Consider the following 144,179-nt stretch of genomic DNA (forward strand, 5'->3'; position numbering starts at 1 on the left):
AGTAGAAAATAAATAAATAAATATATATACATATACATATATATATATATATATATATATATATATATATATATATATATATATATATATATATATACCTAATAATAAAAAAATATATATAAAATATTGTCTATCTGTGTTGGCCCTGCAATGAGGTGGCGACAGATAAACAGACTATATATATATATATATATATATATATATATATATATATATATGTATATATATATATATATATATATTATATATACACATATGTATATATATATGCATATATAAATATGTATACATACACACACATATATATATATATATATACATATGATGAACAACGCAAATGAAAATGCAGAATTAATAAACCAATTTACGCCATGCACGCATGACTTCCATCAATGTATTTAGTTGGCTTTGTTACAGTGACATGTCTGTGGCCCCCGCTGGGCCACGGCGCCAGAGAGCCGTCCGTCATTTTCCAACGTCGCAGATGAAAGGTTTTACAGTAGTGCCACGATTACAGTCCATTGTGCGAGCATTCTGATGCAAACACGCTGCAAGGACACAACGCAGGGAATACACCAGAAGCCATTTAGGTCAATTTGGGCGTATTTAATGCATATGTCCGAATCGTGACGTCACTTTCCCCGTGTGATTGTGAATTATTATCAGCTGACATTATCACGTGTGTGACGTCTCAGTGATCGTTTAGTTTTATGACACAGCAGATAAGAGGCTTGCCTCTCTTCTCCTTTATCGAACATCTTGTCTGGGAGCAGCCGAAAGTCCCTCTGGCGGGTTTAGTCTGTTTATCACCGCGGCTTTGAAGATCCTCATTGATTCTGTTTGATAAGAAGAAGAAAAGCGCGCCCCCATCCTCGCCTCCCCGCTGCGACTATTTCCTCATTGCTGACTGACAGGCTTCAGTGGGAAAGTCACCTGATTGTATTCTAATGCAGTGTTTTCCAACTACTGTGTCGCGGCACACTAGTTTCTTTTGTGCCGTGGGAAAATATGTAATAACGCCTATTTGGTTTAAAAATAATTTTTTTGCAAACTAGTTATTATAAACTGCAAATGAGCCGTTGTTGAGTATGTCCGGAACATGGTTTATTGCAGGGGTGATGACTGCATCTGGCTCTCAGATAAACCTTATAGCTGACATTGCTTAACACGATAAGTAATGAATAATTCCGCTGGTAATCACAGTTTTGATTGTTTGAAACTTTTATTAGTAGATTGCACAGTACAGTACATATTCCGTAAAATTGACCACTAAATGGTAACACCCGAATAAGTTTTTCAACTCTAAGTCGGGGTCCACGTAAATCAATTCATTGTACGTGTTAAAAACAACATTGAAAATATAAGACATTCTCTTGCATTTTAATCCGTCCATCCGTTTTCTACCCCACCACTTCCAGAAGTTGCATTAAGAAGTATTTTATTTATTATTGGTTATCTTTAGAATAATAATGTTCTTAAAAAGAATAAGAGAGTTATTATACTCTTAAAATGTTGGTCTTACTTAAAAATGCCCGCATTCAGTGTTAGAAAATATTATATGGCGCTCACAGAAATACATTTTAAAATATTTGGCTTTCATGGCTCTCAGCCAAAAGGTTCCCGACCCCTGGTTTATTTTTATCACAATATGCAGACAACAGCGTGCAGGTAAAAAGGTATCTAATGCTTAAACCAAAGGCAAACAAAAGGCAAGTGCGGCTAAGAAAAGGCTTTGAAGCTTAGGGAAGGCTATGCAAAACGAAATTAAAACTGAACTGGTTGCAAAGTAAACAAAAAACAGAATGCTGGACGACAGCAAAGACTTACAGCGTGTGGAGCAGACGGCGTCCACAAATTACATCCGAACATGACATGACACTCAACAATGTACAGAAGACGTGAAACTTCTACAGGAAAATACCAACAAAACAGGAAAAGCCACCAAAATAAGAGCACAAGACAAGAACTAAAACACTACACACAGGAAGACACCAAAACCCCCTAAAATAAGTCTCAGCGTGATGTGACAGTTCTTTGAGACAAGAGCTGTAATCGTGCTTGGTTAGTTATGGTTTGAATTCTTATCCAAAACTTGCGAGAACAACTTTTTATTGTCAATATCAGCTACTGAGTTTATGTTTTTATGTTTTCTGCTGGTGGTGTGTCCCCACATTTTTTCAATGACAAAAATGTGCTTTGGCTCAAAAAAGGTTGAAAAACATTGTTTTAATATACGTTTTCACTCATATGAAAATAACATTTTACATTCACCACACTCGCATTATTTATGCAACATTTGAATTTACAGCATAATTATGTCGAATATTTGTATCCATCATATGCTGCATGTTTGACAAAATCTCAATCCATACTCATTCCAGGTGATCACAACAACTGCATTAGTTCACCGAAACTAAATGTAACGCAAAAAGCTGGTTTCTTACCGAACAAACTACTGATATAATTAAAAATAATAATGTTGCTCTTTTTCAAAGCAGCAAATATGAAGCATTACTCGGTAACTTATAAACACACATCATACATCCCTGGCAGTGACAATCCACTGGACATAAACATTTAAATGCAACTATTGGCTCGGATCTCCTTAGAATACAATACACTAATATCCCCCAGTGTCCTCTGCAGTGGACATTTGGTTTTGATCTATTTGTGAAATGTCCACTACAGAGGACGCTGGTTCTAAGGTTATACAGTGGTACCTTAGATTTTATACACCTCACTTTTTGTACATGTTTTTTTGCCAACAGTTTACTACATTACACCTCACAAACTAGTCTGTTTGCCCGTGTATCCATGCATGCATTTTCTATCGCTTGTTGGCCCTTCAGGGGTCGCAGGGGTTGCTGGAGCCTATCTCAGCTGCATTCGGGCGGAAGGCAGGGTACACCCTGGACAAGTCGCCAACTCGTCGCAGGGCCAACACAGATAGACAACATTCACACTCACATTCACATACGAGGGCCAATTTAGTGTTGCCAATCAACCTATCCCCAGGTGCATGTCTTTGGAGGTGGGAGGAAACCAGAGTACCCGGAGGGAACCCACGCAGTCACGGGAGAACATGCAAACTCCACACAGAAAGATCCCGAGTTCAGGATTGAACTCAGGACCTATGTACTATGAGGCACATGCACTAACCCATGTACCACCCTGCCATCGAAGGTGAGCCACGTAAATAAAACCGCCCACAAAACGGCGCATCCTGAACCGACTGTCAGAAAGCGACTTGAAGATCTGTAAAACGTAATCTATGCAACATTTTGACCAAAGAACCACCATTACATGTTATGTAGACCACAAGAAAGTGTTTTAAATTTAGAAAAACAAATCATAATATGACCTCTGTAATGCGCCTTTTGTGTGAAAAAAGACCTGAATAGACCCGCTCATCGGCAGTGCGCCTCATAATCCTGCGGTCCAGAAAATATTGTAAGTCATTTCTGTTGTGAATTACACAAATACATTTGCAGGTAGCTTAAAAAAAATGTTGGAAAAGTAAATTGCTTTTAAACACAATACAGTAGTTATTTATATCTTTAGCAGACATTAAAAGGTACAATCAAAAGCAGAATGTTTTTAAAAAATTAACAAATTAAATGTCTCCATACAATCATTTCATGTTCATTCATAGAACATCGCACATCCCAGAATATTTTCCACCATATGGAACATACTAATGCCAATCCTGTTGTCCTGTTGGCTGTGGATTGAAGGCTCATAAATGTCATCTAGTGACTTGATGAAATGCTCATCGTGTCACGGACAATCTACCATGAATTGATTAACGTGGACCACGACTTAAACAATTTGAAAAACCATTTAGCGGTCAATTGTACGAAATATGTACAAACCCCGTTTCCATATGAGTTGGGAAATTGTGTTAGATGTAAATATAAACGGAATACAATGATTTGAAAATCCTTTTCAACACATATTCAGTTGAATATGCTACAAAGACAACATAGTTGATGTTCAAACTGAGAAAACATTTTTTTTTTGCAAATAATCATTAACTTTAGAATTTGATGACAGCAACACATGACAAAGAAGTTGGGAAAGGTGGCAATAAATACTGATAAAGTTGAGGAATGTTCATCAAACACTTGTTGTTGACAAACCCCAAGATGCAGAGGAGGGAGGCATTTTGCAGGAAAACATGATTTAATTAAAAACACTAAGACAAAAACAAAGAAAGGGTACAAACAAAAAGCGCGCACGTGGGCGCATAATAAACAAAAAATAGCTAGCATGGGAACTAGAAAATAAACAGAGCTTAGCATGGAAGCTAGCAAAAACAAAAAGACGTAGCATGGAAGCTAGCAGGTCTCGAGCAGGAAACAGAAGTCGTACATCCATCCATCCATCCATTTTCTACCAATTATTCCCTTTCGGGGTCGCGGGGGGCGCTGGCGCCTCGTACATGAAATATGAAAACAAACTTGGAAGCAGGGAACAAAAGGCAGTAAGCTAAAAACCGCAAGTAATTAAAGCACTGCAACGCTGCATTGACAAAACACGACACGACAAGTAGCAACGACAAGAGCGACATCGACATGACAGTAATCCAGCACTCTACTGGAGGACAAAATCGGTTCAAATAGGATCGGGCTGATTGACGCCAGGTGTGGCCAGTTGCCAATCGGCCGCAGCTGAAGGAAAACAGCACAGGGAACAAAAAAAACAGGAAACAGACAACGTAAGAGCGCTGACAGGAACTAAACAGGAAATACTAAACACACACAGAGGAAAAACTAAAACACAAATAAACTGTCAGTGGCAAGCCTGAATATTTGGAACATCCGACAGGTGTGCAGGCTAATTGGGAACAGGTGGGTGCCATGATTGGGTATAAAAACAGCTTCCCAAAAAATGCTCAGTCTTTCACAAGAAAGTATGGGGCGAAATACACCCCTTGGTCCACAACTGCGTGAGCAAATAGTCAAACAGTTTAAGAACAATGTTTCTCATGTTTCTCAAAGTGCAATTGCAAGAAATTTAGGGATTTCAACATCTACGGTCCGTAATATCATCAAAAGGTTCAAAGAATCTGGAGAAATCACTCCACGTAAGCGGCATGACGGAAACCAACATTGAATGACCGTGACCTTCGATCCCTCAAGACGGCACTGTATCAAAAACCGACATCAATCTCTAAAGGATATCACCACATGGGCTCAGGAACACTTCAGAAAACCACTGTCACTAAATACAGTTCGCTGCTATATCTGTAAGTGTAAGTTAAAGCTCTACTATGCAAAGCGAAAGCCATTTATCAACAACATCCAGAAACGCCGCCGGCTTTTCTGGGCCCGAGATCATTTAAGATGCACTATGCAAAGTGGAAAAGTGTTCTGTGGTCTGACGTGTCCACATTTCAAATTGTTTTTGGAAATATTCGACGTCGTGTCATCTGGACCAAAGGGGAAGCGAACCATCCAGACTGTTATCGACGCAAAGTGTAAAAGCCAGCATCTGTGATGGAATGGGGGTGGATTAGTGCTCAAGGCATGGGTAACTTACACATTTGTGAAGGCACTATTAATGCTGAAAGGTACAAACAGGTTTTAAACTTATGCTGCCATCTAAGCGCCGTCTTTTTCATGGACACCCCTGCTTATTTCAGATAGACAATGCCAAGCCACATTCAGCACATGTTACAACAGCGTGGCTTCGTAAAAAAAGAGTGCGAGTACTTTCCTGGCCCGCCTGCAGTACAGACCTGTCTCCCATGGAAAATGTGTGGCGCATTATGAAGCGTAAAATACGACAGCGGACTGTTGAAGGACTGAAGCTCTACATAAAACAAGAATGGGAAAAAATTCCACTTTCAGAGCTTCAACAATTAGTTTCCTAGTGTTGTTAAAAGAAAAGGTGATATAACACAGTGGTGAACATGCACTTTCCCAACTACTTTGGCACGTGTTGCAGCCATTAAATTCTAAGTTAATTATTATTGGCAAAAAAAAAAAAAAGTTTATGAGTTTGAACACCAAATATATTGTCTCTGTAGTGCATTCAATTGAATATGGGTTGAAAAGGATTTGCAAATCATTGTATTCTGTTTATTTTTACATCTAACACAATTTCCCAACTCATATGGAAACAGGGTTTGTACTCTACTTTGCAAACTACTAATAAAAGTTTCAATCAATCAATAGAAAATCTGTGTTGTACCACAGAGGCTTTCAGTGGACAAAGCGGACATGAAAAGTTCACAGACACATTATTCCTCAAACTGACTGTCTGTTTACATCTAGCTCTGCAATAGCAACAAAACTATTGGTTTGTGTTTATATATATATATATATATAATATATATATATATATACATATATATACTATCACCTGAAAATGACCAACCGAGTAATGAACATGTGGGTTGTCACACTACCCAGAGAGAGAAACAAATAAATAAATAATGCACCCATTGTTTATGAAGTTGTTTCTCAAACAGCAGGCAAAGAAAACTAATCCATCCATCCATCCATTTTCTACTGCTTATTTTGGGGTCGCGGGGGGCGCTGGCGCCGATCTCAGCTACAATCGGGCGGAAGGCGGGGTACACCCCGGACAATTGGCCACCTCATCGCAGGGCCAACACAGATAGACAGACAACATTCACACTCACATTCACACACTAGGGCCAATTTAGTGTTGCCAATCAACCTATCCCCAGGTGCATGTCTTTGGAGGTGGGAGGAAGCCGGAGTACCCGGAGGGAACCCACGCATTCACGGGGAGAACATGCAAACTCCACACAGAAATATCCCAAGCCTGGATTTGAACCCAGGATTGCAGGACCTTCATATTTGTGAGGTAGACACACTAAGCCCTCTGCCACCGTGAAGCCCAAGAAAACTAATGTGTCCCTAAAATTATTGCACCTAGTTCAGGTGAATCTTCCAAAGCACAGAAATAAAATGTTTTCTAAAAATAATGTTGAAAATTTAACTTCTTGAAAATTTGCATTTTTGTGTAAAAAATTTATTTTTGATTAATTTCTTGTGTTACACAATTCTGGGGAGAGAAAAATACCTTGATATGCAAAACACAAGTGTCCAGTGTTGTTCTTGTGTCCATACTTTAGGGACATCCCGGATTTACAGTGCATCCGGAAAGTATTCTTAGCGCTTCATTTCCCTACCTTTTGTTATCTTACAGCGTTATTGAAAAAATTATGTTTTCAAAATTCTGCAGACAATACCCCATAATGACAATGTGAATTATTTTTTATTTTATTTTGCATATTTATTAATCCCCACAACCCCAAAAGGGACACGTGGTAGAAATGGATGGATGGACATTTATTAATAATTAAAAACAAAAACAAAAATCACATCAACATAAGTGTTCACAGCCTTTGCTCAATTTTTTATTGATGCACCTTTGGTAGCAATTACAGCCTCAAGTCTTTTTGAATAAGAGGCCACAAGTTTGACACACTTATTTTTGGGCAGTTTTGCCCATTCCTCTATGTAGCACCTCTCAAAGTCCATCAGGTTCGATGAAAGGTGTCGGTTTCCATCCAGGATGTCTCTGTACATATTCATCTTAGTCTAGTCATGGATGTGACCAAGAACCAGATGGTCACACTATCAGAGCTACAAAATTCATCTGTGGAGAGATGATAACCTTCCAGAAGGACATGCATCTCTGCAGCAATTCACCAATCAGGCCTGTATGGAATAGTGGCCAGACGGAAACCATTCCATGGTAAAAGTTTGCCAAAATGCACCTAAAAAGACTCAGACTACGAGAAACAACATTTTCTGGTCTGATGAGACAAAATTTGAACTCTCTGGCATGAATGCCAAGTGTCATATTTGGAGAAGACCTGGCACCGCTCAATCACCAGGCCAATAACATCCCAAAAGTGGATTATGGTCGTGACAGCATCAAGCTGTGGGAATGTTTTTCAGCGGCAGGAACTGGGAGACAAGTCAGGATAGAGGGAAAGATGAATGCAGCAAATGTACAGAGACATCTCGGATACAAACCAGCGCTTCTCATCCAACCTGATGGGGTTTGAGTGGTGTTGCAAAGAGAAATGGGCGGAACTGCCCAAAGATAGGTGTGCCAAGCTTGTGGCATCGTATTCAAAAATACTTGAGGCTCCAATTTCTGTTAAAGGTGTATCAACAAAGTATTGAGCAAAGGCTGTGAATGCTTATGTACATGTGATTTCTTAGTTTTTGTTTTTAATAAATTCGCAAAAAACCCCCCCCAAAAATTACATTGTCATTTTGTGTGTTGAAATTTGAGCACAAAAATTAATTTACTTCATTTGGAAATAAGACTGTAACATAACAACATGTAGAAAAAGTGGAGCGCTGTGAATACTTTCTGGATGAACTGTATATACACATCAAATTGAAATAACCTTCTGCCGTATTAGAATGCATGCAGTAACATGATATAATGTATCATAGCAAATATTCAAAATAACGTTTTGAGGCAATACACAACTTGTTTTACTCACAAGTAAAAAAAAAATGTCCTTGCGTGATTAAAGGTTTAATTTTAAGGTTATATTCAAACTATATTTAAAGTTAAAGTGCCAATGATTGTCACAGTACTTGTACCACGTGGGCGCCATCTAGTGGTACATCAAAGAATGACTGGATTAAGGACAGTGTTTGATTTTCCTATATTCAAACACAGTGTTACTGTTCAAACTGTGTGTGAAATATTAAATGTACTTCCATCCATCCATTGTTAAATAAAACCTTTGCCTTGTTTTTAATTAATACTTGGGCCTACAACACTACTGTAACTTAATGTTAGTTATTATGGTGGTACTTAATGGCCAAGTTTTTTCCGAGGTGGTAGTTGATGAAATAAAGGATGGGAAGCACTGCGTTAATCGCCCCAAAAAATTGTATGAATCATGTATAAGCGGTGGAAAATAATTGGATGGATGGATGTATAAACACTAGGAATGTCTTCAAAGAATCGAAGCTTTGATAATTCTATTCAGAGGTGTTTGATTTGACTATCAACCTCACAGTCGAATCGTCTGATGTTATTATTATTCCGTCCCACCTCCTTTGGAGGGAGAGGACGGGGAGTTAAGTGCTTGCTGATACAGCAGGTGTGTTGGGACGATGGATCATTTGCATTCATCATTAGTAAAAGAGTCTCGTGTGCAGACAATTAGTTTTTAAAGCATAAGAAATCATTCTTAAAATTGATGGATGTATATACCTGCGATGAGGTGGCGACTTGTCTAGGGTGTACCCCGCCTACCGCCCGAATGTAGCTGAGATATCAGCTCCAGCAACCCCCCACGACCCCAAAGGGACACGCGGTAAACAATAGATGGATGGATATATATACAGTGGGGCAAAAAAGTATTTAGTCATCCACCGATTGTGCAAGTTCTCCCACTTAAAATGATGACAGAGGTCTGTAATTTTCATCATAGGTACACTTCAACTGTGAGAGACAGAATGTGAAAAAAAAATCCAGGAATTCACATTGTAGGAATTGTAAAGAATTTATGTGTAAATTATGGTGTAAAATAAGTATTTGGTCAACCATTCAAAGCTCTCACTGATGGAAGGAGGTTTTGGCTCAAAATCTCACGATACACGGCCCCATTCATTCTTTCCTTAACACGAATCAATCGTCCTGTCCCCTTAGCAGAAAAACAGCCCCAAAGCATGATGTTTCCACCCCCATGCTTCATAGTAGGTTTGGTGTTCTTGGGATGCAACTCGGTATTCTTGTTCCTCCAAACACAACGAGTTGAGTTTATACCAAAATGGATACATGGATGACACAGCAGAGGATTGGGATAATGTCATGTGGTCAGATGAAACCAAAATCTAACTTTTTGGTATAAACTCAACTCGTCGTGTTTGGAGGAAGAACAATACTGAGTTGCATCCCAAGAACACAATAACTACTGTGAAGCATGGGGGTGGAAACATCATGCTTTAGGGCTGTTTTTCTGCTAAAGGCGACAGGACGTTTGATCCGTGTTAAGGAAAGAATGAATGGGGCCATGTATTGTGAGATTTTGAGCCAAAACCTCCTCCCATCAGTGAGAGCTTTGAATGGTTGACCAAATACTTATTTTCCACCATAATTTACAAATAAATTCTTTAAAATTCCTACAATGTGAATTCCTGGATTTGTTTTTCACATTCTGGCTCCCACAGTTGAAGTGTACCTATGATGAAAATTACAGAAGTCTGTCATCATTTTAAGTGAGAGAACTTGCACAATCGGTGGCTGACTAAATACTTTTTTGCCCCACTGTATATATATATATATATATATATATATATATATATATATATATATATATATGTATATATATATATATATATACATACATACATATATATACATATATATATATGTTAAAGGACCGGAAATGTGGCGTATTTGCTTTCATGTTACACACATTGCGTAAGTTGTTTACGTAAGTGAGTTTCACGCTGATGTCAGTGTATCATTTATTTAACAGCCATATAATATATTACACTATATATATCCATTCATACATTTTATTACTTTATTATATTTTCATGTAAAAAAAATCCCAAATTTTTAAGGTGTGACTACTTTTACTTCACAAAGTAGTAATGGTAGTAGTAGTAGCAACTTGTTCATTTACAGAATCTGGTCAAATTTCTCACTTCATTGAATTGCGCATGCAAGTGATGTCGAGGCCACATTGGGGCCACATCAGGGACTGTGCGGGTTTATACTGGAGTCTGATAAATAGCATTTTAGTTCATGTGCAGTCAGCTGGGAAAAAATCCGATTTGGTTCACTGTGGCCTGCAGTGTAAACATAGTCACCGAGGCATGGTCAAGGCAAGACTCACTGGAGGGAGGCCTTAACTCTTCTCAGAGCGTTCTGAACCTTCTTTGTTTGACACTCAGTGGACTGCTCCAAGTTAGCATCATTGGCGCAGGCCAAGAGGTGTACGTCAGAGGTGCCGAGCCGAATGATGCGGCAGCAAAGGTAAGCCTGCAGGTCCTGATCTGGGTTGTAGGTGTATAGGACCTCCTGGAAGGCGTGGATCTGACTCACCACCTTTGCAATGCTCCTTTTTGACAGAAATATGAAACCAAGATACAATTAAAAAGTGTCTGAAAACAGTTTGTTGCATATAATTTTCTAATCCTTTGTGACCTAATTTGAAGACAATATGAAGGACTGGGTTCATACCAACCAGCTGTAACGCTGCTTGTCTCTGCTCGTTCTCTTGACCCTAGCATCTGGCTATACTCTGCGGCTTCACAGCATCTGGGCAGCAACTTTTTTTTTAGCAATCAAACCCCTTCCACATGCACCATCTGCTATATCACTGGCACCCCAAAATTCAACAGCTGCGTCATTCCTATCCAACTGCCCCTTGCTGTGACCGAGCATCTGGCCAGTCCAATTGGATTTCAGGTGGGGACAGAGACAAGCAAGTAGATCGACATCGCCATCCATGGAAACTTGCTGTTACGTCTCGTTTCGATTACTGTAACGTATTATTTTCGGGTCTTCCCATGTCTAGCATTAAACGATTACAGTTGGTACAAAATGCGGCTGCTAGACTTTTGACAAGAACAAGAAAGTTTGATCACATTACGCCTATACTGGCTTAAGATGTGACTTTAAGGTTTTACTACTTACGTATAAAATACTACACGGTCTAGCTCCATCCTATCTTGCTGATTGTATTGTACCATATGTCCCGGCAAGAAATCTGCGTTCAAAGGACTCCGGCTTATTAGTGATTCCTAAAGCCCAAAAAAAGTCTGCGGGCTATAGGGCGTTTTCATTTCGGGCTCTAGTACTCTGGAATGCCCTCCCGGTAACAGTTTGAGATGCCACCTCAGTAGAAGCATTTAAGTCTCATCTTAAAACTAATTTGTATACTCTAGCCTTTAAATAGACTCCCTTTTTAGACCAGTTGATCTGCTGTTTCTTTTCTTTTCTTTTTCTCCTATGTCCCACTCTCCCTTGTGGAGGGGGTCCGGTCCGATCCGGTGGCCATGTACTGCTTGCCTGTGTATCGGCTGGGGACATCTCTGCGCTGCTGATCCGCCTCCGCTTGGGATGGTTTCCTGCTGGCTCCGCTATGAACGGGACTCTCGCTGCTGTGTTGGATCCGCTTTGGACTGGACTCTCGCGGCTGTGTTGGATCCATTATGGATTGAACTTTCACATTATCATTTTAGACCCGTTCGACATCCATTGCTTTCGTCCTCTCCAAAGTTCTCATAGACATCATTGTCACCGACGTCCCACTGGGTCATCATTGTCACCGACGTCCCACTGGGTCATCACTGTCACCGACGTCCCACTGGGTGTGAGTTTTCCTTGCCCTTATATGGGCCTACCGAGGATGTCGTAGTGGTTTGTGTTGTGGTTTGTGCAGCCCTTTGAGACACTAGTGATTTAGGGCTATATAAGTAAACATTGATTGATGATTGATTCTATTGTGCATTTGTGGACCTCTTTACTTTACCAAAGCGACAATACAAAAGGACTTCACAAAAAAGGACTGCAATTCCATCTCACCTAAGCTTGGTCCACTTGAAAGCTCCATTCGTGAGCGTGAAGCCTCCGATTTCCAGTTGTTGGACATGCATGGCCAGGATGTGTGCTGAAGGCAGGGTGGGTCGTCTCCTCGTGTGTTCTTCCCCCATCAGACACACGTCGTCACTCTTCAAAAACACCTGAGAGAATTTTCTGCATATACATCCGGTCTTACAGGACAATAGAACTGACAGCTAAGCTGCTGGATGCAGAAATAAACAAAACACATAACATCATTGACTACTTGTCACATCTAGTGAGGTATAATACAATATTCCTAGCAAAGTTGTGGCTTTTATAAACTTTTACTACAAGGTTATCTACAGTATGGACCTAGACTTTAGCCTGCCTTATGCTTCTCCTGAATGAACCACACCTAATTTGACAGTGAACTAAATGATCTGGATGGGGATTTGAAATCACCTAAAAGTAGTTATACTGGGCTCTATATTACAACAGTAGAACGTTTTGCAGAGTGACACCAGCGTCTCTATGGAAAATTATTTATATATTGTATTGGGGAGACGGCATGGCGAAGTTGGGTGAGTGGCCTTCCCAGCAATCTGAGGGTAACTGGTTCAATCCCCACCTTCTACCATCCTAGTCATGTCCGTTGTGTCCTTGAGCAAGACACTTCACCCTTGCTCCTGATGGGTCTTGGTTATCGCCTTGCTTGGCAGCTCCCGCCATCAGTGTGAGAATGGGTGAATGTGGTAATAGTGTCAAAGCGCTTTGAGTTAAAAAGGTAGAAAAACGCTATACAAGTACAACCCATTTACCAATATGTCGATACATTATTGGTTTTAAAAAGATAAAGTTACGACCGCTGTGGCATCATTTTCCTTGCTATTTCACATTTAACAAAAAATACAAGTGGTTTTAACTACCGTTCTTCAGTTGTTGGTCTAGGTGGCCTCTTTGTTGTGAATCCCATAGTCTGAGATATTTTGTTACCACTGGAATGGGGGAAGTGTATTTAAAAAAAAAAGTTGTATAATTTTCAGCAGTATGTGAGACTTTGGTTTTTGAGCTGACATTAAATACATCTAAAAAAAGATACATTTCAGAAAAACAATGTGATTAGTTCTGCATTGACAGAATAATTTGCCTGTAGCCTTGCAAATGATATGAACTTTCAATAAAGTATTTGCTGTGATATGTTTTGTGGCTCCAGACTATTTTTCCTTAGTAGAAGACGGGTCAAAAGGGATCTTTTGATGGTTAAGTTTGCCGACCCCTTCCTAGTCCACACATGAAGAATACCCCTAAATTAAAATTGACTATGCTATCTATGCTTCAAAATTTGTGGCAACAATGTGAATATGTGCTCAATTTCCTCTTCACCCCATCTATGTAGGAGTTTACCCGACAACAAACTGATGTATTTTATTAATACAGTGCCAGCTGTAAGCGCTCATTGCAGATGAGCAAACCTGCTTGAAGGTGTTTTCCTATTGATTTGTTTGCCGTGCAGCCGTTTCACAATATGCGACCTAAAAAGCCTGCAACTCTTAACAAAATGCGTGTGCTGCTGCAAACACACATACTCAGGTCTGCACACGCACACACACACACCTGCACGGCTTGTAGCTCCTCAAAGATCTCAAACATCTTGGATGGCAGATATTTCCAAGCCTGTGATGGAAAAAAATAGACAAGTAACTTTTACTTTAACCAGTGAGTGTGTAGGCAACATACACCTTATTTATGTTTTTCTCCCATTTTCTCAACACTATTATTGTTACATTATGACTTTAGTAACTTCTCCCATTTATGGGACACATTATGCACACACTATGTGCTCAACTAAATCTATCCAACCATTTTCTACACAGCGTGTTTTCATTAGGAGGGGTGGGTGAGCTGGTGCTTATTCCGGCTGACTTTAGGTAAGAGGCGGAGTACTAATTGGTCATAAGTGAGTCATTTACAAGGCACAGATATACGTACATGTACACTCACATCCACATCTAAGGACAATTTAGTTTCCAAATAACCCGGTTAGTCTCAAATAACAGAAGAAGAAAATGCTTCATTAGAATCATGCAGTATTATTTTTTTAAACCCGCTTCAAAAAGTTGTGCACTAAAAATGTGCTCATTGCAGCAATTAATCCTCAATTCTTCATTTTGATTTGAAAACAATCAACAATTTTTTTTTATGTTAAAATGGTTTTATATATTGTGTTATCGAGGTAATGTTGCTGATCAATTTGAAATTATTATAATTTATTTGTCACACCGCGGTGAGGGAAGTCCTGTTTTGGGCTTGTAAATGAATGAATGAATGAATGAATGAATGGACTTTATTGTCATTATATTTGCATATAACGAGATTAAAGACTCCAATTTAAGGTGCTGTAGTGGGAACAAATATGGGGTGAAATAAATAACACAAGGGTAGTATTGCACAGTAGGGTATTAGGGCATGCTATTGTATAGTGTTGAATTATTATTATTATAAGTTAGAGTTCAACATGGTGACAGCTTTGGGAAAGAAGCTGTCTCTGAGCCTGTCTGTTCTGGCTCTGATGCACCTGTAGCGCCTGCCTGATGGTAGCAAGTCGAACAGGTGGAAGCCAGGGTGTGTGCTGTCCTTGGTAATGTTTTTTGTTCTGTTGAGGCAACGGGAGTTGTGTAAATCCTTCAGGGAGGGCAGGGGACAGCCGATGATTTTTTGTGTAGACTTTATGACCCTCTGAATCGCCTGTTTGTCTGCTTCAGTGCAGCTGGCGTACCACACTGTTATGCAGTCTGGCAAACTTCCTGTTTTATGTTGAAAATGTACTTCTCCTCTAGTTTCAGGCCACTTGCTCTTCCTACTTTGTCACTGGTCAGATGTCTCTCCTGATTGCCTGATTGTGCCCCGCTGTGTCAACCTCCCTCATGTGTATATAGTCCTGTCTTCCCCTGTCTTGTTGCCAGAGTATATTGTCTGCTCGTGTACCGCCAGCTGTCTTTCAAGGTCTTGTCCAAGTCGCTAAGGATTGCCTTGCTTTATTCGTTGATTTCTTTGTATCCTCTGAAGAAGAGTGATTTTGATTTGCTAAAGTTTTTTGATCAGTTTTGAGCTAGTTTCATAGTGCTCTGCCTTCTTTTTTCCCTCCCCTTGGAGCACTTTAATTGGTAGATTTCCTAGCCCTTTATAGTGTACTTTCTGTTTATAGATTTTTGTCTCATCTTCGTGAGAGATTTTCTTTTGGTGTAGTTAATTGAACGATGTTTTTTTATTATTAGATCCATGTAGATTTTGCAATTTGCTATTTTCCCTCCCTCGGGAGTGTTTTTCCTTTTGTTTTTCGCCCCGTGCTACATTTTCTTTTTACTCTAGTGTGTCTACTCTAGAGTTTAAAGGCCTACTGAAACCCACTACTACCGACCACACAGTCTGATAGTTTATATATCAATGATGAAATATTGACATTGCAACACATGCCAATACGGCCTTTTTAGTTTACTAAATTGCAATTTTAAATTTCCCGAGAGTTATTTCTTGAAAACGTCGCGTAATGATGACGTGTACGCATGACGTCACGGGCTGTTTGGAAATATGAGCATTGCACACACACACAGCTAAAAGTCGTCTGCTTTAACGGCATAATTACACAGTATTTTGGAGATCTGTGTTGCTGAATCTTTTGCAATTTGTTCAATTAATATTGGAGAAGTCAAAGTAGAAAAAAGTAGGGATGGCGTGGCGCACTGGCAGAGTGGCCGTGCGCAACCCGAGTGTCCCTGGTTCAAATCCCACCTAGTACCAACCTCGTCACGTCCGTTGTGTCCTGAGCAAGACACTTCACCCTTGCTCCTGATGGGTGCTGGTTGGCGCCTTGCATGGCAGCTCCCTCCATCAGTGTGTGAATGTGTGTGTGAATGGGTAACATGTGGAAGTAGTGTCAAGGCGCTTTGAGTACCTTGAAGGTAGAAAAGCGCTATACAAGTACAACCCATTTATTTATTTAGAAAGATGGAGTTGGGAAGCTTTAGCCTTTAGCCACATAAACACACGGTGATTCCTTGTTCCGGAGGCGAAACTTTACTATGGATCACAGCGAACATGGATCCCGACCGAATGTCAACCAGCAGGTTTCGGTGAGAAAATTGTGGTAAAAAGTCACTTCTTACTGGATCCAGATCAGCTGAGCTTGTGCCGCACATAAAGCTGACGTCGACTTCCCTGAGACACTGGGCGTCAAGACACCCGTGGACACACACCTCCGACTATCAGGTACTATTAAACTCACTAAAACACTAGCAACACAATAGAAAGATAAGGGATTTCCCAGAATTATCCTAGTAAATGTGTCTAAAAACATCTGAATCCTTCCCAATGCAATCGCGTTTTTTTTTTTTTTTTTTTTTTCTAGTCCGTCACTATCAATATCCTCAAACACAAATCTTTCATCCTTGCTCAAATTAATGGGGGAAAGTGTCGTTTTCTCGGTCCGAATAGCTCTTTATGTTGGATGCTCCCATTAAAAACAATGTGAGGATGTGAGGAGCCATCAACATGTGACGTCATCGTCTGCGACTTCCGGTAAACGCTGGGCTTTTCTGTTTGCACCAAAAGTTGCGAACTTTATCGTGGATGTTCTCTACTAAATCCTTTCAGCAAAAATATGGCATTATCGCAAAATGATCAAGTATGACACATAGAATGGACCTGCTATCCACGTTTAAATAAGAAAATTTAATTTCAGTAGGCCTTTAATAGCCATTTGTTTATTCACTGTATCTGAAGAGAGTTCTCAGAAACTGTTGAATAAAATCCTGCGTCAATCGTTTCCTGTCTGCAACGGAGTCCTCATTCTTGCCAAGACACAACAGAAATTATTAAGTTTATTTCATTCACTTGCAGTCTATGACAGGTGTTGCTGCGCAGTCAATTTAAGGCCAGTCAAGGGGGTGCAGCTCCAGTGAAGCTAAAAGGGGTCTGGGCGAATGTATCAAGATGTCCATCAGTATTTAACATCCAGTGTTTCAAGGTGTCAGTGAAGCGGGAGAACATCCACCGCTTGCTCACTTCGTTGTGGGGGGTTGAGCAAATTTGTGTGAGCTGCAGTCGATGCAGTCAGTGTGTTAATGACAACACCATGTAAGTTGTATTACAGTATCTGCAAAAAGTTGAAATGGTGGCGGTGTAAAATGCCTAAATGAACTTCCCTGGTGGCAGCAACTTGGCAACTGTACACTTAGTTCAAAATGAAACGGGTGGATGGCAATGAGACTAAAACAACTAGCCAAGGACAGTGCAAGCTGTCATGTTCTGTGGTCTGGATTATGTTTTGTTATTTTTCTAGTTTTGTACTCCATTAGTTCCTGTTTTTGTGCACCCTTGTTGGTTTTATTTTCCATGACGACTCCATTAGTTCCTGTTTTTGCACTCCCTTGTTTGGTCACCATGGCAACCCAGTTTCACCTGCCTCATTTGTTTGGACTCACACCTGTTTTAATCAGGAGAGAATATTTAAGCCTGTCATGTTCAGTTAGTCTGCCTGGCGACATTGATGTTCATGGTTCATGCTGCTTTGCTCATGTCACAGTAATTGTTGTTTCTTTTATGTTCATATTTTATATTAAAGTTTTAGTTTTATTCCCTGCGTTAAGTTTTGAGCCTCCATTGTGAGCGCCTTTTGTTTGTAGCTTTTTAGATAAAATTAAAATCATGTTTTTACCTTCAAGCTATGTCTGTTCTAGTCCGTTTGCATCAGGGAAGAACAAATCTTGCAGCAAGCTGCGACCCCCCCGTCTTGACACAAGCAAACCCAAATATTTTTGAAGGTATACTATTGCATATTTTTGTAATGTGGGGCACTAGTAACATGACTTCCTCCACTCATCACTTAATCGGTTTTATGCATTCAAATAAAATCAAATACAAATGGCTATAGCAATATTTGGCAGAAAAAATTGCGGTTAGTTTTTTTCTCACAATCGTGTAGCCCAACCTTGGAAACACACTGTCACTCTTAGCACACGCCACGACAAAACACGAACCACAGAGAGCATTACATACAATACATTTCAAGTTTTACTAAATGTTTTTAGATACAGTACATCAGTAGTATATAAAAAAAATGCATCTTTGCACTTTGAGTGTTCTAAATATTTGTGTATACTGTGTGACGGTTTGCTGGCATCGTGGTGCGGGTTCGTTCTTTCAGGGATGCAGTTGGATTTGGACCCAGCGTGAAGGTAGGAAATGATGATTTATTTACACTAACAAAACAGACTAAGAACAGAAACACTTGCACAAGGCACTAAAGGCAAAATGAACAGATCTAGCATGGGAGCTAGAAGAACTAAAAGCGCTAGCATGTGAGCAAGGGAACAAACAAAAGAAGCATAGCGCTGAAGCTAGCAAGTACAAGAAATAGTTTTTTGCCACAATTGGGAAACAGCGTTGTCAACTGTTGCACGGAACAGAAACTAGGATGTGAGGATGAGTAAGGGAAAAGGCAGGCTTAAATAAGGGGAGTAAGAGGCAGGTGACACTAATACGTAACTATGACAACAGAACAAAACAGGAAGTGCCACCAGGAACTAAGGACGTCAAATACTAACAAGATGAGATACAAAACAAAACCAAAAACCCGAATATGACATGATCCAAGCAGTGGATCATGACATACTGTAGTATATTGCAAACATAATTAATCAGGAATGCAGCCATTATTTTCTCTGTGCCTTTACATAAGCACTTTAGGATCTTACAAAAATATGTTTAATGTAAACAGAAGAATGCAGGATCTAAGAATTTTTGGAGGCATAATGAAAATCAGGGTCTCAGCACTTTGTCACATTTTTTTCTCAGCTTTATGCATTTGTTTGTGTTAACCATAGCAATGAGTGACATTTTCCTGATACTAATCTGAAACACAAAATAATGTAATAAATTCATGTTCCTAAGTATCAGCTGATATAATATCAAACTGTACGTTTTGTTTTGCTGTAAAATTATCGTACAATTGTTAAATGCTGCATGTTTGGCTGCACACTTGAACCAGTCTCGGAATGAGACTCTACAATTTACCACATGGTCCTATTTCTATCAGAGACCAAAGCTATTGGTCTTCCTCTCCTTAATTGTCTCGCTCTCCTGGCCACTCTTCTCTATCGACTAACCAATACCGGTGCTCATCGATCCATATTTCCAAAGGAAAATCAGAAGTCACTCCTTTTATTATGTTTCTAATGAGGTGAAACACAGATCACATTTATCAGTTTTCAGCTGACAAGTACACTTAGCTGTTTTTGGAGTTACACAATATTTGTATTTATCTTTAATGTCAATGTTTTGTTGTGATTTTCTGTAGATTTTAATGTGGTTGAGGCAAACATTCCCAAATCTGTCCTAATCATCCTGTTTTGACTGTGTTTTAAAATGTTTTGAACAAAGTGTGTTAGCATTTGAAAAATGTGTTGTAAAACGTAAACAAGTAACTGAAAAAATACTTTAATTCAAGTCACTGAATGCATTTTGTTTTAAGGCAATAAAAAGGGCCACAGTTTAGTCCACATGGACGTCTGTTTTGAAGACTGTGTTGAGTTTTGAACACATTGAACAGTTTCCATCAATGCTTGTTAGATATCGAATAAACTGTACTGAGCATTTAAGAAACAAATTAAATGTAATCTAAGACCCATCACAGTTACAAAAAGAGACATATTCATCTTAAGTGTCAGAGTTAGTTTGTGACGAACCCCAAGATGCAGAGAAAGAGGCAGGCATGGAGTGAGAAAAAATGATTTAATTTAAAACACTAAGACAAAAAACAAACAAAGGGTACAAACAAAAAGCGTGCACGTGGGCGGATAACAAACAAAAAGGCCTAGCGTGGAAGTTAGCAGGTATCGAGCAAGAAACAGAAGTCGTACTTATAATATGAAAACAAACTTGGAAGCAGGGAATAAAAGACAATAAGCTACAAACTACTATCAAATAAAGCTTACCGCAACGCTGCATTGACACGATATGATACGACACGACAGGCAGCAACGACAAGAGCGACATCGACATGACAATAATCCAGCACTGACTGGAGGAATAAAGCAGGTAAAATAGGAGCGAGCTGTTTGACACCAGGTGTGGCCAGGTGCCAATCAGCTGCAGCTGAGGGGAAAACAGCACACAGGGGAAAAAACAGGAAACAGACAAAATAAGAGCACTGACAGGAACTAAAAAAAGGAAATACTAAACACACACAGAGGAAAAACTAAAACCCAAACAAACTGTCAGTGGCAAGCCTGACGTTAAGGGCAGTTTTGTTACACAGGTTAGAATTAATATCAATTGTGGTGGCGCAGACTTACTGGTAATTGTCTGACAGTCATGTTCTCCAGACCTCCAAGGACCTGCATGGCTGTGGCAAAATTCTTGGATTCGTAGCAATGTTTCCCAATCAACAGATACTTTATAAGCAATTCATCTTGTGCCTGGATGAGGGGAGAGAACGTGATAATGAAAACCTGAGGGAAACATATGACTTAAGTTGAACAACATGCAAATATCTACTTTAGGGGTACAGAAACACAATCCAACATATACTGTATAATGCAATGATGAAAAAATATCAGTGGAGGAGATGTTCCCTTCTGTATCTAAGTTGATCTTTCTCATTTATTCAACTTTCACAAAAGTGACTGTTTGCACAATAGAACAGCCCAATACAAAGACAATAATGCTTGGAGAACTGCACTGCATTTGAGAGGTGATTCATACATGTTTTCCTCTTTTCTCTAAATTATTTTCCAGGACATTTTCAGCGGCTACAGAAACAAGTTATTACGTCAGACACTAATAAAGTTCTCCTTTAACTTGCATTTGTCCAGGTTGTTTCTATGTTTATAACTCTATTCATGATCAGTCTTTAGGAATAATTTAATGGAAACATACTCAGACATAGCAGACAGCATAGCATTTCATTAGCATGATGAATTTAGAGTTGGGCGATATATCAATATACTCGATATATCGCGGGTTTGTCTCTGTTCGATATAGAAAATGACTATATCATGATATTCAAGTATACGTTCTCACACAGTTGCTTTTAGCTGCTGGCATCACACTACAGGCTCTTCCCACTCCTTGTTGTCTCTCCTTCTCAGGGCATGAAATTGGCAACCGCCCACACGCCAAATGCGGGTAACTTTTGTGATTGGCGGATGAAACTGTCAATCTACCTGCCACATTGGCGGGTAGCCAATAGGACAACTGAGCAAGTGCTGTGTGTTGTTGACCAATCAGGTAGCCTATGTGTGTTGTGTGTTCTTAGCAAGCCCCCGCGCCATTTTCTTGGATTTTGAAACCAAAATGTGGCGGCATAACGCTGGCGTGAAGAGGCCGGCGCCGGCTTTAACAGGCCAACAAAAGGAGGACGAGGTGGACGATTTAAAAAACAAAACGTTTTAATACGAAGTGGAAAGTAAGCGGGGATGGCAAGGTTCGCGACTGGCTGGTCTACGACGTCACAACAGAAGAGATTTATTGTCAGGATTGCCGTATGTATGGCTCGGAGAAAGCGAAACCAAACCCATTTGTAATCGGGACAAAAAACTTAAAGTTAGAGGCAATTAAGGACCAGGAGTCCTCAAAAAGCCACTTGCAAACGATAAACTGTAAAGTGGGGAAGACGGCTCCCCCAGAGCTGACAGCTGCGGTCAAGGCACTGACCTCAATGAAAACAGCGCAGTTGGAGAGGATGAAGCTCCTGTTTCGGAACGTACACGCAATTGGAAAGAAGATGAGACCCTTCTCTGACTACGTGTGGATGTGCGAGTAAGTACCATTTAGGTCTAGTCATTAATGAGATTAAGTTGGTTAATAACTCGACAGCACTTTGATGTGTATTCTGTACAAGTTCAAGAACCATTCTGATACATTTTTTGAGTCGTTCACCTTTATTTTAGGCACAGAAAATTTTGGCTGGTAAAAAAACACTGTGGCAGGTGGATTTCAAAATCCACCTTCCACAGTGGCTGGTGGCCAAAAAAGTTAACTTCAGGCCCCGCTCCTTCTCACAGAGAGCAAGCGCACCTTCTTACACACGTCACCTGCTGTCACGTCATACGTCACATACGTATACGCCCTGGAGGAGCAGAGAGGTGGCAGCATGGGTAACGTTAGCTGTGGTGCGAGTGGTAATACGAGTGAAAGAAGGTGCGAATCTGGTAACAAATGAAGGAAGAATTAATTCCCAAGAAAAACAGCAGGGGGTCCATCGTCTGGCGGTGGTGTGGCTTCAAGTAGGAATATGTCGAACAGACAACCGCAATTTGTCAAGTGTGGTGCTAAAGCATTGCTACAAAAAGTAGCATTACTGCTAATATGTAGGATCATTTGAAAAGTCACATGCTACAGAATGAAGAGTGTTTACTCCGCACATAAAAATCTCCATTCGGTGCAACACACCCACACCATCATGCACAAAAGTGCACTTTATTTGTTTAAAACTAATGTAGTGGCATTCTGCACAAAAAGTGCAATTTAATTTTGTGTTGTTTTGATATGTAATCTTAGTGACATAATGCATAAAAGCGCACTAATAGCTTGTTTTAAAATGTCTCAGACAATCTTGCACTTTTTGTTTTGGAAATGACAAGAATGTGTGTGCCACTGTTTAATAACTGTTCAATAAACACAGTTTTGGTCAATTGACTTACCGTATTTTTTGGATTATAAATTGCTCCGGAGTATACGTTGCACCGACAGAAAATGCATAATAAAGAAGGAAAAAAACATATATACGTCGCACTGGAGTATAAGTCTCATTTTTGGGGGAAATTTATTTGATAAAATCCAACACCAAGAATAGACATTTGAAAGGCAATTTAAAATAAATAAAGAATAGTGAACAACAGGCTGAATAAGTTTACATTATATGACGCATAAATAACCAACGGAGAACGTGCCTGGTAAGAATCATTCAAATAACTATAACATCTAGAACATGCTATACGTTTACCAAACAATCTGTCACTCCTAATTGATAAATCCCATGAAATCTTCTTCCTCGATGTCGCTTCTAAACAACTCTGCCAACTCCAAAGGTATGCGCCGCTTCCTCTTGTCGTTTTCTGCTGCATATTTCACTACGTCCAGCTTGCGCAGTACATGACTTCCTTTTCGGTGACATTTTTGTTCAGCCATTCTCAGTTTTTATAAGTTACCGCCAATGTTGAAACGATACATTTTAATAGCAACGGCAGTAGCATAAAGCATATAGCAGTTAGCATCCCATGACCCACAATGCACTTCTGCCATGAACCCCCCCGGCCGAATTCTTATTGGTTGACGTGTATGTGACGATTGCTGACATTTTCTTGGTCTCTTCCGCGAATGGGATAAATAATATTATTTGTTATTGTGTAATCTGCAGTACATGATTTCCTTTTCGGTGCCATTTTTGTTCAGCCCTTCTCAGTTTTTATAAGTTACCGCCAACGATGAAATTATCCATTTTAATAGCTACGGAAGTAGCATATAGCAGTTAGCATTCCATGACCCACAATGCACTTCTGCCATGACCCACCCCCGCCGAATTCTTATTGGTTGACTTGTATGTGACGATTGCTGACGTGTGTGTGACGATTACTGACATTTTCTTCGTCTCTTCCGCGAATGAGATAAAAAATATTATTTGATATTTTGCGGTAATGTATTAATAATTTCACACATAAGTTGCTCCAGAGCATATGTCGCACCCCCGGCCAAACTATGAAAAAAACTGCGACTTATAGTCCGAAAAATACGGTTGTTGTGATTTCCTTCTCTGCATGAAAGTTTAAAATGAGCATATATTAATGCAGTATGAAGAAGAATGTTTTAATGTAGACACATAGAATCATCATACTGCTGTGATTATATGTATCACATGTTAATTCAAGGCTAAGGCAAAATATCGAGATATACATCGTGTATCGCAATATGGCCTAAAAATATCGAGATATTAAAAAAAGGCCATATCGCCCAGCCCAAAACACATCAGAACCCTATGATATGTTTTTTGTTTCATAAAATAAATACACTGTTCCCTTGCCACTTAGGGGTTCACTTACTGCTTTCTCAGCAGTGCCGTCGCAAAGGAGGGGTAAGGGGATGACAACGCTAAAGGCTGGAATATACTCTCATATCACGAAGCTTGCGTCCTCTCCGACGGCATCTTGTTTGATTTATAGTTCTTCCGTGGAGGCATGGCCGTAACTACCATTGAGGACATTGAGATCATTTCCTCGGAATCGTTTTTTTAAAGACAAAAAGAAGATGATATGACTGACTGCAAATATACTTTGTGTAGGAAATTCTGTGCGCTGTACATCACCATGTGGTAGATCATCTTCTCACAATATATGATTTTTAGTTCTGCACCGCTGGCAACAACCACAGACAATGAAGTACATCATCCGATTCAAAATGTGCTGTCAACATAACGTTAACATTCAATTATACTGACGTGACTAATGTTGATTTCACCTGAATTAATTTGATGTGAAACTCTTGTCAGTACAATACCATTGTCATGTCGGTCGAGTTCTATACACAGGGCTCAGGCCCACACCCACTCTAAACGCAGAACATGCAGACCTGGGGTGACCCGTTTTGCGTGAAGAAGCACATGTCAAATGTAAATTATTGAATGTCAAGGCTCTTCGTATAAAATTTTACTCCAAACGCATTCCTGGCCGTGTCAAGCAAGACCTGTCAACGATAAAATTATGGGGACATAATTTACCCCTTGCCTACCTATGGCTCTCGTGGCGCGTGTCAAATGGACTTGTGTTTAAAAACACAAAGTATTGGGTTCAAATCCCTATTGAAATTGTGGTAATATTTTTAAATGTAAGTTTTAATGATTCTAAAATTGTTTAATATGCTAAACCGCAGCATGTTTATGGATATTCCAATTCATCAGGATATTCAATCGATCGCAACTGGACTGTTTGGTTAGTCTTTGAGGACACTTCGCCTCTCATCCAAGTAGGCTTCATGATGATTAAACCAGACATGTAATTCTCCTCCAAAACAGTAACCGCAGCTGATGTTGACTTGATTTTTACCTTCTTGTAAAGAAGTGAAGTGAATTATATTTATATAGCGCTTTTCTCTAGTGACTCAAAGCGCTTTACATAGTGAAACCCAATATCTAAGTTACATTTAAACCACTGTGGGTGGCACTGGGAGCAGGTGGGTAAAGTGTCTTGCCCAAGGACACAACGGCAGTGACTAGGATGGCGAAAGTGGGAATCGAACCTGCAACCCTCAAGTTGCTGGCACGGCCACTCTACCAAACGAGCTATGCCGCCCCAGAGTGATGACAACTAATGCAGCGATATCTTTGTCTACACTGAAACTAATAAGTCAGAACAATCAGTTTACTTTTAATGGACATTTTACTTATTAAACCAGAGGAAAATACCTAAGTGAAGACGGACTGTGCAACTTCTGAATGAGTTGCAGCAGGGGACGCTACTATTATTTGCAACACTATTTGGCTGTTCGGGACATGGGACAAAGGAGAGCTATGGAATTGAAAATAAACACAACTTTTAAAAAACTACTATAAAGACATGCTGGCGTTAATGTTTATGGTCAGTCATATGTTATTTATCTTTGGTAATATCTTACTTTGTATCATACTTTGTGACTTCTTCTGGACACAACACAAACAAAATAAGCTTAAAAACGACGCATACAGTGATTATTTTGAATGATTTAAGTTTCACATATCAAGTTTCAAAATGTTTGGAGGGCTTAAACCAGGGGTGTCAAACTTAAATACAGAGTGGGCCAAAATTTAAAACTGAACAAAGCCGCGGGCCGAGGTTGAAAATGTGAACCTTTTAATAGGGACCCAAAGAAGTTTTGCATTGACTATTGAACAAGCAAGGCTTATATAATTTTATAGTGACATGCAAAATCCAGTTACAAATAATAAAAAATATCAATGGCATATCAAATAAAATTTAAATAAAAATAGAATGCCTCTATTCTATTTGCAGCCTTCTGAGGTAAATATCAAAACAAACTTTTTCCGCAGGCTAATAATGAATTTGTTAATGAATGAATCAAACATTCAAGCCTTTAAGTAGCAAGAGAAAGTGCATGAAAAAAACTTTAATTATTGCTCAGTTTGCTACACTGATTTGCTTTAACAATGAATATGGAAAAAGCAACGCTCATATAACTTAATAGTGCAAAATCAACTTTAAAAAAACAAACGACAAAACATCAATGGTATATAAAAAAATTTAAATGAAAAATTGAATGCCTCTTTTCTATTTCCAGCCTTCTGAGGTAAATATCAACATTAACTTTTTCCACAGGCGAATACATTTGAAAATAAAGTAATAATGAATAAAACAATCATTCAGGCCTTTTTACTGCTCAGTTTGCAACACACGGTTGTTGGTAGCAGGCGGTGTATATTGTAGCGTCCTGGAAGAGTTAGTGCTGCAAGGGACCTGGGTATTTGTACTGTTGTGTTTATGTTGTGTTACGGTACGGGTGTTCTACCGAAAATGTGTTTGTCATTCTTGCTTGGTGTGGGTTCAAAGTGTGGTGCATATTTGTACCAGTGTTAAAGTTGTTTATACGGACACCCTAAGTGTGACCTGTATGGCTTTTGAATAAGTATGCATGCATTCACTTGTGTGTGTGTAAAAGCCGCATATATTATGTGAAGGAAAACCGGACATGACGACAGGTTGTAGAAGACGCTAAAGGCAGTGCCTTTAAGGCACGCCCCCAATTTTGTTGTCCGGGTAGAAATCGGGAGAAATTTGGGAGAATTGTTGCCCCGAGAGATTTTCGGGAGGGGCACTGAAATACGGGAGTCTCCCGGGAAAATTGGGAGGGTTGGCAAGTATAAGTATTAGCGGTGAATGCGGTGTACCGGCGGGCCAGCTCTAATGTTAATTGGAAATTGCCTCAAGGGCCAAATGAAATTACATGGCGGGCCAACTTTGGCCCGCAGGCCAGAGTTTGACACCCATGGCTTAGACATACACAAACATTTGATGTAAATAACATTCTAGGCCTACTGAAACCCACTACTACCCACCACACAGTCTGATAGTTTATATATCAATGATGAAATATTAACATTACAACACATGCCAATACGGCGTTTTTAGTTTACTAAATTGCAATTTTAAATTTCCCGGGAGTTTTTTCTTGAAAACGTCACGTAATGATGACGTGTACGCTGGACGTCACGGATTGTTAAGAAATATGAGCGCTGCGCACACACAGCTAAAAGTCGTCTGCTTAAACCGCATAATTACACAGTATTTTGGAGATCTGTGTTGCTGAATCTTTTGCAATTTGTTCAATTAATATTGGAGGAGTCAAAGTAGAAAGATGAAGTTGGGAAGCTTTAGCCTTTAGCCACACAAACACACGGTGATTCCTTGTTTGAAATTCACGGAGGTGAAACTTTACTATGGATCACAGCGAACATGGATCCCGACCGAATGTCAACCGGCAGGTTTCGGTGAGAAAATTGTGGTAAAAAGTCGCTTCTTACTGGCGATCAGCTGGGCTTGTGCTGCCCATAAAGCTGCCGTCGACTTCCCTGAGACACTGGCGTCAAGACACCTGTGGACACACACCTCCGACTACCAGGTACTGTTAAACTCACTAAAACACTAGCAACACAATAGAAAGATAAGGAATTTCCCAGAATTATCCTAGTAAATGTGTCTAAAAACATCTGAATCCGTCCCAAGGCAATCGCATTTTTTTTATTTTTTTAGTCCGTCGCTATCAATATCCTCAAACACGAATCTCTCATCCTCGCTCAAATTAATGGGGAAATTGTCGTTTTCTCGGTCCGAATAGCTGTTTTTGTTGGAGGCTCCCATTAAAAACAATGTGAAGATGTGAGGAGCCATCAACATGTGACGTCATCGTCTGCGACTTCCGGTAGAGGCAGGGCTTTTCTGTTAGCAAGCAACAGTTGCGAACTTTATCGTGGATGTTCTCTACTAAATCCTTTCAGCAAAAATATGGCTATATCGCGAAACGATCAAGTACGACATAGAATGGACCTGCTATCCCCGTTTAAATAAAAAAATCTCATTACAGTAGGCCTTTAATTCTATAATGACTAATAACCAATTTTTAAGATGTACATTACATTTACTGTAATGTATACAGGACATTACAATACGGCACAAAACGTACAAGCTATCACACATGCAGAAAGACAAATGAGATTCTGTGTTTAATTACCATAAAATCAAAACTGTCTACTTTGTCTGCGCCTCACCTTGACCGATTCACAGCTAACTATTTCACCAGCTACCCACTTTGTAACTCTGTCAGCGTGAACGAGCAGCTGCTGGAGGGAAGATTCTGGCGGCATGCCCTCATGTGTTCTCTTTGCTAGTGAGTTTGGCTGGGACCCATTACTTGAGGTGCTGAGGGACAGAATGGAAGGTTAATAGGGAAACCTACAGTGTTCATTTGCTAAATTATTTAATTATTTAACGTGATGCACATGTTTTCAGTGTAAATAAGTGTACATTTTTGAAAGTGGAATGCATTTTAACAAATAAGTAGATTATCTGCAGAATAGATTTCCTTCTAAATAAACAAATTACCTAATGTGTACCCAAAGGGACTCATGGATTGTGCAATTAAGTAAAGAAAATATTCTCCATTAATTATACATTTATTTCCGAAGTCCTTTCTTTACTTTCCTTTATTTAATGCCCCAATTCATTCTAAATGATTAATTTTCTATTGATTATTAACAATTTATTTGTGTTATTTCTTGTATGAATTATTTAAAATTGTTTGTAACACTGCAGATTACATAGCACAATTATGTTAACTCCTGTTGGCTTTTTGACATGTTTGTTGCTCCTAACACCCTGCTTCCTTTTTATGCTTGACTTGAACAAAATTCATGACAGTATGTAAGCAAATAAAACATTCTAAGTGTCAACATGTAAAAGATAAGTGTTAATGAACCAATAGTAAAAAACACAGAGGAGTTGGAATAAATAAGTTATTCCTACTCCATTTCAGTTGAACCGTGCAAACATAACCATGTGATGATCTTGAGTAAGTCAGTAACAAATAAACCATAACCATACAATACAATGTTTGATAGTAGACTAATTTGCTTCTTTTTCACCTGTAACACAAATAAAAAATATGATGTTTTGTTGATATGGAATAGCATATATTGACAAAATTAGATTCCTTTTAGCATCTTTAATGTGAAAACGAATCAAAACAGACCCCCTTCCCTCCAGCAAAATATTGCAATACATTTAAAAATAAAAAATAAACTTACTTGTTATGCCTTGATGGCTCGTCCCTCATGCCATGTATTCTAGAATTGAGGAACTGAACTGGATGGCATCTTTGAAAAATAGCCTGCATTTTGAAAGATTACATATCCGTGGATAAATGTCTCCCTCTAGTGTTCACAAACGCACATGCATGTTCACCAAACAACACAAGTAGGCTCATTTCATTCACTATTTATATAAATGACTGTTTTATACATTTTATTTTCTATCATTACACATGGCTGATTTAATAGTGACAGTTTTTTTTACAGGACAGAAGGAAATCAGTTGTCTTTTGTTACATGTGTTGACGTTCCATCCCGTCGACACACAGGTGGAAACACAAGCCAGATCAGGTTATAATCATATGGTGAGGCCAACTGAACTGAACTGTATGGTTTGGTAGAAATGTATTGTTCGCTTACCTGCTGCATAAGAGTGAGTTGCTGGGCTACATGCTGTGCAGTGTACTGTTTCTGGTTGAACGGAAGATGCTCATCACGGCAGAGGCAAATTCTACAAGGATCTTCCACTAGGCAGCGAGGCACTGGCATGGCTGACGCGATGGAAAAGGCCTTCTCTTTTGTCATGGACGTTGAAGGCTGCACAACTGTTCTCCACTACATACAAATAACATAACAGGTATTAGTGCATATGTGATATTCTGAATTGGTGTATCATTTTATATGAAAACTGATAGAATGCATTGTTTTGATTATATAAACTATGTTTTGATCCCTAAACATGCAAATGAGACCTACATTATTGCTGTACACAGAACCTCTAAATGGTAAAATGGCAAAATTAGCAATGGCAGGAAATTGTACTATTGAAGCACCTGCGTACATTTACTGCACTGCTTCTTGAACCAACTTGTTACTTTAAAAAACTTGACATGACACATCATTGATAATACCAACCATTTTCTCGAGATCCTCTGTAAATGACTGGATACAAAGAGATTGAACATGTGCCTCAATTCCAATGTGACTCCCTGTACTTGTGCTCCAAAGTGGTCTTGGAGGACTGTGAAGAGCAGCAAGAAGGACCTCCCCTTGACAATCTACAGGAATTACCTGGCAGAACACAAAGGGGGCACAGTTCTCCAATAAACTACAATTTATCAGTGGAAGCAGGTTTTTGGATATGCGATGTCATTGTCTAATTAGCATAATTTGCCATGGCATACAGTGGGGCAAAAAAGTATTTAGTCAGCCACCGATTGTGCAAGTTCTCCCGCTTAAAATCATGACAAAAGTCTGTAATTTTCATCATAGGTACACTTCAACTGTGAGAGACAGAATGTGAAAAAAATTCCAGGAATTTACATTGTAGGAATTTGAAATAATTTATTTATAAATTATGGTGGAAAATAAGTATTTGGTCAACCATTCAAAGCTCTCACTGATGGAAGGAGGTTTTGGCTCAGAATCTCACGATACATGGCCCCATTCATTTTTTCCTTAACACGGATCAATCGTCCTGTCCCCTTAGCAGAAAAACACCCCCAAAGCATGATGTTTCCACCCCCATGCTTCACAGTAGGTGTGGTGTTCTTGGGATGCAACTCAGTATTCTTCTTCCTTCAAACACGACAAGTTGAGTTTATACCAAAAAGTTCTATTTTGGTTTCATCGGACCACATGACCTTCTCCCAATCCTCAGCTGTATCATCCATGTATCCATTTTAGTATAAACTCAACTCCTCGTGTTTGGAGGAAGAAGAATACTGAGTTGCATCCCAAGAACACCACACCTACTCTGAAGCATGGGGGTGGAAACATCATGCTTTGGGGCTGTTTTTCTGCTAGGGGGACAGGACGATTGATCCGTGTTAAGGAAAGAATGAATGGGGCGATGTATCGTGAGATTTTGATCCAAAACCTCCTTCCATCAGTGAGAGCTTTGAACGGTTGACCAAATACTTATTTTCCACCATAATTTACAAATACATTCTTTAAAATTCCTACAATGTGAATTCCTGGATTTTTTTTTTCACATTCTGTCTCTCACAGTTGATGTGTATCTATGATGAAAATTACAGACCTCTGTCATCATTTTCAGTGGGAGAACTTGCACAATCGGTGGCTGACTAAATACTTTTTTGCCCCACTGTATATCATCGGGATGCTGTGGGAGAGACAAAGTGAGCCATTAAATTAAAAAATTTACAAATATACAGTAACTTTTTTTGTCACTAGCGACACATAACCAACCACCTGTGAGTAATTTTAGATTCTCTACAAATAAGCCCGGATAAAACAATCTTAAGGAAAAATATAAGAGGTAAATAGTTAGAGCCACATCAATTTGTGATGGATGGGAAATACAAGGAACTATATCAGATACTAGGGGTGCATGTTACATACTGGACAGATAATGTAATGTAATGAAAAACACTCCAATGAGGGGAGAATACCCTTACTGTGCTGTTGGAGCATTAAGTTGCATTCACACATTGCCGCTTTACATGACGGTTCAAGGCAATTTGCCACGCTGCGCCAAAGACTGTGTTAACATTGAACACAAAACCTGGTCATTTGTCACTCATCCGCCATGAAATTAAACTTCTCGCGGTGGTCTTGGTGGCCTGAAATGTTTTTTTTTGCAGGGTAAAGAATGGCAGCCTCCGTTTTTGCACCGCAGAGTCTACGATAATACACAGCTATAATCCGCCACTCACCACATTTTCCAAGACCTTCATAACTTGAAGGCGGTGATTATATGGTGGTGGCAAAGTTTAACAGGAAAACATTACAGACTCTTCAAGAAGCAACACGTAGGCGCTGTAGGTGATGTGGAGTAGAGGGACTCGGCCTTCTTTTGGAGAAATCCATAGTACTACCTTGCATATCTGCATTGCCGCTGTGTTCAAAACTTGTTAAAACAGACTTTCGGCCATCACTGAAAAATGGTTTCACAGTAGTTTGAGAAACGCCAAACCGGCAATGTGTGAACGTTCCCTTAGAGCATGGGTGTCAAACTCTGGCCCGCGGGCCAAATCTGGCCCGCCGTGTGATTTAATTTGGCCCTTGAGGCAATATCAATTTAGCATTAGAGCTGGCCCGCCGGTGTTATACAGCGTCGGTGCCGCTGTAACACCGCATTCACCGCTAATACTCATACTTGCCAACCCTTCTAATTTCCCCGATAGACTCCCGAAGTTCAGTGCCCCTCCTGAAAATCTCCCGGGGCAACCATTCTCCCGAATTTCTACCGATTTCCACCTGGACAACTATATTGGGGGCGTGCATTTAAGGCACTGCCTTTAGCGTTCTCTACAACCTGTCGTCACGTCCGCTTTTCCTCCATACTAACAGCGTGTCACATAATATGTGTGGCTTCTACACACACACACACACACACATACACGCACAAGTGAATGCAATGCATACTTGGTCAACAGCCATACAGGTCACACTGAGGGTGGCCGTATAAACAACTTTAGCAATGTTACAAATATGCGCCACACTGTGAACCCACACCAAACAAGAATGACAAACACATTTCGGGTGAACATCCGCACCGTGACACAACAGAACAAATACCCAGACACCCTTGCAGCACTAACTCTTCTGGGAAACTTCCAGCAAACTGACCAATAATTAACGTTTTATTCATGCATTTTCTCTTGCTACTTCAAGGCTTGAATGTTTGGTTCATTCATTATTGTTATTTTATTTTCAAATGTATTATTAGCCTGTGGAAAAAATGTGATATTTACCTCAGAAGACTGCAAATAGAAAAAAAGACATACCATTTTTATTTAAATTTTATTTGATATGCCATTGATATTCTTTTAATTATTATTATTATTATTATTATTTGAAACTGGATTTTGCCTGTCACTAAAGTTATATAAGCTGCTTGTTCAATATTTAATGCAAAACTTGTTTGGGTCCCTATTAAAAGGTTAATTTGTTCAACATTGGCCCGCGGCTTTTTTCCGTTTAAAATTTTGGCCCACTCTGTATTTGAGTTTGACACCCCTGCCTTAGAGTAAGTAGAAGAAGCGCTCCTTTTTTCCTGCCTCGTCGGAGGTCATAAACGTCCCCTGAGCTTATTGTAAACAAACATGTCTTCCATCGTGTGGGATATCTTCAACGTTTTTGAGGAAGACATTTTGCTGGCTATTTACACCAAATGTTCTGCAAACACGCAAGAGGGAAACATACATCAAGCTTTAACTCATTAAATCTTATCCTCCCCCTGGAATGCCAGTATCACTACGACAGTGTTTTAAAAGCCGACAGACGCCTCAAAGCTAGCCACAAAGAAGAGTTGTGCACAAACTACAGTTCAATCGAAAAAAAAAAACATTAAAAATAAATAACTTATAGCTATCGGTATTGAGAAGCCAGAAGTTATGTACATCGAGATCGGCTTGAAAAAAAAATATCATGCATCCCTAACAGAAAAAATGTAATATTTGAATCCAGGGGTTGGCAAGCGAAGACGTAAAGTTCACAGCAAAATATTTGCAGACTCCTTATCCCAAAATCAGCAGCTATTGACCAACATATCTATTTGTGTTATTACCTCAGTATGAAGAAAGTTTTCTAAAACATCCACAATGGTGGACTTTGGTGTGAAGTCGATTAGTTTACTGTCTGTAATCCATAAGTGTAGCAGGTCCAAACTGCGGTGAAAAATGTTAGTATTATTTTCTGACATGTCTGGACCTCCTCTGTCGGTGAAAACAAAACAGTGTTATTAGATGAGTACATATTTTTTGCAATTTAAGCCTGTTTTATACTGTGTGTGTTATAATAGCATACCTTACAGCACTGATGAATTTCTCCATAATAAACTGTAGTAACTGCTCCGGAGTGCAAAAAAAGCGATATGTATACAGGAACTGCTGGATGTACCCCTCCGAAGCAGCATTTCTTTATCAAAGAAAGACATTTTTTCACAATTCAGTTTTCAGTGAGTTTTACTGAGGTGCACCAAGCTCCCAAACTCTTCAAAGGCATATCACATATATTTTGACATCTCTTTCATGCCTACATGTGAGAATTTCTTCTTTTTGTGGTGTAATGCATGCAACACAACATAAACAGCAGTGTGAAATATGAATATTCTCAAAGGGATTACATTAAGTACTGTTAAAAGATACCTTGCATAAAGGTATGTCATGAGGCCGAGAGGCGGTCCAGCTTGCAGATGTCTTTTTCCTTTACAAGTTGTAAAGGTCAAAACAGATGCGTCCTCAGAGCTTTGGAGAGTCAAAGTGTTTGGCCCACATTTAGCCAAAGAGGGCAGTAATGACACGTCTAAACCCCACTGAGCCACAATCTGAGTCTGAAGAAATAGAAAAATAAATAATTTGAATGCACACACAATGTTAGGGGAAATTTCTGTGTTGGGAGTTGGAGTACTTCGACGGCACCTCGAGGTATTTTTTGACATCATCCAAGAAGATCACTTTAGCTCTCAGTTCGTCAAGCTCAGACTTGAGTTTGGACAGCATCACTTTGTTCTCTGAACCTTTGGGATACATTTATTTTTTTATGAGACACACTACGTATACTATTTGATGCAAAAAATGGGTTGCTTGCTGACCTTTATTTTTTTTCTCTTGCCGACATAGTTTTTGATAGAAATTCCTTGTTTTCTTGAGAGTCTTTGTTTCAATTGTCAGCTGCTGTTGCAGCTCCTATTGAACAAAAGCAACACGGCATCAAAACATTCTGTAACAGTGCCTTTGGGTGTTTCAGTGATATTTTATGGGTTTTTCTTTCTCTTCACCGTAGCAACTAAACGCAACAGATCCTGAGAAATTGCAAGAGTGACTCGCAAGATGTGTTGTGAGCTGTTATTTTAAGGCCTTCTAAAGGGAAAAGTGGGCCATCAAAGTGTGCAAACACTAAGATTCATTAATATTCCTCTGCAAATTATAATGACTTACTATGCCAAGGGCCAAGTTCAACTGTTTTAGTATGCAGACCCAGTTTGGAGAGAATAACATGCCAATTATCTTTAGGCCCCCACATGCGCTCATCTCATTTGGCCTAAAGGTTTCCCAACTTTCTGCATAATTCCATTATTTATTTAAATTTTTGCAAAGGTCCAAAAGATGGGGAATAAATACAATGGTTGAAAACCAGCTGGTATATAATGCGTAATAGGTTATTATTAGTTGATGTAATGTAACTATGTATGTATAGTATGTATATATGTGAATGTACGATTCAATTATGAAATTATTACATTGGTCCACATTTGTCTATTTTAAACATGAAATATTGTGTATCTAGACTATTTTTGTAACCACAATTATGTAAGCCAAAAAAACAATCGGTGCATATCTGCTTCACCCACCTGTGATTTCACAGCCAGACATGGTGATCCTGTGTACTGGCCGAGACTTAAAGCATACTGGATCACCTCTTGGTTAAAACAGTCCTCTCCAAAGAAAGCCAGGGCCCAAGTGGGCCTGAAGTACAAGTATGGTCCATCTGCTTTGGATCCAGTTGAGAGTTTTTCCTCTGATATTAGAGAATCACTCTGCTCTATCTCTTCTGAGCAGTCTGGACCCATCTGCTCATCATAGACATCATGCAACCTTTTCTTTACCTGGGACTGACACTCAGCTTCAGAGAAAATGTCATTGCTGGCCCCAGCTGAGTGGTCTCTTCCCTCTGTGATCCTTGCGTCCAAACAGTCCATGTCTGTGTTCAGAAGAAGAGCGCGGCGAGATGGGCTAGTGAGGGGAAACAAAAGAGAGCTGACGGAATCACATGAGTGGTAAAAAACCCCCCCCAGTAAAATGGTGAAATTCACTAGCTCTGGGTGAGTGTCTCTTTTTGAAATACACAATGCATCCACAGTGCAAGTGATGAGCATAAAAGCAATTCAAGCTGAACTCCTTTTCTGTATTATATTTTCCTTTCCAGTCACAAGAGCTAAAATAGAACCCATGTCTAACACATTTTTAGAACAACATTAACATACCACTGATGCATTATGTGTGTGTCCTTTTGTCAAAATGTATGGATTTCTCTATGATGCATTGGACTGCATTTTATCATGCATCTTGTGACTTCAGTCTGCGGCAGAGAACTGAATGACTAAAAACAGACTAAAAACAGCTCAGGGCTCAGCGAGACCACTAGTCCTTGATTGATTGATTGATTTAAACTTTTATGAGTAGTTTGCACAGTACAGTTCATATTCCGTACAATTGACCATTAAATGGTAACACCTGAATAAGTTTTTCGACTTGTGTAAGTCGGGGTCCACTTAAATCAAATCATAGTAATGAATTGAGCAATGAACAATGTTTTTGTGTCTAACACACTGAAGTTTGCCTAAGCCATACATTCAGTGCAACAGATTCATTAAACACACTTGTGTGCATATATTTTAAGGTTTGACACGTGCACGCATTCACACATTTCCTAAATAACCCGAAACAGTGAAGTTTCCAGGGAGATCAACAGATAAAGATCAGTTAATCAAAAGGCTATTCAAAAAGAACTTTCATCTATCAACTGACATATACCTTCACTAAGTACAGTGCATTAATGTGTGCTTTAAATTCGCCTTTAAATTGTACATCACCAATATATGATCAAACAAGCAAGAATTGTAATTATTTTTACTAAGACAGTTTGGAAAATTCTATGCTTTCAATATTTTTTGGAACAATCTGCAAAAGTCTCTTTTTTGTTGTAGTACACAAAGCATTAAAATTATTCTTTTTTTCTACAGTGGTGCCCCCAATTGGTTGGAGTGTTTTGAGATAATAGCTGTCTCTGAGGTACTAGTAATGTTTATGCTCTAGGTTTCAAGCAAACATTCGAGTTACAAGCATTCCCGCCATTCATTGTAAATCAATTAAATTGATTTACGGTAAATTAATTAATTGATTTTGGATACAGGTGTTTTGAGTTAAAAACTCCGTCACAGGACCAATTAAGCTTGTAAGTTGAAGTACTAATGTCTTTGGTAAACCTTGTGAGACTGGATGCCAAACCCATCAAACGTCTTTGTGATGAATCGGAACAGATATGTTGGGCCAGTATTGCTCGGCTAAACTGGTCACTTCTGACCTAAAAATGCTTTTAAGCATTTTATAGTGCAAAAAATCTTGAAGTTTTTCCAATTAGAAGTGTGAACTTTTTTATAGTTTTATGTTGGGCTACTTGCGCATTTAAACTTTCATTGACAGTTACACTGTTAACACTCTCTCCATCCTAAATCACCATCTTGTACACTGTACATAGAAAACATTATTTATTTATTTTATTTTTACAATTAGCTTGAAAGTATTTATTCAGTATGAAAACAGAGAAAAACATTGCTCTGTACCAGTGTTAAATGAAGTAGCACTCAATGGGTAGGCGATGAAGTTTCAAGTCCACAGGAGAAGAAAAAGTATTCTCTTACGATCCAACAGCCATGTTGCATTCTGACAAATTGAAAAGAAAGAAGCGAACAGCAGTGATGACCGGGTTTCTGTAAACAGATCTACTGGGTGATGAAGATTGATCAGCAAAAATGGCAGCTAATTAAACATTGCCTCCACATTACCATTACAGAGGATGAACTGAAAGACCTCTGCAAGACAGGCGTCAATTCTCTATTGTACATATAGTACATATAAATGAAGAGACATGCATTCATATGTTGCTGAAATTAATGTGTTCTTTTATACACCTTTACATGTCATCTACAATGCAGAAGAGGCTTGACAAGCACCCTCAAAGTGGTCAGACACTTCTCAGCATTCACCCAGACTTTAGAAAAGCGCACAGGCAACATTATTAATGAATACTGCTTCATTCACATGTATTTCATGCTAATTTAAGTATCTAAAAGTGCGCACAGGGCATTGTCAGTTGAGATAATATTATTGTGTTAGCTATCAATGTCTCATCAGAATACAGTTGTGAATAAGTTATCATTATTTTCAGACAAGTATTGTGTGTTTTGTCATTTACTGTATAACACCTTTTTGTCTTCTTTTACAGAGCCACTTTTAGGCATCAATCATTTTGAGAACACAGTGATGATGTAGATTTTAGGGTTGTTAAGAGATGTTATATTAATAACTACATATGTATTTATTAATCTCCTTATGTGTCAAGTTAGTTGTTGACTAGCACTTGTTCCAAATAAACAGCTTACTCTTCTTAACGTTATTATACTTAATATCCTCATTATCTACGGAATTTACGTACACCCAAGGGCTATGTATGCTTCTTTATATTTCTCGATTTGCCTGGTGAATTATTCTAGCGCTGCTGCCACCTAGCTCGAGGTTTGTGGTAATGTTCAAGCTATTATAAAGACCCTAATATGGAAGTCCCTCTGGCTCTCATGGGCACCCTGAAACCTCACTGGGTTCAGAAGTTCTGTTTAAAAGATTTACAGGTCAGAAGCAGAGCAGATGTTGTTTCAGATCACCATCTTCTGAGGCGGAACTTGGAAGGGCAAATCAGAGGTACATCACTTCTAGCCAGGCCAGAAGACTTCAGGACCATGCTCCCTAAAAAGACCCAGATACTCCAACAGCATGATGGAGGGCGAGGCCATTATGGAGAAGTAGCAAAGCATTAAAGAGGTAATAATATCAACATGTCAGAAAGTGCTACGTTACAAGAAGAAGGGAAGAAAATAATGGATCTCAGCAGGAACCTTCGGAAGAATACGGGAGAGGAAAAGGAAGAAGGCAGAAATGCTATAAAGGCCAAGGTCCAAGAACGGGATTCAGAGCTAATAGAATAGTTATAAGGGGGCATAAAGGCAGATAAGATGAAGGGTAACTTGAGGGAGCTGTATACTATCATCATAAAGCTCTCAGGCGAGTTTAGCCAACCAGAGAGGCCATTGAGGGATAAAGAAGAGAACGATATTCCAGGTATAGTACAGCAACAGCTTGGAAGGGTTGAGCATTATGAAAATCACTTGAATAGAGCTTCTCCATCAAACCTGGGAACAACCCAACCAGCCAAAAGTGACCTTTCTATTATATGTGACGTTTCAATGTATAAGGCCATCAAACAATTGAGAAACGGGAAGGCAGAAGCTTTGAAAGCAGATGAAGACCACTGTGGAAATGCTCTACCACCCATTCCAAAACATTTGGGAGGAGGACTTTCTTTCTGAGTGGAAGGAGGGCCAAATCATAAAGCTTCCAACGAAAGGTCGCCTTAGTTCCTACAGGGGGATAACACTTCCATCAAACTCATCTTAAATCTTCAACAGAGTTCACCTAAACAAAATGAAATATGCGAACTCAAAAAGCTAGCTTCAGGAAGAGAAGATCATGCATTGATCAGGGGCCTCATGTATTAGGCTTGCTTATGCTAAAAAAAAGGCATACACCCTTTATATGGCAAAGATGGGATGCATCAAGAGTGAATTTGATGTGGAAATAAGGACTGCTTTAAGCCTACTTCATGCCTTGAAGCAGGCTGTGGATAATTTGGCAACACACAAAGGTGGTCATTTGGACTTTGCCAATATTTGATTTCAACAATGTACAAAACCCAAATCCAGAGAAGTTGTCACATTGTGTAAATTGCAGATAAAAACAGAATACAATGCTTTGCAAATCCTTTTCAACATCTATTCAATTAAATAGACTGCAAAGACAAGATACTTAAAGTTTAAACTGGTAAATGTTATTTTTTGCAAGTGTTAGCTCATTTGGAATTTGATGCCTGCAACATGTTTCAAAAAAGTTGGCACAAGTGGCAAAAAAGACTGAGAAAGTTGAGGAATGCTCATCAAACACTTATTTGGAACATCCCACAGGTGAACAGGCTAATTTGGAAAAAGTGGGTGCCATGGTTGGGTTAAAAAACAGCTTCTATGGAATGCTCAGTCAGTCACAAACAACAATGGGGCGAGGGTCACCACTTTGTGAACAAATTGTCGAACATTTTAAGAACATTTCTCAACCAGCTATTGCAAGGAATTTAGGGATTTCACCATCTACGGTCTGTAATATCATCAAAAAGTTCAGTGAATCTGGAAAAATCACTGCACTTAAGCGGCAAGGCCGAAAACTAACATTGAATACACGTGATCTTCGATCCCTCAGGCGGTACTGCATCAAAAAGTGACATCAGTGTGTAAAGTATATCACCACATGAGCTCAGGAACACTTCAAAAAACCATTGTCAGTAGCTACAGTTGGTCGCTACATCTGTAAGTGCAAGATAAAACTCTCATATGCAAAGTGAAAGCCATTTATCAACAACACCCAGAAACGGCGCCGGCTTTGCTGGGCCCAAGCTTATCTAAGATGGACTGATGCAAAGTGGAAAAGTGTTCTGTAGTCTGACGAGTCCACATTTCAAATTTTTTGGGGAAACAGTGGACGTTGTGTCCTCCGGCCCAAAGAGGTATAGAAGCAAGCATCTGTGATGGTATGGGGGTGTAATAGTGCCCAAGGCATGGGTAACTTACAAATCTGTGAAGGCACCATTAATGCTGAAAGGTTCATACAGGTTTCGGAGCAACATATGTTGCCATCCAAGCAACATCTTTTTCATGGACGCCCCTCCTTATTTCAACAAGACAATGCCAAGCCACATTCCCTTTTTCGCCTATGCATTTAATGATTCATATTCATAACAACTTTTGTGAGGATGCCTATTCATTTACAGGCAAACACTGTGCCACTTATTTCTGTCACAATGTGTTTCTGTGGCTCCAGCACCAACTTAGCCAGTCAGGTAGACAGCAGAAGCCAGTGGTTGCGGCACAATGGCACCGAAGGAATGACTTGCCTTCGCGTCACAAATGGCTGCTTCCATAACAAGCATTCATGTGTTATAATAACAATAATAATACCTTGAGTAATCAAACAAATGTCAAAGTATTTTGTGTCCTTTTTGACAGCGCTGGCATGTGTACATTTAAAAAGATTGCAAACCAAATGTTACATACTTTTCACATCTGGCTGTGAGCAGGCTATAGTATAACACATTTTGTTGCAAGTTACAAAAAATACACTTATATTTGGGGTAATTCGATTCGACCACTTCTTCTAATGTAAATATCATTGCAGCGATGCTTTTTAACGGGCTTCAGCACTGCAGCAAACTGTCATTTATTGGTATCATGAGAAAGAAGCACCTCCAACTGATTTGTGATTGGGCAGAGTGTGCAGAGCTCAGGCACATGGCTTTTTTCAATGTTAAATAATAATGAAAAGCCCTGTGGATAAGCAGACCATCTGAAAACTGTTGAGACACTATGGGGTACCAGAAAAATCAGTAACATCAACAGGAACTCATATGAAGGAATGATCTGCATAGTGGTTCATGGCCATCCAAGTGCGAACAGTTGTGAGGCAAGAATGCTTATCGTCATCCTTCCTTTTTCTGTTGGCAATGTAGTAATGAAGACATCAACCGTCAAGAAGAGGAATGGTATATCTAATGGAAACATTGGACACAATTGGATAACTTTGTCTTTGCTGATGACGTGGCACGTTTTTTCCCGCACACAGCAACAAATGCAGGAAAAGACCACTATCAGTACAATTTTTCCAGCATGCATTGACCACATTATGCACATAACAACAACATGCGACTAGCAGAAGCATTAGAGGAAGTGGAACGCTTCATCTATCTTGACAGTGTATTTGATAAGCAGGGAGAGATATATGTTGATGTGAATTTTAGGATTTGAAAAGCAAGGATAGATTTCTACAAGCTGAATAATGTATGTAATAAGTACAATACTTACAGTAAAACACATTTTAGGGTGCAACAAAATACTTGGTTCAGCTTAATAGCAAAGACTCCAACCTGACTAGGCAACACACTGTAGTCTATACACTACAGTCATATAATGTCTTGGAATTGCAACTGGATGCAAAGTCTACTATATACGGAAATTATTGCAAAAAGGACTCGGAAGTGGAAAAAACACAAGATTGTGACGGTACGCTCTTTCCGCGTCATCAAGTGAGGAGAGCGAGGACATTACAACTTTCCAGTGGAGTGTAGTCGGCTGCACACGAAAACTACACATGCAAAAGCCTACACACAATAGACTTACCAAGCAGTGTGCTGTTCTCATCGCGTCTTGACCCAATATATGCTTCTGGATGGTCACGTGACCAATGGAAGGGACAAAGTGGTCTTAATTTGGACTTGTTTTTAAGTTATGGAGTTATAGGAATTATAAGTGCCTTTAGAAGACTGTTTATTTATGTATATATATTATATATATATTCTCACGTTGTACGATACATTATTGCAATCAGTTGATAAAACATTGTCCTTTATAATTTTAAAAGCTTTTTACAAAAAAATCTACTACTCTGCTAGCATGTCAACAGACTGGGGTAGATCCTGCTACAATCCTATGTATTGAATGAATACAGAATCGTTTTGAATCGGAAAAATATCGTTTTTGAATCGAGAATCGCGTTGAATCGGAAAAATCGATATATTATCGTATCGCAACCCCAAGAATCGACATTGAATCGAATTGTAGGACACCCAAGGATTTGCAGCCTTAATATATATATATATATATATATATATATATATATATATATATACAGTATATATATATATATACAGTACATATATATATATATATATATATATATATATATATATATATATATATATATATATATATTACTGGATTATGTCTATTATGGGATATTGTGAATTGTTACATAGAGTGTACAAGTATAGTTTGATCCCCCTTTTTTTCTGTTAATGGTATGCCCAAGGGAGAGTCTTGGACTATTTAAGGGAGGCTGTTTTAATCAGTCGGAGTGGTGGGTGGTAAGCTAGTAGTTTGTGGAAAGCTGGGGTAGTGCTGAAAGTGAGTTGTGATTTTTGAGGTGCAGATGTTTTTTCTTATTCCTGCATTTTGTAAATACTTATTTTGTATGTATTTACTTTTAATTTTCTCACATTTTTGCATCGTATATATTTTTGCACCCAGCGCACTGCTGTCATTTACTTGGTGCAATTAACACCACCAACAAAAGTTCTGTGACTGAGCCATCATTGGTTGCAGTGTTATATATTTTTGAGCGAACCCAGAACAAATATGTACTAACTGGAGAGCACAGTTTTCATTGTTAGCTATTTTTGAAATCATAAATAAAAACAATTACATTTTACTATTAAACAAACTAACATTTATTAATGCATGAATACATACAGAAAAACCTGAAAATTGGCAGATGCCAGGAACTAGTACTGTATTGTTTTCTAATGTTAAAGGTACCCATCCCTATCCAAGATAGGGCCTGGCAAATAACTAAAAAACTAAAATCTGTACAGCAGATACAGGCATCTAACAATATTAATTGATAATGTGGTTGGACAGGAGAGGTTAAAAAATTAAAAACATTAACTAAATAAATATAATAATTGAAAAATAATCGAAACTGACCTTAAAAAGCTTCTAACCAACATAAAACTGCCGTTTCAGAGAGTATACTTCCCCGTTTGTAAGTCTCTATCTACTAACCCTGTTACTGATATACATAAAGGTTTTGAACATATTCTTATTTGAGATCCACCTGTACATTATAACTCTGCTAACGTAAAAAAATTGAAATATCAGAGAACTTTAAGGAGTGGGAGAGATCAACAATGTTAGAGACGCTAGCATAGCCATTTGAGCTACAGTGCTAAGATTAGTCACATTTTAACAAGCTATCATGCTGGGTTAGCACATTTACTAACAATAAACAAAATTAGAACACTAACAGCCTCCACTCCTGTCAATGACTGATGGCGAGTTGGCAGAGCTTGAGTCTTTATTTTAAGATGTGTTGCAAAGCCTACTATTTTTTTTCCTCAAAGTGGTCCTTTGGAAAGTTGTGGCTACATACACAAACCAGACCCATCTATCTACGGGCAGGTCAGAGGCAGTACCATGTCCATGAGCAAGGAGGGTTTATGTTTAAGACAACATTAATATCCGGACCTTCGAAACCATTTGAGTGGTACTTCAAAAGTAGAGCAAACAAGTGAGGGAGATGATATATTTTCCTCACAGTTTGGTGGCTATAAACAGGCTCCAGGGATACATATTACTGTTACAACATTATTCGGCATTACACAAGAACTTTAATAACAGAATATCCTTACTTGAGAATGGCAGCTCCAGAATTACGTCTCTCTTTGCTTTCATTGGTCAGTAAGATGGGGGTGAAGTGTGTGGCTTTAGATGGAAAGGTTTCTGGAAGCCCATCGTTGAATGAAAAGCTGAAGGGGGCATACATTTGTCATCTCAGTGAGCATGATATAAACACTTCACAAAGTAGTGTAGCATTGATTTTTAGAATTACAGAAATATAGCACATATAAATGTAGTTCAGACCCAAATTACAATTCAATACATACAGGAAACATTTTTCTTTAAAGACAGACACAAATCAATCAAAATTACGGTATTTAGGATATGCTCAGTGGAAGTCATCATTGATCTAATAACTTTTCCTGCCATTTTCATTAGCGTGAATAAAGTATGTGTGTGTAAACAGACTGAGCAATGTTGCTGATAAAACATATCTCGACCAGTCCACAAAATAAATGTTTTGTAGCTTGCACTGTAATCACAAAGAACAAAAAGTACAGTAGCCTTAAGCAGCAAAGTTGAAATTGCGTGACAAGGTTGGTAATTTCTTATTATTAGATTTTTAGAAGTGCTACGAGAACATGGCTTACCAAATTCTACTATGGCAAGCGATGTGTTAGACCGTGTTGTAATCACAAGTCACAAAAATTCACCATTTGAAAGTTAACTGTCCTACCACTGCTGAAATGTGGAGTCTCTTTAAACAAAGTTTGCCTCGTGTTAGCTGCACCCAATTTTTCTCCGTAAGTGCATCTTGGGACTGGCTGGAAGAAAGCATTGGACCATTAGACGAGGAGCGACTGGACAAATCATGAGGCGATAAACTTGAGTTTACCGGGTGAACTCTGCTGATGAGCTGTTTCCACACATCATCAGGATTTGTCCCTTGACACGTTAAGTAGTCACAACAGCTCTGAAATTAATGCAAATAAAGCATGTTAATGGTGCAGAACATGACAGCAAAATGCAATATAAATGCTGGAATAACTGGAGGGTACAGTGGAAAATCCATCCATCCATCCATTTTCTGCCGCTTATTCCCGTTCGGGGTCGCGGGGGGCGCTGGCGCCTATCTCAGCTACAATCGGGCGGAAGGCGGGGTACACCCTGGACAAGTCGCCACCTCATTGCAGGGCCCAGTGGAAAATCAATTATCTAATTAATTTTAATGTATTTTAAGTATTTATTTGGTAACAGAATGCTTCAATTTGAAGTTGCTTTTTTAAAATATGTCCTGTCCAGCCATTCCGGCAACAACAACGGAGCCACATCAGCAAACAATATAAACACAAATATGGTACCAAAAGTTACAAAGAAGAACCCGTCAACAAAATAGACAGCAACAACACAGAAATGACAATGAACATTATTAAACTACAAATGAAGCAAAATAAACAAAAACAAAAAACAATATAGATAATGAATTATAATAATTACCTCTATAATCAACATTACAGTGGATTCAAATGCAACAATACATACATTTAATGAATTACAAATGACAAACAATTTAATTACAAAGAAAAAAATACAAATTACAAAAGAGAGCAAATGGGGGAGTATAAACACCTTTTACATTGTTATGCCAAAATAGGTTAAGCCTTACCAGTGTGCACTGCCGGGAGAGGAGTATGGAGGAGGTACACAACATTAATATATGTTTGATGAGGTGATATAGTATGTATGAGTGCACGTATGTCTATGTGCATGTGTATGTATGTATGTCTGTATAGAGAAGGTGAAGAGTTCTGAAAAATATTTCCACAACAGGGCACAAGAGGAAGACAAACACTATTGCATAACATTTTTAAATGGCTATCTTTGCAAATAGTATACTTTTTTGTGTGCTCTGGTTTGTTCTTATTCAGTGCATTACATGTTTAGCCTTGACCACCAGTAATAATATTACTTGTAAGAAATGCAGTTTATTTGCTGCATTAGAGTATTATTAACACATGGGAGTGGAATATTTGTGGCCTGTCATATACTTTTTCAGGGAAATCGGATGATAAAAATCGTTGACCAATTCAAACAGCGCATCCCTAATTATAACCTTTTTAGCCATGGCTATGGAAGGTCTCTCGATGGGAGTGCTCTTCGCCATCTCAAGCAGAAGTCTCTTCAGTTTGTGAGGAACTACAAGCTTCTGACTGGGTGGTAAACAGGACTTTGCCGTGGTCCACAGGATAGCAGCCACACCATAAACACAAGCCTGGGCAGCAATAGAACATTTCAAAAGGGAAAGACAACTTTAGTTGTTGAATGTTCAATTTTAAATGGCAGCAGTCCATTTTTGGAGACCTTTTCAGTTACAATTCTATGTTCTTGATATTCAGGAGCCAGATAGAAATCATCCAGAGAGCCTACAGAAACAAGTAAATATTGACTTAACAACACTGAACAAGTTTTTTTGATTTCAGTTTTATTTTTGAATGTTCTTCTTACCAGAGTTTTTAGGTCTCAAGAAAAGCACTTCTCCTTGAGAGCTGATGTGCATAGTATCCAGGGATAAATAAGCTGATGGAAAAGAAAAAAAGTTGCAAACATACAATTATTATAACAATTATTATTGAGTTGCTTTATCAAATGTTTTGCTTAGTAAAAAACAAGTTTAAAAGTTAAATGAATCATAAATTAGTGGGTTTAACCTGGAAAGTCAATGTAGGTCTGCAGTGATGTCAGACACGTGTAACAGAGAGCCCACAGCTCATTCACCATCAATTTCAGGCCACGAGTAAGTAACTTCTTTAGTGAGACCCACTATAGAAAAAATGTGAACACATTATAGATGTATCTTTTTTTTTGGAACATTGGAGTTCCAAAAAAAGTCTTCACACACAAATTTACTTTTGACTAGGGCTGTCAAAATTAACGCTTCAATGCGGCTGAATAAATCATCAATATTTGTCTGATTAAAATAGTTTGAAAACAAATAAACATTCTAAAGAACAATTAATACCTCTGCAGCACAGAATGACCCACAATTCCTAAACGTCTCTGGTAACGGATTTTTGGCAGTTTGTCCAAATAGTGTTAATGTCATGCATGTTCAAATGGACAGTTTGTTTGGTAGTGACATGCTTCAGAACCAAACAAGTCAATATGGAAGACATTAACCAGCACTATTGCCTTATCGATGGGAAATTTGAGTACGAAAGAAAACCATGACGGAACAGTCAGACAAGGTATGGGCCTGATCTACATAACGTTGGCATGTGCTAAAACAAACTTCATCATCATGTACCTCTGTGACACTGTTGGTAGTTACCTTCATCATTTTACTTGCAAGGCGTGCAGCGACTGCTCTTCATCAGTCCTTGCCTATTTAGTGTCCCAGTTTCAATTCGCCTGCATTAGGGTTATTGATTCTGCTGGATTGCCTCACGACACGGTGTCATTTGTCTGCCTGAATCCAGTTTGTAGTTTTGCTTTTCAGGTTCTGGTCATTTTCTATGCCCTTTTGTCTGCCTGCACGTCATCTGCACCACTTTTGTACTTGTTTTCAAATGTACAAGCAAGGCCTGATCTACTTAAGGTTTGCATGATTTAAAATACAAGCAAACAAGATAGTACAAGCAAAGCAAACCTACTAAATTTGAGGATTGTGTATCTTAAGTGAATAAAATAAGAAAGGCAATTCATCTAGCGTGTGTCTTCATTAATATGCAGAATATACGTTGATCATCAGAATGCCTACAATACTGGGAGGACAAAATGCTAATAAAACTATTCAGCATATGACATTTGATATATCAAAAATAAAACTGTTCTGTGCCTTTATTTAGTGCATCACGAAATAATGTTTAAACTGGCGGCTGCGCAAAAATAGCAGTAAAACAAATAAATATATATGCAAATTAAAAAATATAAGACATCAATATAATTTTATGATATTATAGCTGATTGAATACTTAAAGTGGAACTGAACTTATTTTGGAATTTTGCCTTTCATTCATAATTATTATGTAAGACAAGAAAATATGTTTTGTTTTGTTTTGCATTCTAACTCAAATAAACCTTAGCAAAAGTCAGCTAACAAAAGAGTCAATGGAAGTCACCACATTCCATCTATAAAACACTCTAAAAAACCTCCATCCATGTTGTATATACTGTACTGTACAAGCTTTAAGTTTATCTGTAATGTAGTAACAAGCACATTCAGTATTTCGCTCATTTTAAGCATACAGTGGCGTATTAATTTCACAGATGCATCACAACGTTCGCTTTTCCCGTCAACAACAACAACTACTCATACAGACTTTATGAGAGCCAACAATGATTACTTTGGGACAAACGATGATCCAGAACTTTATCTTTTTTAGCCTGAACATACGAAGAATGAGCTACACGTTTTCAAGCAGGGCTTTTCAACTGCATAATGAAGACGGCCGCAGTTTCAAGAGCCCAAGTGCTCAGGGGCCGGACATCGAAATGTGGATGTTTCATCAGAAAGTGCCTCCGCAGGTTATATTTCTTTGAGACTTTGGTTTACTTAATTACGAAGTAAACACATAGGCTTTCACACTACACTGTCAACAAATTAATTTAATCTGCCCTTGCTACTCGTTTCCAGCATGTGCAGCAAGTTAAACGCATGAAGAACACAAAGCTCCAGTTTTTGTTGAGGATTGATGTTCCTTCTTTTGAATTTTTTTTTCTTAGTTGTATTTATTTACACTTATTCCTTAATTTAGGTTTGTTAAACTCCAAAAATAAACATGTAATAAACATAACAAAATTAAAACGTCCATTGTGTATATTACATAAATAAAATAGAAGGTTTAGTTCATATATATTCACACAATGAACTACAAATGTTTACACATGTAGAAATAACACAACATTTACACACCAAACATTGCACACATTTTATGTGACTTATCACAATTAGCAATGTCGCCCTGTATTGGTAAAATGTAGCACTACATGTAATAAACGAGGCTTGCTTGGCAGTTACTCTCAGACAAAAAAAGAAACACAACCACAAATACAAAATAAATTCCAAAGTCATCAATTTTACCACAAAAAAAAAAACTAAATATATTTTTGCACAATATCTGCTTACAAATGTTTGACCAAGTTTCGTGATGAAGCTTGGACGCTGGAATTTCTACAAATGTTGCTGCTTTTCTGAATTAATGTGTCTGTTGCTTAAAAGGTCCACCAAACAACAAAACTCAAGCACTTGGTTGGGGCAGAACATTCATACTTTGTGGTCCAGTCTTTGTTAAAAGTCAGATTTTTGCAACTAATTTAGATTTTATTTCCAGGCTTGAATGAGTACCGGTAGTCTTCTTCTACTCACACCACTGCTGCTTTATTGTAACACATATGCCTTGCTGTTGCCCCTGCAGGGGGGCAGGAGTACTACATACATGAACAACCCTAGTTTTGACAGTTTCATCAAGCCTATTTGGGTAATGTTTGGCGCGCCAAATGTAAAGCTTTGGCGGGCCGCCAGCCGAACAGGCCTGTGTGCTAAACAGATCCAGTTCTAGTTAAACATCTAGCATCATGTAGCACTATTGCCAAGTGCTAAAGTATGAACATAAACAATCACTTACTGTACAATATCTGCTCTCACTGGGATGTTAACTGTTGGAATATTTACATTTTTCAGTTTAGATGAAGAATTAATCTAATCCTCACAGAGTTTTTTAAAAAAGGTTGCTGAACATGAGGTTTTTTTGTGTCTTTCTCGCCATCTCTGGGTCAAAGTTGAATGTCAAAGTTGACCAGTTTTGTGGTTTATGGCTACAAACTTCTACTATCCAGGTGAGATGTATGATTTATAATCTAAAATTAACTTATTTAACCAGCTCAGAGGCGATGCAGGAGCTAACTAGTACACTATGACAATGTGCAAGCAACGGCCGTAACAACCCCTGTAGACACGGAGGTCATGTCCTCTGTATTAATTTAAGTGACAAAAAGAAGATAATGTGACTGACTTCAAATGTACTTTGTGTGCGCTCTACATCACCATGCAATAGCTCATCTTCTCTCAATATACAATCTTTGGTTATGCACACTGCATTGCCCACTACAACTCCAACAACGTGACAAAATGAAGTCCACTTTTACTTTCAACAGCTTTTGTGATCTGAAATGTGCTGTCAACATAATGTTAACATTATATTATATTGATGTAACTAATGTTGATTTCACCTGAATGTAATTGATGTGAATAGCTGTTGGTATAATACCGTTGTCATGTCAGTCAGGTTCTGTTCACAGAGATCAAGCCCAAAAGCCCTAAACGCAAAACACGCTCTGCGTAGGGCTTCGCGATCCATTGGGGGAGCCCGTATTGTGTGAAGAAGCATATAGCAAATGTAAATTATTGAATGACAAGGCGCTTCATATACAATTTGATCCCAAACGTATTCCTGGTCAAATCATGCTCTGTCACTGATAATAATGTGACGACACATTTCTAATTCTTAGACTTCTGGTGGTTCAGTGGCCCGCGTCATTAGTACATGTATTGCAAAGTCAAAGGTATTGGGTTCAAATCACTGTCGGAGTAAAAATTGTGCTCAAGTTTTTATTTATTTATGTCTTAATCATTTAAAAATTGTTTAATACAATAAACTTTACCATATTAATGAAAAAATAGACTGTTACAAAATCATGCTGATTGTCAAATATGCTAATATAACACATGGCAGGTGTACGTCAATGAAAGTTGTTGTTAGTCTGGAAACTGTTACTCAAGGTAATATTATTCATATGAAGCTGAGATACCCATGATGTCAACCTTTCAAAGCTCCTCATGGACCACCAATTGTTCACCTCGGTATTTGTCTAATCCTAGTTAGAGCCCTGATAGCAGCACAATTAGCTGTCTGTGATTAAAAAAATAGCTTGTCTGCTTTATGGAATATAATAACACTATCGCTAATAGCTGTTCAGTATTCAGGTCACAAGACGTAAATGGATTATTATTGGCGTTTTTTTTTTAGAGGGCTTTATTGGTGGAATAGAGGACTCCCATTAGCAGCATTGTTAGCCACCTTAAGTTGCTGTATTTTACGACTTCAAATGCATAAACAAAGAAAAACGTGTTCTTGTCATACATAGGGATTATGAATCATTTAAAAAAATACAGTTCCCCTTTAAGGGCTTATTTAAACATCCATCCATTTTCTACCGCTGGTCTCTTACAAATTAATTTAGTTCATTTTGGTGTCTGCTGGTCTTTTTTTAAATGGCATCTGTTTTTTTCATGTAGGAGATATTAACTTATCTTTGATATGAAAAAACCTCTTGCAGAATGCATTTTATTTTGCTGATGAAACATTCCAGGGCACACTCGCAGTTAGGGCCAGCATCTTCCATGAGCGCCCAGAAAAAAGGGTTACTGTATTTTTCGGAGTATAAGTCGCACCTGCCGAAAATACATAATAAAGAAGGAAAAAAACATATAAGTCGCACCGGAGTATTAGTCGCATTTTTGGGGGAAATTTATTTGATAAAACCCAACACCAAGAATAGACATTTGAAAGGCAATTTAAACTAAATAAAGAATAGTGAACAACAGGCTGAATAAGTGCACGTTATATGACGCATAAATAACCAACTGAGGAGGTGCCTGGTATGTTAACGTAACATATTATGGAAAGAGTCATTCAAATAACTATAACATATGGAACATGCTACACTTTTACCAAACAATCTGTCACTCCTAATTGCTAAATCCCATGAAATCTTATACGTCTAGTCTCTTACGTGAATGAGCTAAATAATATTATTTTATATTTTACGGTAATGTGTTAATAATTTCACACATAAGTCGCTCCTGAGTATAAGTCACACCCCTGGCCAAACTATGAAAAAAACTGTGACTTATAGTCCGAAAAATAAGGTACTTGTCTTATGGTGAACGCATCAAAAAACCTACAAACCCCGTTTCCATATGAGTTGGGAAATTGTGTTAGATGTAAATATAAACGGAATACAATGATTTGCAAATCATTTTCAACCCATATTCAATTGAATGCACTACAAAGACAAGATATTTGATGTTCAAACTCATAAACTTTGTTTTTTTTTTGCAAAATAATAATTAACTTAGAATTTCATGGCTGCAACGCATGCCAAAGTAGTTGGGAAAGGACATGTTCACCACCGTGTTACTTCACCTTTTCTTTTAACAACACTCAATTAACGTTTTGGAACTGAGGAAACTAATTCTTGAAGCTTTGAAAGTGGAATTTTTTCCCATTCTTGTTTTATGTAGAGCTTCAGTCGTTCAACAGTCCGGGGTCTCTGCTGTCGTATTTTACGCTTCATAATGCGCCACACATTTTCCATGTGAGACAGGTCTGGACTGCAGGCGAGCCGGGAAAGTACCCGCACTCTTTTTTTATGAAACGGCGCTGTTGTAACACTTGTCTTGCTGAAATAAGCAGGGGCGTTCATGATAACGTTGCTTGGATGACAACATATGTTGCTCCAAAACCTGTATGGACCTTTCAGCATTAATGGTGCCTTCACAGATGTGTAAGTTACCCATGCCTTGGGCACTAATACACCCCCATACCTTCACAGATGCTGGCTTTTGAACTTTGCGCCTATAACAATCTGAATGGTTATTTTCCTCTTTGTTCTGGAGGACACCACGTCCTCTGTTTCCAAATATAATTTGAAATGTGGACTCGTCAGACCACAGAACACTTTTCCACTTTGCATCAGTTCATCTTAGGTGATCTCGGGTCCAGCCAAGCCGGCGGCGTTTCAGGATATTGTTGATAAATGGGTTTGGCTTTTCATAGTAGAGTTTTAACTTGCACTTACAGATGTAGCGACCAACTGTAGTTACTGACAGTGGATTTATGAAGTGTTCTTGAGCCCATGTGGTGATATCCTTTACACACTGATGTCGGTGTTTGATGCAGTACCGCCTGAGGGAGCAAAAGTCCCTAATATCATCGCTTACGTGCAGGGATTTCTTTAGATCCTCTGAACTTTTTAAAGATTTTACGGACCGGAAATGGTAAAATCCCCAAATTCCTTGCAATAGCTCGTTGAGAAATGTTGCTCTAAAACTGTTCAAAAATGTGCTTACAAAGTGATGACCCTCACCCCATTTTTGTTTGTGAATTACTTAGCATTTCATGGAAGCTGCTTTTATACCCAATCATGGCACCCAACTGTTCCCAATTAGCCTGCACACATGTGGGATGTTCCATATAAGTGTTTAATGAGCATTCCTCAACTTTATCAGTATTTATTGCCACCTTTCCCAACTTCTTTGTCACATGTTGCAGGCATCAAATTCTAAAGTTTATGATTATTTGCAAAAAAAAAAAAGTTTATCAGTTTGATCATCAAATATGTTGTCTTTGTAGCATATTCAACTGAATATGGGTTGAAAATGATTTGCAAATCATTGTATTCCGTTTATATTTACATCTAACACAATTTCCCAGCTCACATGGAAACGGGGTTTGTATTTAAATAAGGCGGTGTGCACCATTTATCAATTGTACATGCAGTCTTATCAGATTACATACAACATGCCCACACACAATTGTATAGTTTGCACATGCTGTTTGGTGGGTGATATTTGAATCTTAGTAGGGCCTGATCTACTGTGGGATGTTCCATATAAGTGTTGGATGAGCATTCTTCAACTTTATCAGTATTTATTGCCACCTTTCCCAACTTCTTTGTCACGTGTTGCTGGCATCAAATTCTAAAGTTAATGTTTATTTGCAAAAAAAAATGTTTATCAGTTTGAACATCAAATATGTTGTCTTTGTAGCATATTCAACTGAATATGGGTTGAAAATGATTTGCAAATCATTGTATTCCGTTTATATTTACATCTAACACAATTTCCCAGCACATATGGAAACGGGGTTTGTATTTAAATAGGGCGATGTGCACAATTTATCAATTGTACATGCAGCCTTAGCAGATCACATACAACACGCCCCACACAATTTTATAGTTTGCACATGCTGTTTGGTGGGTGATATTTGAATCTTAGTAGATCAGGCCCACAGTCTTTAAATACACACAATTTTATAGTCTGCAAATGCTATTTAGCAGTTGTTATTTCGATCTCGCTCTCAGGAAAGCCTTCTTATCACTGACGCACTTCAATATCAAAACATAACATTATTAACACTAAAAGAGTAACAAGTCCAAATTAAAGTGAATACATTTTTGTTAAAAAAAACAGTTTTTTGTTAAGTGGATGTTGAAGATGTTTAACAAAAAAATAAAGGCATATATGGTCACTTAAGTCTTTTTGCTTATGAGAAATGAAGCGCCATTACTATAATTCACAGCCACTCTGATTAATTTGATTTAAAATTGTAATCGTTTGACAGCACTACTTAAAACATATCGGTCAGTAAATTGCCAACCTCATCCTGTGATTCTTCATTGAGGAACAACATGCTTTTGGTCATGTAGTTAGGCACATAGGGCTTGTGGTTCTTTGGGGTTGCATCCTCATGCTTTACATCCATCCAGGAGAAGGCTGAACTCTGATTTCTTTCTTTAAATTTGTTTTCATGACAGTACGGCAAATAGGTTTCTCCACAGCACAAAGACTTCATGGCATCTTCATTTTTTCTTCGTGATCTGATAGCTACTGAGCTCACACAATCCTCTGCACTAATATGTGGATAAGTCTCACAGGACCTTCCTCTGGTTATTTTTGGGGGTCTGTTATTCCATATAGACTTGGAACACAAATGTTCATCTGCTCCAATTTCAGTGAGGTCTGATACAGGTACACTGATATTTGCATGAGGTTGAGGAGTGGTACAAGGCGGGTTGTTGGAGTCGGGCACAGAGCAGGAGCGATTTAAGACCCCCCTAACCCTGTGGAACTTCTGCTGAGCTTTTCTTCTCACTGGGGAGTTGTTGTGAGAGCGGCAATCCAGCTCTGTCAAACCAGCGCAGCATCCGTCTCCACTGTCAGCATCCTCATCACAAAGAGAGGAGTCCCAGCCCACACATACCTATAATAAAAAGTTATTTGTGGACAAAACCCACTATAATCTTTAACACATTTCCCCTCAGACAATATTGGATACTGTATTAGTAACTATTATTCACAGTACATTACATGACTACTTAACATAACATAACATAACATAACATAATAATTGAATTACATCTTTTCTATTGCTGCAAACTTGTATTTGTTATACAAGCAATTAAAAAATAACCAACCTGTTGTCTGGACAAACCATTTGCCTTGATAGAAGTGTTTATAGAAATATCTTTGCTAAAAAAATCTACACACAGTCTTCCGGGTTTGGGATGCTGCCATCTTGCCTCCCAGGAGCTATCTTGGCCATCTGTGGAAACACACGTAGAGGAATATGTCAAGCGAGAATTCTCCACAGAGATCAAATGTTGACATAGTGAGCAGAAATGATGGAATTACCTTGACAATTTGATACTGATTCGATAGAGAGCACACGCCGTCCAACTGAAGACAATTTGCGGCACACAGCTGCAGATGAGCAGTGGTGCAGCCGTGCTCGAGCCACAGAGAGAATGTCCTTGTTTGCCAATAAAAATAGAACGATTAAAAGCGGAATGATCATGATAACCTGTATGAAAACATCAAAAATGCAATATACTGTAGTACAGTAAGGTGTATGTAGTTAGAATGTAGGGATGTCGAAGAATGCTAAATTAGTTAACTAATTTCCATATAATGTTCTTTTTTCACTGCTTGCTGCAATACATTCCTGTAACAATTAAAGGCACACAATAAACATTACGGTATATTCCTTTAATTGTACTGCTCTTGTAAAAGTTACACTTCAGGGCCATACTGTGCTATTTTGTGTCCTTTAATGTAAAGCACGAACACTACTGATTTTAAATTGTATTATATATGTAAATTTATATAAAAATTGAAGCGATGATTTAACAAAAACAGAGTGACAATCCTTGAATCTAAGTAAAACTAAGACAATGCTATTCGGCAAAAGTAGAAAAGACAGTCAAACACAAATAAACATTGAAGACATTGACAGGGTAATCAAATCAAATCTAAATAGTAGGTGAAAAATATATATAACATTAACTAGGAATCTCATAAAAAACATACAAAATCAGGTGGCAACAAAAAATTCAATGAACAAAGCAAAATATGTTATCCCCTAAAAAAATACTCCATTCTCTCTACTGTTCTGAGTTGGGATGTGCCAATCAAACGGCCACCAATCGGTATCGGACGATGTGAAAAAGTTGTTGATTATTGCCTTTTAAATCTGATACAAATGCCGATCGTCTTTGGTTAACAAACGGGTAGCAGCTATATAATAGGGTTGTTAACGATAAACCAATGCGACCGGATATCCGATTTGAGAAGTGGCCGGTTCGGCTATGTCGGTTAAAGCCCCCTCAATTGATAACATTCGGCTATGAATCCTTAGGTTAATTGAGTGAAGACTCGTAATCCGGTTATCGTAGCGAAGTAGTAATCCGTTTAAGGTTTTTGTCTTTAAAACACGAGAGACAGGGTTGTTGGTAAAAAGAGTCACACGCTTGTTACGTTGCTTACGTAACTGGAGACAAGAACAGATGTAGATAAATATGGGTGTAGCGTGAGACTAGCAATTATGTGACAGTTTATCTTTAAAATAAAGTGGGAGTCATGGCTGCCGGACAAATAATTACAACACTGCAGATCGTCTCCGTGCTGTGCCGTTTGTTAATATTGTAACAATCCACGGAATGGAGGCTTAGACATATTTCCTGGTTGTCTTTCTTTATTTCACAAAATGCAACATTCTAGCACAAGGAGCTCAATCTCCGAGTCTCACTTTTTTTTCCGGCATCATTTAAACAGCTGTTCACCCCCACAACACAGATCACTTCCCATGCTTGTTCCAAAAGTCCGGCCCCCCAGTCAAGCCATTGGCTTGAACCCGTAGATGTCTGTGATGACACTGACTTGACTTGACTCATAGAAAATAAATATATTTGACATGTGACCATGCTCGTAACTACCACTGACGACATATTATACAACGCTACAAGCTTGGCACATTTATCTTTGGGCATTTTCACCCATTCCTCTTTGCGGCACATCTCAAGCTCCATCAAGTTGGATGGGAAGTGTTGGTTTCCATCCAGCATGTCTCTGTACATTGCTTCATTCATCTTATTCTAGTCAGGGAGGTGACCAAGAACCCATCAGAGCGCCAGCATTTCTCTGCGGAGAGAGGAGAACTGTCCAGAAGGACAACCATCTCTGCGACAATCCACCAATTAGACCTGTATGTTGTAGTAGCCGGACAAAAGCCATTCCTTCATAAAAGTTTGACAAAACGCATCTGAAATACTCTCAGACCATGATAAACAAATTTCTCTGGTCTGATGAGACAAAGATTGAACTTTTTGGCGTGAATGCCAGGCATCATGTTTGGAGGAAACCAGGCACTGCTCATCACAAGGCCGATATCATCTCTACAATTAAACATGGTGGTGGCAGGGCCGTAACCAGGATTTGACAAATACTGAGGTCAAAAAATGGTGGTTTAAGAGGAGCTTTAGATGGTTGAAATCATACGTTTTTCCAGCATCATATAAATAATACTACCTTGAGCAACACAATGAACAATCCACTCTTTTAAATTACTATGTTGAAGTTAATTAAGCGTATTAGACAATGTTTACATAATTAAAACATAAGTTTGGCAACTTTCCTTCTACTCAGACATAGATTGGAACTCACAACCTTCTGCTTTGAAGTTCATGTACTAGTCAAGAGTGCCACGTGACTAGTACCTCAATACATACATAAAGTGCCCAGAAATATGATATGAAAAAGAAAGTGACAGAAAACTACATTTAATGGGTGACAGAGGACAAAATAAAATATATCATCATTATTGTTATTATATAATGTATTTTTGTGAGGTTTACTAAAACTGCAAAATAATTGTGCAGCAGCATACCTGAATAAGTGGTCTATCCTCTGGCTTCTTCTGCTGCATTTTCTCCAAAAAGTTGTGTGTCTCTTCCTCCAACTCTGATTCCAGTTCAGGTTCAATCACAAAGTTCACTGCAGCAGAAAGAGTACAACCTAGAGAAAAAACATGTCCCTGTGGTCCAACACAGACGACAGGCAAAAAATACACCATGATCAACAGGAAGCAGCTGCATTTTGGGAAATAAAGTACTATTTTATACAAAAAAGAAAATATCAGGGCACAGAAACGTGTCTAATTTTTTGGCGTGAGCTCAGTCCTTAAGGACTTGGGCTATAGGAACCGCAAGGTACCAATTTGAGTCTGTGCCGTGGAAATAAATTCACTAACTATAGCTGGTCCTTGCTTTACAACGTTATGTGTTACTGTGTTTTGTGGTTACAAACAAGCTTCCAAAAAGAAATAAACTTAATTTTTGTCCATAAACACCAGATAAGCTTGAGATAAGTGAGTGCGCCGTGAAATAATATTTTATGGGCTAGATTTTCTAAGGTGTGAAATACCACACGCTAAATAGCATGTGCAATCTAAAAAAAATAATGTGTAATGGGCATAGTGCGTGTGATCTACTAAGACTGTTGTACAATTGATAACTAGTGCATACAGCTTTATTTAAATGAGGATTTTGCGTGTACTAAGCGGCTTTCACCATGAAGACATTCATTTACTGCACATTAATGTTAACATGCTCCTACTGTGGTATTTTGCTCTGTTTTAAAACATGCAGCAGACAAGTACCACTTTTTCTGAGCATTTTAGAAGCAGTTCTGCGATGTGATCTACAACAGAACCCAATTTTTGTACATGTACCAGGCAGACGTTGTTACGCTAACGTAATTTACACAATAACAATACCTTTAATAATATTAATAACATACATATAGACATAAAAAAGCTGTGAGCAAAATTACATTTGTAAAATAATTTTGGCAGTGTGTAAATATTATAAATTATGATACATGTGGCTTGAATCAGTTGTATCAAGTTCTTCAGTATATATCATGTTCAACCCCTGACAGATAATATTTCAATCCAAAATATCCTTCTGTCTTCACATTTTATGTATTAGCAATGCAACATTTAACCATAATAAAAATGGGAGCTGAATGGCAAAATTTACAACAGGTGTGTGACACTTGATTAAACAATGTCCTGGCTCAATGAAATTTGGTCCTCCTTATTGTGCTGTTTATGTTTTTGCATCTTGAGAACAAGACAACCCTTAACAATTGATCAAAATGATCTCCCCATTTCGATGTTGCAAATGTTCTCAGAGGGAAATAGCCACTGAGCTTAGCATGTCAGCTGCATGTTGCAACCGAAAAACAGAGCGACTGAAAGAGTCACAGAAAGCGTAATGTAAAAAGAAAAATCACCTGTTGTGAATATTGCCGTTCAGCTCCATGTTAGAGAACATAGAGATGTGCGAAAAGTAGAGAAACATTGAACAGTTGTACATTTTGATTTGAATGTTTAGAGAAGGTCAATTTGAGTTCACCGGTACAGGTTATCGTGTACATCTTAAAATGTTCCATTAATGCCGAATAGCCCTAACTTTTTGTGAGTAGTGTATATAGAAGGATGAAAACTGAGTTTCCCCCTTAGCGATCACAATTAGTATATTATAATAAGACTAAAAAAACACTCAGCGTGAATCTTTGCCAGGTCCTTTAGTACATAGTCCAAATGTATCTAAAAGTAAAATTAAAAAAAAAAAAAAAACTAAATCCAGACGGTAAGCCTGATGAACCCTTAAAATCTAATTACTTGTTCCTTATTCCATTTTTGACATTTTTTGAAAGTTTAATCAACATCCGTCCATACCTTTTTTGAGCTATGATGCTAACTAGGGCTAGGCGATATGGACAAAAACTGATGCCGAGATATTTTTAATCCGAATACGGTATATACGGGTATATTTAAAAACTATTTTAGAAACGTGCAAAATGCTTAAGGTTGTCTCAGTATTTTTACGGCTAGATAAACACACAAACACACAAGGAATGGCATGTGCTTTGCAAGTCAGGCGAAGAGAAGATCAAATGGCCGTAACAAAAGCACATAAAATAATAACAGGTATGGCGGTATTGTCTCAAATATATACCGCTTTCTAAAATATACCGGTATTAACTATTGGTAACTAAAACACAAACACAACTAATCTAGAAATCTTTCCTAACTTGGGACGCTAGGTTAGGCCAAACATAAAATCAACAGAAATGTTACAAATGAGCACTCACAATAAAACATTTAACATCAATAGATTATAGATTAACTATTGGGCTGTTTAGGATTTTCAACAAAGCAACATGGAGCATTAGACCAATTATTTTGCACCTCTCACCTCAAATGTACTGCCCGTGTTGTCAAACTCTGGCGGTATAAATGACCCTTCTGGATCATCTGCAGGTCAAAAAAATAAGACTTTGCATTAAGCAGTCAGTTTATGAGAATGTTATTATATCTCAACCTAATGAAATAGGAAATATGCATTGGTCTTAGTATTAAAGTGTTGGGTATGACTTCCTATTTTCACAGAGGGGAATTATTTCTGGTTTAGGACACCAATATATTGTAAACAATAAGTAGAATTGCTCTAATTGCCCCATTAATGTTATCATCGGCAATCATTATTGCATTAACCTCATAGTGGAGCTTTTTTTTTTTTTTTACAACATTAATTTAGTCATCCAGTGTGTAAAGCAGGGGTAGGCAACCTTTACCACTCAAAGAACCATTTTGACCCGTTTCACAAAATAAAGAAAATAATGGGAGACACAAAACTCTTGAAATTTATAATGAAATAACACTGTATACTGAGTTTTTTTTATTTATTTGTGTTATGTATAAATGAGGGGTCTCAGACATGCGGCCCGCAGTTAAATATGAAAATTATATGTTAGTGCGGCCAGTGAGTTTTATATGAATGCCTCTTATAAGCATTAGGCATACAATTCCCCCTGATTTGTCCCGGAGACTTGCGGGTTACAGAGTGACTATTCCCTCTGAAGTCTGCTGTGTTAAACCCAATCAACACAAATGAGGGCGTGCTACGATGGCACTCTCTTTAGTGGCCACCATAACTTACAGCTTACCAGTCACGTGTTGTATGTGGCTTCTGCAGACGCACAAATGCGACTGCAAGGCATTCTTGTTCAACAGGCATACAGTACAGGTCACACTGAGGGTGCCAGTTTAAACAACTTTAACACTGTTACAAATATGCGCCACATTGTGAACCCACACCAAACAAAAAATGACAAATACAGTTCGGGAAAACATCCGCACTGTAACCCAACATAAACACAACATAACAAATACCCAGAATCCCATGCAACCCTGATTATTCCAGGCTATATTATACACCCCGCTACCACCAACCCCCTCCTGCGTCGGTTGAGGTGCATGGGGTTTGGGGGGGGCGGAGTGTATAATATAGCCTGAAAGAGTCAGAGTTGCATGGGATTCTGCGTATTTGTTATGTTGTGTTTATGTTGTGTTACAGTGCGGATGTTTTCCCGAAATGAGTTTGTCATTCTTGTTTGGTGTGGGTTCACAGTGTGGCGCATATTAGTAAGAGTGTTAAAGTTGTTTATATCACAACCCTCAGTGTAACCTGCATGGCTGTTGAACAAGTATGCCTTGCAATCGTCTGAGAATTGTAATAGAGGTTTCACACAATACGTGACCGGCCGACACGCACATACAGTAGTGTTGTGTAAAAGCGGGCACAACTACATGTATTAGAAGATGTTATAGGTATGGACATCGCGGCCAGCTCTCAATGTTGCTGTCCGTGTGAAAATCGCAGTATGCAAACCTCAGACGATTTTAGGGAAAGGCACTGAGATCAGAAATCTCCCGGTGAATTCGGGAAAGTCGGCAAATCTACAGCTGAACCACACCAGAGTAATCAAAGATCCGCATGCGGCTCCGGAGCCGCGGGTTGCCGAACCCTGGTGATAAGGAATCACATGGCATATGGAATCAGATAACACAGTGTCATTGATATTCAAATTAATGCACTGTGTCCAGCATGAGAAACTACCGCAGGTGATTTAAGAACTCTTTTTAAAACCTGTCTATACACTACAGCGCCTCTAATGTTATGGAAACACAACTGCAGGCAAAGTATACTACAGTATATAGTACTTGCAAATGCTTATGAGACAACACACCTAGAAAAATGAACAACCTAGAGAAAAAACATGTCCTTGTGGTCCAGCACAGACGACAGGCAAAAAATACACCATGATCAACAGGAAATGTATTATTTTATACAAAAGGAACAGAGCAGGGCACGGTAATTTGTGAAACGTATCTGATTTTTTGTCATTACCTCAGTCCTTAAGGACTTGAGGTATTGGAAACACAAGGTATTGATTTGAGTCTGTGCCGCGGAAATATATTAACTAACTACAGCTGGTCCTCGCTTTACGACGTTACGTGTTACTGTGTTTTGTGGTTACAAACAAGCTTCCACAAATAAATTAAAAACTTTATTTTGGTCCATAAACACCAGATGAGGTTGAGAACTAGTTACAATGAGAGTGTGCCGTGAAACAATATTTTGTGGGCTAGATCTTCTATGCTGTCAAATACCATACGCTAAACAACATATGCAAACTAAAAAAAATCTATTAGTACTATTAGTGGGCGTGTTGCGAGTGATTTACTAAGACTGCGTGTACAATTGATAACTGGTGCATACTGTCAGGTTTGTACCTAACAGTTTGGTCATGTTTTAGTTTTTCATCTGTGTTTGTCTCATTTCCTGTCAGCGCTCTTATTTTGGTTATTTCCTTATTGTCTCCCTGAGTGCTGTTTCCCCTGAGCTGCGGCTGATTAGCACCTGGCCACACCTGGTGTCAGTCAATCAGCCAGATGCTATTTAAACCTGCTTTGTCCTCCACTCTGGGTTGGAGTATCATCGTGTTGTGTCGTTGTTAGCTGTATGCTGTAAGCTATTCCCTGGATCCTGACTCCTGTTCCTGCTTCCTGGTTTGTGCATCGTGTTTTCCTTTTCTTATTTTTGAACATTAAAACAATGTTTTCCTGCTCAATGCCTGCCACCATCTCTGCATCTTGGGGTTCTTCAACAACACATCGTGACAGAATACTCCAACCAAAGTCGAACCCTGCAGATATTTCAATGGCAAAGAGACTTCACAGAATTCTGGCGATGATGGCTGAATTAAAAAAAACTTCGGCCTTATTTCAAGCCCTCTCCCACCCATCCCTTTTGTCTGTGGGCTTATCTGGTGACGTCTGGGATCCGTCCCTTGAGAGGGGGGCTATGAGTAGCTGTGCAGCTGAGGAGGCACAGCTACTTCACACCCCAGTGGGTCTGCAACAGACGGCGCCATCATCTCCGGTAGGCCGGCAGACGGCGCCATGATCTCCGGTGAGCCAACAACAGACGCCAACATCATCTCCGGTGGGCCAGCAACAGACGGCGACATCATCTCCGGTGGGCCAGCATTAGACAGCGCCGCCATCCTCTCCGGTGGGCCAGCATTAGACAGCGCCGCCATCCTCTCCGGTGGGCCAGCAGCAGACGGCGCCACCATCCTCTCTGGTGGCCAGCAGAAGACGGCGCCACCATCTTGTCCGGTGGGCCAGCAGAGGGCGCCACCATACTCTTGTCGGCCACAGATGTGGTCGTTTCACGGGCGACCGCCTCGCCAATTGCGGCGGCGTTCAACTCGCCGTTGCAGCCTGACTCTTCCCCGCTGGTTTCGGTGACACCTGGCCTAGCGGCCTCCCTCCACCCTCCCTTGACTTTGGTCTGTTTTTTTGGAGGGGAGGTGGTTTTCTAGTACGTCTGGTATCCGTTATGGGAAGGGGGGCTACTGTCAGGTTTGTACCTGAGAGTTTGGTCATGTTTTAGTTTTTCCTTTGTGTTTGTCTCATTTCCTGTCAGCGCTCTTATTTTGGTTATTTCCTGATTGTCTCCCTGAGTGCTGCTTCCCTGAGCTGCGGCTGATTGGCACCTGGCCACACCTAGTGTCAATCAGCCAGGTGCTATTTAAACCTGCTTTGTCCTCCACTCTGGGTTGGAGTATTGTCGTGTCGTGTCGTTGCTAGCTGTATGCTGTAAACTATTCCCTGTATCCTGACTCCTGTTCCTGCTTCATGGTTTCTGATTCGTGTTTTCCTTTTCTTATTTTTGAACATTAAAACCATGTTTTCCTGCTCAATGCCTGCCACCATCTCTGCATCTTGGGTTTCGTCAACAACACATCGTGACACATACAGCTTAATTTAAATGAGGATTTTGCATGTACTAAGCCGCTTTCACCATGGAGACACTCATTTACTGCACATTCATGTTAAGGTGGCGATTTGTCCGGGGTGTACCCCGCCTTTCGCCGGAATGCAGCAGAGATAGTCTCCAGCACCCCCCGCGGCCCCAAAAGGGACAAGCGGTAGAAAATGGATGGATGGAGGATGGATCATGTTAACATGCTCCTACTGTGGTGTTTTGCTCTGTTTTAAAACATGCAGCCGACAAGTACCACTTTTTCTGAGCATTTTAGAAGCAGTTCTGCGATGGGGAAAAATTTAAATGAGACTCAGAAGTGTACAAATATACGATATTACAAAAGTATAGCAGTCATCATTAACAGATCATGTTAAATGTTAAATTAAATTTTTTTTTTATTACTAAACATATAACATTTATTAACACATAAACACATACAAAAGTACAGAAAATAGGTACAGTTGAGTAACTGTATTGATTTCCACGTAAAGGGAATTAGTATTGTATCGATTCAAATGAGAAAAGTACCCATCCCTATTTTCAGAAATCAATGCATTAATAACCATCAAATTGAAATACATTTACATTATGTATATTTTTTAAAAATACAAAATACAAAAGTTGACCTTGCTGTGGACTTACCGCTCAGCTGCTCCATAAAGCAAACATTCCCATGGGCATTGAAGGCCAGTGTATCTGGTGTGATGCACAGCGTGTGAAAAAGTTGAGAGGGTCGAATGCTCTGCAGCGCCAGAACACACTCTGCACATACTGCCCACACGTCCTCCTCCAACAGACAGCTGTCCCGCAAAGACAGAATGTCTGCGAGAGACACGTTCTCCTGTGGACAAATGACTCAGAGTTATGTCCGCATAAGCAAACACAAAACTCTAAACAAAACGACTAAAAAAGCTGCAGTTAAATCCTGAGAATTTTGAAAATAAAACCTTAATTTCCTGTATAATATATGTTATATACTATAATATATGATATTGTGGTGCCTCAACTTACGGATGCACCTTAACTCAGGCGTAATTTGATATACAAGCTTTGTCTCGGCTTTTTGTTATGCTTAAAGTTGGAAGCATACTTTAACTTTCCCTTGTAGATTAATAAAGTTTGTCTGAATCTAAGACTTAATATCGAGGGATTAAAAAAGCAAAAGCGGACCACAGGAGGTGCATAGAGTCCCATCTGTCCAGCAAAAAGTCACGGGAGGTGTGGCGGGGCATTCATGACATCACAAACTTCAAAGGCTGCGATGTGACAACTGCGGATCAGAGTGCGACACTGGCAGAGGAGCTTAACTGTTTCTTTGCCCGTTTCGAAACTCCCAGCGACACTCATCTGCTCCAGCCCTGCCCCCGCCCCCACCGGGCTCCGGCACCACTCCACTCACTGAACAGGAGCACAGTGTCAGACCAGTGCACCTGGCTGTGAACCCCAGGAAGGCTGCCGGACCAGACGGAGTACATGGAAAGGTGCTCAGGGCGTGCGTCCACCAGCTCGCTCCCCCCCTCACCAGGAGCTTCAACCTCTCCCTGGCTCAGGCAGTAATCCCATCCTGCCTGAAGTCATCTACAATAATCCCGGTGCCGAAAAAGTCTCCCATCACCAGCCTGAACGATTACCGACCAGTGGCCCTCACTCTAGTAATCATGAAGTGCTTCGAGAGATTGGTTCTCCAGCACATCAAGGACCATATCCCTCCAGACTTCGACCCCCACCAGTTCGCATACCGGGCGAACAGATCCACATAGGACGCCATCGCTGTTGCTGTCCACTCTGCTCTGAACCACCTGGAGCAGCAGCAGAGCTACATCCGGATGCTCTTTGTGGATTATAGTTCTGCCTGCAATACAATAATACCGGACAGACTCTGCAATAAACTGGACACTCTTGGCCTCCCCCCTCTCACAAGCGCAGGGATAAGAGACTTCCTAACGGAATTCTGATTTCTCTGGTCTATCACTCAAACACATAAGCAATGATTTCCTGGTTCCTATTGTTACACGATCGGGACAATGTTGTCAGATTTCACGAAAGAAAAAAGGAACCAACTCTATAGAAAAAATGTTGCTTATAATAGGCAGATGATAAACAGATTTGGCAAACCTGAAGGAGACTCCACATTAGTCTGGTACCTGAGTTAATGCTGAACGATATCATTACGGTAGGGATGGGCGATATATCGATATACTCGATATATCGCGGGTTTGTCTCTGTGCGATATAGAAAATGACTATATTGTGATATTCGAGTATACGTTCTCACGCAGTTACTTTTAGCTTGTGCATTACACTACAGGCTGTCCTCGCTTTTTCTTGTCTGTCCTTCTCATAGAGAGCAAGCGCACCTTCTTACATACGTCATATACTGTCACATCATATGTCACACACGTATACGCCCTCGCGGAGCAGAGAAGTGGCAGCATGGGTAACGTTAGCTGTGGTGCGAGTGGTAATACAAGAGAAAGAAGGTACGAATCTGGTAACAAATGAAGGAAGAATTAATTCTAAAGAAAAACAGCAGGGGGTCGATCGTCTGGCGGTGGTTTGGCTTCAAGTGGGAATATGTCGAACAGACAACCGTAATTTGTCAAGTGTGGGGCAAAAGCGTTGCTATAAAAAAGTAGCGTTACTGCTAATATGTAGCATCATTTGAAAAGTCACCTGCTAGAGAAGGAAGATGGCTTACTCTGCATGTCAACATCTCCATTCAGTGCCACACACCCAAACCATCAAAATGCCGAGGCAAACATTTCCAGATCAACACTGTATGAAAAAAATTGTGATTTTTTTTTTAGTTGTGATTTCCTTCCTGCATGAAAGTTTAAAATGAGCATATATTAATGCAGTATGAAGAAGAATGTTTTAATGTAGACACATAGAATCATCATACTGGTGTGATTATATGTATCTAGTGTTAATTCAAGGCTAAGGCAATATATTGAGATATATATCGTGTATCACGATACGGCCTAAAAAATATTGCGATATTAAAAAAAGGCCATATCGCCCAGCCCTACATTACAGTATAATATTTCATACACCTACTATAATAAACACTTGTTTGTTGAAATTATTTTTTAAACAATATTTCTTGTAAAAGTTTGTTGACGCGATGTGATTCGTGCCCTTTTCTGCTGAATGTCAAAGTGAAGAAACTTAAATAAAGCGCGGGTAAACGGTGTGAATAACTGTCAAAGGCAGCATCAAAAGATATGATGTATCGGTAAGATGGTAATGTCTCAAATACATACCTCTTTCTACATCGACTTGTACTGATACTTCTACCATAACTTCTGTGACTTATTGTGCAACTTAATTGTCTTGTAATTAATGTACATCAGAGCTATTCAATTGTTTGTATTTTTTTGTATTTAGTGTATTAGATTCTGCAATTAGTGTTTGAAACCCACTGTACGCAATATCTGAAGAGCATGGAAAAAAGCATTTCACTGTGGTGTAGTCTGCAAGTGACAAATAATAAACTTGAACTTGATCTTGAAATGATACCGGTATAACTCGTAATACCAGATTACCACCCTTAATTGACAGTGAAATATGGCGCATTATCATATACTGATATCAAACAGCTTCTATCCAACCTGGCTTGTTCAGTCAAGCACATGGCAGGACCTTCAAATAAAATGTTTTTGTTTTTCTGATTGGGGTGACAGACATTAGTATTGAATATTGGCTAAAGGTACAGTACAATTTAATGATAAGTCAATCACAGCCAGAGATCAGGTAGCTACTGTAAGAAGGTGTTGTTACACATAAGACAATTAGCCCAATCAATAGAAAAGCCAGAAGCAACGGTGGGTTATCTTGTAGTTGTTCAATAGTTAAGGATGAGTGCCGAATTCGGTAGGCTTATATATGTACCAGCCGAATTCGATTGGTACTATAGCATACTGATCTACGTAAAAACAGTTTTAATTTTCGATACCTGGTTCGCACGTGATGCAATGGAATGTTTCAGACACGACACCAGCTCAAGCACTTGGCGGGCAAACAGACATAATCATAGCTGACTGCTTCTAGATAATGTCATAACTTTCCATGCCAACAAAGTGCATGCCTTATAGAAAGTGATCTTAAAAAGACAACACTTTTCAAGCAAGTTTGATGGTAGTTTACATTGAAATATGCCACATGTGGTACATGCTCCTAATTAGCATTGGCTATTTTCTGTTCAAAACCTCCAAATTTGGCTATCAAAATGTAAACTAAAATGCATGTAAAAATTAAGCAGCTGGTGTAAAATAAAATAAAATAAAATACTGCCCTGCAATGAGGTGGAGACTTGTCAAGTGTCTACCCCGCCTTCTGCCCGATTGTAGCAGAGATAGGCACCAGCGCACCCCCGTGGCCCCAAAGGGAATAAGCGGTAGAAAATGGATTGATGGAAAATAAAATACTTACAGTATAAACACTTCCTAGGGCTCAACTAATGACAAAGCTGGGACATCCAGCTAAATGGCAAAAAGTACTTCCTGGCTCTGGCAACACCTAAGAAAAACTAAAATGAGACTCAGGAGTGTAAGAAAACAAGATGTAACAACTGAATACCGCATTTATTTGTACCAGTTCATGATGAATGTTAACATTTAAAATTAAATGTTATTATTAAACAATTAGCATTTATTACCAAATGAACACACACAAAAGTACTGAAAATTGGTATAGTGAAGTACAGACTCGTTTTTTACGTGCAATGTTTGGCTGTACAATAACTGAGATGGTATATAAAAAACGTAGCAAAATTATTGCAAAAATGCTCGTCAAAAGCCGAATCATACAAAAAGTGGGGCGTTTGACAACCAAGGTACCACTGTACAGACATCAATGATGGGAAAGGTAAGAACATGTACTGTATGTGGAGTGTACATTATGTCCTAGTGAAAAGTGCTTGTCCGTGTCCAATGTGAGAAACTTTATTCTCATCAAACATCTCTAGATGGCATAAGCCAGATAATTAAAAATATAAAAAAAAAAAAGGTATACCAGTAACTAATTACAGTTCATCTTAGAAGGAATCATTCCATTATTAATTAAATTATGTATTTATGTATTCAAAGAAATGAACTACAAACCTCGTGTCCATATCAGTTGGGAAATTGTGTTAGATGTAAATATAAATGGAAAGCGCTTTGAGTACTTTGAAGGTAGAAAAGCGCTATACAAGTACAACCCATTTACCCATTTAATACAATGATTTGCAAATGATTTTCAACCCATATTCAGTTGAATATGCTACAAAGACAGGCACGCCTGCAGTCCAAACTGATAAACACTTTTTTTTTTGCAAATAATCATTAACTTTAGAATTTGATGCCAGCAACACGTGACAAAGAAGTTAGGAAATGTGGCAAAAAATACTGATAAAGTTTAGAAATACTCATCAAACACTTATTTGGAACATCCCACAGGTGTTCAGGCTAATTGGGAACAGGTGGGTGCTATGATTGGGTTTAAAAGTAGCTTCCATGTAATGGTAAGTAATTCACAAACAAAGATGGGGCCAGGGTCAACAATTTGTAAGCAAATTGTCGAACAGTTTTAGAACAACATTTCTCAACGAGCTATTGCAAGGAATTTAGGTATTTTACCTTATACGGTCCATAAAAACATCAAAAGGTTCAGAGAATCTGGAAAAATCACTGCACGTAAGCGATGATATTACGGACCATTGATCCCTCAGGCGGTACTGCATCAAAAACCGACATCTGTGTGTAAAGGATATCACCACATGGGCTCAGGAACACTTCAGAAAACCACTGTCAGTAACTACAGTTGGTTGCTACATCTGTAAATGCAAGTTACAACTCTACTATGCAAAGCAAAACTCATTTATCAACAACACCAAGGAATGCCGCTGGCTTCGCTGGGCCCGAGCTCATCTAAGATGGACTGATGCAAAGTGGAAAAGTGTTCTGTGGTCTGACGAGTCCACATTTCAAATTTTTTGGGGAAACTGTGGACGTGGTGTCCTTCGGAACAAAGAGGAAAATAACCATCCGGATTGTTATAGGCGCAAAGTTGAAAAGCCAGCATCTGTGATGGTATGGGGGTGTATTAGTGCCCAAGGCATGGGTAACTTACATATGTGAAGGCACCATTAATGCTGAAAGGTACATACAGGTTTTGGAGCAACATATGTTGTCATCCAAGCGACGTTATCATGGATGCCCCTGCTTATTTCAGCAAGACAATGCCAAGCCACGTGTTACAACAGCTTGGCTTCGTAGTAAAAGAGTGTGGTTACTTTCCTGGCACGCCTGCAGTCCAGACCTGTCCCCCATCAAAAATGTGTGGCGCATTATGAAGCGTAAAATACGACAGCGGAGACCCCGGACTGTTGAACAACTAAAGCTCTACATAAAACAAAAATGAGAAAGAATTCCACTTCCAAAGCTTCAACAATTATTTTCTTCAGTTCCCAAAATGTTTATTGACTGTTTTTAAAAGAAAAGGTGATGTAACACAGTGGTGAACATGGTCTTTCCCAACTACTTTGGCACGTGTTGCAGTCAAGAAATTCTAAGTTAATTATTATTTGCATAAAAAAATAAAGTTTATGAGTTTGAACATCAAATATTTAGTTTTTTAGTGCATTCAATTGAATATGGGTTGAAAAGGGTTTGCAAATCATTGTATTCCGTTTATATTTACATCTAACACAATTTCCCAACTCATATAGAAACCGGGTTTATACTTCTTCATGAATTGCCACATTAAGGTTGTAATTCATGGAGGAGTTCGAGTACCTAAATGATCCAAGGAGCTATTTTGTTGGGAGCTACATGCCCCTGGAAGAGTTTCTCAATGCAAACTGGTCTGAGATGATGGGTCAGACTAAAAGCGGTCCAAAAGACTCTTGAGAAGAAAAGAAGATCCAGGAACCGCATCTTTCCCGGGCGAGGGATGCTAGGGCCCCACTCTGGAGCCAGGCCAAGGTCAGGGGCTCATCAGTGCGCACCCGATGGTCGGGACTTTCTTAACAGAGCCTGGCTGGGCACAGCCCGAAAAAGAGATTGGGAACCCCCAACTGGCAGAACCACTACCTGCAGGGGGATCCATGAGAGTCTGGTGCACCGTGCGCCTTTTCTCCTATGGGGGAAAATGAAATCGGTAGCTGCTTACCGTAGTTGTGAGACCTGCTGTGGCTAAATATTGGTCCATATATAAGGCGCACCGGATTATAAGGCGCACTGTCAGCTTTTGAGAAAATTTTGGGTTTTTAGGTGCGCCTTATAGTGAGGAAAATACGGTACCCTCACTTTGCCTTTGCCCGGGGACAACTGATGAAAATTAGCTTCTACCGTAGCTATATCTGGCCTGTGCAACATATGTATAGTGAAAAATGTCTGTATCAGATAGGGCTGGGCAATATGGCCTTTTTTTTTATATTTCAATATTTTCAGGCCATATCGGGATATACGATATATATCTCGATATTTTGCCTTGGACTTGAATTAACACTTGATACATATAATTACAGCAGTATGATGATTCTATGTGTCTTCATTAAAACATTGTTCTTCATACTGCATTATTATATACTACTTTTAAACTTTCATGCAGAGAAGGAAATCACAACAACCGTATTTTTTAAACTATAAGTCGCAGTTTTTTTCATAGTTTGGCCTGGGATGCGACATATACTCCGGATTGACCAAAACTGTATTTGTTAAACAGTTATTAAGCAGTGGCACAAACGTTCATGTCATTTCCAAAACAGAAAGTGCAAGATTGTCAGAGACATTTTAAGTGTCAAATAAAAATGAGCTGCATAATAGAAAATTAAATAGTGTATGTCTTTCGCTATGCGGTAGGTTCCTGCGGACGTTATCAAATTCGATTTTTTCAATACGGTGTTGATGTGGAATTGTTAGCCTCAGCATTTTGATGGTGTGGCACCGAACGGAGATGTTCATATGCAGTTTGAAGCACTCTTCATTCTCTAGCGGGTAACTTTTCAAATGATGCTACATATTAGCAGTAATGCTACTTTTTATAGAAACGCTTGTGCTGCAAGCTTGACTTATTATGGGTGTCTGTTCGACATATTCCCACTTCAAGCCAAACCACCGCCAGACGATGGACCCCCTGCTGTTTTTCTTGGGAATTAATGTTTCCTTCATTCGCACATTCTGTCTCTCGTACCACCACTCGCAAGGCTCTGCTAACGTCACAGCTAACGTTACCCATGCTGCTACCTCTCTGCTGGGTGAGGGTGTATACGTATGTGACGTATGACGTGACAGTATGTGACGTGTGTAAGAAAGTGTGTTTGTCTGTGAGACAGGAAAGAGCGAGGAGAGCCTGCAGTGTAATGCCCGCAGCTAAAAGCAACTGCGTGAGATCGTATACTCGAATATCACGATATAGTAATTTTCTATATAGCACAGAGACCAACCCGCGATATATCGTGCATATCGAAATATCGCCCAGCCCTAGTATCAAATAAACAAACGGCACACAGCCAAAGATCAACACAGTCCTGCACTCCAACCAGTGGAACAGAGAATGTGAGTGCGAAGGATAATACCCACTGAATCAGGAAAACAAACTAATAACAACCTGTGTCCTACCTTAACAGATTCTGCAAAGCGGGGAGATTGTATCACTGTCAGTCTGCACCACTCTGAAGCAAATTTCAGCTTATGCGCCAAAAAACATTCCCCACAGTGGACATTAATACATGTGTAAAGGTAGATGTGTATATTAAGAAGCTGCTGAATGGTCTGTCTGACGTGTTTTAATTTGTTCTTTTCTCCTGAGTCTACAAACTGGATGCGCAAGCATTAGTCTTGCTCACTGGGTCGGACATACATTTTTGGTGCTGTCAACTCTGACCTCTCTGGATCGTCACTCAAACAGGTCAGTGTGCAACATAAACAATCGTTTCCTAGTACCTAATGTAACACGGCGGAGACAGTGTTGTCATTTCTCACGAGAGAAACAAGATACCAGCTGCATAATGAAAACATGCCCAAAGACGCTTATAATAAGCGGACTTGGCAACACTGGACGGAGAAGCAGCCCGAGGGGGAAAATGGCATTAGTCCATGGTAAATAGTAAAAAGTTAAAGTTAAAGTACCAATGATTGTCACACACATACTAGATGTGGCGAAAATATTCTCTGCGTTTGACCCATCACACTTGATCACCCCCTGGGAGGTGAGGGGAGCAGTGGGCAGCAGCGGTGCCGCGCCCAGGAATCATTTTTGGTGATTTAACCCCCAATTCCAACCCTTAAAGCTGATAACGGATCCCATTTTTATAGTCTTTGGTATGACTCGGCCGGGGTTTGAACTCACGACCTACCGATCTCAGGGCGGACACTCTAACCACTAGGCCACTGAGTAGGTTGTACAGGGTGTATATTATTATTAAATTATATAAAACTACAGTAGTTGTTTGTAGTACATTCTATTGTATTGACTTTCAAACAGTATATATTATCTAAAAGTTAGTTTTTATTTTAAAGTGCACTTTACGGATTAAATTGAATTCCATTAATTTCAAGGAGCAGGGCTGCTTTGAGACATGAGCATTCTGAGTTACGAGCTCGGTCGTAGAAAGCAATGTGGTCGTACTTTATGAAAAAAATTAATGTTCTTAAAACTGGTTGTTACTAACTTGTTGTATTTTTCTGTAACTTGGATCTGAACATTTTGAATTTTATTAAAAAGCAAGGCCATTTGGCACATCTTTACCACAACCTCCACATGGACACCATGCAGTGATTCCACACACCCACTCAGTAGAGTGAGTCATCTGTGAACAAACGCGTTCAGTTTTCATGATACATTCAGTAGAGTATTCAGTTTTTCCTTTTGTATTTATAAAGACCACAGGAAGCTCTACTGCAGCTAATGGGGATGTTAATAAAACAATATCATCTACCATTCTGATGCGGCCTTTGATGATAGCAGGCTGTTCTGTTTTTTTCCTTAAATAATAAAAACGCTGCACTGCAAATATCATACCCCCTTATCTAATAAATACAATCGTTAAAGTGACTATTTACTCCTCCCAAAGTCATCAATGCATGTTCAGCTGTAACTGAATAGTCTACCAGGGAAATTATTCTTCATAGGCATGAAGTAGTTTTGTGTAAACAAATGCTTAACTATGGTTCCGCACATTGTGAAGAAAGCATGCTGAAGTGATCTCGCAGAATGATCACAGTTATAGGTCACAAAGTTGTTCTTCAAACCACAGGCGCCCCATAAATAGACAGTTACTCTAGAGAACAGTACAAAGGGAAGCTCAAAGTTCTACACGCTGTCCTACATAGGGTTGGCTGCAAACGTTTGCAATCTGGTTGGAGTGTCATTGCACTTCTGTGTTAGCTCAAACTGAGATGATTATTGAAAGATACGGCAGAACTCACAGATGGCATGTGATTTTACGCTGTGTTTTTGTGTTGGCACAAACTTTCTCAGGCTTTGCTAGCTGTTATTTGTGACAACTGGGTTGAAAAAAATCTAACAAATCACACAGTGCAAATCATTTTTAACGCTGCAATTATGTCAGTTAAAATCTTTTAAATTAAATTCTCTTACCACTATTCAGGTCTATTTTCCATACAAAAGGTGCACCGAATTATAGGGAGCATTAAAGGGGTCTGATTATGATTTTTTTTTTTCTACATTTAGACACTTTCCTAAAACACTTCTTTCCCTAACATGTAATGGTAGTTCTTTGGTCAAAATGTTGGATAGTTTTTGTTATACCGACCATCTTCAAGCCTCTTTCTGACCGTCTCATCAGTATGCGTCGTTGTGTGGTTGGTCTTATTTATGTGACTACACTTGGACAGTGTCTTCTTCCTGTCAGCTTTGTTGTACTGGCACTTTTTAGAGCTTCCATAGCGAGTCTAAACGGTAAGTTAGAACTGTACACTAGTTTATATTGGATATGCAGAGGATGAATGCTCCGCAAAAAGAGGATATAGCAAAAGGGGGATCTTGTTCACTAAGGTGTGGACAACAATGGCAGACAGGTGCACATTTTCGGGATTCATAATACAAAACAGCAGGAACCATTAGGTTGAAAAAAAATTGGTTTTGCATAATATGTGAAAACAAAACGGAAGATAACATGTTTCCTATTGTAATAGGTGCCATTCGGGGGTCCTTAATCACACACACACACACACACACACACACACACACACACACACACACACACACACACACACACACACACACACACACACACCATAATAATACCCGTATGTTGAAGCACAGCACGTCTGACTACGGTAACCGTAATGCGCCGCGTTCCATTTGTAGCTTACCAAAGTCATACGGAAACATTTTGGCAGATTCTTTTGACTGCTGTGTGTAATGTTCTTAATTCTCGATGAAACATTAAAGGCCTACTGAAACCCACTACTACCGACCACGCAGTCTGATAGTTTATAGAATAGAATAGAGTTTTATTGTCATTATTGCAATGAACAGGTTCAAAGAACAACGAAATTGGAGCAGCGCCTCCTAAGGTGCATATACAATATGGTAGTATAAATAGTAAAAAAAAAAAAAGATAGAGATGACAGATGTATCTATGTATATGTATATGTATCCACACAGATGCATATCTGCATGCATATGAATACATATACACACATACATAAAACATTATTGCACATTGTAGTCCGAAAAAATAGAAAAAAACATTTAAACATTATACATGAGGACATGATGGACATATTGTGCTCACTCAGTGCCTGTTTAATGCTACTATGGCTCTTGGGTAAAAGCTATTTTTTAGTCTATTGGTGCTCGCTTTTAGCACCCTGTAGCGTATGCCTGAGGGTAGCAGTTCCAGGTGGCTGTGCCCGGGGTGGAATGGGTCTTTCAGGATGCTCTGTCATATATATATATATATATATATATATATATATATATATATATATATATATATATATATATATATGTATATATATATACATATATCAATGATGAAATATCAACATAGCAACACATGCCAATATGGCCTTTTTAGTTACCTAAATTGCAATTTTAAATTTCCCGCAAAGTGTCCTGTTGAAAACGTCGCGGTACGTTGACGTGTATGATGACGCGTGCAATTGACGTCACCGGTTGTAGCGGACATTTTTTTCCAGCCCAATCCAAAATATAAGTCGTCTGCTTTAATCTCATAATTCCACAGTATTCTGGATATCTGTGTTGCTGAATCTTTTGCAATTTGGTCAATTAATATAGGAGACTACGAATAAGAAAGATGTTGGTGGAAAGCGGTGTATTTCAGCCGGCTGTAGCAACACAAACACAGCTGGTGTTTCTTTGTTTGTTGTGAAGCTTTAATATTGAACAGAGCGGTCAAGCAAACATGTTTCTCTACCACATGTCAACCGGCAGGTTTCGGTGAGAAAATGGTGGTAATAAGTCGGCTCTTACCGTAAACATGAGCGGAGCTTGTGTCGTTCCTCCTGCAGCTGTCAAAGAGGCAGCTGCGACTTTTTTGGCTCTTCCATGGCTTTCTTCAGAGACACTGGCGGTCACCACATCCCTCCGACTTTCAGGTATGACTATATAATCTCACTAAAACACTAGTAACACAATAAGCAGATAAGGGATTTTCCAGAATTATCCTAGTAAATGTGTTTAATAACATCTGAATCGCTCCCACTGCCCTTGCCTTTTTTTTTTTCTTCTAGTCCTTCACTCCCACTTTCGTCATCCACGAATCCTTCATCGTTGCTCAAATTAATGGGGAAATTGTCGCTTTCTCAGTCTGAATCGCTCTCGCTGCTGGTGGCCATGATTGTAAACAATGTTCAGATATGAGGAGCCCTACAACCTGTGACGTCACGCGCACATCGTCTGCTACTTCCGGTACAGGCAAGGCTTTTTTATTAGCAAACTAAAGTTGTGAACTTTATCCTCGATGTTCTCTACTAAATCCTTTTAGCAAAAATATGGCAATATCGCGAAATGATCAAGTATGACACATAGAATGGACCTGCTATCCCCGTTTAAATAAGAAAATCTAATTTCAGTAGGCCTCTAAAGTTTTAGGCTTGCTGGCTAACCTGTACTTGCAAGTGTCATTTATTGAAAAGGGGGCGTCAACCTGCAGTCCACATGTATCTCTTATGATTGACTGCCATCTACTGGTCACATTTATGATTACACCATGTACAACTAGGGCTGGGCGATATATCGATATACTCGATATATCGCAGGTTTGTCTCTGTGCGATATAGAAAATGAAGCAGTTGCTTTTAGCTGCTGGCATTACACTACAGGCTCTTCCCACTCTTTGTTGTCTCTCCTTCTCACAGACAGCAAGCGCACCTTCTTACATACGTCACATAGGTATACGCCCTCGCGGAGCAGAGAGGTGGCAGCATCTCCATTCGGTGCCACATTTGACAGTTTTTGAAATATTTGTGTGACATCATGCACAAAAATGCACTTAATTTGTTTTAAACCATTGTAGTGGTGTTCTGTACAAAAAGTGCACTTTAAGTTAATGTTGTTTTGATATGTTATCTTAGTGACATCATGCACAATAGTGCACTCATAGCTTGTTTTTAAATGTCTCTGACAATCTTGCACTTTCTGTTTTGGAAATGACATGAATGTTTGTGCCACTGCTTAGTAATTGTTTAATAAATACAGTTTTGCTGAATTGACTTAGTTGTTATTTCCCTCTCTGCATGAAAGTTTAAAACAAGCATATATTAATGCAGTATGAACAAAAATGTTTTACTGTAGACACATAGAATCATCATACTGGTGTATGCATCAAAGGTTCCTTCAAGGCAAAATATCACGATGTATATCGTGTATCGTGACATCGCCCCAAAATATTGAGATATTAATAAAAGGCCATATCGCCCAGCCCTACTTCTTCCTACTCCTTCTCTGACATGATGTAGAGTGAAAAGATATTATATTGTGTGATGTATTATGCTGTAAGTGTGTTCATGTTCGAAATAAACTAAAGAAAGAAGGAAAAGAAAGAAAGAATTATAACTCAGTACAGACCAGTGCAGTATTATTATACTGAATAAGTCATCCCAAAACCTCACTCTGCCCTGGATAGACATTTCCAAATTGTGAACAAATAGTATACATTATATTCGTCAAAATATCCTGGAGATGGCAGGATTTTACGCAGTAACCTGCATCTTTCTTTTATGCAGAGATGTGTTGAAAGTACCTGCAACTACTACAAATACAAATACTCATACCTATATCTGTAATAAAATATGATTTTAATGAATTTAAAGATCCTAAAACAGTGGTTCTCAAATGGGGGTAAGCGTACCCCTGGGGGCACTTGAAGGTATGTCAAGGGGTACGTGAGATTTTTCAAAAATATCTTAAAAATAGCAACAATTCAAAGATCCTTTATAAATATATCAATTGAATAATACTTCAACAAAATATGAATGTAAGTTCATAAACTGTGAAAAAGAATACAACAATTCAGTGTTGACAGCTACATTTTTTGTGGACATGTTCCATAAATATTGATGTTAAAGATTTTTTTTCTGTGAAGAAATGTTTAGAAATAAGTTCATGAATCCAGATGGATCTCTATTACAATCCCCAAAGAGAGCACTTTAGGTTGATGATTACTTCTATGTGTAGAAATCTTTATTTATAATTGAATGACTTTTTTATTTTTCAACAAGTTTTTAGTTATTTTCATATCTTTTTTTCCAAATAGTTCAAGAAAGACCACTAAAAATGAGCAATATTTCGCACTGATGACATAGTGCTGTATTTTACTTCTTTATCTCTTTTTTTCAACCAAAAATGCTTTGCTCTGATTAGGGGGTACTTGAATTAAAAAAATGTTCCCAGGGGGTACATCACTGAAAAAAGGTTGAGAACCACTGTCCTAAAACAAACAACATACCTCATCTTCCAGCAGTGGAGGTAGATGGTCCATTTCATAGTAAGCATCTCTCCACGGAGTCGCCATGCCAGCAACTTAGTTGAGCGCAGTGGAGGGATTATTGCCGGTGTTGTGCACAACACCGGCCGCAGTCATGTCGATCCCCCAGGAAGCAGCGCCGAGCCTCCGATGTGGTCCAGCAGCCTCAGTCGATGGTGTCCACTAGGGTCCAGATTAGAACCGCCGACTGAGAGGAAGAAGAACGCTCAGGACTGTTTGCTAATGTAGCTTTTTCTCCTCATTTTACTGCAGTCACGCTAGCTTCCAGTTCGGAACACTAGAACGACATGCAGGAAGGAAACCCACCTGGTGTGATTTCAAAATAAAACAATATTGTATGTTGATAAAAAAAAAAAAAAAAAAGAAAGAAAGAAAAAAGGCTCATTCAAAGAAAAAACATATATGATGATAGGTCCATAAAATTTGATATAGCTCTTTTTTAACGCTGCAACAATTCGGGTGGGATTTCAGAATAAAAGCCCAATTAGCTATGGCCTAATTGGAAACAATTAAATAAGTAAATACACTTTAAAATGTAATTTATCAATTAATTCATTCAATAATTCATAATATCATGAAATAGTAATGTAAATAATTAATTAAATCGTGAAATAATTAATGATATAGTGAAATTATATATTAAATACATTTTTAATTTAACATTAAATACATTAAGAACACTATGTATTAAATTCCAATTATATTGAATTAATGATGCAGTTGAGTGATTATTTAAATATCCGTAATATCGCTAAAATTCGCTCCATTTTGTCCACTAAAGACGCCGAGATCATTATCCATGCGTTTGTTACGTCTCGTCTCGATTACTGTAACGTATTATTTTCAGGTCTCCCCATGTCTAGCATTAAAAGATTACAGTTGGTACAAAATGCGGCTGATAGACTTTTGACAAGAACAAGAATGTTTGATCACATTACGCCTGTACTGGCTCACCTGCACTGGCTTCCTGTGCACTTAAGATGTGACTTTAAGGTTTTACTACTTACGTATAAAATACTACACAGTCTTGCTCCAGCCTATCTTGCCGATTGTATTGTACCATATGTCTCTGGCAGGAAATCTGCGTTCAAAGGACTCCGGCTTATTAGTGATTCCCAGAGTCTGCGGGCTATAGAGCGTTTTCCGTTCGGGCTTCAGTACTCTGGAATGCCCTCCCAGTAACAGTTCGAGATGCCACCTCAGTAGAAGCATTTAAGTCTCACCTTAAAACTCATTTGTATACTCTAGCCTTTAAATAGACCCCTTTTTAGACCAGTTGATCTGACGTTGCTTTTATTTTTCTCCTCTGTCCCACTCTCCCTTGTGGAGGGGGTCCGGTCTGGTAGCCATGGATGGACCGCTCATCCAGAGTCGGGACCCAGGATGGACCGCTTGCCTGTGTATCGACTGGGGACATCTCTGCACTGCTGATCCGCCTCCGCTTGGGGTGGTTTCCTGGTGGCTCCACTATGGACGGGACTCTCGCTACTGTGCTGGATCCACTTTGGACTAGACTCTCACGGTTGTATTGGATACACTATGGCTTGAACTTTCACAGTATTATGTTAGACCCACTCGATATCCATTGCTTTCGGTCCCCTAAGGGCGGGGTGGGGTGGGAGGGGACGACGACTTAAAGTGCCAATGATGATTGTCACACACACACTAGGTGCAGTGAAAGTACCCTCTGCATTTGACCCAGCCCCACAGGGGAGCAGTGAGCAGCAGCGGTGGCCCCGCCCGGGAATCATTTGGTGATTCAACCCCCAATTCCAATCCTTGATTTTGAGTGCCAAGCAGTTAAATAGATTATTCGATTAGAAACGAGCGTCGAATTATACTATGTTGGTTTAATTAATCGTTTAATTACTTTAACCAATTTTTTTAATGGAATGCTAAAGAGCCAAAAATCCTATCTCTAGCTTTTCATCTGTTCTTCCAACCCCCTACACCTTTATCACAGTTTGATAGCAGCTTCTTGCAGTACCATTTATAGTTATCATTCATAGTGCGACTAACTGGAAACATGTTTAATATTAAGCATTGCAAAGGGAAAAGGATGTTCCATGCACATGTACTTTAAACTTTTCCATGGTGGAAACTGCCTTGTTTGAGTTAAACTAGTAGTGAGCAAACTGACGGACAACCTGGTGGCGCTCAAGGAGATAAGTTTGAGATTAGTCTGTTTGCCAATCTTGAGACTTTGTCAGATTGGCAAACAGCCCATTCTTATCTTGCAAATAGTTAGTCCTGTAACACAACAAAAAACACAAGCAGATGAGAAATATACCCACCACCACAGAAAGTACAGGTAAACAAGGCAGATTTGGGAGCAGTCTCATTTTAAACACCATTTTTATACAAGATATTTAACGGGAAAATGCACTTTCTTGGGAATTTTTCCTATCGTTCACAATTATGGGAGACAAGCAAACGTCTTTTATTCTTTACAATTTTAAAAATGATGAAAAACTCTTGAAAGATGCGGCTAATGGGATTCACTGTTGTAGCCTTCAAAACCCTCTAAAACTTCAAAACCCTCCAGCAACGTTTTATACACACACTGCAAGTCTATATATAATGTAGTAACAGACACGCACATAACAATATGCAATATGTTCAATATTTACCCTGTTTTGATCATTTCCGGGACTGATTTCTTCCGAGCATTGATTTCCATAGCAGCACACGTTTGACAACATGTGTGTGCCTACTTCCAGAAACAAACACGAGTGTGTTTTCTAATCATAGTAGACTTGCTAACAAACAACAAAGATGACTATTTTTGGACAAATGAGGATTTACAACCTTATACTTTTGAAGCTAAATATACTGCTGCTTATAGAAGCTTGCAAAAAGGAAGAGTGAGACATTGGAGTAGAGGGAAGCCGGGAGAGTGAGCTGGAAGCGATTTTGACGCGATAAATATGGAACTTGGTGATCCCAGGATTCAGACACGGGAGACAAGGTGGAATTACAAAAAATGTAAAATTTAATTACGTAGTCGAAGGAGATATCTAAGGGCGATGGGGCAGAAGCGCACACCATGTAACATGGACAAAGTAGGTTCCTCAGTGGTCGGAAGGAGAAAAGGCCAGGGCACACTGAGCAGGGCAAAAGTCCAACAAAAGAAGCCCCTTTTCCCCAGGGAGGCTAGGAATCAAACACAAAGATGTTAAGGGATTCAGGACTAAGGAGCGACAACGGTGAAGTGAAGCAGGCGGATGCCTGACATTAACCGGCAAGCCTACATACTGGCAAGCTAATTGCAAGCAGGTGTGCCTCTAGATCCGCCCCTCGTCGATGACAAATGACTGAATACACAGGTGCAGACATAAAGGAGAAGGCAGGATAAAGATAAAACACAACACATCTTCCATTAAAGGCAGAGGTCTGTCTATCCATGTTCATAATTTTAGATTAATACACTCCTGATATTAAAAAAATATATGTTGAAATAATTTTTAATATGAAACATCCACAGAAAAAATAAGAAACATTTGCAAAAAAAAAAAAGGGAATTATATGGAGAAAAGTTCGTATAACTAATACGCTTTGTTAATACTGTACAACGTTGAGAAATCGGCTGTACTTTCTTTAAATATATAACATATGACTTCTTAGCTAGGGCAGCACGGTGGTACAGGGGTTAGTTCATGTAACAATACGAATATGCAGTACGAAGGTCCTGAGTTCAATCCCGGGCTCGGGATCTTTCTCTGTGGAGTTTGCTTCCTCAAAAAGCATTATGCCATCAACTCGCCCTGGTATATCCCTGTTACATCTTACATTATGACAAGAACACCCTTGCAACACTAGTATCAAACCAATAGACTTTAATAACAGTAAATTGAATTTAGTGTGGATGATAAAAGCATGATGTGCTTGTTGCCATGGCAATGAAAAGACATTTGCTGTTACATACTTGTGTATTTTAGGTGCTTCACTGAGAACATTACTGAAAAAAACATGGGGACATTTCAACACCTCTATCCACCCATGAAAGCCAAGCTGCAGAAATACAGTAAATTAACTCATCTTCATTTAGTTAAAGAATCTGATCAACCATACTTCATATGGTCATAAAGTACAAAGCCTAAGTAGATCATAATTCATTGGCACTTGTTAACTTTGCAATATTTTGAATCACCAAATAATTTTCCCACTGAGGTCATTTATTATTAAAATGATCTGTTTACAGGCAACTTGTCCACATAATAAATACTGTATTAATGGTACAGGCACTGTTTTAATTGTGTGAATGCCACTAGTACAATTTTAAGACTCCTAACTGTCAACCACTGTTATAAGATGTGCTTCAAGAAATAAGCATGGTGTTTAAAATGTCAGAAGGAGACATGTTAAACAACAACAATGAAGGAGAACTATGGTCTCCTGTATTCCTTTTTGCTGGTGTCCATGGTGATACGTTCAATGTTTTTCAAGAGGAGAGGAAACAGTGGGTAATTGTACTGCAGCATCCACATGCTAAGGCAGGGGTAGGGAACCTATGGCTCTAGAGCCAGATGCGGCTCTTTTGATTACTGCATCCGGCTCTCTGATAAATCTTAGCTGACATTGCTTAACACAATAAGTAATGAATAATTCCGCTGGTAATCATGATTTTAAAAATAACGTTCAAAATATAAGCCATTTTCATGCATTTTAATCCATCTATCTGTTTTCTACCGCACCTGTTCAAGAAATAACAATGTTATTAAAAATAGTTAAAGACTTTTTACACTCTAAAAATGTTGGTCTTACTTAAAAAATGCACGCATTTAGTTGTATTCAGTGTTAAAAAAATATGATATGGCGCTCACGGAAATACATTTTAAAATATTTGGCTTTCATGGCTCTCTCAGCCAAAAAGGTTCCCGACCCCTGTGCTAAGGCATGGACACAGTTAAAGCTCACTTAAGCATTATTAATAATGTTTTCATCACTTTTACCTGGTGTTACCTGTTGATGCTGAACGAAAAGCATGTATCCAATTCGACCTATTTGCTCAAGATGACCAAGAAAGTCGAGTTCTGTAAAAAAAAAAAAAAGGGGGGGCTAGTTGCATGAAATGAGTGCAATTTACGCATCACTTTACAAACAACAGCAGCAGACCTGAATTGAACCCGACCTGTTTGGATCCGATTTTAAAGCTATCCGTCACCGTCAGCGTGTGAACGTTCGGAGCTTTATATAAATACAATGTACATGTACAATGTTTACCATGCATGTACCATGTTTTAAAAAAGGAAACATAAGTAATGTGTAACCACTGCAAGCACAGGAAGAAGTCTACCCTTCTAAATTCCAAATGAGCTCAATTAATGACAATTTACATGACATTGGGCACGGCCTGACTCGTTTGGTAAAGCAGCCGTGCCAGCAACCTGAGGGTTCCTGGTTCGATCCCCGATTTCCGCCATCCTATTCAGGTCTGTTGTGTGCTTGAGCAAGACGCTTCACCCTTGCTCCTGATTGGTCGTGGTTAGGGCCTTGCAGGGCAGCTCCCGCCATCAGTGTGTGAATGTGTGTGAATGTGTGTGAATGGGTGAATGTGGAAATAGTGTCAAAGCGCTTTGAGTACCTTGAAGGTAGAAAAGCGCTATGCAAGTATAACCCATTTATCATTCCTTCCTATTGATGATTGATAATGTGGAGCTACCCAATCTACTAAAAAATATATTGTATCTTGGTCTTCTATTTGGCTCTTATCACATCCAAATGACCAGGTCAATTTGACTATATTCCCCTGTAATAGCTCAAGCAGACCGATGGTGATTTTTTTTTTCTTTTCTGTTTTCTGACGTAAAAATGTTATAAAGTTGGATACACGCAATAAAATGTGTCAAATCTTAAGGTTCATACATTTTGGCATGAGCTTGCAGGCAGTTTTGGATGCCTCTGACCATTGTGTTTTGCAGTGTTTTTTTAATAGTGGGCCATTTGTGACATCACATATTGACACACATCCTAGCAGGCACAAGACATTAAAACAACGTTGAGAACTTATTGAATTAGGTTCTGACGTTGGGCAACTCAAACCTAACGCTGAAACCACATTATTTTTGGCTACGTTTAATCAATGTTGGGTTCTGACATTGAATTTTGGTCATTTTACAACCAATATTTTACAACACAAATACATTGTTGAAACAACATGCTGTTTGACAACTTTTATTCAATGTCTGTTGTGACGTTGATTTGACTATGACATTTGGTAATTTCCCAACCAACAACGTGGACACCAACGTTGTCTGAATTTACAAATACAACTATTTGGAAACTTTTTTTTCACAGTCAGTTTTAAAGAACATATATGTATAATCAACTTTGTATCAATGTCTAATGCCTTCTGGGTGTTGCTAGAACATGCTGTCTGGAGCATCTAATGTTCTCTGCTCTGCTCTCTCTATAAAATAAATACTTCTGTTTAGTTGTCCTTGACATTTTGCATATGAGGTGGCGACTTGTCCAGGGTGTACCCCGCCTTCCGCCCGAACGCAACCGAGATAGGCTCCAGCAACCCCCACGATCCAAAAAAGGACAACCGGTAGAAAAAGGATGGGTGGATTGACATTTTACAGGTAAAATGACAGTGCCACTACAACCAATTTTCCCTCCAATGTTTCATATATGTGAGCAAACGCCAAAACTCCTTGAGCATTCAATGGCGCACATGTGAGCAACGGCAGAGGTGCACACTGTTATGCGCTTATCTTTTTATTAGATTTTTGACAGCATGGCGCAATGGAAGAGTGGCCGTGTGCAACCCGAGGGTCCCTGGTTCAATCCCCACCTAGTACCAACCTCGTCTGAGCAAGACACTTCACCCTTGCTCCTGATAGTTGCTGGTTAGCGCCTTGCATGGCAGCTCCCTCCATCAGTGTGTGAATGTGTGTGTGAATGGGTAAATGTGGAAGTAGTGTCAAAGCGCTTTGAGTACCTTGAAGGTAGAAAAGCGCTATACAAGTACAACCCATTTGTGTGCGGCCTAGATTTGCCGTGCGCAGAGGACGCGTGAGCAGTGTGCAATTGCACAGGCGCGTACCTTAGAGCAGTGGTCCCCAACCTTTTTGTATCTGCGGACCGGTCAACGCTTAATAATTTGGGTAGGGGGGGGATCCTATTTTTTTTTTTATTCTTTGTCATGAAAAAGGGACGTTTTTGTCATGAAAAAGGGAGGTTTTTGTGGTTGGTGCACTAATTGTAAGTGTATATTGTGTTTTTTATGTTGATTTAATAAAAAATAATTTTTTTTATTTTTTTTATTTTGTTTTTATTTTTAAATAAAAATGAATAAAAAATTCTTCTGCGGCCCGGTGGTTGGGGGACCACTGCCTTAGAGGGAACGTTGACTGCAACACCAACTTAGTTTGAAGAAACACAAGAAAAGGCAAAACAATTTATTATATGTTTGTCTAATTGCATGGTATGTGCACCATATCACCAACGTGCTGCAAGATAAATGCTGGCTTTATGTTATGCTCCACTGCCCGGCTCATATTCTGTTTATGTTTTCAGTTCACTTGTGTTTTCAGCACCTGTTGAGTTTGTGTCTCTCAGTTGCCATGACGGCAGATTATAGTCACCTGCCTCTGGTTAGTGTTTGGGACGCGCACCTGTTGCCCGGGCACTAATCAGAGGGCTATCTAGTTTACGCGCTGGCCTCACTCGGCCTGTTGGTCTCTTACGCTCTAAGTTAAACTCATAGTCTGCATTTTGATTCTAGCATCTTTTGGCTACCCTTTTGGTTTTCCGTGCCGAGGGCACCGCGGAGCATATTTTGTTATGCAACTATAATAAATAATGTATTCTCACCTGCAATCCGCTTCCTGACATCCCTCTGCTTCTTGAAAAGACGACCTCCGGCATCACAATGCCACGCAAGCATAACACTTTAAGGTGTACCTTAAGTTGTGACCTACGAATCTATATACTGTATATGAAGTTTATTTTTGAAAGGTACTTGAAAAAAATTAGTGGTGGTGATCATGGACGTAATTTGGGTGTGGGGTGGGAGGGCACTGCACTTTTTTAAAAAGCAGTTTTTGGCCGCTGCAATTTTTAACGTCCAAAAATAATGTCACGCTATTATAAATAAATAAATGGGTTGTACTTGTATAGCGCTTTTCTACCTTCAAGGTACTCAAAGCGCTTTGACACTATTCTCACATTTACCCATTCACACACACATTCACACACAGATGGAGGGAGCTGCCATGCAAGGCGCTAACCAGAACCAATCAGGAGCAAGGGTGAAGTGTCTTGCTCAGGACACATTGGACGTGACAAGGTTGGTACTAGGTGGGGATTGAACCAGGGACCCTCGGGTTGCGCACGGCCACTCTTCCAACTGCGCCACGCCATCCCTATAGAATGAAAACCAGAAAAACAATAGTACCAGGCAAAAAACGGCCGCTCAGGTTGAAGCCTGTCCCTTCAGATCGCCCACAAGATCGTTGGTTGGCTTTCTGGGGCTGTCTTCTTCCCAATATGACAATGACAGCACATGGACCAATCAGCAATCAAATATGAGATAAAAACGAGTTGGCCTCCGCACGGCAATAGGAATCACAAACAAGGAAGACAAATAAAAATTCCAAAAAAGAAAAGTCCAGTGCTCCACTCAAAAGGTAGTTTTCAAATCAAACCTTATATTTAAAGTGTTTTTCATACATAAAAGAAACGCAACACAACGTGTTTTACAGACCTAAAAGCAATGCCCCAATGACCCACCTCCCCCATCATCGGTCACACCCATATCCATTCATCCATCCATCCATTCTTCACACACATATTCCTAACATCCTCATTTTGATTGTAAATAATTTGCATGATTTTCTTTATTTTTTTGGTTTGGTAGGTTGAAGTGTTTCATATATTGTGATCCTGAGTTAATGTTGCTGATCCATTTGAATGTATTATTATTTATTGAGTTTATTTGTTTATGTATTAATCAAATGGTTCAAGTCGGTCAAAAAATGTTTATAGTTAAATAGGGATGTTTAAAATGTATTTCACTGCACTTAAAATGTTTCCTGTTGCAGAGTAAAACACAAAGTTGTTAAAGTTATCGGTTGTTGTAAATTCATCTTTATTTCTTTTTTGTTTCCTAATAAGTAGACTATGTTATGCAGAGGTGTACTTATATAAATGTTTTATATACAAATGGTACTAGGCGGATAGCGGGGGTGCGCCAAATGTTTTATTCTTCTTCTGGGGTGTGTAACAGAAATTAATTAAGAAGCACTGCGTTAATGGAATAAGAACACAAACTGCAGCGAACATATAAGTGGTGTCTGTTTTTCTAGCGGACATGGTTTGATACCCAGCCATGACAAACAAGGAGTACATTATTCAAAATTCTTATGCAATCTTGAAAAACTGAAGTGAAGTTTTTTTTTATTTCATTGTATTAATTTTCCTCTCTGAGCTGCCACCTTATCGTAGTAGAGGAGTTTGCGTGTCCCAAAGATCCTAGGAGCTATTTTGTCCAGGGGCTTTAAGCCCCCTGGTAGGGTCCCCCAAGGCAAACAGGTCCTAAGTGAGGGATCAGACAAAGAGCAGCTCGAAGACCTTTTATGAAGAAGACATATCGAGGACCCACCTGGGCCCCCCTCTGGAGCCAGGCCCAGAGGTGGGGCACGATGGCGAGCGCCCATGGGGCCCGGCCGGGCACAGCCCAAAGAGGCAACGTGGGTCCCCCCTCCAATGGGCTCACCACCCATAACAGGGGCCATAGAGGTCGGGTACTATGTGAGCTGGGCGGCAGCCGAAGGCAGGGCACTTGGCGGTCCGATCCTCGGCTACATAAGCTAGCTCTTGGGACGTGGAACGTCACCTCACTGGGGGGTAAGGAGCCTGAGCTAGTGCACGAAGTAGAGAAATTACGGCTGGATGTAGTCGGACTTACTTCGATGCACAGCAAGGGTTCTGGAACCACTTCTCTCGAAAGGGGCTGGACTCTCTTCCTCTCTGGCATTGCCAGCAGTGAGAGGCGACGGGCTGGGGTGGAAATTCTTGTTGCCCCCCGGTTCAAAGCCTGCACGTTGGAGTTCAACCCAGTGGACAAAAGGGTAAACTCCCTCTGCCTCCGAGTGGGGGGACCGGGTCCTGACTGTTGTTTGTGCTTACACACCAAACAATGTCTGGCAGAGTCTCCTATCAGAGAAAGTTTAAATTCCCACCTTCGGAAGAACTTTGATCATGTCACGAGGGAGGTGCTGGACATTGAGTCCGAGTGGACCATGTTCCGCACCTCTATTGTCGAGGCAGCTGATTGGAGCTGTGGCCGCAAGGTAATTGGTGCCTGTCGGGGCGGTAATCCTAGAACCTGTTGGTGGACACCAGCGGTGAGGAATGCCTTCAAGCTCAAGAAGGAGTCCTTTCGGGTTATTTTGGCTCATAGGACTCCGGAGGCAATGGACAGGTACCGACAGGCCAAGCGGTGTGCAGACGGCTTCGAAGCGATTCTGGACCACCATCCGCCGCCTCAGGAAGAGGAAGCAGGGCACTGTCAACACCGTGTATCGTGTGGATGGTGTTTTGCTGACCTCAACAACGAATGTTGTGGATAGGTGGAAGGAATACTTCGAAAACTTTCTCAATCCGACCAACACGTCTTCCTATGAAGAAGCAGTGCCTGGGGAATATGTGGTGGGCTCTCCTATTTCTTGGGCTGAGGCTGCTGAGGTAGTTAAAAAGCTCCTCGGTGGCAAGGCCCCAGGGGTGGATGAGATACGCCCGGAGTTCCTTAAGGTTCTGGATGCTGTGAGGCTGTCTTGGTTGACAAGACTCTGCAGCATCGCTTGGACATCGGGGGAGGTACCTATGGATTGGCATACCGGGGTGGTGGCCCCTCCCTTTAAGAAAAGGGACCGGAGGGTGTGTTCCAACTATCGTGGGATCACACTCCTCAGCCTTCCCGGTAAGGTCTGGCCGGGATCTTCAGCTCTCAATGGATCGGTTCGCAGCTGAGTCTGAAGCGACCGGAATGAGAATCAGCACCTCCAAGTCCGAGTCCATGGTTCTCTTCCAGAGAAGGGTGGAGTGCCATCTCCAGGTTGGGTGGAGACCCTGCCCCAAGTGGAGGAGTTCAAGTACCTAGGAGTCTCGTTCACGAGAGGGGAAAGAGTGGATCGTGAGATTGACAGGCAGATCGGTGCGGCGTCTTCAGTAATGTGGACGTTGTACCGATCCGTTGTGGTGAAGAAGGAGCTGAGCCGGAAGGCAAAGCTCTCAATTCACCGGTCGATCTACGTTCCCATCATCACCTATGGTCATGAGCTTTGGGTCATGACCGAAAGGATAAGATCACGGGTACAAGCGGCCAAAATGAGTTTCCTCCGCCATGTGGCGGGGCTCTCCCTTAGAAAATTAGTTCCCTTCGCCTTAGAGATAGGGTGAGAAGCTCTGTCATCCGGGAGGGACTCAAAGTAAAGCCGCTGCTCCTCCACATCGAGAGGAGCCAGATGAGTTGGTTCGGGCATGTGGTCAGGATTCCACCCGAACGGCTCCCTAGGGAGGTGTTTAGGGCACGTCCAACCGGTAGGAGGCCACGGGGAAGACCCAGGACACGTTGGGAAGAATATGTCTCCCGGCTGGCCTGGGAACGCCTCGGAATCTCCCTGGAAGAGCTAGACGAAGTGGCTGGGGAGAGGGAAGTCTGGGCTTCCCTACTTAGGCTGCTGTCCCCGCGAGCCGACCTCGGATAAGCGGAAGAAGATGGATGGATATTAATTTTGTTGTTTCGGACATAAAAATGTATCATATAACAGTGTCAGGAAACCAAAAACTTTGTGTTCTGAGGGAGTATTGTTGTAAAGCTTGTATTTAGCGTTGTTGTCCCATTCATATTAATACAAAATATGCATCTAATCGTAAAAAAACATGTCCTTTTCAAGGCACGCTCTCTGTAGTTCTGAAATCCAAGTTTTGTCTTTGTTATATATTTAACAGTGTACATTTTCAAAGGATGAATTCTGATACTTAGGGGATTTCATTTACAATCTGGGAGTGCCTCCACAAACAAACCGACTCAGAAAAACTGTAATACTGTATGTGTGACTGTGTAGCAAAATTTACAAAGTATATTAAATACATATTATCGATATACCCAAGTGGAGGAGTTCAAGTACCTAGGAGTCTTGTTCACGAGTGAGGGAAGAGTGGATCGTGAGATCAACAGGCGGATCGGTGCGGCGTCTTCAGTAATGCGGACGTTGTACCGGTCCGTTGTGGTGAAGAAGGAGCTGAGCCGGAAGGCAAAGCTCTCAATTTACCGGTCGATCTACGTTCCCATCCTCACCTATGGTCATGAGCTTTGGGTCATGACCGAAAGGATAAGATCACGGGTACAAGCGGCCGAAATGAGTTTCCTCCGCCGTGTGGCGGGGCTCTCCCTTAGAGATAGGGTGAGAAGCTCTGCCATCCGGGAGGAACTCAAAGTAAAGCCGCTGCTCCTTCACATCGAGAGGAGCCAGATGAGGTGGTTCGGGCATCTGGTCAGGATGCCACCCGAACGCCTCCCTAGGGAGGTGTTTAGGGCACGTCCAACCGGTAGGAGGCCACGGGGAAGACCCAGGACACGTTGGGAAGACTATGTCTCCCGGCTGGCCTGGGAACGCCTCGGGATCCCCCGGGAAGAGCTAGACGAAGTGGCTGGGGAGAGGGAAGTCTGGGTTTCCCTGCTTAGGCTGTTGCCCCCGCGACCCGACCTCGGATAAGCGGAAGATGATGGATGGATGGATGGATGGATGGATATACTCTACCACAAGGGCATGTGTTAAATGTAGATAGGAATCATTATAGGTCCCCTTTAAATAAGTGTAGCCCTTCTTATTTTCATGTAATACATTGTTTTGGTTGTAGATCGATGCTATTTGTACAAACACTATCCCACTAACCCGCTTTAAATCTACAGTAATGTGTGCTGGCAATGATATAAAGCTTGTCTGAGCGCCGGATGAGCCTTGGGCGGTAGGGAGTGAGATGCTGGCTATACTCTGTGCCTGCTCAGCAGTGATAGAGATGCTCCGTCCAGGCAAATAAACACTTTTTGTCTTGTTTTAGATTTGCTGACTGCTGATCATGGCATGCTAAGATAATAGGAAAATACTGTTTCTACAGCAGCCAGGCTATTAATTTGATCACATTCTGGCATTTCCCTCCATTGGCCTATTAGTTGAGAAAAAAGCTGGCTATTTGATCCTTGCTGGTTTAGTGGGGAAATTAAACCAGACAAGATTGTATCTTGAAATTGATTAACTGATAATATAGAAATAGTGATTTGTATTGGGGGAAAAATTTTACCAATTTCACAAATGCAGAAATTATATATATATATATATATGATATGACTTTAAGGTTTTACTACTTACGTATAAAATACTACACGGTCTAGCTCCATCCTAGCTTGCCGATTGTATTGTACCATATGTCGCGGCAAGAAATCTGCGTTCAAAAGTCTCCGGCTTATTAGTGATTCCTAAAGCCCAAAAAAAGTCTGCGGGCTATAGAGCGTTTTCCGTTCGGGCTCCAGTACTCTGGAATGCCCTCCCGGTAACAGTTCGAGATGCTACCTCAGAAGAAGCATTTATGTGTCACCTTAAAACTCATCTGTATACTCTAGCCTTTAAATAGACCTCTTTTTTAGACCAGTTGATCTGCCGCTTCTTTTCTTTTTTCTCCTATGTCCCCCCCTCCCTTGTGGAGGGGGTCCGGTCCTGGCTGAACTGGCTGTCCAGAGTCGAGACCCAGGATGAACCGCTCGTCGGGACCCAGGATGGACCGCTCGCCTGTGTATTGGTTGGGGACATCTCTACGCTGCTGATCCGCCTCCGCTTGAGATTGTTTCCTGTGGACGGGACTCTCGCTGCTGTCTTGGATCTGCTTTGAACTGAACTCTCGCGGCTGTGTTGGAGCCACTATGGATTGAACTTTCACAGTATCATGTTAGACCCGCTCGACATCCATTGCTTTCGGTCCCCTAGAGGGGGGGGGGGGGGGTTGCCCACTTCTGAGGTCCTCTCCAAGGTTTCTCATAGTCAGCATTGTCACTGGCATCCCACTGTATGTGAATTATCCCTGCCCACTGGGTGTGAGTTTTCCTTGCCCTTTTGTGGGTTCTTCCGAGGATGTCGTAGTCGTAATGGTTTGTACAGTCCTTTGAGACATTTGTGATTTAGGGCTATATAAATGAACATTGATTGATTGATTGATATGATATATATCTAGATATCTATCTATCTATATATATATATATGTGTGTATATATATATATATATATATATATATATATATATATATGTATATATATATATATATATATATATATATATATATATATACATATATATATATATATATATATATATATATATATATATATATATATATATTAGGGATGTGGGAAAAAATTGATTTGAATACGTAGTGCAATTTAAAATCGATTCTCATTTTTAAAAAATATATTTTTATTTTTATTTTATTTATTTATATATTTTTGTATTATTTTGTTTATCAATCCAACAAATCATTACACAACAATACCATAACAATGCAATCCAATTCCAAAACCAAACCTGACCCAGCAACACTCAGAACTGCAATAAACAGCAATTGAGAGGAGACACAAACACGACACAGAACAAACCAAATGTAGTGAAACAAAAATAAATATTATCAACAACAGTATCAATATTAGTTATAATTTCAGCATAGCAGTGATTAAAAATCCCTCATTGACATTATCATTAGACATTTATAAAAAATAAAAAAAGTATAATAGTGTCACAGTGGCTTACACTTGCATCACATCTCATAAGCTTGACAACACACTGTGTCCAATGTTTTTACAAAGATAAAATAAGTCATATTTTTGGTATGTTTAATAGTTAAAACGAATGGACATTATTGCAATCAGTTGATAAAACATTGTCCTTTATAATTATAAAAGCTTTTTTTTTTTAAATCTACTACTCTGCTAGCATGTCAGCAGACTGGAGTAGATCCTGCTGAAATCCTATGTATTGAATGAATACAGAATCGTTTTGAATCGGAAAAATATCGTTTTTGAATCGAGAATCGCGTTGAATCGAAAAAATCGATATATTATCGAATCGTGGGCCACCCGAAGTTTCGCAACCCTAATATATGTATATATATATAGGCCGTGCGCAACCCGAGCGTCCCTGGTTCAATTCCCACCTAGTACCAACCTCGTCACGTCCGTTGTGTCCTGAGCAAGACACTTCACCCTTGCTCCTGATGGGTGCTGGTTGGCGCCTTGCATGGCAGCTCCCTCCATCAGTGTATGAATGTGTGTGTGAATGGGTAAATTTGGAAGTAGTGTCAAAGCGCTTTGAGTACCTTGAAGGTAGAAAAGCGCTATACAAGTACAACCCATTTATCATTTATCATTTATATATATATATATATATATACAGTATATATATATATATATATATATATATATATATATATATATATATATATATATATATATATAATATATACTGTATATGATGAGTTCATACGCAAAAAACGATAAACGCCATTTTGATCAAGTTTAGCCCAGCCTCGGTAACATATAGTCCGCCACTTCTATTGTGGTATACCAAAATCAATTTGTTTGCAAATGCGGACAAATGCCGCTTTTAACGTCATTTAGTTCAGCGATTTATTGCAACGGCCGATAAGCGCCATGGATCATCTACCACAAAAGCCGATATATCCGTTTGCCCAACCAGCGCTGCAGTACGGGATCACGTGACAAACAAAATGGCGGCGCGCGCGGAGTCACTCAGTGTTGTTATCCACGCATGAATAATTTGGAAGCTTCTCCTGTGAACACTGTTAAGCCAGCGAAAAAAACTGACGTGTTGAAGTTATTATTTGATGTTGACGCTAGCACGCGTGTCCGTGAGTTTTACACCGCTCCGTTAAACGATGTTGTCGAGCATGGAGCTAATGTCGATAGCGATGATGAGTGAGCTGTTATCCGCACAGGAGTGTTTTTGATAGGCAAACCAGGTTGAGCATTTGTGGTTGTTTCATTAATAAGACATTGTCTTCATTGCAACACTGTTTTTCTTGTTTTTTCATTTTGTGCTGAAAAGCACAAGGTAAATATGTGAGGTCACAGTTCCAAAAAAGCATGTCCGGTTAGCAAGTACGAAAAAACAATGTTCGCAGGGACAGCTAGATTTATACGTACCAAGGGATCGAAACTGTTAAATAATGAAGTAAAGAAATGTGAACAGTTGTCACGTTGAAATGTGGCTTTCGATAAATTTCACGTTCTGTTTTTCTCTCTATCTTTATCTTGAATATTATGCGAAATAACGACCGAAAAGAAAACGATTTTGGAGATATTTGTTTTTGCGACATTTCATAATTTGGATATATCTGCTTTTGACGTAAAACCACATCAAACACTCTTACTTGAAAGCCATTCATTACATCAGCATTTCTTAAAAGTTTAGGCTTTCATGACTTGCTTATGTTGATATTAAATAAACCATTGTACGCTTGTACATGTACCGGCAACACCAGCAGGCAGAAAATTGTTAATATACAGAATCGGTCAAAATGGATTTATCTGCTTTTGCATATGAACTCTTCATATATATATAATGTATATACTGTATTTTTCGGACTATAAGTCACAGTTCTTTTCTTAGTTTGGCCGGGGGTACGACTTATACTCAGGAACGACTTATGTGTGAAATTATTAACACATTACCGTAAAATATCAAATAATATTATTTAGCTCATTCACGTAAGAGAGTAGACATATAAGATTTCATGGGATTTAGCGATTAGGAGTGACAGATTGTTTGGTAAACGTACAGCATGTTCTATATGTTATAGTTATTTGAATGATGTCATGACTCGTGTACCAGATCATGTTCAGTTTATTTAGGTTTTGTTAGTTTTGGACTTCTTTAGTTCCTGTTTGTTTTGTCACCATGGTTTACATGATTCACACCTGCCTCTGTTTGAGACACACCTGTATCTAATCATGAGACACTATTTAAGCCTGCCTTTTTTGTCACTCATCCTGGGTCCATTGTTTGCGGTAAGCAACAGTCACATCTTTGTTTTTGTTCTCGACTCAGTGTTAAAGTGTTTGCCTTGGCTTCCTGTGCGTTCGTCATGCTTTTCTTTTGTTTCTCTCTGTCAGTTTGATACGGTGCATTATTCGTTAAATCATTACCTACCTTTACGTTTTTGTCTGGAGTGTCTATGTTTGCACTGGAGTAACGATCCCGCATTAAAATGCGACCCCCATGTGACAAATGACTCCTACCATAATATGTTACATTAACATACCAGGCACGTTCTCAGTTGGTTATTTATGTGTCATATAACGTACACTTATTCAGCCTGTTGTTCACTATTCTTTATTTATTTTAAATTGCCTTTCAAATGTCTATTCTTGGTGTTGGGTTTTATCAAATAAATTTCCCCCAAAAATGCGACTTATACTCAAGTGCGACTTATATATGGTTTTTTTCTTCTTTATTTTGCATTTTCGGCAGGTGCATATTATACTCCGGAGCGACTTTTAGTCTGAAAAATACGGCGCGTGTGTGTATATATATATATATATATATATATATATATATATATATATATATATATATATATATATATATATATATATATATATATAGTGTGTGTGTGTGTGTGTGTCCGGAAGGTATTCACAGCGCTTTACTTTTGACAAATGTTGTTATGTTACAGTCTTATTCTGAAATGGAACACATACATTTTCGTCCTAAAAAATTCTACTTATAATACCCCGTAATGATAATGTGAAGAAGTAGTTCTTAGAATCTTTTGCCAATTTATAAAAAAAAACCCAACTAAGAAGTCACATGTACATGCGTATTCACAGCCTTTTCCCTGAAGCTCAGAAATGTTTCAACAGATCATCCTTGAGATGTTCCAACAGCTTAATTGGAGTCCATCTGTAATAAAATCAGTTAGTTGGACATGATTTGGAAAGTCACACACCTGTCTAGATAAACAGTTCCACACTTGACAGTGCATGGCAGAGCACAAACCAAGTATGCAGTCAAAGGAACTGGCTGTAGATGGTCACTCTGTCAGAGCTACAGCATTCCTCTGTGAAGAGAGAGGAAAACCTTCCAGAAGAACAACCATCTCTGCAGCAATCCACCAATCAGGGCTTTATGGCAGAGTGGCCGGAAGGAAGCCATTCCTTAGTAAATGTTTGCTGAAATGCACCTGAAATACTCTCAGACTGAGAGAAACAAAATTCTATGGATCTCTTTGGTGTGAATGCCAAACGTCATGTTTGGCAGAAACCATGCACCGCTAATCACCAGGCCAATATCATCCCTACAGTGAAGCATGATGGTGGCAGCATCATGCTGTGGGGATGTTTTTCAGCATCAGGAACTGGTAAACTAGTCAGGATTGAGGGTAAGATGTACAGAAACATGTTGAATAAAAAAACAGTGCAATAGCGCTCTTGAACTCAGGCTGGGGAAATGGTCCATCTTTCAGCAGGACTATGACGCTAAGCACACAGCCAAGACAACCAAGCAATGGCTCAGGGACAACTCTGTAGATGTCCTTTAGTGGCCCAGCCAGAGCCTAGGCTCAAATACGATTAAACAACCCTGGAGAGATCTGAAACAAGGCTGCGCACCAAAACCTCCCATCCAATCTGATGAAGCTTTAGGGCTGCTGCAAAGAGGATGGGGCAAAACTTCCCAAAGATAGGTGTGCCAAATGTGTGGGATCATTTTCAAAAAGACTTGAGGCTGTAATTGCTGCCAAAAGTGCATCAACAAAATACCACAGCAAAGGCTGTGAATACTTATGAACTTGTGATTTCTTAGTTTTTAATTTTTAATACATGTCAAAAAGCGAAAAAAAAAAGTTTAAAATCTTCGGGACAAAAAATAATGTATTCCTTTTCAGAATAAGACTGTAACATGACAAAGTGTGGAAAAATTGAAGGCAGTAACAAAGCGATATATGTCCATATATAGGGGTGATATTATATTATATGTATGTATGTATGTATGTATATATAAACGATAGATAGATAGATAGATAGATAGATAGATAGATAGATAGATAGATAGATAGATAGATAGATGGATGGATGGATGGATGGATGGATGGATGGATAGATAGATAGATAGATGGATGGATGGATGGATGGATGGATGGATGGATGGATGGATGGATGGATGGATGGATGGATGGATGGATGGATGGATGGATGGATGGATGGATGGATAGATAGATAGATAGATAGATAGATAGATAGATAGATAGATAGATAGATAGATAGATAGATAGATAGATAGATAGATAGATAGATAGATAGATAGACAGATAGATAGATGTAGAGTTGCGTGGATTTCCACCAAAAAATGGACATATCTACAAACCCAGAAAACTATATACTAGTGGTGGGCCGTCAGGGCCAGCAAGGCTGGCCTGACATAACCAGAAATCATGATCTTAATTAAAGATAAAATAATTTTGAATTTACTTTCCCTGCTGTGTCATTATGACAATTTTTTTACATAAATGGATCCACATGCTAAGAAAAGCCAGTTCTTTCTCCTGTATTATAAAACAGAAAAGCAGAACAGACTATGAGTGTAGAGGCTGGATGAAGTTAACAAGATTTAGTAGACAAAATGTCCATTAAAGGCGGTCAGAATTCCACATTAAAAAACTGGACAAAATGTAGCAGATGGCGGACCCTGTGATGCAATAACCCTCTGATTATATAACATCATACCACTCTCATATCACAAAAGTCATTTTCTGCAACCCCTCAGCAAAACAATATTTTGAGACTGACAGAAAAGTATTGCTGTGTAAATGTCAATTTAGGGCCTTGACCCTCATAATGCATGTTCTATGGGTGCAGGGAATTGTGTGTCTTATTTTTTTTTTTTTTTTGGAGTGAAAGCCCTCTCAGACAACTCAATTCCACTAAAGCTTACAGCTTGTTTATGCCCTCCTGTACTCACTTCCTGTGTTCACCACCAGATGCCAGTAATGTATAGAGGGAATACACTGGCTGAGCATCTGAATATAGCCATCCATTTATTTTCAAAGTCAAAAATGCTGTGTTGCACAATTCCACTGCATGTTTAATCATTTGGCCACATCATTTTTAAAGTGGACCTATGATGATTTAGATCTACTGTCAATACAGTTTCTAGTGGTAGAGATAATATGAATTGGATATGCTCTGGTAAAAAATTGTGCAAAATCCTGCCCCACAATCACGTGGATAATCTGTTTTATATATGTGTCTGCAAACAGTTTGTGTGTGGAGGCGTGCGTTACTTTTAGATTGTAATTGAATCCCTCCATGCCCCACACTCTACAAAAGTATATTTTGCAAATCTACCTTGTTAAATATTAGGGTTCTCAAAAATAACAAGTTAACTCATATGGTTATTCACAAAAAAATATCGCTTTAATCATGTATATACGCAGGGTAATTTCTATTGACCGTGCATGTTTGTGTGATTTTACATGAATTGATACCAGGTAGTACTGACGGAATTTGGTTGTTTCCTGTAAAAGTACTGAATTCGGTACCCATCCCTTTTCGCCACAATGTAACAACACTGTTACTGCTTGACATGAGTATCCAAAATTGTAACAACATTGATAAATCAGAAATGTGGAAAATCATTATAGGTCCCCTTTTCAGCAAATCCGAGGCAAATGGAGACCGACTGAGGATAATCTGCAGAATAATTAGTTAATTTTGGACAGCACTTGTAAACATTCCAGAAAAGAACAGTAGTTACTATTGTTTAAAAGCTGTGAAGACACTTATGTTTTATGTTCGTGAAAATGAATTGTAAAACATCTTAAATTCATTGTAGGAAGACCCAGTTAATGCAATGAAATCTTCATGGCTTTTATTCAATTTGATTAAAATCAATTCAAACAATTGTATTAATCCCTCATGGGGCAAGTCATTTCAACAGGGTTGTCGTGGTTCGCAGAGACTACACGTGGCCCACAATAAATAAATAGTCAATAAATACATAAACACTACAACAATACAACCCTCTGAAAAATTAAACATTATAAGAGTCTGAGTACAGAGGGAATGGATGATTTGGAGAAATTATTTGTTTAACACTCGGGAAAGGCATAACGTCGCCCTGAAGGTAAGAGAGAGAATTATCTATTATATTGGATCTACTATGGACTGGACTCTCACTGTTATGTTGGATCCACTATGGAATGGACTTTCACAATATCATGTTCGACCCGCTTGTCATCCATTGCTTTTGGTCTCCCCAAGAGGCAGGGGTGCCCACATATGTGGTCCTCTCCAAGGTTTCTCATAGTCATTGTCATCGACGACCCACTGGGGTGAGTTTTTCCTTGCCCTTATGTACCACAGATGTCGTTGTGGCTTGCTTGTGCAGCCCTTTGAGACACTAGTGATTTAGGGCTATATAAAAAAACATTGATTGGGGGCGGCGTGACGCAGTGAAAGAGTGGCCGTGCGCAATCCTAGGGTCCCTGGTTCAATCCCCACCTGGTGACCAACCTCATCATGTCTGTTGTGTCCTGAGCAAGACACTTCACCCTTGCTCCTGATGAGTGCTGGTTAGCACCTTGCATGGCAGCTCCCTCCATCAGTGTGTGAATGTGTGTGTGAATGTGTAAATGTGGAAGTAGTGTCAAAGCGCTTTGAGTACCTTGAAGGTAGAAAAGCGCTATACAAGTACAACCCATTTATTTATTTTTTTATCATTTATGATTGGTTGATTGAATTCACCCGCAAGGACATGGCTCTGGGAGGCTAAAAGCTCTTTGCTTTCCGGAGTATTTGCTGGTTGAAGAAGTTTAAGTGTCATTGTTTTACTCTTCTATCTAGAGTAAGACTTAACAATACTAGTCAGGCTGTTTCGGTCCTTGACAGAAAGACAGTGAAACGAACAAATAAAAGAAAAACACATAAGACTCTCAATAAATGCTTGATTAAAAAAATATATATAAATATATTTTTTATAGATAGATAGATGTAGAGACCTTTATGAAGAAGAAAAATTATGGACCCAGATTTCCCTCGCCCGGACGCGGGTCACCGGGGCCCCCCTCTGGAGCCAGGCCCGGAGGTGGGGCACGATGGCGAGCGGCTGGTGGCCGGGCCTGTTCCGATGGGGCCCGGCCGGGCACAGCCCGAAGAGGCAACGTGGGTCACCCCTCCAATGGGCTCACCACCCATAGCAGGGGCCATAGAGGTCGGGTGCAATGTGAGCTGGGCGACAGCCGAAGGCAGGGCACTTGGCGGTCCGATCCTCGGCTACAGAAGCTAGCTCTTGGGACGTGGAACGTCACGTCACTGGGGGGGAAAGAGCCTGAGCTAGTGCGCGAAGTCGAGAAATTCCGGCTGGATATAGTCGGACTCACTTCGACGCACAGCAAGGGCTCTGGAACCACTTCTCTCGAGAGGGATTGGACCCTCTTCCACTCTGGCGTTGCCGGCAGTGAGAGGCGACGGGCTGGGGTGCCAATTCTTGTTTCCCCCCGGCTCAAAGCCTGTACGTTGGAGTTCAACCCGGTCGACGAAAGGGTAGCCTCCCTCCGCCTTCGGGTGGGGGGACGGGTCCTGACTGTTGTTTGTGCTTATGCACCAAACAGCAGTTCAGAGTACCCACCCTTTTTGGGAACACTCGAGGGAGTACTGGAGAGTGCTCTCCCGGGTGATTCAATTGTCCTACTGGGAGACTTCAACGCTCACGTTGGCAACGACAGTGAAACCTGGAGAGGTGTGATTGGGAAGAATGGCCGCCCGGATCTGAACCCGAGTGGTGTTTTGTTATTGGACTTTTATGCTCGTCACAGTTTGTCCATAACAAACACCATGTTCAAACATAAGGGTGTCCATATGTGCACTTGGCACCAGGACACCCTTGGCCGCAGTTCCATGATCGACTTTGTAGTTGTGTCATCGGATTTGCGGCCTCATGTTTTGGACACTTGGGTGAAGAGAGGGGCGGAGCTTTCTACCGATCACCACCTGGTGGTGAGTTGGCTGCGATGGTGGGGGAGGATGCCGGACAGACCTGGGAGACCCAAACGCATTGTGAGGGTCTGCTGGGAACGTCTGGCAGAGTCTCCTGTCAGACAAAGTTTCAATTCCCACCTCCGGAAGAACTTTGAACATGTCACGAGGGAGGTGCTGGACATTGAGTCCGAGTGGACCATGTTCCGCACCTCTATTGTCGAGGCGGCAGATCGGAGCTGTGGCCGCAAGGTAGTTGGTGCCTGTCGGGGCGGCAATCCTAAAACCCCTTGGTGGACACCAGCGGTGAGGGATGCCGTCAAGCTGAAGAAGGAGTCCTATCGGGTCCTTTTGGCTCATAGGACTCCGGAGGCAGTGGACAGGTACCGACAGGCAAGCGGTGTGCAGCTTCAGCGGTCGCGGAGGCAAAAACTCGGACATGGGAGGAGTTCGGGGAAGCCATGGAAAACGACTTCCGGACGGCTTCAAAGCGATTCTGGACCACCATACGCCACCTCAGGAAGGGGAAGCAGTGCACTATCAACACCGTGTATGGTGCGGATGGTGTTCTGCTGACCTCAACTGCGGATGTTGTGGCTAGGTGGAAGGAATACTTCGAAGACCTCCTCAATCCCACCAACACGTCTTCCTATGAGGAAGCAGTGCCTGGGGAATCTGTGGTGGACTCTCCTATTTCTGGGGCTGAGGTCGCTGAGGTAGTTAAAAAGCTCCTCGGTGGCAAGGCCCCAGGGGTGGACGAGATCCGCCCGGAGTTCCTTAAGGCTCTGGATGCTGTGGGGCTGTCTTGGTTGACAAGACTTTGCAGCATCGCGTGGACATCGGGGGCGGTACCTCTGGATTGGCAGACCGGGGTGGTGGTTCCTCTCTTTAAGAAGGGGGACCGGAGGGTGTGTTCCAACTATCGTGGGATCACACTCCTCAGCCTTCCCGGTAGGGTTTGTTCGGGTGTACTGGAGAGGAGGCTACGTCGGATAGTCGGGCCTCGGATTCAGGAGGAACAGCGTGGTTTTCGTCCTGGTCGTGGAACTGTGGACCAGCTCTGTGCTCTCGGCAGGGTTCTTGAGGGTGCATGGGAGTTTGACCAACCAGTCTACATGTGCTTTGTGGACTTGGAGAAGGCATTCGACTCCGCCAAGGCTGTCCTTTGTCACCGATTCTGTTCATAACTTTTATGGACAGAATTTCTAGGCGCAGCCAAGGCGTTGAGGGGTTCCGGTTTGGTAACCGCAGGATTAGGTCTCTGCTTTTTGCAGATGATGTGGTCCTGATGGCTTCATCTGACCGGGATCTTCAGCTCTTGCTGGATGGGTTCGCAGTCGAGTGTGAAGCGTCCGGAATGAGAATCAGCACCTCCAAGACCGAGTCCATGGTTCTCGCCCGGAAAAGGGTGGAATGCCATATCCGGGTTGGGGAGGAGACCCTGCCCCAAGTGGAGGAGTTCAAGTACCTAGGAGTCTTGTTCACGAGTGAGGGAAGAGTGGATCGTGAGATCGACAGGCGGATCGGTGCGGCGTCTTCAGTAATGCAGACGTTGTACCGATCCGTTGTGGTGAAGAAGGAGCTGAGCCGGAAGGCAAAGCTCTCAATTTACCGGTCAATCTGCGTTCCCATCCTCACCTATGGTCATGAACTTTGGGTAATGACCGAAAGGATAAGATCACGGGTACAAGCGGCCGAAATGAGTTTCCTCCGCCGTGTGGCGGGTCTCTCCCTTAGAGATAGGGTGAGAAGCTCTGCCATCCGGGAGGAACTCAAAGTAAAGCCGCTGCTCCTTCACATCGAGAGGAGCCAAATGAGGTGGTTCGGGCATCTGGTCAGGATGCCACCCGAACGCCTCCCTAGGGAGGTGTTTAGGGCACGTTCAACCGGTAGGAGGCCATGGGGAAGACCCAGGACACGGTGGGAAGACTATGTCTCCCGGCTGGCCTGGGAACGCCTCGGGATCCCCCGGGAAGAGCTAGACGAAGTGGCTGGGGAGAGGGAAGTCTGGGTTTCCCTGCTTAGGCTGTTGCCCCCGCGACCCGACCTCGGATAAGCGGAAGATGATGGATGGATGGATGGATGGATGGATGAATGCGTGGTTTCCCTCCGGGTACTCCGGCTTCCTCCCACTTCCAAAGACATGCACCTGGGGATAGGTTTATTGGCAACACTAAATTGGCACTAGTGTGTGAATGTGAGTGTGAATGTTGTCTGTCTATCTGTGTTGGCCCTGTGATGAGGTGGCGACTTGTCCAGGGTGTACGCCGTCTTCCGCCTGATTGTAGCTGAGATAGGCGCCAGCGACCCCGAAAGGGAATAAGCGGTAGAAAATGGATGGATGGATGGATGGATATATATATATATATATATATATATATATATATATATATATATATATATATATATATATATATATACATATATATATATATAACACGCTTGATGGATAAATAATTTAGTTTTCTGAGAAGATGAATTCTCTGTTGTGCTCGCTTCACTATAAAATCTGTGTTCACTTCAAACTTGAGCTGGTTGTCAAAAAGGTCCCCAAGTATTTATATGATGAAACAATGTCAACTTCTTTGTTATGTATCATGCACTCCGTGGAAATTCCCTTTTTACGTCTAATATCAATAATCAATTATATGACTTCAGGTACATTTAAATCCAAAAAGTTACAGTCACACCAGGAAAAATTAGTTAGGGCGCTCTCATGATTTGATTGGGAACCATAGACGAGGGACAGCAGTGCCGTGTTATCAGAGAATTTAATCAGCTAGCTGTCCTCCAGCCTAATCCTGCATTTATCCATATACTGTACATAATAAGAAGTAAGGGTGAAAGGACCCATCCTTGGGGTGAACCTGTGGAGATGGCTAGAGTCAGAGAGACAGCTGTTTACGGAGACTCATTGCTCTCTGCCAGTTAAAAAGTCTAAAATCCATAGCACAAGCTATTCAATTCAAATTTAGACACAAGGCTCCCTATGAATAGACGTGGCTGCATTTTATTGAAAGAGAAATCTGCGAACATAAGAGCCCGGCATGGGCTTGTGGCTTCTCTAAGTGTTTGCAGGGGGGGTTGAGTATAAAAAAGCTTTGCGTCATCTACACCTATCCCTGCTTAATAGGCAAATTTTAGTGGATCAAGGCCCTATACAAAACACATGACCAGGCCTTTAACAGTTTTTCTAAGGTTTTCATTAATAATGATGTTAATGAAACTGGTCTAAAATCACCAAGTTGATAAGATTTACAAAAGTACATGTTTTTGGGATGGGATCACAGTAGAATATTTTCAAATGCTAGGAATCTGGTTACAGTTCAGTAACATTTGAAATCCATGTTGGTGGACACTGCAAAGTTGGTCAGCACAATATTAAAGAGTGGGCCCACAAAGACGGTCCAGACCAGTGGTTCCATCCATTTTCTACCGCTTATTCCCTTTCGGGGTCGCGGGGGGCGCTGGCGCCTATCTCAGCTACAATCGGGCGGAAGGCGAGGTACACCCTGGACAAGTCGCCACCTCATCACAGGGCCAACACAGATAGACAGACAACATTCACACTCACATTCACACACTAGGGCCAATTTAGTGTTGCCAATCAACCTATCCCCAGGTGCATGTTTTTGGAAGTGGGAGGAAGCCGGAGTACCCGGAGGGAACCCACGCATTCACGGGGAGAACATGCAAACTCCACACAGAAAGATCCCGAGCCTGGATTTGAACCCAAGACTGCAGGACCTTCATATTGTGAGGCAGACGCACTAACCCCTCTTCCACCGTGAAGCCCCAGTGATATACCCCCTGTGAAATTTTTTTTAATTCAAGTACCCCCTAATAAGAGCAAAGCATGTTTGGTGGGGAAAAAAAGAGATAAAGAAGTAAAATACAGCACTATGTCATCAGTCTCTGATTTATTAAACTGTATAACATTGCAAAATGTTGCTCATTTCTAGTGGTCTTTCTTGAACTATTTGGAAAAAAAGATATAAAAATAACTAAAAACTTGTTGAAAAATAAACAAGTGATTCAATTATAAATAAAGATTTCTACACATAGAAGTAATCATCAACTTAAAGTGCCCTCTTTGAAAATTGTAATAGAGATCCATCTGGATTCATGAACTTAATTCTAAACATTTCTTCACAAAAAAAAAAAAATCTTTAACATCAATATTTATGGAACATGTCCACAAAAAATCTAGCTGTCAAGCTGCATTGTTGTGTTTTTTTCACAGTTTATGAACTTAAATTCAACGTTGTTACAATATTACTTCAACGTTGTTGAAGTAATATTCAATCAATATATTTATAAAGGATTTTTGAATTGCTGTTATTTTTAGAATATTTTTTTTAAATCCCACGTACCCCTTGGAATACCTTCAAGTACCCCCAGGGGTACGCGTACCCCCATTTGAGAACCACTGGTCCAGACCACAGGCTATCCTTATTTAGACCCCTTTTAAAAACTCTCTAACATGCTTCTGCTTGATGATAATGTTTGGATCAGGGGTAAGAAACTTCTTAAGGAGCGAAATATTATCGGAAAAGTCATTATTTTCAAAGCGAGAATAAAAACTATTAAATTAATTTGGGAGCTAAGCCATATTTATTCCCTCAAGTTTTATAGGATTCCTGTTACTAGAGAGAAGGAGGTCATTGCTTTTATTCCTTTCCGAGCTGCCCGAAGATCTCCACTGGTAAATTGAATGAATGAAATTAAATACGTTTATTTCAGTCATAGAATCAACCATCAACCATTTTGAGTGAGCCGTTTAACAGTACAGATTATACATATTTAACAATCATACACATTTACACACAAAAAGAAAAGAAAAAAAATGACCGAAAAAGTAATAGGCTGACATTTGTGTTCTACCTTATCCTTATAACTCTTTTAGCTTTCTTGATCTCGCTCAATTCCCACTCTATTATTGTCTTTCCTTTCTTGCTTGCTCCCTGTGTACAACATGCTGTTACGACGTGGTCGCATGATGATGCATGGCGCGTTCTCCCAAGATGCAGACGGAACTCCGGAGGCAAAGTGCAGGTAAGAAAATTATTTAATGTCTATAAATCAGACAGGATACAAACGAAAGCAACGCGTGCTGATTGCACGGGGAACAAAGCTAAAGTTTGGCAAAAGGAAAACAAGCATAGGAATCGAAAAGGTAACGGCCTAACGGGTTGCATTGAAGCAAATATGACAGCCAGACAGTGTGTGGCGAAAAACAGAAATAAGTAGCTCTCTGATTAGTGCCCTGGAGCAGGTGAGCGTCCCGAAAACTAATCAGACACAGGTGAAACTAATTTCACCCGTGGCAACTACAAACCCCGTTTCCATATTAGTTGGGAAATTGTGTTAGATGTAAATATAAAGGGAATACAATGATTTCCAAATCATTTTCAACCCATATTCAGTTGAATATGCTACAAAGACAACATATTTGATCTTCAAACTGATAAACATTTTTTTTTTTGCAAATAATCATTAACTTTAGAATTTGATGCCAGCAACACGTGACAAAGAAGTTGGGAAAGGTGGCAATAAATACTGATAAAGTTGAGGAATGCTCACCAAACACTTATATAGAACATACCACAGGTGTGCAGGCTAATTGGGAACAGTTGGGTGCCATGATTGGGTATAAAAGCAGCTTCCATGAAATGCTAAGTAATTCACAAACTAGGATGAGGTGAGGGTCACCACTTTGTAAGCAAATTGTCGAACAGTTTTAGAACAACATTTCTCAACGAACTATTGCTAGGAGTTTTGGGATTTTACCATCTACGGTCCGTAAAATCATCAAAAAGTTCAGAGAATCTGGAGAAATCACTGCACGTAAGCGATGATATTACGACCTTTTGATCCCTCAGGCTGCATCAAAAACCGACATCAGTGTGTAAAGAATATCACCACATGGGCTCAGGAACACTTCATGAAACCACTGTCAGTAACTACAGTTGGTCGCTACATCTGTAAGTGCAGGTTAAAACTCTACTATGCAAAGCCAAACCCATTTATCAACAATATCCTGAAATGCCGTCGGCTTGGCTGGGCCCGAGCTCACCTAAGATGGACTGATGCAAAGTGGAAAGGTGTTCTGTGGTCTGATGAGTCCGAATTTCAAATTAAATTTGGAAACAGAGGACGTGGTGTCCTCCAGAACAAAGAGAATAGAATAAAATAAAATAGAATAGAATAGAATAGATCGTTATTGTCATTGTACATTGTACAATGAAATTGTATGCAAACTAACCATTCGGATTGTTATAAGCGCAAAGTTCAAAAGCCAGCATCTGTGATGGTATGGGGGTGTATTAGTGCCCAAGGCATGGGTTACTTACACATCTGTGAAGGCACCATTAATTCTGAATGGTCCATACAGGTTTTGGAACCACATATGTTGTCATCCAAGCAACGTTATCATGGACGCCCCTGCTTATTTCAGCAAGACAAGTGTTACAACAGTGTGGCTTTGTAAAAAAAAGAGTGCAGGTACTTTCCTGGCCCGCCTGCAGTCCAGACCTGTCTCCCATCGAAAATGTGTGGCGCATTATTAAGCTTAAAATACGAGAGCGGACACCCCGGAATGTTGAACGACTGAAGCTCTACATAAAACAAGAATGGGAAAGAAATCCACTTACAAAGCTTCAACAATCAGTTTCTTCAGTTCCCAAATGTTTATTGAGTGTTGTTAAAAGAAAAGGTGATGTAAAACAGTGGTGAACATGTCCTTTCCCAACTACTTTGGCACGTGTTGCAGCCATGCAATTCTAAGTTAATTATTATTTGCAAAAAAAAAATAAAATTTATGAGTTTGAACATCAAATATCTTGTGTTTGTAGTCTGTTCAATTGAATATGGGTTGAAAAGGATTTGCAAATCATTGTTGTCCGTTTATAATTACATCTAACACAATTTCCCAACTCATATGGAAATGGGGTTCGTAAAACAAACCCAGGGGGGTCACAAAACAGGAACTGAGGGAGTCAAAAAACTAAATAAACATGATCCAGGCAGCGAATCATGACAGGTGTGTTTATTCATGTTTATGACACTTTTTAGTTCCTTAGTGACCCACGGTTTGTTGTTTATAAGATATGGTAATTTCCTTAGGGGGAATATTAGAGTCCACACAAATTTAGACCTAAGAGGAAACCGTTAATGTCAGCTCATTTAAATCCCCACTTGAACTGTAAAAGACATCCCAATCGGTCAAATCGAAGCATGCTGGTTAAGTGGCAATAATTTCCTCTGTCCAACATCTTACTGTTTTTGCTGTATGCACTTGCTTCTTGCAGGTGGGTTTATAGATGAGCATCACCAGTACACTGTTGTGGTAAGATGCTCCAAAAGGAGGCAGGGACATGGACCTGGAAGCACCAGGCACTGACCCATAACACGTGTCAATTGTGGAATTTTTTAGGCTTGTTGCACTCGTGACATATTGCTCGTACATCTTCACATTCCTGTATATTTGACACTGATTAAAGCCCCCAAGAATACATTTCGGTGCGTCAGGCAAGATAGCATCGAGTCTATTGGTTACTTCTGTGATAAGATGGGTGCTGGCGCTCGAGTGTATATAATAGAGATGCGCGGTTTGCGGTCTCATCCGCGGAGTCCGCGGATAAACCGCGGGTCGGCGGTTGACATGACGAAAAAATAGATTTTAGTTAGATTCGGGCGGGTGGCGGTTGAACCATCCGGAAATATTTGATATACATGGTCCTGGGATCGGTATCCTTTGCCATTCAAAGAGCCATTTAAGACCCGTGTCATAAAGCGAAGAAGACAATAGGAGACGCTATTATTCTGTTGAATGACTGCCGACAGTAACCCAGATAATAAGTATTAGGACGTGCTATGAAACCTTTGGCTTTGTCGCCTTCTACAAAATGTACAATTGATTGTCAGTCCAGCATCATGTTGTGTGTGGCTTCCGCGGCAACACACACACGACTGCAAGGCATACTGGGTGACACAGAGTACACTTATGGTTGTGGTATAAACAATTTTAACACTCTTAGTAATATGCGCCACACTGTGAAGCCACACCAATTAAGAACGCCAAATACATTTCGGGAGTACATCCTCACAGTAACACAACATAAACGCAACACAACCAATACCCAGAATCCTTTGTATTCATGAGACTTCTTGACTATTTTGTACACCCCGCTAGCAGCAAAGGTGTCAAAGGCAATGGCTTCACAGCACGCCCATATTCTTGTCATCAGGATGGATGCTATTGGATAGTCGCGAGAATGTTAGCGGCTCCAATCGTCTTCATTACTCTGTGAAACAGGTTTAAATAGCTCTGTGAGTGGTAAAGGCGGCCGACCTCTGATGTATATCAGAGGGCGGTTGGCGGGCGGGTACAGTCCTGATAAAATGTTGGTTCGGGTGGACGGCGGGTGGATGACGACTTTGGTGATGCGGATGCGGATGATATAATTGCCTCTCCGCGCATCTCTAGTATATAGACTAGAGTGAAAAAAGCTGAGGAAACTCCCTTGGCAAGTAAAAAGGCCAAAGTGAAATGGATAAAAGCTCAAGGTCGGGGATACATTTTTCCTCCTGAACTGTGACGTTATTACAGTACCTCTTATTAATGTAGAAACATACTCACCTACGCAAGATTTGTTCGGAATGCCAGGTGACCGGTCCATCCGGACAGTGTGCCTGAAGCTGCTGATGTGTAGATCCTCATTGCTTTCAGACAGGTCTCTTTTAAAGGCCTGACTTGTGCCTCTAAAATCACGTTTACAACTCAGGTAAGCTTAGATGGATTTAACATTAGAGAGAAGGATAGTCGGGTCTGGAGGAAACCGGTGTTGGTTATCCAGATATCTATCCGTATTTATTCATTCATTGGACACAACCTCTTACCTCTCTTTCTCCTGCGCTCTTTGTGCGATAGTTTATCTGCCATTGCCAGGGTATTGCTCCTTAACGAGTGGAGAATAGGCGGAATTACTTTGCCTGCCGTATCTACTGGCTGTAGGTGATCCTGTAGCCTGTCACGTTGCCGTCAACGTTTAATCCACACGCGATCCAAATAAAAAGAGTTCAAAGCGCCGTAAGGACGCCTAAGTAGATCCAAATCATTGTAAAAGAAAACTTCAACACAAGCTCAGAATCAGAATCAGAATCAGACATACTTTATTAATCCCCGAGGGGAAATTAAAAGTGATTAAGAGATAAGTGATCCAAGTGATTAAAAACATGTTAAAGTAAAGTTAAAGTATTACAGATAGTCACACACATTAGGTGTGGTGAAATTTACCTCAGCATTTGACCCATTCTCTTGTTGCGCCCCCTGGGAGGTGAGGGGAGCAGTGAGCAGCAGCGGTGGCGACGCTTCAGAATCATTTTGGTGATTTAACCCCCAATTTCAAACCTTGATGCTGAGTGCTAAGCAGGGACGTAATGGGTCCCATTTTTATAGTCCTTGGTATGACTCGGCCGTGGTTTGAACTCACAACCTACCGATCTCAGGGCGGACACTCTAACTCAGGGGTAGGGAAACTATGGCTCTAGAGCAATGGTTCCCAAACTTTTGCAGGCTGGCGCCCCCTTGGCTCCCCAGTGAATTCCTAGCGACTCCCCTCCCCCAAACACAAATGTGTATTTCACAAATAAAACCCAATTTAGTAAACCAATTTATTTTTTAGCAGTTTTAACTGTTTCAGCAACATAGAATGGTAAATAAACATTCCACCAGTAACCTTCATTGTCTCACACTTAATATTAATGGGATGGATGTGCTTGGTGCAGGGACATAAGCTTCTCAACATCAGGCTGGAACTCACTAAGAAGAAGTCGTAGATCCCCGCGGTCAGTAATTTTCAGTCGGTTTCTTTGCTTGGAAAGAAGCAAGGCGACTGCACTGAAGCCCCGTTCTTCTAAATATGATGTTGGGAAGGCAATAAAGTACATCTTGACCTTGTTCCACAGCACTTGATAGCAGTCAGAGATTTTTTTTTGTAACCAAAAATATTGATATAACTTTTTGAACTTTGGCCTTAGCTCAATGTCATTTTGAATTGAAATCAGAATGCGGTTTTTATTATAAGATAAAATTCTGAACATTACAAGCTTGAAATTACAAACCTGAGCTTTTGCTTTTGTAGTCTATGCTGTCAGGACTGACTGGGCCAGAGCGGCGTGTGGTAACCGGACCCTGATGCGTCGTCCACTGACTCGTCCTGCTGCACGTGTTGTGTACAAATCGTCAAACAAACGTTCAAACTTCTGACTTCGACTTCGGACTGCCGACCCCCCACCGCCCCCTTCTTCCTCACCGCCCCCCCAGATCTTTCCACCGCCCCCAGGGGTGCGGTACCGCCCACTTTGGGAACCACTGCTCTAGAGCCAGATGTGGCTCTTTTGATGACTGCATCTGGCTCTCAGATAAATCTTAGCTGACATTGCTTAACACGATAAGCAATGAATAATTCTGCTGGTAATCACGATGATAACAATAACGTTCAAAATACAAAACATTCTCATGCATTTTAATCCACCCATCCGTTTTTTACCGCACCTGTTCAAGAAATAACAATGTTATTAAAAATTATTAGAGACTTATTATACTCTAAAAATGTTGGTCTCACTTAAAAAATGCACGCATTTAGTTGTCCATCCATCTATTCATCCATTTTCTACCGCTTGTCCCTTTCTTGGGTTGCTGGAGCCTATTTCAGTTGCAGTCGGGCGGAAAGCGGCGTACACCCTGGACAAGTCGCCACCTAATCGCAGGGCCAACACAGACAGACAACAGTCACACTCACATTCACACACTAGGGCCAATTTAGTGTTCCCAATCAACCTATCCCCAGGTGCATGTCTTTGGGGGTGGGAGGAAGCCAGAGTACCCGGAGGGAACCCACGCAGTAATGGGGAGAACATGCAAACCCCATACAGAAAGATCCCGAGAGCAGGATCGAACTCCGGACCTTCGTATAGTGAGGCAGATGCACTAACCCCTCCTCCACCATGCTGCCCGCATTTAGTTGTATTCAGTGTTGAAAAATATGATATGGTTCTCACGGAAATACATTTAAAAATATTTAGCTTCCATGTGTGACGTCTCGGTGGCATTGTGATGACGAGTTCTTCTCTCGTGGGTGCAGCGAAGATGGAACACAGCGTGAGGGTAAGGATAATGATTTATTTACACACTAAAGAACACTATAAAACAGACTAGGAAACAAAACACTTTGCACGAAGGCACTAACAAACAAAACAACAGAACTAGCTTGGAAGCTAGAAAGTGTCACGTTTGTAAATCTGATTTCATGTTTGATCATGTTTTGTGTTCTGGACTCTTGTTCTGTTTTTTCACTTCCTGGTTTGTTTTTGTTACCATGACAACTCATTGCTTTTCACCTTGCCCTCCTAGTCACGCCCATGCCCTCAGTCCCACACTTGTTCCTAATTATTCACAGCCACTATTTAAGTCAATTTCTTTCTGTCCATCAGTCTGGGAACATTAACTTTCATTACCCATGCCGTTCTAACTTTCATTACCCATGCTGTTCTAACTTTCATTGCCTTACATACTTCATGCCATGCTTTTTGATTCATCCACGCCAAGTAAGTTTTTGTTTGTATTTATGTCTTTGATAGTATATTTTGTTTGTTTGTAGATAATATTGCCATTGTGCTGTTTTTGTTCTAAGTTATAATATAGATTTTTATCCGCCACAGAGCGCGTCCTTGGTTTGCCTTTTTTTTTGTATTTTGAGTATTAATAAAATTAAAACTATGTACCTGAATTCACGCCTGGCTCGTCCTGTAATCCCGCTGCGTCGAAGGAGCACACACCATCCATGTCCAAGCTTGACAGAAAGAACAGAAAGTGCTAGGTAGGTAGGTCTTTATTGTCATTGCAACAAGTACAACAAAACTTTTTTTCAGCACAAACCTGTTCAAGATTAGAAAAACAAACAGTGTACAGGGTTACAGAACAAGAACGCTGATGGGTTGTCATAAAGCGCCCCGTAAAAGATGGGAAAAAGGTAAACGCTGGGGAAGGATGAGTAAAAAAATACAATCCAGACTGGGCTCCTAAGGGGGCCCAGTTTGGAGTGAGAAAAAACCTCCATAGCAAAGCACATATACATACTACAACATACATCTCGAGCTATCTACTAACAGAGGGAAGGTAGTTCAAGGTCATGGTGGTAGGTCCCAGCTCTCAGGCGCTGACCATCCATTCATCACTCCTACGGGATTGCATCGAGTGCGTTGGATTGGGGGACAGGAGGGTGTATGTGTGGCGTATATTTTTTTGTGAATGTGTGTGTGTGTGTGTGTGTGTATAAGCTCATAGTATGTCTCTGTTCCGCGGCCTTGATGTATTTGCCGTTGCTAGTCCAAAGTTCACAACAACAGGTGTGTGTCCATGAGAGACAAAAAAGGGAGTTTGTTGTGTCTTCCTGCAGTGATCTCGGGAGAGTCTCGAAGCCAGGGAAAAAATCCAAGTTTAAATGATTTTTATGCGAGTGAAAATAAAATTTGCTTTTCACTCTAAAATTGTCTCTGAAAAAACAAACAAAATCACGTGGAAGCTAATCGAGCGCTAACAGTTACCACAATGCTGGAACGCGACGTCATCTGTTGCATGGGAGCAAACAAGAGTCCAAGAATGAATGTCCAACAAACGCGGTCTTAAATAAGGAGAAAAATCAGGAGGCAGGTGTGCGTGATTAAACGGAAGGCAGGTGACACAAGTGCGTTGCTAGGACAACAGACACAAACCAGTAAGTGCCACAAAGAACCGAGGAAGACAAATACAAGACAGAATGTGATAACAAACCAAAACCAGAATATGCCATGATCCAAGACGTGGATCATGACATCATGGCTCTCAGCCAAATAGGTTCCCGGCCCCTGGTTTAACCAAACGGCCACCTGGCAGCAATTAGTTTTCATCGAATGTAGAGACGATGATGTTCTTTGAGATGAGATGTTTGGTGGAGCTGGACTTTAACAGTGCAACTTTTCCGCAGGCTTCCTTATCATTTGCTCACGCAGCTCGCCAACCCCTCGTCGTCAGCTGCTTCATCCACAGAAGGCGCAATCGAGGAGGTGGGCTGCTCGGGTGTTGTGTTAACAGACGGTAGTAGCAGCCTTTTAGGCCTATAATCCACTGGCTTGTTGCAATAAAACCATCACATGATTCCTTGCTCCTTTGCAGTTGTACAGGGTTACGTCACCAGTGGAAGAAGCTATAAATAACAAAGGCAGGCTGCGGGGGAGGCAAGGATGATATGGTGGATCACTGTCAAACACTAACAACAACACAGATTGGCAGCTATTGGCTTGACGCTGAATTCAGCGCACATCGTTCATTTCGACAGTGCACTAATATTCACTTATAAGCCTTCCGTGTGCATCGCAGCGCTCACAAAGCATTTGATGCATGAAGAAACTGGAGGGCACAGTGGGAGCCAACGGCTAAAACAGCAAAACAAGTTAAAGGGTGCGTTCTTGTCTCAAACTGAACAGTTTAACAACACCACCGCTGGAAAATGTAATTCCGGTGCAGTGGTGGAAGAATGAGGATTAGCTTGTAATTGTTTGTTGATTATATAGACCAGGGTAGCAGCCAAGCTTTTTCATTCTGAGAGCTACTTTTACAAAACAAAAATAGCCAAGGGCTACTCATTTTTGTAACAGTTATTGTCAACGCTTATTATTACTTAAAAAAAACTAAACATTTTGTTTTGCCAGAACATTAACTCAATGCTGGCTTCCACAACTTACATTTTGTATGAAATCACCATAACAGCAAATATTCGTCTACACCAGGGGTCGGGAACCTTTTTGGCTGAGAGAGCCATGAAAGCCAAATGTTTTAAAGTATATTGCCGTGAGAGTCATGTGATATGTTTTAACACTGAATACAACTAAATGCATGCATTTTTTAAGTAAGACCAACATTTTTAGAGTATAATAAGTCTTTTTTTTTATAACATTTTTATTCTGATGCTAACCAATAATAAATAAAATACTTCTTACCATTGATGCGACTTCTTGAACAGGTGCGGTAGAAAACGGATAGATGGACGGACGAATTAAAATGCTTAAGATTGTTTTATATTTTTATTTTAACAGGTGACATCTTGCACCTGTCATCCAAGATATTCTGTTGCAAGGTGGTGTTTTTAATTTTCTAACAATACTTGTTACTTTTTAAAACGTGTATGACAGAGAACCATGCTTTAACGGTCATAATAATTATTTCCAGTCATAGTGACATGTTAACCCAACCATTGTTTGGTGATTTTTTTTATGAATAGTTTTAGTTCCTTGTTCATTTTTTTCCGCTGTTTCTTTCGCTAAATTAGTGCAATGCGAATGTATGTCCGCATTAAAGTATAATTCTGAGGCCTTTTTCTATGAATTTTTTTAGAATGTGGGGGGCGGCATACCTCAGAAGATAGGTAGAGTGGCCGTGCCAGCTACTTGAGGGTTCCAGGTTCGATTCCCCTTTCAGCCATCCTAGTCACTACCGTTGTGTCCGTGGGCAAGACACTTTACCCACCTGCTCCCAGTGCCACCCATGGACACCTCAGCTTATTTTAACAAGAAAAGTGTTACAACAGCGTGGCTTCGTAAAAAAAGAGTGCGGGTACTTTCCTGGCCCGCCTGCAGTCCAGACATGTCTCCCATTGAAAATGTGTGGCACATTATGAAGTGTAAAATACGACAGTGGAGACCCCGGACTCTTGAACGACTGAAGCTCTACATAAAACAGGGATGGGAAAGAATTCCACTTTCAAAGCTTCAACAATTAGTTTCCTCAGTTCCCAAACGTTTATTGGGTGTTGTTAAAAGAAAAGGGGATGTAACACAGTGGTGAACATGTATTTTCCTAACTACTTTGGCACGTGTTGCAGCCATGGAATTCCAAGTTAATTATTATTTGAAAAAAATATATATATATTTATATTGTAGCATCCCGGAAGAGTCAGTGTTGCAAGGGGTTCTGGGTATTTGTTCTGTTGTGATTATGTTGTGTTACGGTGCAGATGTCCTTTCGAAATGTGTTTTTCATTCTTATTTGGTGTGGGTTCATAGTGTGGCGCATATTTGTAACAGTGTTAAAGTTGTTTATAAGGCCACCCTCAGTGTGACCTGTATGGCTGTTGACCAAGTATGCCTTATTTGACAATCTATCTACTACCCCAATCTCTCTCTCTCTCTCTCTCTTTCTCTGCCCCTTCCTCACAAATGTTGCTGTGTGCTCACACCTTCACAATTTGTTTTGTATTCAACCCCTCTTAACCTGGTACGTACATTGAAAATACACGCAACCTTGACACAAAACGCCAGACATTTGAGGCACTTAAGAAAACCCCACCCGGACACCCCGGACAGTCCCGCAAAAGAGGACATGTCCGCGGAAAAGAAGACGTATGGTCAATCTAAGTAAAAGTAATAGTAGAAGTTAAAGGGGAACATTTTCACAATTTCAGAAGGGTTAAAACCAATACAAATCAGTTCCCAGTGGCTTATTTTATTTTTCGAAGTTTTTTTTCAAAAATTTTACCCATCATGGAATATCCCGATAAAAGGCTTTTAAGTGCCTGATTTTCGCTCTCTGTAAATCCACCCGTCCATTTTTCTGTGACGTCACTGCGTGACGCTTATACAAACAAACATGGCAGATGGAACAGAAAGATATAGCGACATTAGCTTGGATTCAGACTGGGATTTCAGCGGTTTAAGCGATTCAACAGATTACGCATGTATTGAAACGGATGGTTGGAGTATGGAGGCAGATAGCGTAAACGAAATTGAAGACGAAACTGAAGCTATTGAGTGAATAGCTATTGAAGCTATTCGGCGATCGCCTTCTAACCAACGATTGCATCTTTTGACCACTGAAGCAACTTAAATTTGTTGATTGGTAAGTGTTTGTTTGGTATTAATTGTGGGTGGAGAGAAAGGCTGGAGGCAAATATAGCTACAAATGTACATACAGCTAGCCTAAATAGCATGTTAGCATCAATTAGCTGGCAGTCATGCCGTGACCAAATTTGTCTGATTAGCACATAAGTCAATACCATCAACAAAACTCACCTTTGTGATTTCGTTGACTTTATTGTTGGAAATGCATCTGCTTTGAGTGTCGCAGGATATCCAGACATTCTTGCCATCTCTGTGCCATCTCTGTCGAAGCATCGCTATCGCCGGTAAAATGTGCAGAACAAACGAGGGACTTTTGCATCTTTTGACACTGCTGCAACTTGAATCTGTCGATTGGTATGTGGGTGGACGAAAGGCTGGATGCAAATATAGCTACAAATGAGGCATAACGATGCAATATGTACATACAGCTAGCCTAAATAGCATGTTAGCATCGATTAGCATGTCGTGCTAATTGATGCACACTCCACATAAGTCAACTGAATTCGTCCCTGATCGTGTTGTTATACCCTCCGACAACACACCGACGAGGCATGATGTCTCCAAGGTACAAAAAACAGTTGAAAAAACGGAAAATAACAGAGCTGATTTGACTTGGTGTGTGTAATGTGTTTGAGAAAATGGTGGATTGCGGGTGAAAGGTCATCGCCCTGACAGCGAACAATTGAAAGGCGTTTAAATCGCCAAATTCACCCATTTAGAGTTCGGAAATCGGTTAAAAAAACATGTGGTCTTTTTTCTGCAACATCAAGGTAGATATTGACTCTTACATAGGTCTGGTGATAATGTCCCCCTTTAAATCCATCCATCCATTTTCTACCCCTTATTCCCTTTTGGGGTCGCGGGAGGCACTGGCGCCTATCTCAGCTACAATCAGGCAGAAGGCGGCGTACACCCTGGACAAGTCGCCACCTCATCGCAGGGCCAACACAGATAGACAGACAACATTCACACTCACATTCAAACACTAGGGCCAATTTAGTGTTGCCAATCAACATATCCCCAGGTGCATGTCTTTGGAGGTGGGAGGAAGCCGGAGTACCCAGAGGGAACCCACGCATTCACGGGGAGAACATGCAAACACCACACAGAAAGATCCCGAGCCTGGGATTGAACTCAGGACTGCAGGACCTTCGTATTATGAAGCAGACGCACTAACCCCTCTGCCACCGTGAAGCCTTTAAATCATTTATCATTCTTAATCGGAACACAGTTCTGTTCATTTCTTTGTGGTGTTATTGATACTTATCAAATAATTGTGGTTTTGAGCCAGCAACGTTTGCTAGAGGAAGAGAATCGTAATTGCCTCTCAACCATTGGAGTCTGGCGCTCGCTCATGGCGTTAACACTTTGTTTCCGCCCTACCGTTTTACAATAGTGATGTTTTTTTCTTCCCAACAAAAAAATAAATAATTACTGCCGATCCCCACAACAATGTTAGAGCATAATAACATTTGAAAAAAATAAGACCTTCAAAGCAAATACATGGCCATCAAAACTGAAATAGGGGTCTAGTTTTGAGTGTGCCACACATTACTGTGAAAGGTCATAACATTAACACTAACAATTACACAGAACTTCAACAATAAAATAGAAAATGCATGTTGGGAGGCACTTTGTAAATACAGTGTGTTAGCATGTCGTGGTTTATGTTAGTACATTGTGGTTTATGTTAGTACATAGCATAGTAGTTGTTTATTATTTCTGTTAACTTACCAGACATATGTTGTGATTGTTTATTTTGCACTGTCAATTTAATCAGGGCCGCCGCTCTTGTGTCACCACACAATCCCTTGGGAGGCTGGATTAAGCGTGAATAAGCGCATGTAAAATGTCAATTAATTAATGACAGGGCATTTTATACCAAATTGTTACTGAAATGTTACTTCTTGCCTTTTCCTGCTCCATCACTGATAAGAACATAATGGGAAATGTCTGCCAGTTCCAATTTAGCCAGGGGCGGCACTGGATTTAATTAAAGACAATGGACTTGCAGGACAGCATGGTAGAACAGGGTTTAGTGCATGTGCCTCACAATACGAAGGTCCTGGTTTCAATCCACACAGGAAGATCCTGAGCCCAGGATTGACCCCAGGACCTTCGTATTGTGAGGCACATTCACTAACCCCTGTCGCACCGTGTTGAGATAGGCTCCAACACCCTCTTGACCCCAACGGGACAAGCGGCAGAAAATGGATGGATGGATGGTTTCGATCCTCGGGCTCGGGGTCTGTCTGTGTGGAGTTTGCATGTTCTCCCTGTGACTGCGTGGGTTCCCGCTTGTAAGCAATATCTATCGTGCCTTGTCAAGTTCAACCATTCATTTATATTTCTGAACCTTCTTGTGAGCGACTCTGAAATGATTAGCAAGCTACTGGTAGCTGACGGGTTGAAGACTCCCTTAATCTGATATTACCTTTTGAGACTTTTTCTTGACTGTTTAATTAATGTTTATCATGAGTCACTGTTGCTATTTTTCCACAACACACTGGAAAATGGTTGTTCTACTGTTAGTGTCCCAAGTGAGCAATGCTGCGGTAGTTGCGATCATACTTGCCAACCTTGAGACCTCCAAATTCGGGAGATAGGTTGAGGAGTGGGGGGTTTGGTGGATGCGGGGGTGTATATTGTAGCGTCCCGGGAGAGTTAGTGCTGCAAGGGGTTCCAGCCGGCCCCTTGACAACTTCAGCGAACCACCCCACGTCCCCTCCTTACAGCCCCCCAACTCCAATTAGTACCTCCCCCCACTTAACACCTCACCCTCAGAATGATGACCCCGTCCCCCCCAGTGTGTCTGTCTGCAGAACAGGTGAATGCACAGCTAAATAAGTTACACACAAGCAAGTCCCCGGGTCCTGACGGTGTGAGCCCCAGGGTGCTCAAAGCCTGCGCCCCACGCTGTGTGGTGTGCTCCAGCACATCTTCAACATGAGCCTTAGGCTGCAGAAAGTCCCCACACTGTGGAAAACCTCATGCGTGGTCCCCATCCCCAAGTGCACGCGACCCAGCACGTCGAAGGACTACAGGCCGTTGGCTCTAACCTCCCATATCATGAAGACCATGGAGAGTTTGGTCCTGGAACAACTCCGCCCTACAGTCAAGTCCCACCTGGACCCACTCCAATTCGCCTACCAGCCCTGACTGGGAGTGGAGGACACAGTCATTTACCTGCTGAACCGAGCCCACGCCCACCTCAACAAGCCTGCGAGCAGTGTGAGGGTCATGTTTTTTGACTTCTCCAGTGCTTTCGATACTATACGACCTGGGCTACTGGGTGCGAAGTTGGAGAAGATGCAGGTGGAGGCCCCCTTGGTGTCCTGGGTTGTAGATTAGCTGACTAACAGACCACAGTACGTGCAACTGCAGGAATGTGTGTCTGACAGGCTGGTCAGCAACACTGGGGTCCCGTAGGGCACAGTCCTCTTCCCCTTCCTGTTCATCATCTACACCACCGATTTCCACCTTCAGAAGTTTTCTGATGACTCTGCAATAGTGGGGTGTATTGAGGATGGTGATGATGAGGAATACAGGGCACTGGTGGAGGACTTTGTCACATGGTGAGGAAAGAACGACCTCCAGCTCAATGTGACGAAGACCAAGGAGCTGGTTCTGGACCTGGGAAGGAGAAGGAGTACTTCAGCGACCCCTGTTTCCATCAAGGGGGTGGATGTGGACATGGTTGAGGATTATAAATACCTCGGTGTACACATCGACAACAAGCTGAATTGGTCAAAACACGCTGAGGCGCTCTACAAGAAGGGACATGGCCGCCTCTACTTCCCCAGGAGTCTAGGATCCTTAAACGTCACTACAAAGATGTTGAAGATGTTCTACGAGTCGGTGGTGGCGGGCGCCTTCTTGTGCGCCGTGGCCTGCTGGGTCAGCGGGCTGAGAGTGAGGGACGCTAACAGACTGGACAAGCTGGTAGAGAAGGCCAGTAACGTAGTGGGAGTGGAGCTGGACTCTCTGGCGGTGGTGTCAGAGAGGAGAAGTCTAGCAAAACTCCTAACCATTATGGACAACACCTCCCACCCACTACACTCGGAACTTGCGGAGAGAATGAGCACGTTCAGTGGAAGGCTCAGACTCCCAAAATGTAACACGGAACGACACAGGAGGTCCTTCATACCGACAGCCATCAGACTGTATAATGCATATGTTCCTTCTTAAATGTACTTAAATGCAGAATATATGTAGAATATATCTATATTATTCATATATTATATATATAATATATGTTATATATTATTTCTTATTATTATTGTCTATTGTGAGCGAACTGTGGTGCTGAATTTCCCGAGGGATCAATAAAGTACTTTCTATTATATCTATTCTATTCTATTCTAATGCTGCATTCCATTTACCTGGGAAGTGGGAAGTCGGAGCCAAGAATGACATCACTGCGTTTGAAAGCGTTCCAGTTACGAAGTCGAAAATCAAGATGGCTACATCCACAAAAGCAATTGTTTACGTTTGCCTTGTCTGATTGTAAACACTTTATGGGGAAATATGCACTCTTTCTGCAACCTTCAAACATGGTGGATAAAGAGAAAACACAGACATTATCGCTAGTGATGTAGAACGTATATACAACATGAAATAAATGTAGTTTACACAACAGTGATATTACCATGTATGAACGTACAGCAATGCATTGTACATAGCTGATTTTATGTGACAGAAACTAAGTTAGAAGTGCTAAAAATGGATATTATAGAAGTGGATATCATTGTTTACATCCAGAGCAGCCATCTTTGAAACAAACTCGGGGGTGGTGTGAATGCTCCGACTTTCGGAGTGGGAAACGACCTCGAGGGGCGTTCCAGTTGAAATTTTGACTCAGAACTCGGAAATTCCGACTTCCCAGTACAAATGGAACGCACCAAAAATAGGCTTGCAGCACTGGCTGTAAAGAGCAGTCTGGCTTATAAGGAAGCCTGATTGGCAACCTGAACACACCTGTTCGTGGTTGCCAATCAAGCTTCCTTATAAGACAGGGACAAGTGAAAGAAACAGTGCTCAGGCCAGAGTGGTGAAATCAGACAGGAAATTAAACAATATAAGAGCCCTGTTCAGGAAACAAATACTTGGAAATATAAGAAAAGGGCATACCTGACACCATAGGTTGTGTCAGTTAGTCTACAAAAACTAAACATAAATACTCTCAACGGAAAATTATTTTTGTATTCGGCTAAGCTTGCAAAAGCTTTTTTTTTTTTTTTTTAAATGTGTAAATATACTCAACACATTACTTATAAGGCTTTTGCTTTTCAAAGCTCTCAGAATTTTGTGAACTGGATTTCAAAGACCCGGTGAGCATTCTGATATCTGCAGTTTTGTGTCTGTTGGCCTTGACAAAGGTCTGTGCTCTACAAAGTGCCAGTCTAGTTTATCCCAATATGTGTCGGAATATCAATATTCCAGGTCGGATGTTCGACAAACTCTGAGTTTAAACCTGAAGTCTGAGTTGACTGGGTTCTCAGTTATCTGTGAAGCACTTTGAGTTTCTAAAAAAGTACTGTATTAATCTATACCGATTAGCATTATTGTTACCCCTAAATGGGTAACAAATGGGCTCCAGAACAGCTGATCTTAGTTAGGTCAATCAGTCCTGAGTATGTTGATTCTGAGTTAAATCAGCACTAAGTAACTTTTCAACCTTCATAGAATATGTTCATAACGTTTAGGATGGCTACATCGATTTACAACTAGTTGAATGACACCTCTGTCATGGCCTAAAGGGGTTTGTATAATGTTTACTGCCACTTAGCAAAGTTAAAGAGGCTGACAGGAACCCTGCCACACGAACAACCATGAATGTGCAGACTATTTTTTACGCATACGTCACTCCCTCTTTCTCCATTCGTCAAAAAGACGGAAGTTGATGCCACGCCTACGTGCCACCAGAAAGTAATAATAAAAAGGAAAAAAAACTCTTATGTGCAATTGTTGCTATCATGGCCAAAGCTCCATCCATCCATCCATTCCCTACCACTTATTCCCTTTGGGGTTGCGGGGGGCGCTGGTGCCTATTTCAGCTACAATCGGGCAAGTCGCCACCTCATCGCAGGGCTGAAGCTCCAAATCAACCAAAGAAACAAAAAGTTTTGCCCGAGAAGACAAAAAAACAAAACATAAACGGAGCCTATCCGGATTTAAGGACAGTCAGGATCAACATTGCCCCGGCTTTCACTCGCTGGCGTGTGCCCAAAGATGAGGAGGGCTTTTCCGTCGATGCTTACTTGGCTGTGTTTCTGCTAAACTCGTAATTTCGATGTTAGAATAAAAAATTAAAATGTTAATGCTAGTTATCGAAAATTGGCGTGGTAGCAACAACCAGCTTGATAGTTCGCAGTTGCACACTACTTAAGTCGAAAAACTCTCCTGCCGGTCTTTTTTTGCCTCGGACCTGCATCCACCCAATAGATTCATACATACTGGCGCCGCCAAAATCAACTTAAGTCGAAAAACTCTCCTGCCGGTCTTTTTTTGCCTCGGACCTGCATCCACCCAATATATTCATACATACTGGCGCCGCCAAAATCAACCAAAACTGAAAGTTCTTAAGTGAGGCTTTAAGACAGGGGTGTCAAACTCAAATTCAGAGTGGGCCAAAATTTCAAACGGAACAAAGCCGCGGGCCAAGGTTGAACAAATTAACCTTTTAAGAGGGATCCAAACAGGTTTTGCATTGAATATTGAACAAGCAAGGCTTATATAAGTTTATAGTGACATGCAAAGTCGAGTTTCAAATGGTCTATCCATCCATTTCCTACCGCTTGTCCCTTCTGGGGTTGCTGGAGGCAACTTCAGCTGCATTCGGGCGGAAGGCAGTTTACACCCTGGACAAGTCGCTACCTCATCACAGGGCCAACACAGATAGACACACAACATTCACACTCACATTCACACACTAGGGCCAATTTAGTGTTGCCAATCAACCTATCAATAATAATTGAAAAATATCAATGGCATCCATCCATTTTCTACCGCTTATTCCCTTTTGGGGTCGCGGGGGGCGCGGGTGCCTATCTCAGCTACAATAGGGCGGAAGACGGGGTACACCCTGGACAAGTCGCAACCTATCAAATAAAATTAAATAAAAATTGGGGTTGGGGGGTCGGGTTTGGTGGTAGCGGGGGTGTATATTTTGGCGTCCAGGAAGAGTTAGTGCTGCAAGGGGTTCTGGGTATTACGTGTGTTAAGGTGCAGATGTTCTCCCGAAACGTGTTTGTCATTCTTTGGTGTGGCTTCACAGTGTGGCGCATATTTGTAACAGTGTTAAAGTCGTTTATACAGCCACCCTCAGTGTGACCTGTATGGCTGTTGACCAAGTATGCCTGGCAATCATTCGTGTGTGTTAAAGCCGCAGATGTTATGTGACTGGGCCGGCACGTTGTTTGTATGGCGGAAAAGCGGACGTGATGACAGGTTGTAGAGGATGCTAAAGGCAGTGCCTTCGAGGCACGCCCCCAATATTGTTGCCCGGGTGGAAATTGGGAAAAATTCGGAAGAATTGTTGCCCCGGGAGATTTTCGGGAGGGGCAGTGAAATTCGGAAGTCTCTCGGGTAAATCGTGAGGGTTGGCAAATGTGTTATTTCAGCGGCACCGCCCCTGTATAATACCGGCGGGCCAGCTCTAATCTTAATTTGATATTAACTCAAGGGCCAAATGAAATTACACGACGGGCCAAATTTGGCCCGCGGGCCAGAGTTTGGCACCCATGCTTTAAGACAACAATACAAACATAATCCAAGGATCAAGAATTCTACGATTCACCAAACATCGACAGAAAAATACATTCTGCGATACCCAGCTTAAAATGAAAGTGTTTAACTGTATTTATTGTGAGTAGGAACACTTTTTTAAAAGAAAAATAATACATCCATCCAGCCATCCATTTTCAACCGCTTATTCCCTTTTGGGGTCACGGGGGGTGCTGGCGCCTATCTCACCTACAATCGGGCGGAAGGCGGCGTACACCCTGGACAAGTCGCAAATAATACAATAAAATAATATTGAATTGAATGAGAGATAATTACTATCTGAGTCAAGGTGTAAAATACAGGAGTTTACTTAATTGTTTATTGATAGGGAATAAAATATAAATGCAATATCTGTAATTTGTTTAATTATATTTGAGATGTAATGTCAAGGTCAATTCAAAATAAATAATCATATATGTTTTTCTAACTTAAATGTTAGCCCAATTTTCTTATCAAAAGTGTTATGTTCTTAAATGTGAAACTTATTTCTTGAAATAAAAATAAAAAATCTGCCATTTTAGCCCTCATTGGCAGGTTACTTTACTTGTTGTAAGTAATATAGCTCATATATTAGTTATATTCACAACGATCAAACAGCAAAAATCTACTTTGATATCTATGTATACATCAATCCATTTTCTACCACTTGTCCCTTACAGGGTTGCGGGGGGTGCTAGAGCCTATTCCCGCTGTATTCGGGCAGAAGATGGCTGTACAATTTGGAATAGTCGCCTCCTCATCGCAGACTTTGGAATCCAAACCAAATTAATTTAGGATTCAATAATGACTTAACAGATGAAATATCTGAAATCAAGAACATTTACTTGAATAGGATAAATCTAGTCTGAGTGCATGAACTGATAAAGCCTGTTTGGATGACAAGCAAAGAATATTCTAGATCACATCACGCTTTTCTAAATTTGGAAATATTTTTTATCCGTCACAGACAAGTCCACTGGGCCGAAGAGTTCGTGGTCAAACGAGTGTTCGCGAGGGAGGGACGAGTTCACGGCTATTGATGAAGGAAATGTTCTCAAAAGGATTTATAACTGATTTAGATTATTATCATAATTAAAAAAAAAATGTCTGAGGCTAGTCATCGTTCTTTTGCCTAGTACAACTGATTAGAAATTACCAAAACATCCCTGAAAGTCCCTAAAATAATATATAATAATAGAAGGTCAAATGAAGTTTAAATCAAAAGAGTAAACCAAGAACTTAAGGGAACCCAAATGTCCGTATTTACTATATTTACAATAGCATTGTAACAACTGCACAATTTGAATTTTTGATGTCTTACGGCCACTCTAACATGCAGCAAATGGTAAATGGGTTATACTTGTATAGCGCTTTTCTACCTTCAAGGTACTCAAAGCGCTTTGACACTATTTCCACATTCACCCATTCACACACACATTCACACACTGATGGTGGAAGCTGCCACGCAAAGGCACAAACCAGGACCCATCAGGAGCAAGGGTGAAGTGGCTTGCTCAAGGACACAACGGACTTGACGAGGTTGGTAGAAGCTGGGGATTGAACCAGGAACCCTCAGGTTGCTGGGACGGCCACTCTCCCAACAGCGCCACGCCGATGGGTCATCATTATATCCTACCGTATAATCTTGTGTACTATAAATTACAAGATGTTTGACCATCCCACGTTTTCAAAATCACTCAAAATTTCCCTGATGAAATATACATACCGTATTTTTTGGATTATAAATCGCTCCGGAGTATACGTCGCACCGGCCCAAAATGCATAATAAAGGAGGAAAAAAACATATATACGTCGCACTGGAGTATAAGTCACATTTTTGGGGGGAATTTATTTGATAAAATCCAACATCAAGAATAGACATTTGAAAGGCAATTTAAAATAAATAAAGAATAGTGAACAACAGGCTGAATAAGTGTACGTTATATGACGCATAAATAACCAACTTATAAGGTGCCTGGTATGTTAACGTAACATATTATGGTAAGAGTCATTCAAATAACTATAACATATAGAAAATGCTATACAGTTACCAAACAATCTGTCACTCCTAATAGATAAATCCCATGAAATCTTCTTCCTCGTTTCTAAACAACTCTGCCAACTCCAAAGGTATGCGCCGCTTCCTCTTGTTGTTTTCTGCTGCATATTTTACTACGTCCAGCTTGTAATCTGCAGTACATGACTTCCTTTTCGGTGCCATTTTTGTTCAACCCCTCTCAGTTTTTACAAGTTACCGCCAACGTTGAAATGATCCATTTTAATAGCTACGTCAGTAGCATATAGCAGTTAGCCTCCTATGACCCACAATGCACTTCTGCCATGACCATCCCCCGCTGCATTCGTATTGGTTGAAGTGTGTGTGACGATTGCTGACGTTTTCTTGGTCTCTTCCACGAATGAGATAAACAATGATTTAATATTTTACGGTAATTTGTTAATAATTTCACACATAAATCGCTCCAGAGTATATGTCACACCCCCAGCCAAACTATGAAAAAAACTGCGATTTATAATCCGAAAAATACGTTACACTGAAATGATATCCTCCACAATCAAACACACTGAAATGTAGCTTTCATGACAGACACTATGTGAGGATATTATTCCTTTCCTCTTTGATCTTTCCACCCCGCCCTGTGTGTCTTTCTTGCTCATAAGCCTCCAACTACGCTTCCAAAATCCTTACCCCACTCTCGCTCTCATCTCCCTTCCCATGCAAACTGCTACTCGCTCAAGAGGATGTTCTTTAAGTCAAGGACAGCATTAACATGACGATCACAGCCGTCTATCACAAGTCATGTCTGCCAAGGCGGGGAGGAACGGCGTTTTGTTATTGGAGAGTAGGGAAAGAAATGCGTGGATGAAAACGAGAGCAGCAATGGGCGTAGAGCTGGGATAAAAGGGTCGACAAAAAGCTGATCACAGATACAGATGTAAAGAAAAAAAGCATACAATAATATTCAATACAATTATTTGCATTGCATTCCTCCATTTAAAAATAATCGTTCTCCTCCCTGACAATGCAATAAAAAGCATTCCCTGCAAGTGTGAAGTGACTGGTCCACCAATCATATACAGTCCTGTAGAATGCCCATATTGTTGCATGAATCCGTGAAAGTGTGTGTGAATTTACTGCTTGTTATTCCACATCTGTTGATTACTCATGCATGCCCACGGGCAAAACACATTGTCTTTGCCTCAGCACACAGACACACTTGGCCTCTCTTAGCTCCTGCTCATATTTACCATCCTACTTCATACAGTAGGAAATTAAACATCAGGTAATTGTCGCGCAAAGACACACATCTGTGCAACAAACAATATCAGTATAGCAATGCTTTTTCAAAGGCCTACTGTAACCCACTACTACCGACCACGCAGTCTGATAGTTTATATATCAATGATGAAATATTAACATTGCAACACATGCCAATACGGCCTTTTTAGTTTACTAAATTGCAATTTTAAATTTCCCGGGACTTTTTTCTTGAAAACATCGCGTAATGATGACGTGTACGCTTGATGTCACGGGGTGTTAGGAAATATGAGCGCTGCACACACACATAGCTAAAAGTCGTCTGCTTTAACCGCATAATTACACAGTATTTTGGAGATCTGTGTTGCTGAATCTTTTGTAATTTGTTCAGTTAATATTGGAGAAGTCAAAGTAGAAAGATGAAGCTGGGAAGCTTTAGCCTTTAGCCACACAAACACACGGTGATTCCTTGTTTAAAATTTACGGAGGTGAAACATTACTATGGATCACAGCGAACATGGGTCCCAACCGAATGTCAACCAGCAGGTTTCGGTGAGAAAATTGTGGTAAAAAGTCGCTTCTTACCAGAGATCAGCTGAGCTTGCGCCGTCCATAAAGCTGCCGTCGACTTCCCTGAGACACTGCGCGTCAACACACCCGTGGACAAACCCCTCCGACTATCAGGTACTATTAAACTCACTAAAACACTAGCAACACAATAGAAAGATAAGGGATTTCCCAGAATTATCCTAGTAAATGTGTCTAAAAACATCTGAATCCGTCCCAATGCAATAGCGTTTTTTTTTTCCGTTTTTTTTCTAGTCCGTCGCTATCAATATCTTCAAACACGAATCTTTCTTCTTCGCTCAAATTAATGGGGAAATTGTCGTTTTCTCGGTCTTAATAGCTGTTTTTGTTGGAGGCTCCCATTAGAAACAATGTGAAGATGTGAGGAGCCATCAACATGTGACGTCATCTTCTGCGACTTTCGGTAGAGGCAGGGCTTTTCTCCAGTTGCGAACTCTATCGTGGATGTTCTCTACTAAATCCTTTCTGCAAAAATATGGCAATATCGCGAAATGATCAAGTATAACACATAGAATGGACCTGCTATCCCTGTTTAAATAAGAAAATCTCATTTCAGTAGGCCTTTAAAATGTACTCTTTACCTCACCACCAGCCCCAAACTGTACACCATGTGCAATAGACAAGTTCTGCTGTATATTTGAGGATGAATACCATTATTGACTTCTACTATAGTCAATCAAAACATACACAACTTTACTATTCAAAGGGGACTTATGATGATTGTCTTTTCTGACTTAAAAATGTTGTTACAATGTTGGATACTCATGTAAGGAAATGTCAACGAATCAAATCACAAGGTATATTTTTCTTTAACATTTGACAACACTAAATTGGCCCTAGTGTGTGAATGTGAGTGTGAATGTTGTCTGTCTATCTGTGTTGGCCCTGCGATGAGCTGGCGACTTTTCCAGGTTGTACCCCACCTTCCGCCCGATTGTAGCTGAGATAGGCGCCAGCGCCCCCCGCGAACCCAAAAGGGAATAAGCGGTAGAAAATGGATGGATGGATTTGCTACATTGTGATGTTATGGTGAGGCGGATGTACTTATTTGGACATTATGTAAAAGCTGTCAACCTACTCAGACTTTGACACTGCCATGCGTGTTATTTATTCTCCTCTAATGTCACCTGCGCTGATGTCTCTAAAATAAACACTGTCATGTTTATTTGCCTGTACCACATTTTATACAGGACTCTTTTAGTCAAGATGGACCAGTACGAAATTGGATTCACTGCCAAACTCACCCAGAAAAGGTGGTTATTGTTATAGCTTAGTCTTTATTTGAGGTGCAATGCATAGAAACATTAAGCTCAAATGCAGATATGTTCTGTACCAGATTATAGTTAAATAGCTCATTTCCATCTGCAGTTCCTGGCTACCTAAATTAAAGGGATACTAAAATCATGCAATAAAATTATGACAGTAAAATCATACTATAGAACAGTGGTTCTCAACCTTTTTTCAGTGATGTACCCCCTGTGAACATGTTTTAATTCAAGTACCCCCTAATCAGAGCAAATAATTTTTGATTGAAAAAAAAGAGATAAATACGTTTGTAAAATACAGCACTATGTCATCAGTTTCTGATTTTTTAAATTGTATAACAGTGCAAAATTTAGCTCATTTGTAGTGGTCTTTCTTGAACTATTTGGAAAAAAAGATATAAAAATAACTAAATACTTGTTAAAAAATAAACAAGTGATTCAATTATAAATAAAGATTTCTACACATAATCATCAACTTAAAGTGCCCTCTTTTAAGATTGTAATAGAGATCCATCCGGATTCATGAACTTAATTTTAAACACTTATTCACAAAAAAATAAATCTTTAACATCAATATTTATGGAACATGTCCACAAAAAATGTAGCTGTCAACATTGAATATTGCATTGGGTTTTTTTTCACAGTTTATGAACTTAAATTCATATTTTGTTGAAGTATTATTCAATAAATATATTTATAAATGATTTTTGAATTGTTGCTATTTTTAGAATATTTAAAAAAAATCTCACATACCCCTTGGCATACCTTCATGTACCCCCAGGGGTACGCGTACCCCCATTTGAGAACCACTGCTATAGCATGTAATCAAATAGTTGTATATAGTTATAATAGTTGTCTGCTGCATATTCCACAACATAAAGAAACAACACATGTTGGATCGTTGGAGGGTATGATGTCATGAATGTGGAGTACCTCCATGGTGATAGCCGGTATAGTACAAGCACAATCCTCATTTAAATAGGGCGGTCCACACCACTTTTGTACTTACCGATTGTACGCAGTCTTAGTAGATCACACACAACACCCCCACTAATACTAATTGCATTATTTATTACTTTGCTCACGTTATTCATTGTAGCACTGGTTATTTAAATCTTAGATCAGACCCTCAGCATACAATTGACAAACACATGCAGTGTAAATAGCAATTGGTTGTCCTAAAAGTCGCTAAATTCACTATCCATCCATCCATTTTCTACCACTTGTCCCTTTTGGGGTGGCGGGGGGTCGCTGGAGCCTATCTCAGCTGCATTCGGGTGGAAGGCGGTGTACACCCTGGACAAGTCGCCACCTCATCACACATTAAATTCACTATGCGATATAAAAAACTCATTCAGATTATACACAGTTTGCATTACTTTGATTTCAGTGGATGTTTAGTGAAACAGTTAACGTTGTAAAAATGACTTACGGTATAGTGAAACACACCCACATTACAGAAAATGAATCACATAATTTTTTTGGCTGAGTTTTTAAGCCAAGAGATATTTCTGACAAAAAAGCAACACATTGGGTCCCCAATATGCCTTATAGAGGGAAAGTGGGACAGTTCCTTGGTGGGACTGTTGTGCTTCTGAGACTGAGGATTAATTTGCGAGCCTTCAGTGCTTATTGAAGGACCCATAATGTTCATCCATCCATCCATGCATCCATCCATCCATTTTGTACCGCTTGTTACTTTCAGGGTCGCAGGGGGTAGTGTTCAGAATCAACATTTCAATTAGTCGTTCTCTTTACGTATTTTTGTCATTTCACATAATATTAATTAGTTTTTCAGTAATTTGTAGATGATAAACTATTCTTGGAACTAGGGATGGATATAACAAATCCGATACTTTTTTTGCACTGGCCGAATCCCGCCTGTCACGCTCGGGTCACATGGTGATGCGGGATTTTGTTCTCCCAGGGATGCAAAAGACAATCCGAACAGGACTTGCAGGTAAGGACTTGATTTAATGGTAAAAATAACAACACTGGTACAAAAACAGAAAACAAACTGACTGGATGAGGTGCCGAGCGCACCGGAAGCGAAGGCTAACACTTACCACAGACTAAAACAACTAGCAGGGGCTAGGAGACAAGACAAACTTACATGGCAGTCGAGTGATGCAAAAACAAAGAAGCCAGACCGACTAACTGGCAAAGGCAGGCTTAAATATTAATATCAGTGATGACAAACAGGTGTGCATCAGGAACACAAGCGGCAGGTGAAAGTAATAAGTTGCTATGGTAATAAACTCAGAGGTGCATAAACAGGAACTAAACAGAGTCCAACACTAACAGAAAACCACCGCCGGTCCTAATAGGCACCAATTCAAGTAAAATCCTAGCGTGCCATTCTTCTTACTTACTGTAAGATTCTTTGCACTTCGGCACTTGGCGGTCATTCCAGCAGTACTGAGAGCAGGCGAAGGCAAACTACCTCTAGGTAACACTACAAAGTAATTGAATCAAAAAACGCTCCAACCTAAGTCAAGTAAAGCTTGACTTTTCCAAAAATGTGCTAGCTTGATGCTGATGTACATTTGCTTTGCTATTGACATGCTACTGATAAGTGTTAGCAATTTTACATGGCAATTTCAAAACTTCAAATTTGTTAATGAAAAGTACAACTCAGATGCACGTTACAATCAAACAGGTAAGACGTACAAAACTTATATTATTAACACTTTTTATGGCGCAACAAAAGGTTTGATTCAGCAAAGACTGAACTGACTAGCCAATACATTATAAACTATACACTTCTGCCATATATCGTCTTGGACTTGAAACCATAAGTGCAATACTCGCAAATGAGTCTCAGAAATGTTATGATAAAACAATGTATACCAACTGGGCAGCAGTTATCATAATCAGCTCATTTTCAAATGTGGCAACAAAAAAGGAGATTTTATTTAAAAAACAACAACAATATATTTTAAGTAACACACATAAAAGAACTGAAAATTGATACCAGGCACAGGACGTTAATACGGTATCGGTTCAAATATAAATGCTAATTATCCCTACTTAAGACGACATATGGATATGTCACCCTCTCTTGGTGTGACATCATCTGCTGATCTGGAGCCCATTTGCCCACATAGTCAGTGTGAATAAAGTCACGTACAATTATAATTTTATTCACTTATTTACATGTTTTTGTCAACCTGGTCCATGGTTATTTCAAAACTGATATGGTTAACAATATGAGCAAAAATAAATATACATATGATAATATTTGGACGCTATATCTTGTGTTTCCTTATCTTCAGTGTCTGTCATGGTATTTTCTTATGCTTGTTATGATTTGTTTTTAAATAATTTTTCAAACCTTGAATGTTATTCTGCTGGGAAAGGCGTTTTTTTTCTTTTTCTTGAAGCCGAACAAATGTATCTGCTTTCAGCATTTTCTCAAACACAGTTATATTCAATGCAAGGTACTCAAAGTACAATTCCAGCAAATAAACATCAGTAGAAGAGGGCACCAAATAAAATAATAGTTTTTTTACTCTGATTTGCGAGTGATGGCGCCTGCGGGGGGGCTAGTATTAGGATATGTGTACTATTGAGTTCAATAATGGAGCCACTGGTATGTCTGCTCCAAACCAAAAGTGAGACGCAAAGTCTCTATGAAACCATCGGATCCACGGAGACGAAGAAGCTCCATTCCACATGCTCCTTGATTGTCGGCTCCAGGAAGAAACTGCAATGTTTGTGTGACAACACTGCGGTAATAAGTGGTGACAATTTGAACAATACGTAATGTACATAATATATTGATGACTTGTCCAGGGTGTACCCCGCCTTCCACCCAATTGCAGCTGAGATAGGCGCCAGCACCCCCCGTGACCCCAAAAGGGAATAAGCGGTAGAAAATGGATGGATGGATGGATATTTACACAAGTTCTCTTTCAGTCTTTGTCCCCTCAAGTGTATTTTGCTAATTTCTTCAAATTTGGTGCAAAATATGCCACAAAAATATAAATACAACAAAAAAAATTAACAAACTAAGCCATATAAAATTGCCTCTAATCTTTAATATGTGCTTTCAGCAGACAAATGCAGGTCTGCCGACATTTTGGAGCTAAAAGTGGGCTTTCCAAAATGTGCCGAAACTCATTACAAAAAAAAGATAATACTGGGTCTATATAGGGGATAATTTTACCTGTATATATTTTTTTTACATCCAGAACTAAATTAAATAATGAATTAAATGCCGATGATGTTAACATTTGAGGGGCCCTTTAAAGGGTAACTGCCCTTTTTTTTAATTTTTCTTATCATTCACAATCCTTATATGAGATAAGCATGCATGTTTTCCTTTTTTTAGACATTTTAACTCATAAATAAACGCTAGCAAAAGTCAGCTAACAATGGCGCTGATGAGAGGCGCTCCCTTTAAAGCGCTCTAAGGCCTCATTTACACTACAGGTCAATTCCAATTTTTTAGCCCAAATGCGACCTGTATCAGACTTTTTATGTCAGTGGGTCGCACTAACATCCAATGAAAACCTTAACCTTACCCCTAACCTAAGTAATACATTTGAGGCGCTTGATATGAAATCGTTCACAACGCTACCTCTCTATATGGCTGTTATCTATCACCCCACTGGGCCTTATTCAGACTTCATCAGTGAATTTTCAGAATTTGACACTGATCTAGTGACGCACGCAGATAATATAATTATAATGGGATTCTAATATCCATATCGCCCTAACCGCTCCAAAGGGGACGCCATCTCCTCTGCACTCCCCCTGAGCTTAGAACATCTGGAAGGAAAGGACATACACATGCGGATTTTGTTCCTGGACTTCAGCTCAGCATTCAACACCATCATCCCGCAGCACTTGGTGAGCAAACTGGCCCCCCTTGGATTCAGTACCCTCCTATGCAACTGGCTGCTTGACTTCCTCACAGACAGACCCCTATCTGTGAGAGTGGGCAAAGACACCTCCAGTGCCATCTCCCTGAGCACCGGCTCCCCCCAGGGCTGCGTCCTGAGTCCGCTGCTGTTCACGTTGATGACCCATGACTGCTGCTCCAGGTCCACTACTAACCACCTTGTGAAGTATGTGGCCGACACGACAGTGGTGGGCCTCATCCGTGACAACAATGACATGGACTACAAGGAGGAGGTGAAACATCTGGTTGACTGGTGCAGAACTAACAACCTGGTCCTGCATGTCAACAAGACCAAGGACATCATCATTGACTTCAGGAAGCACCAGTCTAGCCACGCTCCACTCTACACCAATGGCACAGCGGTGGAGATGGTAAGCAACACCAAGTTCCTGGGGGTGCAGATAACTGACAATATAACCTGTTCCTTACACACCGGAGCTCTTGTAAAAAGAGCTCAGCAGCGCATGCACTTTTTGCGTCGGATGAAAAGAACACAGCTCACTCATCCCATTCTCACCACATTCTACAGGGGCGCTATAGAGAGCCTGCTGACCAATAGCATTTCTGTCTAGACTGGAGTCTGCAATGCCTCAGACTGGAAGTCTCTCCAGAGTGTGGTGAGGACGGCGGAAAAGATCATCAGGACTCCTCTTCCTCCTATTCAGGAAATTGCAAAAAGCCGCTGCCTGACCAGGGCTCAGAAAATCTGCAAAGACTCCTCCCAACCCCACCAAGGACTGTTTTCACTGTTGGACTCTAGAAAGAAGTGCCGCAGCCTCCGAAGCAGAACTTCCAGGTTCTGTAACAGCTTCTTCCCTCAGGCCGTAAGACTCTAGAACGCATCATAACTAAATTATCCCCTCAATTCCCCCCAAAATGGATTAACTCACTGGAATAAAAAAAAGACAATATAACATACATCCATTAACGTGGACGCATGGGAAAAAGTCCAATATATTTATCTGTACAGTAATCTATTTATTTATTTATACATACTTATATATATTTATTAATTATATATATATATAATTTATATATTTGTATTTAATTATATATGCACCTTATTGCTTTTCTTTATCCTGCACTACCATGAGTTTATGCAACACAATTTCGTTCTTGTTTGTGCTGTAAAGTTCAAATTTGAATGACAATAAAAGGAAGTCCATCCATCCATCCATCCATTTTCTACCGCTTATTCCCTTTCGGGGTCGCGGGGGGCGCTGGCGCCTATCTCAGCTACAATCGGGCAGAAGGCAGGGTACACCCCTGGACAAGTCGCCACCTCATCGCAGGGCCAACACAGATAGACAGACAACATTCACACTCACAAGGAAGTCTAAGTGTAATAATTGATAGCTGTTGTCTTACACAAATAATAAATGAATCCACGCATCGCAACGGTAATAAGATAGATCTGGTTCTTGTCCGGGGTGTCTCCACCTCCAATGTTATGGTACGCCCATATACTAAAGTTCGATCATTACCTTATTAAATTTGAAGTTCTGACTCATTGTTAGCAAGCTCATAATAACCACTGCTTTAGCAGCCGCAACATTAATGCTGTCACAACTACGACTCTTGCTGGCCTACTGCCTTCAGTAATGGCACCATTCCCAAATGATGTGGGCTCTATCGATAACTTCACTAATATCTTTAACCATGCCCTGTGCAACGCAATTGATAATATAGCCAAAAAAGGCCCCTTAAAGGCGTACCCCATGGTTTATAGAAGAAACTTCAGCTCTTAAACTATCATGTAGAAAGTTGGAACGCCAATGGCATGCGACTAAACTTGAGGTTTTCCATGACTTATAAACGCTCTTTCCTCAGCTAGAACTAATTACTACTCTAATTTCCAAGATCCTAAATATGTGTTCATTACAGTAGCATCGCTAACCCAACAAGGGACATCTCTCAGTAGCGCCATCATTCTGCGGACGACTTTATGCAATTATTTTGTAAGAAAATTTAACTCATTAGAAAGGATATTATAAATAACGCGTCACAGCACAAACTGGGGTTGAGCATTGCTAACCCAACAAGGGACTCCACCCACTCGGCAGAGGACTTTATGAATTTATTTAATGACAACATTGAACTAATCAAAAATTAGATTAAAGACAACGCGTCTCAGCTCCAACTGGGTTCTATTAACACGGATTAGAATGTATGTAAAACAAATATTGCCCTCCAATGTAATCAATCAATCAGAACTCTCTCTTTTTGAAGAAATAGCATAAGAAGAACTCCTGCCACTTGTAAATGGGACAAAACAAACAACATGTTTACTTGAACCACTTCCTGGGAAACGTATCGAGGTAGCTGTTTGTAATATTAGGACCATCAGTGCTAAATATTATAAACCTATGACTTTCCTCTGCAACTGTTCCCGTAGCATTCAAAAAAGCGATTATTCATCCTCTACTCAAAAAAACAAACCTCGATCCTGACTTCTTGGTCCTACCTTTCCTTTTTTTTGAAAATACTCGAAAAAATTGTTGCACAGCAGCTTAATGAACACTCAGCACCTAACAATCTCCGTGAAGCCTTTCAGTCCGATTTCAGAGCAAATCACTCTACGCCGGAGACAGCCCTTGCAAAAATGACTAATGATCTATTGCTAACGATGGATGCTGATGTCATCCATGTTGCTGCTACTTGATCTTAGGGCTGCTTTTGATACCATCGATCATAATATTTTATTAGAACTTATCAAATACATATTGGTATGCCAGACTCATCCTTTTCTTTGTTCAACTCCTCTCTTACTGGCAGGATGCAGTACGTCGCCCATAAAAATGTGACCTTGGAGTATGTTAAGGTAAAGTGCTGAGTTCCACAGAGTTCGGTTCTTGGACCTGCACTCTTCAGCATCTACATGCTGCCGCTAGGTGACATCATACGCAAATACGGTGTTAGCTTTCACTGTTATGCTGCTGACACCCAACTCTACATGCCCCTAAAGCTGACCAACACGCCGGATTGTAGTCACCTGGAGGCGTGTCCTAATGAAATTAACAATAGATGTCCAGCAATTTTTTGCATCTTAACACTGAGAAAATGGAAATTCTGATCATCGATCCTGCTAACACCGGCACCAATATAATTATACCACCTTAACATTTGACAACCAAACAATTACACAAAGCAACTCAGTAAAAAAATCTGGGTATTATCTTCGACCTAACTCTCTCGTTTGAGTCACACATTAAGAGTGCTACATAAACATCCTTCTTTTATATCCGTAATATTGCTAAAATGTATCACATTTTGACCTCTAGCGACGCTGAGATCATTTTCCATGCATTTGTTACGTCTCGTCTCGATTACCTTAACTTATTATTTTCGGGTCTCCCTATGTCTAGCATTAAAAGATTACAGTTGGTACAAAATTTGGCTGCTAGACAAGAAAGTTTGATCATATTACGCCTATACTGGCTCACCTGCACTGGCTTCCTGTGCACTTAAGATGCGACTTCAAAGTTTAAAATACTAAACAGTCTTGCTCCATCCTGTCTTTCTGATTATATTGTACCATAATTCCCGGCCAGAAATCTGCGTTCGAGGAACTCTGGCTTATTAGTGATTCCCGGAGCCCCAAAAAAGTCTGCAAGCTTCAGAGCATTTTCTATCCGGGCTCCAGTACTCTGGAATGCCCTACCAATAAGTTAGAGATGCTACCTCAGTCATACTTGCCAATCCTCCCGGATTTTCCGGGAGACTCCCGAAATTCAGCGCCTCTCCCGAAAACCTCCCGGGACAAATTTTCTCCCGAAAATCTCCCGAAATTCAGACGGAGCTGGAGGCCACGCCCACTCCAGCTCCATGAGAACCTGACTCAATGTTTTGACCCTCTTAAACAGGACAATACAGCCATCTACTGTACATAGAATAGAATGTCTGTTCTGAAGCCCACAGTAAAGAGACGTAACTTCATCACGTCGCCTGGTTAATGACTCCAACCCAATATATTACACCGTCGATGAGCAAAATGGCGAAATACGCTTGCAAGTTCCAGAACGATTGGAAACAAGAATTTCAGTTTATCCAGGAGAGTTCGAAGGGGAAGGGGTATGTTGCCTGTAAATTTTGTTGAACAGACTTCTCCATTGAACACGGTGAACGGATATACTCAGCCATGAACGGTCAGTCAGCAAAGCACAAAGCGTCCGCAACGCAGCATCGTTCACAACCCAGTATTATGGCCCATCTTGCAAAATGGGGACCCGATGGTGTATCTTATGCTGAGACAAAGATGGCTATGCTGATAGCTAGAAGCAACATCCCGTTCTCATTTGCGGATGTCTACAACAAATCCGTAAAAGATGTTCCCGGATTCGGAGATCGCTCGCCAATATGCAAATGGCAGAACAAAGGTTACTCAAATAGTGAAAGGTAAGTGTTGTTGTTGTCTTTTAGTAACCAGCAAGCACAGTACAGTTTGTAGAACAACTTTGTTTTTATTACTGTGTATTTGATAGGTGCCGTCTGAAATTCCACTATTTATTTTATTTATATATATAATAAAATAAATATATATTGCTAGAATTCACTTAAAGTCAAATATTTTATACATATGTATATATATTTATTTATATATGAAATATATATGAAATATGCCACCTCTCTTAACCAGGCCCCCCCCCCCCCCGACCCAACCACATCTCTTTTTTCTGCTCTGCTCTCTGGAGAGATTATCAGGTGACCACGGATCAGACTCCATGGATGAACCGCTAGCTGTTCCACGTCGGGACCTAGGTTTGACCACTCCTTTTTGCATCAGTTGGTGACGTCTCTGCGCTGCTGATTTGTCTCCACACCTGATGATCCCCTGGTGGCCTCCCGATGGACTGGACTTTCACATAAAGTCGGGACCCAGGATGGACCACTCCTCTTTGCATTAGTTGGTGACGTCTCTGAGCTGCTGACTTGTCTACATGCAAGAGGATCCCCTGCTGGCCCCACTATGGACTGGAACCTCACATTATTAACTGTGTCCACTCATCATCCATTGCACCTGTCACCCAGGGTGGGATCCCCACATCTGCGGTCCCCTCCAAGGTTTCTGTTTTCTTTTGCCCTGATGCGGGATCTGAGCTGATGATGTCGTTGTGGCTTGTGCAGCCCTTTGAGATATTTGTGATTAAGACCTATATAGGTAAACTTTGATTGATTGACTGATTGAATCATGTCATTACAGACCCTACTCACTAAAATAAAACACACTAAAAGGTGTGAAGATATAATAAAACCCATTCCAAGTGTTAGAGCAAACAGTAGGATTTTAGGAATGTAAAAAAAGCAGCTGGTATCACTGCAGTGCAACATTTCACAATAGGATGGTCCAATGAAAAACTGGAACACTGTGTCACGGATATGTTGTAGAATGAAAATGGCTTGCTCAATTTTGTGTAAAGGATATGAGAGCAATTCGTCTTAATACTTCAAAATACATCAATTTTTCTGTATGGTCGTTCCCTGTATGCTTGTTTCCTTCTCTGTTGCATCTCAGATATGCTGCGTGTTGTCAGCAGCTTAATGTCATCAGTGCTGTCGTCAGTCTGAGTCAAAATGTCACACATTTGTGTGATTCAACACAGGCCGTCATGGGCGTAGGCGACATGGGAAAGACTCATGCCATAAGGAAAATATGCCATGGTGCTATGAAGTACAACAACAGCATATTAAAGGCCTACTGAAACCCACTACTAGCCACCACGCAGTCTGATAGTTTATATATCAATGATGAAATATTAACATTGCAACACATGCCAATACGGCCTTTTTAGTTTACTAAATTACGATTTGAAATTTCCCGGGAGTTTTTTCCTGAAAACGTCGCGTAAACAGTCCGTGACGTCAAGCGTCACGGACTGTTAGGACAATGAGCGCTGCACACACACATAGCTAAAAGTCGTCTGCTTTAACGGCATAATTACACAGTATTTTGGAGATCTGTGTTGCTGAATCTTTTGCAATTTGTTCAATTAATTTTGGAGGAGTCAAAGTAGAAAGATGGAGTTGGGAAACTTTAGCCTTTAGCCACACAAACACACGGTGATTCCTTGTTTAAAATTCACAGAGGTGAAACTTTACTATGGATCAGAGCGGACATGGATCCCAACCGAATGTCAACCAGCAGGTTTCGGTGAGAAAATTATGGTTAAAAAGTCGCTTCTTACCGGATATCAGCTGAGCTTGTGCCGCCCATAAAACTGCCGTCGATTTCCCTGAGACACGGCACGTCACACCCGGCCGTGGACACACACCTCCGACTATCAGGTACTGTTAAACTCACTAAAACACTAGCAACACAATAGAAAGATAAAGGATTTCCCAGAATTATCCTAGTAAATGTTTCTAAAAACATATGAATCCGTCTCAATGCAATCACGTTTTTTTTCAACTAGTTTTTTTTCTTCTTTGCTAGTCCTTCTCTATCAATATCCTCAAACACGAATCTTTCATCCTCGCTCAAATTAATGGGGAAATTGTCGTTTTCTCGGTCCGAATAGCTGTTTTTGTTGGAGGCTCTCATTAAAATCAATGTGAATATGTGAGGAGCCATCAACATTTGACGTCATCGTCTGCGACTTCCGGTACAGGCAGGGCTTTTGTCCCACCACGGTGAGGGTTGTCTTGTCTTGGGTTTTTCTGTCTTATGGTCTGCATGTTTTAATTTGAAAAGTAACTCTCCTCTCGTTTCAGGTCACTTGCCCTTCCTTTTGTGTCATCAGTCTGACATCATCCCTGTTCTCAGATTAATTCCAGCTGTTTCCTATTACCTTCATGTGTTTTAAAAACTCACTCCTTCCTTTGTTCTGTGCCAGATTGTCTCGTTTGTTCGTGCTCTCTAGCGTCCATGTTCTTGTCCGTGCCTTGCCTTGTCTCGTGCTTATGTCCCTTGATCCTGAACCCCTTTGTGAATATTTTGAGTTTTCCTTTCTTCCTCCTCAGCAGAGTGATTTTGATTATTTCATTATTCAGCCGCAGTGGTAAGTTTCAGTTAAAATGTTTTCATTCATTCCTCAACTTTTTGAGTGACTATTTTTGTTAAAACTTTATTAGATTAAGTAGTGTAGAAATTTTCATAGCTGTTGTTTTTGTCCTCCTGTTGGAGCGTTTTTTGTTAAATACTTTTTATAGCATATACGGCGTCAATTATAGTTTGTCTTTACTTATGTGTTTTCCTCTGTTCGGAGTGATTTTCGGTTGTTCCTTTTTTTCTGGAACCTTTTCGTCGAGT

At 40.3% G+C, this 144,179-nt stretch overlaps 1 protein-coding gene across 1 annotated transcript; it reads right to left on the reverse strand.

Annotated features, from left to right (window-relative positions):
- Nucleotides 1–10,521: 10,521 nt before the first annotated feature.
- Nucleotides 10,522–80,440, reverse strand: LOC133559773 (kinase non-catalytic C-lobe domain-containing protein 1). The gene is made up of 28 exons (XM_061911839.1): nucleotides 80,115–80,440; nucleotides 65,835–66,033; nucleotides 61,272–61,330; nucleotides 58,895–59,041; nucleotides 56,365–56,482; nucleotides 56,148–56,275; nucleotides 55,331–55,933; nucleotides 47,600–47,711; nucleotides 47,397–47,468; nucleotides 47,253–47,314; nucleotides 47,005–47,163; nucleotides 45,787–45,864; nucleotides 45,628–45,715; nucleotides 45,016–45,079; nucleotides 36,195–36,576; nucleotides 35,436–35,529; nucleotides 35,263–35,360; nucleotides 34,990–35,174; nucleotides 34,649–34,759; nucleotides 34,410–34,557; nucleotides 30,791–30,946; nucleotides 30,296–30,490; nucleotides 29,873–29,955; nucleotides 28,838–28,988; nucleotides 20,883–21,005; nucleotides 14,146–14,205; nucleotides 12,553–12,710; nucleotides 10,522–11,083 (listed from the first exon to the last, which is right to left on the reverse strand). Exons 1-28 carry the CDS (start codon nucleotides 80,178–80,180, stop codon nucleotides 10,855–10,857), a joined length of 4,128 nt encoding a protein of 1,375 aa, XP_061767823.1. The 5' UTR covers nucleotides 80,181–80,440; the 3' UTR covers nucleotides 10,522–10,854.
- Between the last annotated feature and the right edge of the window lie 63,739 nt (nucleotides 80,441–144,179).

This window comes from Nerophis ophidion, linkage group LG09 (assembly GCF_033978795.1).
Source record: "Nerophis ophidion isolate RoL-2023_Sa linkage group LG09, RoL_Noph_v1.0, whole genome shotgun sequence".
NCBI classification, from domain to species: domain Eukaryota; kingdom Metazoa; phylum Chordata; class Actinopteri; order Syngnathiformes; family Syngnathidae; genus Nerophis; species Nerophis ophidion.

Bases quoted from the DNA above. Each gene is read 5' to 3' on its own strand.
- LOC133559773 (XM_061911839.1), bottom strand. From the start codon at position 80,180: ATGGCGACTCCGTGGAGAGATGCTTACTATGAAATGGACCATCTACCT. The intron at 61,331-65,834 runs GTAAGTCCACAG...TTTGACCTGCAG, and splicing joins CTTTATGGAGCAGCTGAGCG to ATGATCCAGAAGGGTCATTT. The intron at 47,712-55,330 runs GTTGGCAATTTA...TTTTTTCTATAG, and splicing joins ATGAAGAATCACAGGATGAG to TGGGTCTCACTAAAGAAGTT.